The following is a 135,222-nucleotide window of genomic DNA, read 5'->3' as shown; positions in this document are numbered from 1 at the left end:
CTCGTATATCACAAGCTACGAATTGCTGAATCATAGAATTATAGGACTGGAAGGGACCTCGAGAGGTCATCCAGTCCAGTCCCCTGCCCTCAAGGCAGGACTAGGTATTATCTAGACCGGTGGTCCCCAAACTTTTCATCTGGTGGGCACCAGATGAAGGACCGTGGCGGCGGTCGAGCACCTGACAGTTGTTTGTCTAATGTGCTCTTAAAAATCTCCCATGATGGAGATCCCACAACCTCCCTCAGCAATTTATTCCAGCGCTTAACCACCTTGACAGTTAGGAAGTTTTTCCTGATGTCCAACCAAAACCACCCTTGCTGCAATTTAAGCCTGCTGCTTCTTGTTCTGTATAGAGGTTAAGAAGAACAATTTTTCTTCGAATAGCCTGAAATCCAGCGTTGTTTGGACACGTGATGTGGACCACTTCTGTTTTTATGGTTACCAAGGTCCTATCCTCAGAAGTTAAGAACAATTTTTCTCCCTCCTCCTCGAAACAACCTTTTATGTCCTCAAAAACTGGTATCATGTCCCCTCTCAGTCTTCTCCTCTCCAGACTAAACACCCAATTTTTTCAATCTTCCCTTGTCGCTCATGTTTTCCAGATTTTTCATCGTTTGTGTTGCTTTTCTCTGGACTCGCTTCAATTTGGCCACATTTTTCCTGAAATGTGCCACTCAGAACTGGACGCAATCCTCCAGTGGAGGCCTAATCAGTGCGGAGTAGAGTGGAAGAATGACTTCTCTTGTGTCTGGCTTACGACACTCCTGCTAATACATGGATACAAGAATGATGTTTGCTTCTTTTTTTTTTTACAACAGGGTCACTCTGCTGACTAGTATTGAGGTTGTGATCCGTTATGACCCCCAGATCCTTTTCCGCAGTTCTCCTTTCTAGGCAGTCTTTTCCCATTTTGTATGCATGCATCTGATTCTTCCTTCCTAAGTGGAGGACTTTGCATTTGTCCTTATTGAATTGCATCCAATTGACTTCAGACCATTTCTCCAGTTTGTCCAGATCACTTTGAATTTTAATCCTACCCTCCAAGGCACTTGCAACCCTTCCTGGGTTGGTATCATCCGCAAACTTCACACGCATTTCTGCTACTGACCGGGTCTGGAGACCCAAAGTTATTGCAAATCCGGTTTCAAGCATTGCGTACGTTTCCCGACGGGCAGGAGAGCTTTCATTGGCATCTGTTGTTCTGGGCAGTAGCATCTTCGCTCTCCTTTGCGCATGATACGGCTGGTTTAATTGTGCACCGAATATCTGTGGACACACTCTGGATGAAGAGGGCTTCGTTCCGATCTAGCTTCATCCACAGGGTCTAGCAGTGGGGAGACACCTGTTGATTTGAGGGGATCACCCCTGGCCTCAAGTGCGTGCCTCTGGGATTGCCTATAGAATGAAGGACTGTGGGAGGGCAGAAATTAGGGTCTTCCCGCTGAATGGTGCCCCTCTTAATGGGGCTGACTGCATTGGTCACATAGGGTGTCAATCTCCTAGACAGAAAGACGAGAAATAAGATGGAGCGGTATGGGGGCCCCTGGTATAGGGAGAGACGGGATGCAAAGAGAATAGGGGCCCCTGGTATGGGGAGAGGGGCAGGTGGGGGGCCACCCAGAGCCCCGGGCATGGAGTCTTTTTGTGGGGGGCAGTTTTGAGCCCACGCAAGAGATGCAAAGGGAGGGAAAATGCAGCCAGCCCCCCTGCCCTGCACCCCACAGTGCCCCCTGCTGAGAGAGGCTGGAACTGGAGGAGCCGGGAGCTCCCCCCACAGCCAGCCCCCTGACTCACACCCCACAGCACTCCCTGCTGGGAGAGGCCGGGACTGGAGGGCCTGTACTCCAGGGCAAAATAGCCTTTTCTAATGCCCCTTTTTCTCCTACAGTAAGCCTCAATGCCGGTGGTGCACCCCGACCCCCCTGACGGGGGCTGGGGCTGGATGGTGGTGCTGGCCGCCTTCTTCCAGTCGGCGCTGGTTTTCGGGGTGATCCGCTCCTTCGGCATCTTCTTCATGGAGTTTGTGGGGTACTTCGGGGAGCTGTCAGGGCGGGTGTCCTGGATCACCTCCATCGGGATCGCGGTGCAGCAATTTGCTAGTGAGTTTGGTGGTGGGCGGGGGATCCTGACCCTCTTTTTTTTGGAGGGTAGGAGGGAGAATACCACTCGTCCCCCAGAGTCAGCTGCATCGCAGGTTAACGAGGGCCCGACCGGTGTCTCTCTGCTGCCCCCTGCAGGTCCGGTGGGCAGCGCCCTCAGCACGCAGTACGGCGCGCGCCCCGTGGTGATGGCCGGGGGCTTCCTCTCAGGGCTGGGCATGCTCCTGGCTTCCTTCGCCACCAGCCTGACCCACCTGTATCTGAGCATCGGGCTGCTCTCAGGTAAGTCCCGCCCTGAGCTCCCCCTGCCTTGGTGCATCCTGGGAGTATCCTTACCCAAGACCAGGAGCAAGGGATTCTGGGTCTAATATCAGGTATTCCAGGTATGAATGACCAGATCTTGTCGGTGGTGTGTTTTAAAGAGTTTCATTTCACTGCATTTTGCCTTTTCCTGAGTTCAGACAGCCTGGTGCTCGTAATGACACGAGCTAAGACTTGGCAGCATTCAGTGTTGGGGTTTTTTGATAATTTCGATGGATAATTTAAATGCTTTTATTTTTAAAGCATCTCTTTGAGATTTTTCAGCTTACGCTTTCACAGTTGTGTAAGATCACGGGTTGGAACCAGTTTATTTTTTCAATTGTGAGTGATTTTAAACATGCGCCATTACATAAAACGATGGATGAAGCATTTTTTTTTCCCCTCCCCGGTTCTTATTGATTGAAATTTGCACAGCAGCGGGAAATCACGAGGGCTGGTCAGACAACTGTGGGCCAACAGATGCAGAGGTTGAAAAAGTTAGACCTTGGTAGCCATAAAAACAGAAGTGGTCCACATCACGTGTCCAAACAAAACTGGATTTCAGGGTATTTCCTCTTATCCATATGGACCACTACTTCGCTTTAAAATTAATTGACAAGTCATTTGATAGTTGTTTTTTGGACAGGACCAATGCCCAACCGCAGGAATGCTCATATATCATAGAATCGTAGAACATCAGGGTTGAAAGGGACCTCAGGAGGTATCTAGTCCCACCCCCTGCTCAAAGCAGGACCAACCCCAACTAAATCATCCCAGCCAGGGCTTTGTCAAGCCAGGCCTTAAAAACCTCTAAGGAAGGAGATTCCACCACCTCCCTAGGGAACCCGTTCCAGTGCTTCACCACCCTACTCGTGAAATAATGTTTCATAATATCCAACCTAGACCTCCCCCACTGCAGCTTGAGACCATCGCTCCTTGTTCTGTCATCTGCCACCACTGAGAATAGCCAAGCTCCATCCTCTTTGGAACCCACCTGCAGGTAGTTGAAGGCTGCTATCAAATCCCCCCTCACTCTTCTGCAGACTAAATAACCCCAGTTCCCTCAGCCTCTCCTCATAAATCATATGCCTCAGCCCCCTGATGATTTTCGTTGCCCTCTGCTGGACTCTCTCCAATTTGTCCACATCCTTTCTGTAGCGGGGGCCCCAAAACTGGAAGCAGCACTCCAGATGTGGCCTCACCAGTGCCAAATATCCAAATCCAATTTATTATCACCTATATACACCAAGTCTTTCGTCCCATTTACCCATCAGTTCCTCTGAGACAAGTCCAAAATTTCTGTAGGAGGCAAATTCCCGTCGGTGTCTCACCTCTCCCCAAAGTCAATACCTCATTGTGGTGACGTCCCTTTCCAGAGCTAGTTTTTCCCCTTCGCAGACTTCCGATCTTCTTGAGATGTTGGTTCTCTTTCTTTCAGCCGTGAGTCCGATCTGGCTTATATCGGAGCCCAGAACCGTCTCACTCGGTGGCTTTCAACCTCGGTGGCTTTCAAACATAATGGAGCTGCGGACCCCTTTGGATTCCCTGGTCCCCAAGCTCTGTTTACCAGAAGCTGGGAATGGGCAACAGGGGATGGATCACTTAGGGCTTGTCTACATCACAAAGTTGCAGCGCTGGTGAGGGGGTTACAGCGCTGCAACTTAGGAGGTGTACACATCTGCAGGGCATCACCAGCGCTGCAACTCCCTGTTTGCAGCGCTGGCCATACTCCTGTTTTGTCTCGGGTGTAGAGGATCCAGCGCTGGTGATCCAGCGCTGGTAATCAAATGTAGACACTTACCCGCGCTTTTCTTCACCTCCGTGGAATAAGCAGGTATCCCGGCATACCTGAGGAAGCGTCTGGTAATCAAGCTGGTCTCCTTCCCTGGTTTGCTCTCGCGTTCCCCGAACCCCGAGCAAGCAGGTCTCCTTCCCTGCGGTTTGCAGGGGGGTTCGGGAAACGCGAGAGCAAACCGCGGCAAAGCTGGTCTCCTTCCCCGGTTTGCTCTCGCGTTCCCCGAACCCCGAGCAAGCAGGTCTCCTTCCCTGCAGTTTGCAGGGGGGTTCGGGGAACGCGAGAGCAAACCGCGGCGAAGCTGGTCTCCTTCCCCGGTTTGCTCTCGCGTTCCCCGAACCCCCCTTGAAGCCGCCCAACAGCGCTGCAGTATGGCCACATCTAACACCACTTGCAGCGCTGGTTGCTGTAAGTGTGGCCACTCTGCAGCGCTGGCCCTATACAGCTGTACTAATACAGCTGTAACAACCAGCGCTGCAAAATTTTAGATGTAGACATACCCTTAGACTCATAGACTTTAAGGTCAGAAGGGACCATTATGATCATCTAGTCTGACCTCCTGCACAATGCAGGCCAAAGAATCTCACCCACCCACTCCTGTAACAAACCTCTAACCTATGTCTGAGTTATTGAAATCCTCAAATCATGGTTCGAAGACCTCAAGCTGCGGAGAATCTGGGCTAGCTGGACCTTTGATCTGACCCAGTCTGGCTTTTCTTGGACTGCAAACCCCCTTGAAAACCACTGCTCCCCCTCCTTTCTGGGGCTGTTTTTCCCCTTGGCAGTCTTTCAGTCTCCTTGGATCTTGCCTCTGCTCCGCGGATCTGGCTTATATATGCCCCGCAGGCTCCGCCTACTCCCAGCAGCCTCTGAGAGTGGTGGCTACTTGGTGCTATTCTGCCCCGCCCCCTTGTTCTTGTCACACTGACCCGCGTCATCCCACCGAATCAGTATGCACCGGTGCAATTCCTTTGCTGTTTTGGGGAGTTATTCAATGGGGAAGAAATGACATTTTTCCAAGCATCACAAAGCCTTTCTGCCCCTCCGGCTATCTGCCTCCCGGTTTTCTTCCCCCTGAATGCTTTTTCCCCCGGACACTAGAGCCATGGGTCTACACCGAGGTTTTCCAGGGGGTGCATCTAGATATTTGCCTGGTTTTACGATAGGTAAAGAGCACTAATGAAGTCCGTACAAAGAGAGTGCTTACAAACCACGACTAGTTGGCAGAGCTCTATATAGGTTAGTCCAAAATTGATATTCCAATCAATTGGTTTTATAATGCTATGGTAAAAAGGAGCAAGGAAGCTAGTTTTCCGTCCTAGTGATCTGTGACACTTTTGTATGTGTGACGGGTTCCATCACAGAGACCCTCTTGGGACTGTCACCTGATATGCTGAGATTACCTCGGAACCTGCTTTCCCTGCCAGCTTGGGACTCCAGAACCCTGCCTAGTTGAGCCAGACACACACGCCTGCTGCAACCCAGAGTCGAGGTCTAGAGGCTTTAAGTGAACGCTAACTCAGCTACTTTCTCCAGCACCCAGACCCCCAGCTCCCAATGGGATCCAAATCCGTTTTACTCTTGTCGGAGAAAAACATAGTTCTCACTCTCTGGTTGGGTGCAGCAAAGTCAGATACTTTATTCTCAAGCAATTGCATAGAGGGAGAGAATGTGCTAGGACACAGGGTTTTCCCCCTCCTAGGCAGGTCTCTGTACAGGTAAACAATTCCAGCAAGCATTTATACTTTTTGTTACATACAATAATAAGCAACACCTGCATGTTGTGTATACGTAGGTCACCTCAACATGTTATTTTTCTCACTTATTTGGACTCTAGTCTATATTCCATATTTATCGACACAAGGTCGCAACAACTTCTCACAGTTTTTTTCCCACTCGCCTCGCGTCTACAGATCTCGTGTTATTAGGGTTACAGCTAGCCTGCCTCTTGCGAACGGAGACTGTCGTGCGTTGAAATCCCCTTTGAATCCCTGTCAGTTCTTTCTCTACTTCCACACTCTGTTTGTTTAAAGCTTTATACAGAGTAAACTCATAATAACACACAGAGAGAGATGCACAGCTGTTTGCTCCCCTGGTGTTAATCACTTTCTCTGGGTTTATCAATAAACAAAAGTGATTTTTATTGAGTATAAAAAGTAGTTTTTAAGTGGATCCAAGTAATAACAACCAGAACGACGTAAGTCACCAAGCAAAATAAAACAAAACACACACGTCTAAGCCTAATACATTAGGGAACTGAATACAGGTCAATCTCATCCTCAGAGATGTTCTAATAAGTTTCTTTCATAGAATATCAGGGGTGGAAGGGACCTCAGAAGGTATCTAGTCCAACCTCCTGCTCAAAGCAGGACCAATTCCACAATTCTTTCATAGGTTAGACTCCTCCTAATCTGCTCCATTCTTCCTGGGTTGGCCCCCACGTACCCCAGGAAGGCTTGCAGGTAAACAAACCATTTGCAACCAATTGTCCTAGTCAAGGGGAGCCATCAAGGCTCTACACCACCATTAATGGCCGACACTTTGCATAATTACGATGACCTCAGAGGTATAGTTCGTATTCCTAGTTTCAGATACAAGACTGATCCATGCATACAAACAGGATGAACACACTCGGTGGATGATAAGCTTTGTAACGATACCTTACAGGAGACCTTTTGCATGAAGTTTATTCCAGTGCATCATATTAGCGTATTTCCATCAAACATTATGGAGTGTAACGTCGCAGTCGTTTTTAAGGGAGGTGATACTTGTGGGGGACACAAGACCAGTCAGACTTTTGAAAGGGCGTGGGTGGCACATAATGCAGGATGGGGGTCGTTAAGCCTCCCCAAATCTCAGATCGCTGGGTGGGGGTGGAGGGGTGTCAGTGGCGGGTTATGCCCAGGAACCCCAGCCAATATTTGGGGCTGCCGGCAAAATCTCCCCCCGCCACAGCTCCAGGGCTGCAGCGAGGGGGTGGAGGGTGGAAAAGGGAGGGCGGGGGCCATGGGTGGAGGGAGCAGGGCATTATTGTCAAATGCCCCCCCTTCATCTCCCATACCCCCCCCCAAAAAAGAGAGCCAACCCTGAATAGACCCTAATCATACCAAATGACAACTGGTGCACAGTTATATCTTTGTGCTGGGGTAGAGAATGGGGAGGTGGGGGGATCAGTGGGGTGCAGGAGCCGTGGGGAAGGGACGGTAGGGAGAAGATGGAGAACTACAGGCCCGGGGGAAGGAGCCAGACCATATTCAAAATGGCTGCCATGGGTGGGGGCAGGGGGAAGGAGGTGGGCCTTCTTCAAAATGGCTACCATCATGTGAGGGGGCAACCATGGACCCAAGGAGGGGAAGGAGCCATGTCTTATTCAACATGGCTGCCACCGTGTCTGTGGAATCAGTGGGGAAGTTGTTTGGAGTGAGGAGAGCACAGGGGGGAAAGGAGTGGGGCCTTTTCAAAATGGCTGTCATCCTGGGAGGGAGGGGGGGAACTGTGGGTCCACAGGGAAGGAGCCAGACCTTATCCAAAATGGCTGCTTATGAGGGGGACAGTTGGGAGGCGGGTATGTGGGAGGAACTGTGGATCCAGAGGGGAAAGGAGCAGGGCCTTTTCAAAATGGCTGCCATTCTGTGGGGCTACAGGGAAGGAGCCAGACTATTATTCAAAATGGCTGCCACTGAGGGGGACAGTTTGGGGATGAAGGGCATCAAAGGAAAGAGAGGCTCATCAAAGTGGTCACCGGTTGACGGGTGGGGGTAGGGAGAAGGAGTTGGACAAATTTTAAAATGTCCGCCACTGTAGGGAGTTAGGGGCGTAAGGAGCTAGGCCTCATTCAAAATGGCCACCCGTAGGGGGGGGAACCCTGCAGTTTGTGGTGGCGGGGGTAGTAATCACTGAGGCTGGGGGAGGAAGGAGCCAGGCCTCATTCAAAATGGCCACCCGTATGGGGGGGAACCCTGCAGTTTGTGGTGGCGGGGGTAGTAATCACTGAGGCTGGGGGAGGAAGGAGCCGGGCCTCATTCAAAATGGCTGCAGCCACACGGCAGCCATTTTGGAAAAACGAGGAAAAAGTGGATGGGCCCAAAACAGTCTCATTTGTGGCCATGTCCTGGGCTGTTGCCATAACAACCTGGATGTGGTTGGAGGGGCCCTGACGGGTGTATTTTCTACCCCCCCTCCCTTTTTTTTGCAGGCTTCGGGTGGGCCTTGGTCTTCACGCCCTCCGTGGCCTCGGTGGCCCGTTACTTCAAAAAGCGCCGGACGTTCGCCACGGGCTTGGCCTTCATGGGCGTGGGCCTGTCCTCCTTCGCCTTCTCCCCGCTCTTCCAGTTCCTGGTGGACACCTACGCCTGGCGGGGGGCCCTCCTGGTGGTGGCCGGCATGTCCTTCAACCTGGTGGTATGCGGAGCCCTCATCCGCCCCCTGACCCTCAAGGAGGACCTGGCCGGCCCCAGGGACCCTGGCGGGAGCTGCCTGGGGAAGCTTTCCACCCTCTTCGGCCTGCCTTTGCTGTCCCACTGGCCCTTTATGAGATTTGTCCTGGCCGTGACCTTGATCAACACCGGCTACTTCATTCCCTATGTCCACTTGGTGGCCCGAGCCTGGGAGCTGGGCTTCGACGAGTACCAGGCTGCCTTCCTCATGTCCGTGGCAGCTGTGGCCGACCTGTCTGGCCGCCTCCTCTCGGGTTGGCTGGCCGACTGCCGGGTTTTCCGCCTCGTCCACATCTTGGTGGCCTGGACCTCCCTGACTGGCATCTCCTTGGCGCTGGTGCCTCTGGGACGCAGCTACCCGTTGCTGATGGCCATCAGCATCTGCTACGGGTTCTTCTCCGGGGCGCTGACCCCCGTGGTCTTTTCCATCCTGCCGGAAATCGTGGGTATTGGGCGGATTTTCGGCTCGATGGGGCTGCTGCAGATGATGGAGAGCATCGGCGGGCTTCTGGGAGCACCGTTCTCTGGTATATGGCCACTGGCTTCCTTCTCCTCCTGTTCAATTAATTGGAAACAAGCTCCCCCCACCCCAGTAAATCAATCCCCAGCCCTACCCTTTTCCCCGTAACCTTCAGTCATAGTCTTGGGCCTTCTTGGAGCCAAAACTCCTAGCCTCCACCCTGGTCTTGGGACCAGTGGTTGACACGTGAACATCATCCTGCTTGGGATTAGCTGCCCTCCAACCCCATTTTGGTAGCCCCTGGAGATAGGCCCAGAGGTGGGGATAGAACCCAGCAGTCCTGACGCCCAGTTCCCCCTGCTCCAACAGGCTAGACCTCACAAGGTCCTTGTGACCTCATTCTGGGTCACCGTGGTTCTAGGTCACCCTAGGTTTTGATCCAAGTCACCCTGGGTTCTTATGGTGCTATAGGTCACCTCCATGTTCTAGTTTTCCCTACATTCTCTTGATATTGTTTTAGGTCACCTTGGGTTTGTATGACATTCTTGGTCATCTTCATGTTCTAGGTTGCCCCGTGCTCTCTGGATGTTGTTCTAGATCACACTTAGCTCTTGTGCCATTCTCGATTGCCTTCGTGTTCTAGGTTGCCCTATGTTCTCTGGCTGTTGTTCTAGCTCGCCCTGGGTTTTCCGGCTGTTGCTCTAGATGACTCAGTCTTTTCTCTGTTCCAGGCTGGTTGCGGGACATGACTGGGAACTACACGGCCTCTTTCTTGGCAGCTGGGGCTTTCCTCTTGGCCGGAAGCCTGGTTTTGGTCACTCTACCCAACTTCTTTTCCTGTCTGAGCTCCTCTCCTGCCTGCAGCCAGGTGGAGGCCGGGACAGAGCCGTCCCTATTGACACCGGCCTGTGGGAAACATTCCTCCCAGGACAGAGACTGTCTGGCCAGAAGCCAAGATCTCAGGAAGCCGACGTGACTACAAGGGAGTGCTGGCCGTGCCAGCCAGTGGCTGGGTGAAGGGGAGGGGGACCAAGGAGGGACAGCTCCATCCCACCCCCCGCAGCTCTGTTGGGGCCCCTCAATCCATTATTACAACCTGGGGCTTCTCCCTCCTCTCTCAGGGGTCCAATCCCCTGTTTGTATTCTCTGATCCCTGGAGTGAACTCCTTCACTGGGACCATAACCAGGTTCTGGAAGGCTTAATGCGGTAAATTCGAGCCTGGGGAGGGGTCTTAGGGTTTTGTCTCTCTTCCCTGCCACCACCCTCTTCAACATCTCGACCTAGAAGGATGTTCCTTCACAGAAATAAGCCACTTCACTACCACCCTTGCCCACCTGGATTCTCCTCTGGTGCCTCCCACGGGCTGGAAGGCTAGGTCCATAATGTGGGGAGGACACTGAGGAACCGGGGGGGACCCCAGCGAGGAACAGAAATTGGACCAGAGCCTGGGTCTAACATAGAGAATGTTTTATAAAGGGGGAGGGGGATCGGGCTGCTCCATTCATTTGGGGAAATACGGCACTGCCCCAGCGAGGGCAGGTGTATGCAAACAGGGAAGTAAAAGGCCACATCCTGTAATCTCGTGGTCAGCATGCCCCTGCCTCAGTTTCCCTACTTGCTTCTGGGAATGGCTGGCTTGAAATGGACACTCAGCTTTGCACCCCACTCCGGGGGCATGAGGGATGTCCCAGAGCCCAGAAATGCAGTTACGGATCTAAAAATGCCTCCCCGCCCCAGATTTATGGATTTTGTGCTGCTAGATGTGTAATTAGATGGGTGTGGCTGGGGAAGGGAAGAGGGGGGTCTCGGGGCATCGTTTATCCTTCAAAAGGTAGTATTCGGTGATTTAAAATGGGGGAGGGGGTTATTTCGAGAAATCACAGTTTTGAGAGGGGACAAAAGCGGTGGTTTCGAGTGCCACTTTTTCTGGAACAGAGCTGCGTTAAGGGGGGGGAATTAAAACCAGACAATTCCTCTGGCAGGTGTCCAAGTTCATGGTTCCCTGACCAGCGCGGGAGAGGAAGGGGCCCAAGTGGACGTGACTGTAGCTTGAAAGCGGCCAGAGTGCGTGTCCCCCCCGCCCCCGGACTAGGTGGACCAAAGGTTGAAAGTGCCTCATAGAAGCAGAGCGGTGTGAAAGTTCATCTGAGTTTCCAGGGATTGAAATGAACAGGTGTCTTCACGATGGGGCGGGAGGGAACGGGCAGGGAGGATAAATATTAACGTCGGCTGAGGAGAGGGAGGATTAACAAGGTAGGTTTCTCCAGGGATTGGGCAAAACAGCTTGTGAGGGGGGTTGCAGAGTTGAGGGGGGAAAGGAGAAAGAAAAGGGATTAATTCAAGTACAGGGCAGAGCTGGTGATGATGGGATCCAGGAGTCCTGGCTCCCAGCCCCCCCTGCTCTAACGCATCAGCCCCCACTCCCCTCCCAGAGCTGGGGAGAGAACCCAGGAGTCCTGGCTCCTAGCCCCCCTGCTCTGACCACCAGCCCCCACTCCCCTCCCAGAGCTGGGGGGGGAGAGCCCAGGAGTCCTGGCTCCCAGCCCCCCCGCTCTAACCCACCAGCCCCCACTCCCTTCCCAGACCCAGGGAGAGAACCCAGGAGTCCTGGCTCCTAGCCTCCCCTACTGTAACCCACCAGCCCCCACTGCCCTCGCAGAGCCGGGGAAAGAACCCAGGAGTCCTGGCTCCCAGCCCCCCTCCTCTAATCACCAGCCCCCACTCCCGGAACCAGGGGGTCAGAGGTTCTGAGCACAAAGCAGACAGTTACTGACTTTTCTGGCAGAGCAGGAGCCATCCTATCCTAGACATAGTTTGGCCTGGGCTCCCCCTGGGATTCTGGCACCTGTCCATTGGCTGCAATGTTGCACAGACCCTTTGTAATCCAGCCTTTCCCAAGCTCTTTGGAGGCAGCTGGTTATACAGGGATCCCTCACCCAGTGCTGAGATGTGGCCACTTCTGGGGCGGGGCAGCTGGTTACAGAGGGACCCCTCACCCGGCGCTGAGATGCAGCCACCTCTGGGGTGGGGCTGGTTACACATGGTCTCGCCCAGCGCTGAGATGCGGCCACCTCTGGGTCGGGGCAGCCGGTTACCCAGGGACCCCTTGCCCGGTGATGAGATGCAGCCACCTCTGGAATGGGGCTGGTTACCCAGGGACTCCTTGCCCGGTGCTGAGTTGTGGCCACCCCTGGGGCAGGGCGGCCAATTACCCAGGGACGCTTAGCCCGATGCTGACATGCAGCCACCTCTGGAGTGGGGTGGTTGGTTACCCAGGAACCTCTTGGCTGGCACTGAGATGCAGCCACCTCTGGGGTGGGGCGGCCCGTTATACAGGGATACCTGGAAACAGCATGGAACCCTTTTAAAAACACCATTGATATGCATGCCCCCAAATTAAAAAATAAATAAATAAACGACAGCAAGAAGGACCAAAAACATGCCACACTGCTTGAACAACCAAGTAAGAGAAGCCGTGAGAGGCGAAAAGGCGTCCTTTAAAAAGTGGATGTTAAATCCTAGCTAGGAAAATAGAAAGGAGCATAAACTCTGGATAAAAACACAATTAGGAAGGTCCCAAAGGAATCTGAAGCGCAGGGAACCAAAGCCTCAAAAAGTAACAGCAAAAAAACCGATGCGTGAAGTGCATCAGAAGCAGAAAGCCAGCTAAGCGACCGGTGGGGCCCTGGCCAAGTGAGGTGCTGACGGACCACTCAAGGAGGACATTGCGGAGAAATGAAATTCTTTGCGTCGGTCTTCCCAGCCAAGGACGGGCGGGCGATTCCCAAACCGGAGCCCTTCTGTTTAGGTGATGGAGCTGAGGAACTGTCCGGGATCGAGGGGTCGTGAGAGGAAGTTTCGGACCAAATTGATGAACTAAACAGCAGTAAATCACTGGGACCAGATGGGCTTCACCCCAAACTTCTGAAAAAACATTTCTGCAAGTTAGCTGAAGGCTTGGGGTTTAGACTGTGCACCGATAAACAGCCCCACGGGAACCCCCCTGAATATTCGGGGAGCTGGAAATATGATTTACGGGGAAGTTCTGGCCACAGGGACATGTCAACCACATAAGTGTCCTGGCAACGAACTGACGCATATAACAGGTACATGGGATATATCCTTGCTTATATATCTATCGTTTCTTATGGGTTTGATTATTCTAGGTTTATATTTGAGTATATTTTGGCTATAACAGAAGGGACCCTCAGGCCACATCCCGTATGCTGAGCTAAGGTGACGTTATCCTACATATGTTTGGGACTTTTCACCTTGACGCTGAAGAGGTACAACATAAGGTCCGTGTCGGGCTGCGCCCTTTAACATGGAGGATGCGTTAAAGCAGGTGGGCTTTCCCCAAATTCAGAAACTTAACAGCGCACCCCGGCATGGTGTGACCAAGTGAGGCTTTTCACCTGGTTATGTGGCACGTGAGACTTACTGTTCTATACCAAGACTGGGTGTGCCTCAGTTTCCCTGAGTGGCTCACTGTGACCCTCGGGCCAGGGTTAGTCTACTGAGCCCTGTTCATCGTAGGCCAGCAAGGAGGTTGGGGAGAGAACTCCCCCAGTCTCTGTTGTCCCTGGGGGCTTATTTCAGAACAGTTTCGCCTCCTGTCCTGACAGGGGCCTGACTTCCCTTCCCAGGAGATGTTCCTGTAGTGGTGGGTTGGGGGGATCCCGGGCCCACCCTCTACTCCGTGTTCTGGCCCAGGGACCCTCATGATAGCAACTGTTGGCAGCCGACCTTCCACTGCCCATTTCCCTGGGCCACTTCCCCATAGCTCTCCTGCTTCTCCCTTCTTCACCCTTACCTTGGGGCTCCCTTAACGATGGTTTGGGGGTATCTTCATTAACCAGCCCTTCAGCCGCACTTCCTCTCCCTGGCTCTGGAGGGTCAGCCCAAAATCGTACCGTCTCCAACTTTTTAGCTCTCACGCTGGTCAGTGGAAAAACACTCTGATGGAGAATACCAGGTGATTGGTTACATGTAGGGCCATAACCTCCATGAGTTACGGGTTGGTTTGTAGTGTCCCCAGGAAGGCCCCCTGATGAGAGATTAGCATCTTCTAAGACCTCTTAAGTTTTCACACCTCAGCTGCTAGAAGAGGGCCTCATCCTCCCTGATTGAACTAACCTCGTTATCTCTAGCCTGCTTCTTGCTTGCATATGTATACACCTACCCCTGGAAATTTCCACTACATGCATCTGACGAAGTGGGTATTCACCCACGAAAGCTCATGCTCCAAAACATCTGTTAGTCTATAAGGTGCCACAGGACACTCTGCTGCTTTTTAAGACCTCTTGTTTTCTCTAATGGCCCAGAATGCAACCTAGACTGATTGCCTTCTGCCTAGTGGTCAGATGCAAACACATTCGTAATAGATGCATAGACAATATTCCTAACGTCAGATACCGAAATGATACATGCATACGAATTGGCTAATCATATTCACGGAATCATAACCTTTCCATTGCTGCTTCCCAGGACAGATCATGGGAGATAAGACAAAGAGAAGGAGCAACATGGCTGTCTGAGGTCCGGTCACTGGAAGCCGGACAGCCTGCAGTTTGGGACTGGAAGAGGGGGAGTCCAGGGCGTCTGGACCGGGATTCCCCCAAGATGGACTTGGCTGAAGGTCACCGATTTCTGTGCTAACAAGTTCTGTCCTACGCTGGGTTCCTGTTGACTGATAAACGTTCTGTGTTACTGGCTGGCTGAGAGTCACGTCCGACTGGGGAGTTGGGGTGCAGTGTCCTCTGGTTCCCCCAAAAGCCCAGCCTGTGTGGACTCGCTGGGGGAAGCGCACGGCGTGGAAGGGGATGCTGGATGCTCCGAGGTCAGACCCAGTAAGGTGGAAGCTGTGGAAGCTTCTTGCCCTGGAGACAGTCTGCTCCAAGAGAGGAGGCTTCCCCAGAGTCCTGCCTGGCTTCGTAGGGAGCAGATCCAGAGCATCGCCCCGGTGATTCCGCAACAACTGGTGTCAGCGGTGGGATAAACTGCACCCCGTGCCCAGCGCTTCCTACAGTAAGTGGCTGGGGAGCAGTAAAATGAAGGGGGATTAGCAAGAGACAGGTGTGCTGAAGGCTCAGAGAGGTGCCGTTCCAGGAGGTGGAGGAGCCTATGGCTGGACCCCCGAGAAGGGCTGTTGATTCTCCCCAGGGAGAGACAGAGGCAGCATGAACGGGCGATGGCAGAGCCAAGAGGCAGCTGGGGTGAGTGGGGATGGACCCCAGGGCAAGGGGGGCGAGCCTGCAGGGGACTCTGATATAAAATTGCTGCCCCGGTTTAAGAAAGGGGAGGACCTGGATGCCTGCCTCGCTGCCTTTGAGAAGGTCTACAATGTGCTCCAGGTTGACAGGCTCCGGTAACTCACCCACTAGGCCATAGAGATGTTCAGCCAGATGGATGAGGCAGAAGCCGGGGACGACGAACTGTTCAGACAGGCCCCATTGCTGGAGTTGGAGCCGCCAGGCATACAGGAAAAAGGTTCTGGTGTATGCAGAAGACCCCGGGGATGATTTCCTGGAACCGGCCACGCTGATGGAGAAATACCTTGGGCTGGGGCCCAGACCAGGGAGGATGTGTTGGAGCGGATGGGACTGGAGCTTTGTCTCCTGACCTGTGCGTGCCTCAGTTTCCCTGAGTGCTGCACCAATGCCTCAGTGGTGGGTGTGACGGCTTCCCCCCAGAACTGCACAGCTGGCTGACGAGTTTGCAGATAATGGGTCGGGATATGGACTGGAATCCCAGGGGGCACAAAAGAGTCACCCAGGGCACCCCCCCCATAAAGGAGGGCTCGGATAAACCCCTCCCAAGGGGGACCACCAATACCCGAGCTGACCAACCGGCCCCTGGGACCTGAGGTATCATCACTGCGGCCAGAGATAGACCACAAGCTCAGGAGAAGCACAGTGGAGCCCTCAAGGAGTTAAGTGGGTGGGAACCCAGCCGGAGAAGGGGCAGGTGTGGCTGGCAGGTTCGCAATGACTAAGGAGGGAGGAATCTCCAGAGTCTGCTCCTGGAGGGGGCCGGAGGCGCCAGTTTCAGGGCGCTCAGTCTACAGGGTGCCTCGTTCCCCTGGAGGTGGTTGGGAAGACGGTACCGGGACACGGACGCTGAGTGATGCTGGCCCGGCCTGAGGTGGTGGCCCTAGACCGGGTGGTGCCCAACGCCTACCTGGGCGTGTGCGCAATCCGGGTTAAGGTAACCAGAGTATGTCTGAAATGGGGGGCCAAGGAGGGCCCCAAAGATGTGGGGGTGCCCCATCAGTGGCCAACCGAGGTGCTGATGGAGGGTGACCTGGCAGATTGGCGACCGGAGCACTCTAGTCGTCACCCATAGCCAGATCCAGCGAGGGGCACTCGGCCCTGACACCGGGGGGGATACCCCGGCAGGAAGGGAGCCTACGGGGACAGGACTCGACAGGATCGGGGCCTCGTACCCGGCCGGTGAGAGGGAGCCAGTCCCCATCCCTTCCCCAGCCACTGAATTCCAGGCCATGCACACGGTGGGGCCCCTCGGTGGAGTGACCCGGTTGGGGAAGAAAGACATCCTGGCGGGGCTGGATTTCGCTGCTCACTACCCCGACCAAGGCAGCGGCTCTGTCCTCGACCAAGACAGCCACTGTGGCCGATGCGCTGCTGACTGTTTTCAGCCGAGTGGGGGTTCCCCCAAGGAGGTCCTTACAGACCAGGGCTCCAGCCTCATGTCAACCCTGCTCCAGTGCTTGTGAGGGGTCCGGCACACGTGGGCATCGATGTACCACCCTCAGGCCAACAGGCTGGTGGAGAGATTCAAGAGGACTCTAAAGAGGATGCTGAAAACCTTTACAGACCAGCACCCACAGGACTGGGGCAAGTATTTACCCCACCTGCTATTCCCATGTAGGGAAGTGCCCCAGGAATCTACAGCGTTCTTCCCGTTTGAGTTGCTGTAGGGGAGGAGAATAAGGGGATCCCTGGACTTGGGTGTGATGAAGTGGGAATGTTCTTAATGTTCTCTCTGAATATTGTGTGGGTGCCTCAGTTTCCCCTATGCAGTTCTTAAGTTTCTAGGTGGTGGGATAAGGGGGTGTGATTATTGCAGAGCCCTAGGGGGCCAGTGTGATGGTGTCTGCACAGAGAACGGCCGATGCCCTGTCTCCTGATGGCCAAGGCCCCTCCTCTGCAAAGGTACCAACTGAAGGTGTTGGAGAACAAAGAGACCAGGTGGCCTCCTGGCCCAGGAAAGAGACCAAGGCAGAGGAAGGGCTGGAGAGTTTCAGTTTGGAGCTGGCTGGGAAATGCAGGGGGGCTAGAACCGGGTCTGGCTCCCTGCCCCCCAAGATGGACCTGACCAAGGGCGTCCTGTTCTCTGTACCTACAAGCTCTGGTCTGGACTGTGTTCCTGTCGGCTAACAGACCTTCTGTTTTACCGGCTGGCTGAGAGTCACGTCTTGCTGCGGAGTTGGGGGGCAGGGCCCTCTGGCTCCCCCAGGACCCCGCCTGGGCGGACTCGCTTCGGGAAGCACACGGCATGGAAGGGGATGCTGGATGCTCCGAGGTCAGACCCAGAAAGATGGAAGCTGTGTAAGCTCCTAGCCCTGGTGACAGTCTGCTCACAGAGAGGAGGCTCCCCCAGAGTCCTGCCTGGCTTCGTAGGGAGCAGATCCAGAGCATCGCCCGGGGACTCTGTGATGCTTGGGGAGGGATGACTGGGAGGGGAAGACCTCCCCCCTATGGAGAATCAGTGGTGGGGTGCGTATTGACTTTCTGGGAAAAGCTCGCCAAACCCATGGGCTTGGCCAGGGAGAACCTCACCAGGGCCCAGGGGAAGCAGAAGATCCTCTGACATCGGGAACCAGTTGATAGTTCTCATCCCCATGAGAAAAAAACGAAGTACAAGCTGTGTGGGACAGTGTGATGGGTTCCCCTCCCGAGGGTGCCAGCTGGAACTGAGCCCCCCCACCCCTGACCCACCAGCTCTTTGCTCTTTCAAGCACCATTCACATGCTAAAAAACCCCTTTTGCCTCGGTCCAGCACTTTCCCCAGGTCAATCTTTGTTCCTCGGCTGTTTTCAAGAGTCCCCTGGGGTGGGGAGTCAGTGAAGAACCATGAGGAGGTCACTTCCCTGCCTTAAAAAGCTTTTGCCTGGGAGCGGGGGGAGCCCATTGTTTCAAAGTTTGGTTCCCACGCAAGTCCGTGGAAAAACACTGGTATTCCAAGATGGAGTCCGGCCCCAGGTGACCTGATCACATGGCCAAGCAGCCGTGAGTCAGGAGGTGTTTGTAGCTCTTCAGGAAGACTCCCCGGTGGGAGATTCGCTGCTTGGGGTGACCAGATGTCCCGATTTTATAGGGACAGTCCCGATTTCAGGGTCTTTCTCTTATATAGGGTCCTATAACCGCCCCATCCCCTGTCCCGATTTTTCACACTTGCCGTCTGGTCACCCCATCGCTGCTGCTGACCCCTATTGTCAATATTCCTAACTTCAGATACAAAAATGACATGTGCGTCCCAATAGGGTCATCGTATTCAGTAAATCACAGCCTTTCCGATGATCCCTCACATGACCTGTCTCGCATAAGATACGTTATCATAGAACCACAGAAGATTTGGGTTGCAAGGGAGCTCAGGAAGTATCTAGTCCAACCCCCTGCTCAAAGCAGGACCAACCCCCAACTAAATCATCCCAAAACCTTAGAGGTTTTTAAGGCTCGGCTTGACGGAGATTCCACCACCTCCCTAGGGAACCCTATGATTACAATGAAAAATATGGAGTGTAATGTCACAGATGGGCCCTTTAAGGTCATCTCACAGCGGCATGAGGTGGAACTGAGCCACCGAGGGGACCAGGTCAACATGATGAAGCCGTATTTTGACAGGGAGAATTTGGTCCTGGCCACGTGTGGCCAGCAAGAGGAGAAGGGGAAAATCCCCTGGTGAATCTATTTCCTGAGACAGAAGCCGGCCCCTCGCTGGAATCAATTCTCCTCTCTGAGCAGCTAACCCCGGCCCGGCAGGCTGAGATCAGAGAGGTGCTGGGTTCCTACCAGCAGCTGTTCTCCAACCAGCCTGGGCTCACTAACCTGGTTCTCCAGCGGGTGGAGATGGGAGCCCACCCTCCTGGAAGATGTTCCCCATTCAGAGTCATGGGGGAAAACAGCCCAGGACCTGAAGAGAGAGATCAGAGCCATGCTGGCTTTAGAGGTGATCCAGCCGTCTGCCAGCTCCTGGGTCTCTCCCGTGGCGCTGGTTCCCAAGGACGGGTCGATCTGGTTCTGTGAGGACTATCGGAAGCAATGCCACCACCGTGTCTGGTGCCTGCCCATATCTAGGCCTGATAGGCTCCTGGATAAGCTGTGGATCTCACCAAGGGCTACTGGCAAATGCATTTGGATCCGGGTGCCAGACTGATCACCCCTCCGAGGATCTATGAGTTCCTGGTCCTGCCTTTTGGCCTCAACGGGGCACCTGCCACCTTCTGGACCAGTTCCTCCAGCGGATGGGGAGTTTCGCCCCGGTGTATATTGATGATATCTACGTTTTTAGCCAGACCTGGGAGGACCACGTGTCCCAGGTTAAACAGGTGCTGGGCCGGCTCTGGGATGCAGGTCGGACTCTGAAAGCCAGGACCTGCAAGGTGGGGATGGCAGAGGTGTCACCTCGGACGTGGGACTGGGGGCGGTGTTGATGCAGGAGGAGGAAAAGGGGGAGAGACACCCCACCGTGTATCTGAACAAGAAGCTGCTCTCCCGGGAGCAGAACTACGCGGCCATGGAGAAGGGAGGCCTGGCCCTGGGATGGGCCCTTAAAAAGCTGCAGCCGGATCTATCTGGGTGGCACTTCACTGTGTGCACCGACCACTCACCCGTGACGTGGCTACGCCAGATGAATGGGGTCAATGCCAAGCTCCTGAGGTGAACTCTTTCCCTCCCAGGATTATGACATAGAGGTGGCCCATGTTAAGGGGAGGGCCAACATTATAGCCAATGCTTTGTCCTGGAGAGGGGGGGGGGCCCTGAACTTCCCCAGGCCCCTGGCTAAAGTGACCCCCGCTCAGTTTGGTCTCGGGGGGGGGGGAGAGATGTGATGACGTGGGGTTTTATGCACCTTGTTATGTTGCATGTGAGTCTTACTGTCCTGTATTAAGACGGTGTGTGCCTCAGTTTCCCTCTGTTCTGCACCAGTGCTGAGGTGGTGGGAATTGGGTGTGTAACGTTTGCTGAGGCCCTCCGGGGCAGGTGAGGCTGCCAGATGTAACCTGAGACCCAGGAGGGGTGTGTGACCAGGTGACATTGGGCCTAGAAAGCGAGACAATGACAGGGAGGAGGCGCAATGGGAATGTCTGAGGTCAGGTCACTGGAAGCCGGGCAGTCTGCTTTGGGGGGACTGGAAGAGGGAGAGTCCAGGGCCTCTGGCCCGGGATTCCCCCAAAATGGATGTGGTTGAAAGTCACTGATTTCTGTGCTAACAAGTTCTGTTCTCGTTATGTTCCTGCCGACTAATAACCTCCCATTTTACCGGCTGGCTGACAGTCACGTCTGACTGCGGAGTTGGGGTGCAGGGCCCCCTGGCTCCCCCAAAAACCCCACCTGTGTGGATTCACTGCGGGCGGACGGGGGATGCTGGATGCTCCGAGGTCAAACCCAGGAAGGTGGAAGCTGTGGCAGCATCTCGCCCTGGTGTCCAGTGAGATTCTTAAGTAATCAATGTAATTAATACATAATCTAAACATCAGGGAACAGAGGTGATCCCGGCAATTCCAGGCCGTTAAGCCTAATTTCAGTACTGGGCAAACTGGTTGAAACTCTTGCAAAGAACCGAATGATCAGACGCAGAGACGAACACGATTAGTTGGGGCAGAGTCAAGCTGGTTTTGGTAAAGGAAAATCACGCCTCGCCAATCTACTAGGATTCTTTGAGGGGGTCGACAAGCCTGTGGACCAAGGGGGATCCGGTGGATCTAGTGTACTTAGATTTTCAGAAAGCCTCTGACAAGGTTCCTCGCCAAAGGCTCTTACGCAAAGTAAACAGCCACGGGATAAGAGGGAAGGTGCTCTCAGGGGTCGGTGACCAGTTAAAAGACAGGAAACAATGGGTGGAAATAAATGGCCGGATTTCAGAGCGGAGAGAGGTAACAAGTGGTGTCTGTACTGGGCCCGGTCCTATTGAACGGATTCATAAAGGATCTGGAAAAAGGGGTGAATAGTGAGGTGGCAACACTGGCAGATGATACAAAACTACTGAAGATAGTTAAGTCCAAAGCCGACTGCGAAGAGTTACAAAAGGATCTCACAAAACTGGGTAACGAAAGAGCAGATGAGATCTCAGCACCCCCTGTTCTAACCACTAGCCCCCACTCCTCTCCCAGTGCCTGGGAGAGAACCCAGGAGTCCTGGCTCCCAGCCCCCCTGCTCTAACCCACCAGCCCCCACTCCCCTCCCAGAGCCGGGGAGAGAACCCAGGAGTCCTGGCTCCCAGCACCCCCTGCTCTGACCCACCAGCCCCCACTCCCCTCCCAGAGCTGGGGAGAGAACCCAGGAGTCCTGGCTCCCAGCACCCACCCCCTCCGCTCTAACCCCAGGCAGAGGAACAAAGCAGAACCCCTAGAGCTTTGGCCCCGGGCGGTGGGGCTCAGCAATTCTCCACCAGCTCCAGTGACCCCATTGAAATGGGGGTCCCCACCCACCCTTTGAGAACCGCTACCTTACTGCGAAGGGGAAGGAGCTGGTGGCCTGGCTGGGCGGTGGGGGAGGGAATTCTTGAGGACACAAAGTGGACTTTGTCCCCCCCACATGCCGTGTGATCTGAGTCCCCCCCCCCTTGGACACGGCCTGCAGCCCCCAGCCCCCAGCCTGTCCTAGGACTCCCAGAGCTCAGCGCAGACCCAGAGGTAGCTGGGAGCCAGGACTCCTGGGTTCTCTCCCTGGGTCTGGGAGGGGAGTGGGGGCTGGTGGGTTAGAGCAGGGGGGCTGGGAGCCAGGACTCCTGGGTTCTCTCCCCGGCTCTGGGAGGGGAGTGGGGCCTGGTGGGTTAGAGCAGGGGGGGCTGGGAGCCCAGACTCTTGGGTTCTTTCCCCGGCTCTGGGAGGGGGGTAGGGGCTGGTGGGTCAGAGCAAGGGGGGCTGGGAGCCAGGACTCCTGGGTTCTCTCCCCGGCTCTGGGAAGGGAGTGGGGGCTGGTGGGTAAGAGCTGGGGGGGCTGGGAGCCAGGACTCCTGGGTTCTCTCCCCGGCTCTGGGAGGGGAGCTCGGTCTGATGGTTAGAACAGGGGAAGCTGGAAGCCAGGACTCCAGAAGGGGAGTGGGGTGTAGTGGTGAGAGTACGGGGGGCGTGTGCTGGGCTCCTGGATTGTAACCCAGAGAGGAGTGGGGGGGGTGTAGTGGGGCAGGGGAGGAGGTTAGAAGCCAGCACTCCTGCATTGTGTCATCAGCTGTGCTGGTGAGTTGCTGTCAGGAGCCTTCATCTCCCTGTGCCTCAGTTTCCCCAGCGGCATCTCAGGAATTGAGGATTAGCTCACCAGAGAACTCACAGCATAAAAGTTCATGGACTGACCCTCATCTCTTTCCCTCCAACAGGTTTGTTTTTCCACTCCCCCTGCCCGCCCGACCTCTGATCTCCCGTCTCCAGGGAACAGCGACGGGGGACCCCATGGCAGACCCCATGCGCCCTGAGCCCCCCGACGGGGGCTGGGGCTGGATGGTGGTGCTGGCCGGCTTCCTCCAATCAGCGCTGGTTTTCGGGGTGATCCGCTCCTTCGGCGTCTTCTTCATGGAGTTCGTGGGGTACTTCGGGGAGCTGGCGGGGCGCGTCTCCTGGGTGACCTCCATTGGGATCGCGGTGCTGCAGCTAGGGGGTGAGTGAGGGACACCGGCCGGGTGGGGAGAAGGGGGCTACGATCTCAGGCCCAGAAGTGGAGTAGCCGGGACACCCCCCCTCCTCCCACCACCACTCCCCAAAGTGCCCCCTGCTGGGGTAGGCCCCGAGCTCCCCCCCTAAGTGCACTCCTCCCCAGACTCAGCTGCATCACAGGTTAACAAGGGCCCGACCGATGTCGCTCTGCCGCCCCCTGCAGGTCCGGTGGGCAGCGCCCTCAGCACGCAGTACGGCGCGCGCCCCGTGGTGATGGCCGGGGGCTTCCTCTCGGGGCTGGGCATGATCCTGGCTTCCTTCGCCACCAGCCTGACCCACCTGTATCTGAGCATCGGGCTGCTTTCAGGTAGGTCCCGCCCTGAGCTCCCCCTGCCTTGGTGCACCCTGGGAGTATCCTCCCTCAAGGTTGGGAGCAAGGGCTTCTGGGTAAAATCCTGGCATCTGGGTCCTCAGGTTAGGTTCCTGGTGGGTGGTGACTCTTTTAGGGTTCTCCAGTGATTCCTCTTCCCAGATGGATCCTAGGCATTAAGACCAGGAGGTGACCATCCCTCCTGCCTACTCTTCCTTCCAGCCCATATCTGGTGGTTGAGCTACACCATGGCACGCTAAGCAGTGGAAAATCCCCCACACCTCCCAGGGCCGTGGTTCTTGAGCCGTGTGGTGCTCATGGCCGAGACTCTGCTGCCCCTTCCGAGATCTAGAACCCTCTGCCCTGGATCATCCATAGTTGCTCTAGCCCAGATCTCCATGCTCACGAGTGTGGCCTAGATCATCGCTAGCTCAATTTTCTGCCTAGCTCAGGCCAGCCCATTTCACCCAGTCCCTTCCCCGCCCCAGCTTGGGCGAGCTGGAGAGAGGACAGAGCAACGATCTAGAACCCAGCACTGTGGCAGCCAACACCTAGATCCCTCCACACGCAGGCCTCACCAGGAGTTCTCCCCCCATCCCAGACCCAGACAGCATGGCTTGAGATGATGTGTTTCTAATTGCTAACGACCCTCCCACCCCCACCCCAGACGCGAAAGGGCTAGACCCCCCCTAGACAATGGCTCTTTCTCCAGTCATGTCCCACAGTCAACCTAAAACATATAGTGCTTTGGGTTACCTAGAACATACGGCATGTGTCACCTAGCCCCCAGAGTATCTAATTGTTTAGACATCCGAGAACATACAACGCTTTGGGTTACCTAGAACATATGACATGTGCCACCTAGCCCCCAGAGTATCTAATTGTTTAGACATCCGAGAACATACAACGCTTTGGGTTACCTAGAACATATGACATGTGCCACCTAGACCCCAGAGTATCTAATTGCTTAGACATCCTAGAACATACAATGCTTTGCATTATCTAGAATGCTCCATTCAGCCCGGTGTCCCACCTGCTCCACCCCCAGATCAGACCCACCCTGCCTGGTTTTGGTCACCTGTTCCCTTTCCTTCCCCCTTCCCTCCCCCCCACAGGGCTGGGCTGGGCCTTGGTCTTCACCCCTTCTGTGGCTTCTGTGGCCCGGTACTTCGCCAAGCGGCGGACCTTCGCCACCGGCCTGGCTGTCTCGGGGGCAGGCCTGGCTTCCTTCGCCTTCTCCCCACTCTTCCAGCTGCTGGTGGACACCTACGCCTGGCGGGGGGCCCTCCTGGTGGTGGCTGGCATCTCCTTCAACCTGGTGGCCGCTGGGGCCCTGCTGCGGCCGTTGGAGCCAGAGGGCAAGGAAATGTCCATGCCGGAGGCGGGGTGGCTGCGACTGCCAGCCTTCTCGTCCCTTTGCCGGCCACGCCTGGCCTGCCACAGGCCCTTCCTCCTGTTCGCTGCAGCCTTCGTCCTGGTGGACGCCGGCTACTATGTACCGTACGTCCATCTGGTGCCCCACGCCCGGGAGCTGGGCTTTGATGAATACCGAGCCGCCTTCCTCCTGTCCTCGGCCGCCGTGGCTGACCTGTGCGGCCGCGTAGCGGGCGGCTGGCTGGCCGACCGCCTCGCCGTCCGCCTGGTCCACAGCCTGACCATCTGGACTGTCCTGACGGGCCTCTCCATGCTGCTGCTGCCGCTGGGGCAGATCTACTCCCTCCTGATGGGCCTCTGCATCTGCTATGGCTTCTGCGCCGGCGCCCTGGTGCCCCTCCAGTTCTCCGGCATGGCGGAGATCGTGGGAACGGGGCGCATCATGGAGGGGATTGGGCTCATGCAAATGATGGAAAGCGCTGGCTCCCTCGTAGGGGCCCCTCTGTCCGGTAAGGAACCAGGTTCCCTTTCCTACCATGCTCCCCCGTCCCTTTTGGACCCCGTATTTGGGATGGTTTCTACTAGGAGAAACTGAGGAAGGAGGCAGATAAAAGTCTTTCCTGACAAGTGGTCTCAGGCGGCCCAATGTGCTTTGCCTGGTCTCTGCCACATCCCCAGGGGCTGGTAGGGGAACCCGGCAAGTTCCAGCTCACAGGCTCTCCAGTCACTGCCCTACGTCCTGGCTTCCCCCTCTCCCCCGTCTCTGGGTTCGCCAGCCTCCCAGTTCCCTCCTCCCAGGGAGCAACTATGGACTACCCTATAGAATCCCTAATGGGCCACCGTCCCCCACTTCCAGTCTTGTGTGGTGTGGACCCCCCCTCCCACGAATTCTAAGCCTTTCTTCCATGAATTCATTGATCTAGCGTCATAGAGAGGGCTGCGGGGAGGGAGGGAAACAAGAAGGAAGGCAACCCATTAATTACAGGTAACCCCCAGAGTTAAACCTTCCCCCTAAACAAGGTCCTGGCCTGGGACTCGGAAGACCTGGGTTGTAGTTGAGTAACATGTTCTAGGTCACCCCAAACCTCCCATTGTCTAACTAGCACTAGGAATATGGTCAAAAAGGGGTACCAATCCGGGGAGTTAGGCTGTGGCATTCTGGGTTCTAGGTAGCTCTACCAACTCTGAAAAGCCCTAATCATATGATCTATAGATAACTCCAATCCTGAGAACTAAATTGTGGCATTCTGGGTTCTAAGTATGGGTTCTAGGTAGCCAATAAAACCGTGTGGGCCTATCTAGCCTGAAATCATGTAGGCTAATGCCTGATGTAGGCTAGGTAGCTAGAACATTATTAGTGATTGTTTTGATTACTGTTGAGACAGGAGCCCTTGTCATGGACTGGAACTCGATTGTGCTAGGTGCAGTATAGAATCCAAAGATGGTCCCTCCCCGAAAGCCCTTATCATCTAAGTATAAAACAGGAAACTATACAGAATATGGTGTTCTGAAGTCTAAGTATCACTGAAAATGTGTTTGAGATAATCCATCACTGTGGTCTCCATAGTCCCATGAGACTGTCAAACAGATATGTTCTAGGCTGTCAAAAACCATCAGGCTTTGGGGTTCTAGGTAGCTCTTCCAGTACTTTCTAGGTAAACCATCACTTCGTACCTTCTAGTCTGTCTAGATAGCAAGGTGTTCTGTGATTTAGGTGACACTACAGTACTTCCTAGATAATTTGTGCAGGATGTCTAGGCAATGAGACATTTTGGGGTCTAGGTAATGCACATTGTATGCGCTAGATAACTCAAAGCCATATATGTTCTGGGATGTTTAGAGAATTAGATATTATGGGTTCCAGGTAACATGTAGTGCATTCTAGATCATGCAAATAATTGTCTGTTCTAGGATGTCTAAATAATTAGATACTCTGGGTTCTAGGTGACACACGCAGTTATGCTCTTGGTAACCCAAAGCATTGTATGTTCTAGGTTGGCTGCGGGACGTGACTGGGGACTACACAGCCTCTTTCATTGTAGCAGGGGCTTTCCTCCTGGCTGGAAGTTTGCTCCTTTTTGCCCTGCCAAATTATTTCTCCTGCTCCATGGACTCGACAACTGAGGAAGAGACCATGGGGGACCCCTGAGACTTTAGCTCCTGCGGGGGGGGTTGTCCCAGAAAGCCAGATCGGAAGTGAGAAGTCAGCAGGGAGCAGAGCATCAAGTATACCAATCCAGCTGATATGTGTCTTCTTCTTCGCTGACCATCGTAAGGTTGGAGGATGCATAAGAGACGGAAGGAGGGAGCTGCCCAGCCCAGATCCACTCCTCTTTGCAAACTGGTGTCCAGAGCATCCTAGATCTTTCAGGCTAGAAAGGACCCCAATGGTCCCCTAGTCTGACCTTCTGCACAGCCCAGGGAACTCCGGCCCGTAACTGGTGGTCGAGTTAGCGGGTAGCTTTCGGTCTCGACTGAAAAGGACACGCGTGATGGAGAAGACGCCACCACTCTAGGGGAAATTGGCCCCGCTGGTTAATTGCCCTCCCCGTGAAAAATTTTGTTCTTGATTGGCCCAGCTAGTGAAGGTCGTCTCCTCCCCTTGACCGCGTTTCTCTGTGTGTGTGCGTAACGCAATCGCGACCGGACGCCCCGGCCGATCGGTTCCAAACTTTCAGGGCATGTTCCGGGCATTAGTAGCTAGAACCCTCTTGATTTAGGGGGAGATTGGAAAACACAGAAAGTGGGGAAGAGGGACACACAGCCAGCTCTGTAGCACAGACCCCCCACAGCCCTGGGAGGGTCTCTAGCTCAGATAACTGGTTGTTGATGGCAGAAATGTAATGCCTGGACTAGCTCAGATGCCTTCCCCTGGAACCGCAAACCCTGAATGGCTGATCTCCCAGGCCAACGGGATTGGGTGGTTCCAACCCCCACCCCCGGCCCACAAGTTGTGCCTGTAGCTCTTTTCCAAGGGGCTTTCATGACGCGTGCCCCCCAGAACTGGCCGCAACCTTCCAGTGAGATGAGGGAGACAGCTCTGCGTCAGCCCAGCTCCAGAGATATTTATACAAGAACCCCTCACCCGGCACTGAGATGCGACCACCTCTGGGGCGGGATGGCTGCTTGTAAAAGGACCCCTCGCCCAGCGCTGAGATGCGACCACCTCTGGGGCAGGGCAGCTGGTTACCCAGGGACCCCTCGCCTGGTGCTGAGATGCCGCCACCTCTGGGTCGGAGCGGCTGGTTATCCAGGGACCCCTCACCCGGTGCTGAGATGCAGCCACCTCTGGGGCGGGGGCACTGGTTATCCAGGGACCTCTCACTTGGCACTGCCCCACCCCAGAGGTGGCCGCATCTCAGCACCAGGCGAGGGGTCCCTGGATAACCAGCTGCCCCCAGTTTTCTCCCACACCCGCCAGGGGCCAGACTGATGGGGTTCATAGCCTAGCAACACATGGGGTGGGGGGAAGGGTGGGGCTGCCATTAGACACCTCCTCTCAGTGCCAGACTTTGCCTCACAATTCACTGATAAGAACGCCCAATCTTTGAGACCCGGGTTGCTGGCTGACGCCAGGCGCCCCACTGCCGCTTGCTGGGTCCCCGGAGCCGGGAGAGGGTCGAGGGGGCTGCTGTGTGCCCCCCAACCATCCCGAGATTAACAGCCACAGGGTCATTCTGAGGGCGCTCGGTCACCCAGCACTGGGATGCAGCCACCTATGTCATAGGGCAGGGCTGCTGATTCACGGCTGCGCTGCCCGGGGATCGTTCATCGTGGATTTAACAGCGGTCACCTCTGGGGTGGAGCACATTGACCAGCCACATGGCAAGGCTGCACAGAGATCACTCACCCAGCATCGAGGGGTTACCCCCCCTGGGGAGGAGTGAGGCAGCTGATTATGCCAGACTCACCTCCGGTGTCCTGCACTGAATCTTCATGGAGCCCCCCCATCCTCTTGGAGCCCCCCCAAAGGGGGATGGGGCTGGCTGGTGGCACTGGCAGGCTTCCTGGAGTCGGGGCTGATTTTTGGGGTGATCTGCTCCTTTGGGGGGTCTTCTTTGTGGAGTTGGGGGGGCACTTTGGAGAGCTGGTGGGGCCTGTGTCCTGGGTTACGTCCATCACGATCGCCGTCCTGCTGTTTGCTAGTATCAACTCGCCGGCCTTCTCCCTACCCTCTTAGGCAAAACGTCTCATCCCTCGCCCGCTGGGGCGGCTGGTTATCCAGGGACCCCTCGCCCGGTGCTGAGATGCGGCCACCTCTGGGGTGGGGTGGCTGGTTACCCAGGGACCCCTCACCCGGCGCTGAGATGCAGCCAGCTCTGGCGCGGGGCGGCTGTTTTTGCTGGGATTCTTCCAACCCTGCTTCCTGCACCATCCTCCAGGAGAGGAGAGTGCTCTGAGCTCCACATACCTCCACTTCTCCCCCAGACTCAGCTGCATCACAGGGTAACGGGGCCCAACCGGTATCCCTCTGCTGCCCCTGCAGGCCTGGTGGGCACTGCCCTCAGCACCCGGTACGGGGGGTGTGTGGCCGGGGCTGTTCTCTCAGGGCTGGGCATGTTCCTGGCTTCCTTCGCCATCAGCCTGACCCACCTGTACCTAAGTTTCTCCTCTCAAACAAACAGTCGGGTGACCCAGAAGATGCTGGGAATTTAACCCGCCAGAATGGAGACCACCCCTGTGACGGGTGAACCTCGTCTGCCTGCTGAGAATGGAAAATAGCAGTTGCTTTCCATGCAACAAGACAGAGGAGACATGGACCACATGGTACGACCACCCTGGGCTCAAAGGAACCGCAGGTGCTGAGCTCTGGGAACGTCCCAGGACAATTGTCCACCCTTAAATCAGGACAATAACATCCTAGAGAGGAGTGAGATTAAGTGACATTGGAAATGGAGGAGGAGAGTAATCACAGCAGGCTAGTTTCTGAGCTCAGTTCCAGTGGTGTAAATCCAGAGTAACTCCAGTTCAGTTAATGGTGTAAATCCAGAGTAACTCCAGTTCAGTTAATGGTGTAAATCCAGAGTGGCTCCAGTTCGGTCAATGGAATAAGGACCAGACTCTGAGCTCAGTCATGCTTGCGTAAAGCCAGAGTTCAGTGTAATGGCCAGATTCGCATCTCAGTTCCAACGGTGCAAATCCAGAGACACTCCACTTCACTCAATGGTGTAAATCCAGAGTCACTCCAGATCGATAAAAGCTATAATGACCAGACTTTGATCTCAATTCCACCGGTGTAAAGCCAGAGTCGCTGCAGTGCAAAAAGGGGCCAGCTACTGACCTTAGAACCACCAAGGCGAATCCAGAGTCACCCCAATTCACTCAATGGTGTAAATCCAGAGTCACTCCAGTCAAGAAAAGCTTTAAGGGCCGGGCTTTGATCTCAATTCCACCGGCATAAATCCAGTGTCGCTGCAGTGCAGAAAGGGCCACCTACTGAGCTCAGTGTGAATCCCGAGCCACTCCGGTTCTCTCAACAGTGTACATCCAGAGTGACTCCAGTTCAGTCACTAAATTTAAATCCGGAGTCACTTCAGTCCCTTCTGAGAGGGTTACGCCATTTTCACACTGAAAGAGGCTCCAGAGACGTTGATCACAGGGCTGGACAAAAACTAGCTTTTCAAGGAAGGAGAATGGGGGGCAGGGAGGAACCAGGACTCCTGGGTTCTCTCCCCGGCTCCGGGAGGAGAACAGGGACTGGTGGGTTAGAGTAGGGGGGCTTGGAGCCAGGACTCCTGGGTTCTCTCCCCGGCTCTGGGAGGAGAACAGGGACTGGTGGGTTAGAGTAGCGGGGTTTGGAGCCAGGACTCCTGGGTTCTCTCCCCGGCTCTGGGAGGGGAGTGGGGGCTGGTGGTTAGAGCAGGGGGGGCTGGGAGCCAGGACTCCTGGGTTCTCTCCCCGGCTCTGGGAGGAGAACAGGGACTGGTGGGTTAGAGTAGGGGGGTTTGGAGCCAGGACTCCTGGGTTCTCTCCCCGGCTCTGGGAGGGGAGCGGGGGCTGGTGGTTAGAGCAGGGGAAGGCCGTGCCCACCTGGGAATGCCAGTGACCAGGCTGGGTGAGATGCCGCCTCCTCCAGCCACTAGGGCAGTGGTCTCCAACGTGGTGCCCATGGACGCCATGGTGCCCGCCGGGGCATTTATGTGCGCCCGCCTAGTGCCCACCAGGGGACCTCCTGGGGACAGAGGACTCAGGCTGCGGGCGCTGGTGTCCTCAGTCCCCGGCAGGTGCGGGGCACACCTAGTGCCCAGCAGAGAAGAGACTCTGGGGCCCCGCGCCTGCTGGGGACAGAGGACTCCAGGGCTGCGGGCATCGGTGTTCTCTGTCCTGGCGGCTTTTCTCCAGCTTCTCTCTGGAATCATATATGACGTAATATTAATTTTTTTTTGTATTATTTAATGTATAAATACAAAATAAGCCTTGAAAAATTGTTGGCAGCCGTCACGCTCTTCTGAAAACATACATGTGCTACTGGTCCCACAAAGGTCGGGGACCACTGCCCTAGGGTCAACCCAGCGCTGCTCTCTAGGGGCAGAATGCTGTGGGGCGGCGACGCAGGGACAACACCGCCACCTGGTGGCGAGATGGAGAAACAGGCGACAAATCTGGCACTGCCGTGGCAACCGGATCCCTGTGTCAGTCGCCGCCCTGCCCCAGAGGTGGCCGCATCTCAGCGCCAGGCGAGGGGTCCCTGGGTAACCAGCCGCCCCGCCCCAGAGGTGGCTGCATCTCAGCACCAGGTGAGGGGTCCCTGTGTAACCAGCCGCCCCGCCCCAGAGGTGGCTGCATCTCAGTGCCGGGCGAGGGGTCCCTGGGTAACCGGCCGCCCTGACCCAGAGGTGGAAGCAAGAGTTGATATTCCAGCCTGGTCTGTTTATTGCAGGCCAGCTTTGTACAGATGCCCGGAGCTCCCGCTACTCCCCTGGTGGGGGGCTCCCCCTTCCCCTCCATTCAAAGACGCCCCCCCTCAGAAGACACCTCAACCGGAGGAGGGGGGCCACATGCATGTACATGGGGGGGTTAAACCAATGAAGAGGGAGGATGGTTCCATAGAAACAATAAATAGGAGGGTGGGGACATGGGATTAGCCCCTGCCCCATAAACGGGGGGTGGGGGACCTGGGGGCCAGAAGGGGGGCTAGGGAGAAGACCCTCCCCATAATGGAGGTGGATGGAGGGAGAAGCCCCTGCCTTACAATGAGAGAGTGACCTGGGGGCCTGTGATGGGGGGCAGAAGAGGAGATCGGCCCCTACCCCCTACCGCCCCCTAACGAAGAGTCACATCAAAGCAGCAGAAGAACGGGGGTGCAGGGGGGATTATGGTCATTAACAAAGCAGCCAGGGATAGGGGTGGGGGGGAGTCCCTGCTGCTTCGCCGCCCCTCCCAGCGAGGGAAGGGGGAGGATCCAGGAGTGGGGGAGGGGATTCCCCCCCCCCCACCTGCACACACATACATAAGGGGATGGTGGCTTGGCGGCGCCCCCCCCGGGTGGGGGCTAAAGGGTGGTGAGTTTCAGGTCTCGGCGGGTCAACTTCTCGGGGTTGTCGGACGCCATCAGGGAGAAGTCCCGGAAGATGTCGAGGTAGGTCTCATCGCCTGCGAGGGCACAGGGCGTAGGAGTGGGGCAAGGTGCCCCCCAGTCCCGCCCCCCAGCCCCCTGCCCCCCCCCAGCTCTGACGGTACCCCCCCAGTCCCGCTCTGCAGCCCCCTGCTAGCCCGGCCTTGCCCCCCCAGCTCTGCCAGTGCCCCTCACTCCCAACCCGCAGCCCCCTTGCACCTCAGCCCTGCCCTCCCAGCTCTGCTGGTGCCCCCCAGTCCTGCCCCACAGCCCCTGCTAGCCTGGCCCTGCCCCCACCAGCTCTGCCAGTGCCCCCCAGTCCCGCCCCACAGCCCCTGCTAGCCTGGCCCTGCCCCCCCCGCTCTGCCAGTGCCCCCCAGTCCCGCCCCACAGCCCCTGCTAGCCCAGCCCTGCCCTCCCAGCTCTGCCAGTGCCCCCCAGTCCTGTCCCACAGCCCCTGAGAGCCCAGCCCTGCCCCCCGCTCTGCCAGTGCCCCCAGTCCTGTCCACAGCCCTGCGCCCAGCCATGCCCCCGCTCTGCCCCGGGCCCCCAGTCCGCCAGCCCAGCCCTGGGCCCCAAAGACAAGACACCCACCTGACTGTCCCTGCGCGACCTCCGCCTCCCGCATCTTGGCCAGCCGCAGCCTGCAGGGGGCGGTGGGGTGAGAGGGGCAGAAAATGAGACACGTTCCCCACCCCCATCTCCCTGCTTCACCCCTCCCTCTCCATCAGCATCCCCCACCCCCCAACCCGGGGGGGGGCGGGGGGAGACTCACAGGGTGACGATATCAGCGTTGGCCGTGTCTATGGCGATGGAGAGCGGGTCCTTCCCCTCCATGTCGACCGCGTTCAGATTGGCCCCCCGCTTGAGGAAGAGGCAGGCCAGCCTATCAGAGGAGACCCGTGAGAGGCGGGTGGGCAGGTGGGGCAAGGTCTCCCATCCAGGCAGGGAACACGGCCCCGGCCCTGCTTAGCTTCGCCGCTGGCGCACCCCAGGGGTGGCGGGTGCCACCAGGGCGTCGGTGCTGGCGCCACCGCGCCATCTAATGGCCAGGTGCGGAACAGCAGCCCCCATGAATTATCCCTCCTGGCTGGGTGGGCCCCAGCCCCCCTGACCTCTCCGGCGGCCCCCACCCTCCCTGACCTCTCAGGCGGCCCCTAGCCCCCCTGACCCACTCGGTGGGCCCCACCCCCCCTGACCTCTCCGGCAGGCCCCCAGCCCCCCTGACCTCTCCGGCGGTCCCTAGCCCCCCTGACCCACTCGGTGGGCCCCAGCCCCCCTGACCTCTCCGGCGGCCCCCACCCTCCCTGACCTCTCCGGCGGTCCCTAGCCCCCCTGACCCACTCGGTGGGCCCCAGCCCCCCGACCTCTCCGGCGGCCCCCAGCCCCCCTGACCCACTCGGTGGGCCCCACCCCCCCTGACCTCTCCGGCGGCCCCCAGCCCCTCTGACCCACTCGGTGGGCCCCACCCCCCCTGACCTCTCCGGCAGGCCCCCAGCCCCCCTGACCTCTCGGGCGGCCCCCACCCCCCCCGACCTACTGGGTGGGCCCCAGCCCCCCTGACCTCTCCGGCGGCCCCCAGCCCCCCTGACCCACTCGGTGGGACCCACCCCCCCTGACCTCTCCGGCGGCCCCCAGCCCCTCTGACCCACTCGGTGGGCCCCACCCCCCCTGACCTCTCCGGCAGGCCCCCAGCCCCCCTGACCTCTCCGGCAGGCCCCCACCCCCCCGACCTACTGGGTGGGCCCCAGCCCCCCTGACCTCTCCGGCGGCCCCCAGCCCCCCTGACCTCTCGGGCGGCCCCCACCCCCCCGACCTACTGGGTGGGCCCCAGCCCCCCAGACCTCTCAGGCAGCCCCCACCCCCCCGACCTACTGGGTGGGCCCCAGCCCCCCTGACCTCTCGGGTGGACCCTAGCCCCCCTGACCTACTGGGTGGGCCCCAGCCCCCCTGACCTCTCGCGCAGCCCCCACCCCCCTGACCTCTCGGGCAGGACTCCAGCCCCCCTGACCTACTGGGTGGCCCCAAGCCCCCTTGACCTCTTGGGCGGCCCCCAGCCCCCTTGACCTATCGGGTGGGCCCTAGTCACCCCGACCTCTCGGGTGGGCCCTAGCCCCCCCGACCTACTGGGTGGGCCCTAGCCCCCCCGACGGCCCCCAGCCCCCCTGATCTCTCAGGCGGGCCCTAGTCACCCTGACCTACTGGGTGGGCCCCAGCCCCCCTGACCTCTCGGGCGGCCCCCAGCCCCCTTGACCTATCGGGTGGGCCCCAGACCCCCTGACCTCTCAGGCGGCCCCCACCCCCCCGACCCACTCGGTGGGGCCCACCCCCCTGACCTCTCCGGCAGGCCCCCAGCCCCCCTGACCTACTGGGTGGGCCCCATCCCCCCATATCTCTCAGGCGGCCCCCACCCTCCGACCTACTGGGTGGGCCCCAGCCCCCCTGATCTCTCGGGCGGGCCTTAGCCCCCCTGACCTCTCGGGCGGCCCCCAGCCCCCCGACCTACTTGGTGGGCCCCAGACCCCCTGACCTCTCGGGTGGGCCCTAGCCCCCCCGACCTACTTGGTGGGCCCCAGACCCCCTGACCTCTCGGGTGGGCCCTAGCCCCCCTGACCTACTTGGTGGGCCCCAGCCCCCCTGACCTCTCGGGCAGGCCCTAGTCACCCTGACCTACTGGGTGGCCCCAAGCCCCCCTGACCTCCCAGGCGGGCTCCAGCCCCCCTGACCTCTCGGGTGGGCCCTAACCCCCCTGACCTACTTGGTGGGCCCAAGCCCCCCGACCTCTCGGGCAGGCCCCAGCCCCCCGACCTCTCGGGCAGGCCCCAGCCCCCCTGACCTACTGGGTGGCCCCCAGCCCCCCTGACCTCTCGGGCAGGCCCCAGCCCCCCCTGCCTACCCGGTGTGGCCCAGGATGGTGGCGTGGTGCAGGGGCCCCCGCCCGGCGCTGTCCGCCTGGTTGACGTTGGCTCCGTTCTGCAGCAGGAACTCGCAGGCCAGCAGGGAGTTCTGGGGAGGGGGAGAGTCGGGGTGAGCCAGGGGCACAAGGGGTTAACGCCCCCCCCCCCAGCTAAGCCCCGTCCCCCCACCTACCACAGCCACGGCCCGCAGCAGGGGGGTCCGGCTCTCCTCGGCGGTGTTGACCCAGTTGACGTCAGCGCCGTGCGCCAGGGCGTCGGCCATGGTGGGCAGGTTCTGGTGGCCGGCGGCCCAGTAGAGCAGCGCCCCCGGGTGGAGGCTGCGCAGGTCTTCAGGGGGGGAGCCGGCCTCCCCCAGCTCTGGGGCGGGGAAAAGAGGGGGGGCACTGTCAGGGACAGGGGGCCACCCGGCCATGTCCACCAGGCTACACCCAGGCCTGAATCCGGCCACGCGTACCCCCCCACCCAGCCACACCACCTCCCACAGCCCCATGTCCCCCCCAACCCAGCCACACTGCCCCCCACAGCTACACGTCCCCCCTACCCAGCCACACCACCTCCCACAGCCCCACGTCCCCCCCAACCCAGCCACACTGCCCCCCACAGCCAGACGTCTCCCCTACCCAGCCACACCACCTCCCACAGCCCCACGTCCCCCCCAACCCAGCCACACTGCCCCCCACAGCTACACGTCCCCCCTACCCAGCCACACCACCTCCCACAGCCCCACGTCCCCCCCAACCCAGCCCCACTGCCCCCCACAGCTACACTGCCCCCCCAACCCAGCCGCACCACCCTCCCTGCTTCTGCAGGGGCCAATGAAGGGGACTGGGTTAGACGCACCCTGCCCCGAGCCCCACACTCCCCACACAGTATCTCCCCCTCCCCAGGATCCTAAACCCCCCCCCCATCAGGTACCTGCAGCCCGGCCAATGCTGCCTGGTTTGGGCTTGAGAGGGGGCCGGGGGGGCCGGTCCCGGTCAGAGGGGCCACGGCGGCCCCCTCGGCTCAGCCGTGCCTCCGGCAATTTGGTGATGAATTTCTTCTCGACGTATTTGGCCCGGATCCAGCTCTCCTTCTCTGCCCTGTGGGGGGAGCCCACAGAGGGGGTGAGAGGGGGCGGGGGGACACACACAGCCTTGTACGGGGGGGGGTTGTGGACGTGGGGGGGGGCTCTCACCATAAACAGCCTGGCTAGAGGAGGGGCCGGGGGGCTCGGGGGGCACTGGAGGGGGAAGGCAGGTGGAGCTGGGGCCAAGGGGGCCTCACTGGGGGAGGGTTCGAGGGGGCGCTGCGGGGAGGGCCGGGGGGGGGCCTCACCGGGAGCAGCCGGGTTGCGGTCTCTTGACGGTCATCTCGTCCACACGCGCCTCGTAAATGCGGTTCAGGGCTCCATTCCCCAGTTCGCACATCAGCTGGGGGGGGAGACACATGGGGGGGCCAGTCACAATCCAGATGTTGAACCCCTCCTCCCCCGCAGGCCCTGACCCCCCCACCCATCCACGGAGGGTCCCGGCCCAGCGACCGGACCTCACGACCCACCAACGTGCGGGGGGGGGTGAGTTCCTAGGCAAACAGCCCCCTCCCCTGCCCCCCCTGAAACCTACCCCCATGGCCCCCCTGGAGTGATTCCCTCCCCCCATCGTTACCTTGACGAGCTCCGGCTCCCAGGAGTCGAGCGTCAGGGAGCGAACCTTGGAGAAATGGACCCCCAGGCTCCTGTGACAGACAGCGGGTGGGGGTGTCAGCCAGGGGGGGCTCAGAGGGGATCCCCCCCAGCTGCGCCCCAATGCCCATGGGCACCGGAGCGCTCGATGGCCGGGCTGGGGGGCTACAGGGGGAGATCGGGGGGGGGTACTGGTGGATGCACGGGGAGAGGGGAAGGGGGCGATCAGGGGTAATGGGGAGATGGGGGTACAGTGAGGGGTCGGGGGTATGGAGCGCAACGGGGGGGGGGTTGGGCGTACCAGTGGATGCCGGAGCACTCGATGCCCAGCGTGATGCCCAGGCGGGGGGAGCGGGGTTAGATCGGGGTTCAGGAGGGTATCGGAGGGCATTGGGGGGCACCGAGGGGTACAGGGGGGCACTGGGGGGGTTTGGGGGTACCGGTGGATGCCGGAGCACTCGATGCCCAGCGTGATGCCCAGGCGGGGGGAGCGGGGTTAGATCGGGGTTCAGGAGGGTATTGGAGGGCATTGGGGGCACCGAGGGGTACAGGGGGGCACAGAGGGGGGGGTTGGGGGTACCGGTGGATGCCGGAGCACTCGATGCACAGCGTGATGCCCAGGCGGGGGGAGCGGGGTTAGATCGGGGTTCAGGAGGGTATCGGAGGGCATTGGGGGGCACCGAGGGGTACAGGGGGGCACTGGGGGGGTTTGGGGGTACCGGTGGATGCCGGAGCATTCGATGCACAGCGTGATGCCCAGGTGGAAGGAGCGGGGTTAGATCGGGGTTCAGGAGGGTATCGGAGGGCATTGGGGGGCACCGAGGGGTACAGGGGGACACCGGGGGGGTTTGGGGTACTGGTGGATGCCGGAGCACTCGATGCCCAGCGTGATGCCCAGGCGGGGGGAGCGGGGTTAGATCGGGGTTCAGGAGGGTATCGGAGGGCATTGGGGGGCACCGAGGGGTACAGGGGGGCACCGGGGGGGGTTGGGGGTACCGGTGGTTGCCGGAGCATTCGATGCCCAGCGTGATGCCCAGGCGGGAGGAGCGGGGTTAGATCGGGGTTCAGGAGGGTATCGGAGGGCATTGGGGGGCACCGAGGGGAACAGGGGAGCACCGGGGGGGTTTGGGGGTACCGGTGGATGCCGGAGCACTCGATGCCCAGCGTGATGCCCAGGCGGGGGCAGCGGGGTTAGATCGGGATTCAGGAGGATATCGGAGGGAATTGGGGGGGCACCGAGGGGTACAGGGGGGCACCGGGGGGGGTTGGGGGTACCGGTGGATGCCGGAGCACTCGATGCACAGCGTGATGCCCAGGCGGGGGGAGCGGGGTTAGATCAGGGTTCAGGAGGATATTGGAGGGCATTGAAGGGCACCGAGGGGTACAGGGGGGTTCAGGGGGTGACCTGGGGGGGTTTGGGGGTACCGGTGGATGCCGGAGCATTCGATGCCCAGCGTGATGCCCAGGCGGGGGGAGTGGGGTTAGATCGGGGTTCAGGAGGGTATCAGAGGGCATTGGGGGGCACCGAGGGGTACAGGGGGCACTGGGGGGGGCTTGGGGGTACCGGTGGATGCCGGAGCACTCGATGCACAGCGTGATGCCCAGGTTGATGCTGGCCCACTCGGGCGCGGGCTCCCGGCAGTCACAGCACTGCGCGTTCCCCTCCAGCCGCTGCACCTGGTCCAGCACCCGCCTGTCCCCGCCCGCCCGCGGGCCCCGGCCCGACGCCTCCAGGGTGCCGCCCACCAGCGAGGCCGGGCGCTCCGGGTGCTGGGGGGGGGTTGGGGGGGTTAGGGGGCTGCCTGGGGTCTCTGCTCCCCATCCGCAGGCCCCCCTTCCCCCATGGTGTCCCCCGCTCCCCGCCTGCAGCCCCCACTTCCCACACCCACAGCCCCCCTTCCCCCATAGTGCCCCCTGCTCCCCACCCATAGGCCCCCCCCTTCCCATACCCACAGCCCCCCGTTCCCCTGCGGTGTCCCCTGCTCTCTGCCCGCAGCCTCCCCTTCCCTCCTGGCAACCCCTTACCCTTACAGCCCCCATGTTCCCCACCCGCAGCCCCCCTACTCCTAGGCAGAGGGGATGAGGGGGTCCTGGGGTGTCCCAGGGGTCTGTACCTGGCCAAGGGGCTCGGCCCACCCCCGGCTGAAGGCCGAGGGGATGGGGAATTCCCGGGGGGGGTCCGTACCTGGCCGGGGGGCTTGTCCCACCCCCGGCTGAAGGGATGGGGGGGTCCTGGGGGGTCCATACCTGGCCAAGGGGCTCGGCCTGCCCCTGGCTGAAGGCCGAGGGGATGGGGGGCCCCGGGGGGGTCCGTACCTGGCCGGGGGGCTCGGACCGCCCCCGGCCGAAGGCCAAGAGGATGGGGAGGCCCCGGGGGGGTCCGTACCTGGCCGGGGGGCTCAGCCCGCCCCTGGCTGAAGGCCGAGGGGATGGGGGATACCCGGGGGGGTCCGTACCTGGCCGGGGGGCTCAGCCCGCCCCTGGCTGAAGGCCGAGGGGATGGGGGGGTCCTGGGGGGATCCGTACCTGGCCGGGGGGCTCGGCCAACCCCTGGCTGAAGGCTGAGGGGATGGGGGATTCGCGGGGAGGGTCCGTACCTGGCTGGGGGGCTCGGCCCACCCCCGGCTGAAGGCCGAGAGGATGGGGAGGCCCCAGGGGGGTCTGTACCTGGCCGGGGGGCTCGGCCCGCCCCCGGCTGAAGGCCGAGGGGATGGGCGGGCCCCGGGGGGTCCGTACCTGGCTGGGGGGCTCGGCCCGCCCCCGGCTGAAGGCCGAGAGGATGGGGAGTCCCCAGGGGGGTCTGTACCTGGCCGGGGGGCTCAGGCCGCCCCTGGCTGAAGGCCGAGGGGATGGGGGATTCCCGGCGGGGTCCGTACCTGGCCGGGGGGCTCGGCCCGCCCCTCGCTGAAGGCCGAGGGGATGGGGGATTCCCGGGGGGGTCCGTACCTGGCTGGGGGGCTCGGCCCGCCCCTCGCTGAAGGCCGAGGCGATGCTGTTCTGCACGGCGGTCAGCCAAGCCTGCTGGTGTCTCTCCGAGTCGGCCTGCAGCAGGCAGCTCCTGCGGGGGGGGGGGGACATGGGGCATTGGGGGGGCTCTGTGGGGCCCCCTCCCCTCAGCCAGAGGGGGGGCAGGAGTCCCAGCTTGAGCAGGGGGAGAGGAAGCGGGTGACGGGGGGGCTGGGGAGGGGCAGTGTGGGGGGCAGGGGCTTGGCACCGACAAGGGGGGGCAGCTGGGAGGCTTGGGGGGGCCGTGGGGGGGCAGGACTTACTTGGAGGGGGAGACGACTTCGAAGCAGAAGCGCCGCTCGTGGTCGGGGCAGGGTTTGACGGTGCAGAGCCGCAGATCTTCCACCACCACCGTCAGCGCGTCCTGGGGGGGGGGGGCAGAGAGATGGCACCCCATAGCCCCCCCAAACCCTGCCTCTGGGGGAGCAGAGAGGAAAGCCCCCCTCAACACCCCCAGGCAGGCTGAGACCAGCCCCCTCCCTGCTACAGAGAGACAGCACCACAAACTCACCCCTGGCCGGGCCCCATCCCCCCCACTTCTTGAGCCCCCCCCAATTCCCCCCCAAAATGCCCCCACTCACCTTGGCCCGTTTCTGATACACCAGCTGATTGCTCTGGATGGAGAACCAGCGCCTGGCGGAGAGCGGGGGGGCTGTCAGTGGGGGGAGAGGGGTTAGAAGCACACAGCCCCCCACCTGGGGGGGAGTGCCATAAGGGGGCGGGGAGGGTGGGAGGGGAAGGAGGTGGGTTGGGGGAGGGACGTGTGGGTCTCCGGGACCCCGGACGATGCGGATGCGCATGGGGGGCAGGGTAGTCGGGAGGGGGGTGGGAGGAATTGGGGGGGCATGGGGGGAATTGGAGGGGCAAAGGGGGGGCTCTCTGACCTGCTCCACGTCTTGAAGGCGTTGCTGGCTCGTTTGTAGAGGTACCCCTCCATCACCACCCCGTCCGGCGCCTCCCCGCGCCCCTCCAGCACCGCCTCGTCCTGGGACAGGTCCTGGGGGGGCAGGGCTGTCACTGGGGGGCTGGGGCCAGGGCCGCCCCCCTCCACAGCCCTGCCCTCGCCCCAGGGCTCTGCCCCCACCCCACCGAGCCCCGCCCCCTCCTAGCCGCAGCCCCGCCTCCACCCCACCGAGCCCCACCCCCACTCTCCTAGCCGCAGCCCCGCCTCCACCCCACCGAGCCCTGCCCCCTCCTAGCCGCAGCCCCGCCTCCACCCCACAGAGCCCCGCCCCCACTCTCCTAGCCACAGCCCCCCCACCCCACCGAGCCCCGCCCCCACTCTCCTAGCTACAGCCCCGCCCCCTCCTAGCCGCAGCCCCGCCTCCACACCACCGAGCCCCGCCCCCTCTCCTAGCCGCAGCCCCGCCTTCACCCCACTGAGACCCACCTCCACCCCACCGAGCCCGCCACAGCCCCGCCTCCACCTCACCAGCCCCACTTCCACCTCCGTCCCAGGGTCCCGCCTTCCCAGGGCCCCAGGCCCCAGCCCCTCCCCGAAGCAGAACCGCCCATACCCCTAAGGCTCCGCCCCACCAGCCACAGCCCCGCCTCCACCTCACCGAGCCCCGCCCCACCGCACCAGCCACAGCCCCGCCTCCACCCCACCGAGCCCCGCCCCCACTCTCCTAGCCACAGCCCCGCCTTCACCCCACTGAGATCCACCTCCACCCCACCGAGCCCGCCACAGCCCCACCTCCACCTCACCAGCCCCACTTCCACCTCCGTCCCAGGGTCCCGCCTTCCCAGGGCCCCAGCCCCCAGCCCCTCCCCGAAGCAGAACCGCCCATACCCCTAAGGCTCCGCCCCACCAGCCACAGCCCCGCCTCCACCTCACCGAGCCCCGCCCCACCGCACCAGCCACAGCCCCGCCTCCACCCCACCAAGCCCTGCCCCCACTGCGCCAGCCACAGCCCCGCCTCCACCTCACCAAGCCCCGCCCCCACTGCGCCAGCCACAGCCCCGCCTCCACTCCACCAAGCCCCGCCCCCACTGCACCAGCCACAGCCCCGCCTCCACCCCACCAAGCCCCGCCCCCACTGCACCAGCCACAGCCCCGCCTCCACCCCACCAAGCCCCGCCCCACCGCACCAGCCACAGCCCCGCCTCCACCTCACCAAGCACCGCCCCCACTGCGCCAGCCACAGCCCCGCCTCCACCTCACCAAGCCCTGCCCCCACTGCGCCAGCCACAGCCCCGCCTCCACCTCACCAAGCCCCGCCCCCACTGCGCCAGCCACAGCCCCGCCTCCACCTTACCAAGCCCTGCCCCCACTGCGCCAGCCACAGCCCCGCCTCCACCTCACCAAGCCCCGCCCCCACTGCACCAGCCACAGCCCCGCCTCCACCCCACCAAGCCCCGCCCCACCGCACCAGCCACAGCCCCGCCTCCACCTCACCAAGCCCCGCCCCCACTGCGCCAGCCACAGCCCCGCCTCCACCTCACCAAGCCCCGCCCCCACTGCACCAGCCACAGCCCCGCCTCCACCTCACCAAGCCCTGCCCCCACTGCGCCAGCCACAGCCCCGCCTCCACCTCACCAAGCCCCGCCCCCACTGCACCAGCCACAGCCCCGCCTCCACCTCACCAAGCCCCGCCCCCACTCTCCCAGCTGCAGCCCTGCCTCCACATCCACCCCTATGGTCCCGCCTCCCCAGGGCCCCGCGCCCCAGCCCAGCCCCCCAAAGCAGAGCCGCCCATAACCCTAAGGCCCTGCCCCACTAGCACCAGCCAGGTTCCCCCACCCCAGCTGCTGCAGCCCCGCCCCCACCCCACCAAGCCTTGCCCCCACCCCACCACCCCCACCCGCTGCAGCCCCGCCTCCACCTGGGTCTTGCTCCCCTACACCAGCACTGCCCCCACACACCCCAGACTTCACCTCACCAGCCGCTGCCCCCTCTGCCCCATAGCCAGCCATGCTCCCGCTAACAAACCCCCAGGGCTTACCCCCCCAGACCCAGCCCCCGCCCCAGTATATTCCCCCAGCCACATGCTCACTGGCCCAGGGCCCACCCCTCCATATGGTAGCCACACCCCCTGCCCACAGGCTCCTCCCACTGCACCCCATAGCTGTATCTCCCCAGAAGGCCCCACCCACCAGAGGCCCCCTCCCCCGACACTTGCCCCCAGCCCCCCCGCACCTTCTGTTTGATCATGGCGTGTCTCTGCTCCATGTCCCGCTTCTCCCGCGCCGACTCCAGGACCAGCTGATGCAGCTGCAGAGGGCAAAGGATGGTGGGTGAACTCCCCAGACACCCCCTGCCCCGGCCATGCATGGGGCTGGGAGCCCGGACGCCTGGGTTCTCCCCCTGGCTCTGAGAGGGGAGTGGGGGCTGGTGGTTAGAGAGGGGCGGCTGAGAGCCAGGACTCCTGGGTTCTCTCCCCGGCTCTGGGAGGGGAGTGGGGGCTGGTGGTTAGAGCAGGGGGGGCAGGAGCAGGACTCCTGGGTTCTCTCCCCGGCTCTGGGAGGGGAGTGGGGGCTGGTGGTTAGAGCAGGGGGGGCAGGAGCAGGACTCCTGAGTTGTCTCCCCACAGCTTCTGCGCCTGGCATTTGAGCCCTGTTGATTTTTCCACAGCTCCCCGCCCCCCACACACCCCTGAACATCTGGGCTGGGAAGGGACCAAGCCTACATCCCCCCCGCCACCGCCCCAGGAGGAACCCCCCCAAGTCGGGGGGGGGGTCAGAGGTCACCGGGCAGGAAACCTGAAGTGAAAACAGGAAGCGGCCAAGCGAGTGTCAAACTTGGCAGCTGCTGTAGTTGGCTATGGGGGGGGGGGCACGCATGAAATCGCCCAGGTGAACCCCTCCCCCCCACAGCTGCTAATCCAGAGGTGTCTGATCCCCCATTACATGCTCACCATGCAGCCTATGACCTCCCACCAATAGCTCACCCCCCCACACTGTATCCCCCCCCCACTAACCCACCAGCCCCCACTCCCCTCCCAGAGCCTGGGAGAGAACCCAGGAGTCCTGGCTCCTAGCCCTCCCCCCAAACCACCAGCCCCCACTCCCCTCCCAGAGCTGGGGAGAGAACCCAGGAGTCCTGGCTCCCAGCCCCCCCCTGCTCTGACCCACCAGCCTCCACTCCCCTCCCAGAGCTGGGGAGAGAACCCAGGAGTCCTGGCTCCCAGCCCCCCCTGCTCTGACCCACCAGCCTCCACTCCCCTCCCAGAGCTGGGGAGAGAACCCAGGAGTCCTGGCTCCCAGCCCCCCCCTGCTCTGACCCACCAGCCTCCACTCCCCTCCCAGAGCTGGGGAGAGAACCCAGGAGTCCTGGCTCCCAGCCTTCCCTGCTCTAACCCCCAGCCCCCACTCCCCTTCCAGAGCCAGGGAGAGAACCCAGGTGTCCTGGCTCACAGTCCCCCTGCTCTAACCCACCAGCCCCCACTCCCCTCCCAGAGCTGGGAAAGAACCCAGGAGTCCTGCACCCACCTGGCCGAGGTGGGTTCGAAGGCCGCGGGTGCAGGCTCCCCGGGGCGGGGGCCTGTTCCCCAGGCAGAGGAGCCCCCGGGCCCCACGCCGCCGGCCGGGATGTGAGCACCCGGCCGGGATGTGAGCACCGGCATCCTGTCTGCTGCATGGCCCCCGGTGGGAAGTCACCGCCCCCTCCCATAGCCCCGCCCTCCTCGGTCCCCTCCGGACCTGTCCGCTGCCCCCCCGTATGTCTCTGCCCCCCCCCACACCCTGGTTCCCCCCCCACAAGTTCCCCCACCTGGGCGCCCAGCTCCCGGCGGTATTTCTCCAGCTGCTCTGCCAGCCGGTGCCCCTGCTCCAGGCAGCAGGCCTGGGCGTCCATCAGCGCCAGCATCTAGGGGGCAGATGGGGGGGTCACAGCCTGGCTATGCACTGCCCCCCAATCCCACAGACCCCCTCCCTGCTCCCCCAAACCTCCCTTCCTGCCCTTCCGCACTGCCCCCACTCTGTACCCCCCTCCCCACAGCCCCCCGCACTGCCCCCCGAAGCCCCACATTCCACAGCCCCCCCACACTGCCCCATCCCCCATCCTACAGCCCCATTCACACTGCCCCCATCCTGAACCCCCAACCCCACAGCCCCCCATCCTGCCCCCACACACTGCCCGCACCCATGCATCCCGCCCCCAATGGGCCCCCCACATGCTCCCCTCTGTACCCCGCCCCCCACCAGCTTCTTTATCCCTCCATCCCCCTGATGGCCCCCCCAATGCCTTTCAGAGCCCCCCACACTCTGCCCAGCTCCCCAGATACAGACCCCCCCCGGACTCCCTCATACTCCCTGCTCCCCAGAGATCTCCTCCCCCACAGACCCCAATCCCTCCATTTTCCCTCACAGCCCCCTCATTCCCACAACCCCCACCCCCTGCCCCCCCACACCATCACCCAACTCACAAATTGGAGGATCTCAAATTTCTTCTTGGACTGGATCACGTTGATCTGGGGGGCGGGGGGGCAACTCAGTGGTCAATTCTGGAGAGAACGGGGGGGCTGAGCCCCCCTAAGCTCTCCACTCCCAGCCCTGCCCCAAAGGGGCTCCAGCCCCCTCCCCCTCTGCCCCTCCAGTCCTAGGAAGCCCCCGAGCCTCCCAGAGACACCCCCAGTTCCAGAGACCCCAACCCATCCCCTGCTCCCCCAGTTCCAGCCCCATCCCAGGACACTCTGCCCCCCAGATATCCCCACCCTGGATTGCTCTCACTTCCCCCCAGATCCCCCAGGGCCCTCCCACCTCGGCCCTTCTGCCTCCTCTGCTCCCCAGATCCCCCCCACCCCAGGCCCCTCCCTTTTTCCTGCCCCCCAGATCCCCCCACCCACCCCGGGCCCCTCTCCCTTCCCAGCCTCCCACAACCCCACCCGTCCCAGACAAGGGTTGCCAACTTTCTATGCACACAAAAGCCAACACCCTGCCCCGCCCCTCCTCTGAGACCCCGCCCATGCCCCGCCCCTTCTCCAAGGCCCCGCCCCCACTCACTCCATTTCCCCCGCCCCCTCGTGCCACCCTCCCTCACTCGCTCATTTTCACTGGGCAGGGGCAGGGGATTGGGGTGCAGGAGGGGGCTCCGGGCTAGGGCAGGGGGCTCTGGGCTGCAGCAGGGGCAGGGGATTGGGGTGCGGGAGGGGGCTCCGGGCTGGGGCAGGGGCAGGGAATTGGGGTGCAGGAGGGGGCTCTGGGCTGGGGCAGGGGATTGGGGTGCAGGAGGGGGCTGGTGCAGGGGATTGGGGTGCAGGAGGGGGCTCCGGGCTGGGGCAGGGGATTGGGGTGCAGGAGGGCGCTCCGGGCTGGGGCAGGGGCAGGGAATTGGGGTGCAGGAGGGGGCTCTGGGATGGGGCAGGGGATTGGGGTGCAGGAGGGGGCTGGGGCAGGGGATTGGGGAGCAGGAGGGGGCTCCAGGTTGGGGCAGGGGATTGGGGTGCAGGAGGGGCTGAGGGCTCTGGTTGCAGATGCAGGTTCTGGTGTGGGGCTGGGGATGAGGGGTTTGGGGTGCAGGAGAGGGCTCCGAGCTGCAGCAGGGGGCTCTGGGCTGCGGCAGGGGCAGGGGATTGGGGTGCAGGAGGGGGCTCCGGGTTGGGGCAGGGGATTGGGGTGCAGGAGCTGAGGGCTCTGGTTGCAGATGCAGGTTCTGGTGTGGGGCTGGGGATGAGGGGATTGGGGTGCAGGAGGGGGCTCTGGGCTGCGGCAGGGGCAGGGGATTGGGGTGCAGGAGGGGGTTCCGGGCTGGGGATTGGGGTGCAGGAGGAGCTGAGGGCTCTGATTGCAGATGCAGGTTCTGGTGTGGGGCTGGGGATGAGGGGATTGGGGTGCAGGAGGGGGCTCTGGGCTGCAGCAGGGGGCTCTGGGCTGCGGCAGGGGCAGGGGATTGGGGTGCAGGAGGGGGTTCCAGGCTGGGGATTGGGGTGCAGGAGGGGGCTCCGGGCTGGCGCAGGGGATTGGGGTGCAGGAGGGGGCTCCGGGTTGGGGATTGGGGTGCAGGAGCTGAGGGCTCTGATTGCAGATGCAGGTTCTGGTGTGGGGCTGGGGATGAGGGGTTTGGGGTGCAGGAGGGGGCTCTGGGCTGCAGCAGGGGGCTCTGGGCTGCGGCAGCGGCAGGGGATTGGGGTGCAGGAGGGGGTTCCGGGCTGGGGATTGGGGTGCAGGAGGAGCTGAGGGCTCTGATTGCAGATGCAGGTTCTGATGTGGGGCTGGGGATGAGGGGTTTGGGGTGCAGGAGGGTGTCAGGGGTGCAGGCTCCGGGTGACGCTTACCTCAAGTGGCTCCTGGAAGCAGGCAGCACATCCCCTCTCCAGCTCCTACGCGGAGGGGCAGCCCGGCGGCTCTGCGCGCTGCCCCCTCCGCAGGCTCTGCCCCCGCAGCTCCCATTGGCTGCGGTTCCCGGCCAATGGGAGCTCCGGGGGTGGTGCTTGGGGCGGGGCCAGCGCGAGGAGCCTCCTGGCTGCCCCTATGCATAGGAGCCGGAGCAGGGATGTGCTGGGTTCTTCCGAGGAGCCTGCCGGGCCGCCAACCGGATACCCAATGGCCCTGTCGGCGGTGCTGACCGGAGCCGCCAGGGTCCCTTTCCGACACACCCCATCCCAGACACACACGTGCCCCGGTGCCCACCTGCAGGACGTAGTCGAGGGCGCGGGCGCGGGCGCTGGTGCGGGCGGCCTGCAGGGCCAGGGCAGCCTCCTCCGCGTCGTGCTGCTTCCGGCGTGGCACCTCGGCGTTGTGGTGCAAGGCGCTGGCCAGCCCCTCGCTGCCCCGCTCGAACTCCTTCCGCGCCTCCCTGAACCGCTTCACGTCCCTGGGACAGCGGGGGGTCAGGGGAGACCCTGAAACTGGTCCCCCCAAACCCAGCCCCCCCAAACCCAGTCAAACTCCTTCCACGCCTCCTTCAACCACTTCACGTCCCTGGGACAGCGGGGGGTCAGGGGGGACCCTGAAACTGGTCCCCCCAAACCCAGCCCCCCCAAACCTGGCCCCTTGCTGCCCCGCTCGAACTCCTTCCGCGCCTCCCTGAACCGCTTCACGTCCCTGGGACAGCGGGGGGTCAGGGGGGACCCTGAAACTGGTCCCCTCAAACCCAGCCCCCCCAAACCTGGCCCCTTGCTGCCCCGCTCGAACTCCTTCCGCGCCTCCTTGAACCGCTTCACATCCCTGGGACAGCGGGGGGTCAGGGGGGACCCTGAAACTGGTCCCCCCAAACCCAGCCCCCCCAAACCCGGCCCCTCGCTGTCCTGCTCAAACTCCTTCCGCGCCTCCCTGAACCGCTTCACGTCCCTGGGACAGCGGGGGGTCAGGGGAGACCCTGAAACTGGTCCCCCCAAACCCAGCCCCCCCAAACCTGGCCCCTCGCTGCCCCGCTCGAACTCCTTCCGCGCCTCCCTGAACCGCTTCACATCCCTGGGACAGCAGGGGGTCGGGGGGGACCCCAAAACCACCCCCCAACCCAGTACCCCCAATCCCGGCCCCTCGCTGCCCTGCTCAAACTCCTTCCATGCCTCCTTGAACTGCTTCATGTCCCTGGGACAGCGGGGGGCCAGGGGGGGCACCGAAACTGCCCCCCAAACCTGGTCCCCCCAAACCCAGGCCCTCGCTGCCCCCCAACCCAGAATCGGCACCCCTCCCACCCCATCCAGAACCCAGCCTGCCTCCCCCTCCCAACCAGCCCCCAACTCCAAATCCAGCCGCCTCCCCCCGACTCTAGGCGCCTCATCCTAAATCCACCCAGCCCCCCCAATCATCAGGGCACCCCCACAACGCTCCCCTTCATCTGTTTCCAACCTCTCACCCCCACCCACAGCCCTAACCATCTACCCTGCACCTCCCCAAAACTGCCCCTCACAGATACCCCGGGAAGCCTCCCCATCCTCCTGCCCCCCCTAGTCCCCCCCAAACTCACTCTTTCACCAGGGTATGGATGTGTTGCCGGGACGACTGCTGGGTGCTGTCCAGAAGCTCCTGCAACGAGCCGGGAAAGGGGTGGGGGTGTCAGAGATTGGGGGTGTCACAGCTTCGTGGGCTCAGCGGTGAAAGATTGGGGAGACTGGGGAGAGAGGAAGGAGGGGGATCAGAGATTGGGGGAACAGCTGAGAGAGGGAGAAGGGGTCAGAGATTGGGGGGCCCAGGGAGAGAGGAGGCAGGGGTCAGAGATTGGGGGGAACCCCCAGGGGAAAGTAGAGGGAGTCAGAGATTGGGGGAACCCCCAGAGAGGAAGGAGGGGATCAGAGATTGGGGGGTCCCAGGGAGAGAGGAGGGAGGGGGTGAGAGATTGGGGGAACACCCAGAGAGAGGAAGGAGGAGATCAGAGATGAGGGGGCCAGGGGAGAGGGGAGGGAGGGGGGTCAGATTGGGGGAACTTCCAGAGATATGGAGAGGGGGTCAGAGATTGGGGGGCCCAGGGAAAAAGGAGGGAGGGGCTCAGAGATTGGGGCGAACCCCCGGGGGGAGGGAGAAGAAGTCTGAGATAGTTGGGGGTCCCTAGGAGAGATCAAGCCGGATGACACTATTTGGGGTTCACCCCCAAATCAGGAAAGGTGCCAGGGGGACATTGGGGAATGGGGTCCCAAGGAGGCAGGGGCTGGACCAGGGCAGGTGGGAGGGGAGAGAGGGCCCCCCAGGGGAAGGGGGCAGAGAAGCCTAGAGCAGGACGGAGATGGGGACCCAGCTGGAGGGGGGAGGAGTCAGAGGTGTTGGGGGACAGGGTCTTGGGGGTGAATAGGGGGAGCATCTCTCACCACTTGGTTGTCAATCATTTGGTTGAGGCTGTCAGAGAATTTTTCCAGGCACTCCTGGGGGGGCAGAAAGAGGGTTAGAAGGTGAGTGAAGGGCCTACAGGGCCCCCTCCCCGAGCTGCTGGGTGTCAATGCCCCTGTACCGTTACCCACCCAAGGTGATTCCCCAGCCCTGAGGCCAAGCCCCTCCTCTTTGCACCCTTAAGAGAGAGAGTGTCATGTGGCAGGGAGTTCCCCAGGCCAAGGAGAACCCGCACTACAGCACCCCCTAGTGCTGCACTGGGGTATGGGGGCCAGCACTGCCTGCTGGGGGGTGGGGGGGCCAGCGCTCCCAGCTGAGCCCCCCTCCCCGTGTCCCTAGGGGAGCTGCATGGGGGCGAGGGGCAGGACTGGAGCACCCCCCCACCCCAGCTGGCTCAGGGCCCCATGGGGGACAGGAGCTAGTGCCACAAGCAGAGCCCCCCAGATCAGTCCCCTGCCCCAGACCCCCCTGAATCGGCCCCACTGGCCCCCCCAGCCCAGCCCCACGCCCCTCCCAGCCCAAGATCCCCCTGAATCAGCCCCATGGGCCCCTCCAGCTCCAGGTCCCCCTGAATCATCCCCGCAGGCTCCCCCAGCCCCAGATCCCCCTGAATCGGCCTCCTGGATCCCCCAGCCCAGCCGGGGTGGGGGTGGGGAGACTCACGCTCATCATGGCGTCCCCCTGGGCGTGCTGGGAGAGGTCGCGCACCCCCCCGACGAAGGCCTTGCTGGCGGCACAGTACTGACGCCCCGAATCCAGCATGGCCCCACAGAGCTTCAGCAGCTGTCGGGGAGACGGGGGGGTCAGCCACACGCATCCTGGGCCCCCCTTGTGCCTCTCCCCCCAACCAGTGCCCCCCCAGAACCATCCCCTTGTCCCCCTCCAGCCCCCCAGAACTAACCCCGCTGCCCTCCATCCAGCTCCCAAGAACCAGCCCCCCGCCCTCCATCCAGCCCCCCAGAACTAACCCCATTGTCCTTCATCCAGCCCCCCCACTATCAGCCCCCCAGAACCAGCCCCACCCTGCCTTCCCTCCAGCCCCCCAAACCCAGCCCCCTGCCCTCCATCCAGCTCCCCCAGAACTAACCCCACTACCACTCTCCATCCAGCCATCCCAAACTAACCCCATTGCCCTCCATCCAGTCCCCCCAAACTAACCCCACTGCCCCCTTTCCAGCCCCTCACCCACCATCCAGCCCCCTAGAACCAGCCCCCTGCCCTCATCCAGCCCCCAGAACTAACCCCACTGCCCTCCATCCTGCCCCCCAGAACCAGCCCCCCACCTTCCATCCAGCCCCCCACCCATTATCCAGCCTCCAGAGCCAGCCCCCTGCCCTTCATCCAGCCCCCCAGAACTAACCCCACTGTCTTCCATCCAGCCCCCCAAAGCCAGCCCCCTGCCCTCCCTCCATCCCCACAGAACTAGCCCCCTGCCCTCCATCCAGCCCCCTGAACTAACCCCACTGCCCTCCATCCTGCCCCCCAGAACCAGCTCCCTGCCCTCCATCCAGCCCCCAGAACTAACCCCACTGCTCTCCTCCATCCCCACAGAACCAGCCCCCTGCCCTCCATCCAGCCCCCCCAAACTAACCCCCCTGCCCCCCAGAACCTGCCTCCTACCCCCCCTCCAGCCTCCCAGGGCAGCTCTGTGGACACCAGGACACCTGGGTCCCATCCCCACCCCCCCACCTCACCTTCTCCAGCCGAGTCTCCAGCTCAAAGACATCACATTCCACCCCCTCGACGGCAGCCCTGGGGGGGGCAGGACGGGGTTAAAGGAGGATTTGGGGGTCACTAACAGCCGCCCCCGACCTCCCACAGCACAGGGAGGTGGGGGCACTTTGTTACCATAGGGTGACCCCGGGAATCACTGGAGCAGGTGCCCTTTGGCAGCAGAGGATGGGGGCAGCTGGTAGGGCCGGGGACTAGGCAGGGATTGGGTTCCCCAGGGGTGGGGGGCTGGGGAAGGGATCAGGGTCCAAGGGGGCAGGGAGATGGGGGTGTGCTGTGGGGGTCAACTGCTGGGGGGCCATTTGGGGGCCACGGGGAGGGGGGACATCAGGACTCACTAGGAGACGGGGGATGGGAGGGGGTGGCAGGGCCCAATGGGGTGGGGGGGTTCCTGGGCGTGTCAGGGATCAATGGGGTAGGGGACAGGGTTCCTGGGGGGTCAACGGGGGCTGAGGAAAGAGAGGTATTTTCCCGGGGGGGGGCGTAAATTGGCAGCACCCATCCCCACCCCCACCCCAGGAGCCGCCTTTTGCTCTCCCTTGCGGTCGCTTCTTTCCGGCCTGGCCCTGCTACCTTCACCAGCCCCACAACCACTTCCTGTCACCCCCCCCCGTCGCCTGGCAACCCCCCCACACCAGTTACGGGGGGGGGGGAGGGCGAGGACCATTTTGGAAATGGAAAAAATAAACCCTGCAAAACCACCCCTGACGCGAGCAGAGAGGATCATGGGAGACACGTTCTCTGGGGCGGGGAATGGGGCAGGGGCCTGTCCCGTCTAGGGGGCACCGGCTCCCACCCGGCCCCAGGGCGGGGACTGGCTGGCTCAGGGGGCAGGGAATGGGGCAGGGGCCTGTCCCCTCTGGGGGGCATCGGCTCCTACCCGGCGCCAGGGTGGGGACTGGCCAATATGGCTCCCAGCCATCCCAGCAGGCACTGGGGGTCTCATGCCCTCTTTCTGCCCCCCAAAAAGGAGGGTGAGGGAGGGAAGTGGCAGCAGATTTGGGTGGGGAGGTGGGGAAAGTGGCCGGCCCCATCTCCGAGCTAGTATCGGGGGCACGGTGGGGGGGGGGTGGCTGGGAGAGAGAGAGACTCTCGAGGGGGACATGGTGTGTTTGTTTGCGGGTGTATGGGACAGATTCAATACACACATGCACACAGAAGGGGGACGTGTGTGTGTGTGTGTGTGTGTGTGTATGTGTTAGAGCGAGGGATGCCCCCCGAGGGACACAGATCTCGGGAGGGGGTAGCTACGCCCCCATCCCCAAAGCGGCACCGGGGCGTGGAGACGCAGCCAGGCAGGCCGAGCCATGCTCGGCCCCTGGCTACAAACCTCTCCCAGCCCCCTGGGCCTGCTGGGGCCCTGATCCCCACTGCGGGGGGGCTGTGTGTCCATCCCTCCATCCCCTGCCCCAGAGCCCTGATCCCCTCGGGGGGGCCGTGTGTATCCGTCCCTCCTTGCCCTGCCCCACAGCCCTGAATCCCTTGGGGGGCCGTGTGTGTCCGTCCCTCCGTCCCCTGCCCCAGAGCCCTGATCCCCGCATGGGGCCGTGTGTGTCCGTCCCTCCATCCCCTGCCCCAGAGCCCTGATCCCCTTGGGGGGCCGTGTGTGTCCGTCCCTCCGTCCCCTGCCCCAGAGCCCTGATTCCCCTCAGGGGGTGGGGGGCGGTGTGTATCTGTCCCTCTGTCCCCTGCCCCAGAGCTCTGATTCCCTCGGGGGGGAGAGGCGTGTGTGTCCGTCCCTCCCTCCCCTGTCCCCAGGGTCCCGGATCCCTGATTCCCGTGGGGGAGCCGTGTCTTCCCCGCCCCCAATTGCTCATCCTCCCTGGCCACAGCTCTGGTTTCCGGCCCTTCAGGTTGCGCAGCACCTTGCGCACCGGCCGCTTCCTGCCTTCCTTGCTTCAGGGTGCGCGTGTGTGTGTGTGTGTGTGTGGTGTGTGTGTGCGGGGGGAACCTCACGCCACGTGGGCTCACTGGCGTCTGGAAGACACACGCAGGAAATGTGTTATGAGCGGGCGTGGGGTGCTGGCTGTAAGGGGGAGCACACGGGGGGGCAGGGAAGAGCAGAAGGATGGATAATGTGTGCCGGGGGGGACACCTAGAGAGGGGGCGGGGGGTGAGGTGGAGTGGAGAACTACAGGGGGGTGTCACAGGGGGGAAGTGAGGGGGTCACCTCACAGCCCCCCAGTACCCCTCCCTAAGACAGATCACCCCCCGGTTTCACCCCGAGGGAGATGGCTCCCAGCCCCCCCAGGCTCTGCCCCCCCGAGATTAAATTGGGAGGGGCTGTTTGGCCGAGGGGTTCCCCAACAGCTCAACCTGCCCCCCACAATAAACCAGCTTGGGAACAGCCTGTTCCCACCCAGACAAAAAATTTAACCAGCGTTTACAGAGGGCCAGGTCCCAGGGGACCCTGCTCCAGCCCCCGCTACAGAGCCGGGGAGCCACCAGCCCCCCACCCCTGTCCTCCCTTCCCGGCTCGGCCCGGCTTGGCACGGGCGCCCCAGGCGCACGGAGAGATGCGTAAAAGCGCACAAGCTGCCCCGGGGAAGCGGAGGGTTTGAGACCAGTGCGGGGGGAACCGGCCCCGAACCGGACTCCCCGGCCGAGCGTCAGACCCACCTGAACCGGGGAGAGTCCTTCAGACACTCCTCGAAGTCCAGTTTCACCGTCATCCTGGACGGACGGAGGGAGAGAACCAGCCACTGAGGTCGGGGCTCCCCGGCGCGGAGAAGGCTCCGAAACCACCCGAGCGCCTCGGGCAGAGAGACGAGAGCGGCCGTGCAAGGAGGCACCGACACCTGCACGGGGTGGGGGGGAGAGGAGAGAGCGCACGGGGAGGGGACCAGGGCGCACGGGGAGGTGCGGAGCCCAGCCCCGCCTCGGGGAGGGGACCAGGGCGCACGGGGAGGTGCAGAGCCCCGCCCCGCCTCGGGGAGGGGGCACGGGGAGGCGCGGAGCCCAGCCCCGCCTCGGGGAGGGGACCCGGGGCGCACGAACCCAGCCCCGCCTCGGGGAGGGGACATGGGGCGCACGGGGAGATGCGGAGCCCAGCCCCGCCTCGGGGCGGGGACCAGGACGCACGAAGAGGTGCGGAGCCCAGCCCCGCCTCGGGGAGGGGACCAGGGCGCACGGGGAGGTGCGGAGCCCAGCCCCGCCTCGGGGAGGGGACATGGGGAGCACGGGGAGATGCGGAGCCCAGCCCCGCCTCGGGGAGGGGACATGGGGAGCACGGGGAGATGCGGAGCCCAGCCCCGCCTCGGGGCGGGGACCAGGACGCACGAAGAGGTGCGGAGCCCAGCCCCGCCTCGGGGAGGGGACATGGGGCGCACGGGGAGATGCGGAGCCCAGCCCCGCCTCGGGGAGGGGACATGGGGCGCACGGGGAGATGCGGAGCCCAGCCCCGCCTCGGGGCGGGGACCAGGACGCACGAAGAGGTGCGGAGCCCAGCCCCGCCTCGGGGAGGGGACCAGGGCGCACGGGGAGGTGCGGAGCCCAGCCCCGCCTCGGGGAGGGGACATGGGGAGCACGGGGAGGTGCGGAGCCCAGCCCCGCCTCGGGGAGGGGACATGGGGAGCACGGGGAGGTGCGGAGCGCAGCCCCGCCTCGGGGAGGGGACCCGGGGCGCAGGGAGCTCAGCCCTACTTCGGAGAGGGGTCCCGGGGCGGATTAACTAAGGGATCAATCTGGCAAGGGCAGTGCTGCGTTCTCCGTCTCTTGACGGCTGTCGCTCCGCACCAGATGCCTTTTCTGGCCGATGGTTTAATCCGGAATAAATTATTGGCCTCCATGTGATCTGTCGGAGGGCAGACTAGATAATCCACCCCAGGGGTGGGCAAACTACGCCCCGGGAAGCAGGGTCGAGGGCCACTCCCTTGCACTAATGTGTTGCACCACTCCCTTGCACTAAAGTATTGCTTGCACGACTATCTGCACGAGCATCATTGCACCACTTTGCACTAGATATTTCTTTGCACGAATTATACCTGCACCAATTCTGCCCATTAGTGAATTGCACCAGTCATTTGCACTAATTAAACTGGCACCAGGGATTGGCACTAATTAGCCATTTGCTGATGGTTTCCCCGGGACAATTCCTATTGCCATTCGCTGTCACTGGGGCTAATCGTTCTCATTGCGTCACGCCCCCTTCCCCAGCCCCGCCCTTGCGTAACCCGGGCAACAGCTGCAAGAGGGGAAAAGCATTTCGGCCACGCTGCCGTCAAGCAAATCATCCTGGTTCTGCGAAGCACGGCACTGTCGTAAAAAAGGCCGATCCCGCCGTCCAAGTGGGAGAGGCAGTGCGGGAATGGGGCCTGTTCACGGCAGGCCCTAGCAACAGACGGTGCCGTGTCAACCTAAAGTGTCAGTGATGCAAAGCCACCCCTGTTCTTTTTTGTAAATGCCACGCTGCCGTAAAGCAGCGGACGGTGCTGCCGTAAAGCGATCCCTCCCGTCGGTCGCAAAAGCTGGTCTATGGTGAGTGTGGGTTCTGCGGTGCCGTAAAGCGCGACCGTGCCTTCACGGTCGTGAAGCCCAGCGGCTGGCAGCATTCACACTGTGCCGTAAAGCGAGGTCGCAGTGGTGGAACTGTTCCCCGAGTGCAGTAAAAGCGAAAAGGGCCCCGGCCGCTACCGTAAAGCGCCCCACTAGCCCCGGTTCCGTGGTGCCGTAAAACGCGGCAGCCCTGAGAGCGCCATCAACCTGCCGGGAGGAGCGGTCGTGCGTCTCTCGCGGGACAGCGCGACGCTGCCGTAAAGCGAGATTGTCGCCAGAGGATATTGCCAACGCTACCATAAAGCGCGCCGGCGCCGTCTGAAAGGAGGGGGGGGCCTTTGACAGGTGTCGCGAGGCTGCCGTAAAGCGCGCGGCGCTGTGTGAGGGGAGCCGCGACACTGCCGTAAAGCGCGGCGGGAGCGGAGCGGCGGCGCTGCCGTAAAGCGCGGCGGCGCGGCGTGAGGGCAGTCGCGACACTGCCGTAAAGCGCGGCCGGCGGGCCGGGGGGGCGCCATGTCGGGCCCGGGCGGGGCGCTGCACCCGCGCACGGGGAAGCTGGTGACGCTCTCGCAGGGGGGCCGCAGCGCCGCGCGCTCCCAGCCGGGCCAGGAGTTCAACCACGGGCTGGTGCTGAGCCGCGAGCCGCTGCGGCCGGGCCGCGTCTTCGCCGTGCGCATCGACCGCAAGGTGCGCAGCGCCGAGCACCCGGCGCGGGGGGAGGGGCGGGGCGCATCGACCGCAAGGTGCGCAGCGCCGAGCACCCGGCGCGGGGGGGAGGGGAGGGGCGCATCGACCGCAAGGTGCGCAGCGCCGAGCACCCGGCGCGGGGGGCGGGGCGCATCGACCGCAAGGTGCGCAGCGCCGAGCACCCGGCGCGGGGGGGAGGGGCGGGGGCATGGACCGCAAGGTGCGCAGCGCCGAGCACCCGGCGCGGGGGGGAGGGGCGGGGGCATGGACCGCAAGGTGCACAGCGCCGAGCACCCGGTGCGGGGGGGCAGGGAGATTGGAGGGGGGGGCTTCAACCACCAAGCGCCAGAAACGAGGCGCCCTGCCGAGGCGCAGAGTGGGGGGCGTCGGGGCCGGCCCTGATTGCAAAGGGGGGGCCCGGCAGAGGCGCAGAGTGGGGGGCGTCGAGGCCGGTCCTGGCTGCAAGGGGGGCCCTGCAGAGGCGCAGAGTGGGGGGCGTCGGGCCCGGCCCTGGCTGCAAAGGGGGCCCCACGGAAGGGCCGGCCCTGACTCCCGCCGTCTCCCCCCCACCCCCCCAGGTGAACTCCTGGAGCGGCTCCATCGAGATCGGGGTGACGGCGCTGGACCCCGACCACCTGGACTTCCCCAGCAGCGCCACAGGGCTGAAGGGCGGCTCGTGGATCGTCTCGGGCTGCTCCGTGCTGCGGGACGGGCGCTCCATCCTCGAGGAGTACGGCCAGGACCTCGACCAGCTGGGCGAGGGCGACCGGGTGGGCATCCAGCGCACGGCCGCCGGGGAGCTGCGCCTCTGGGTCAACGGGCAGGACTGCGGCGTGGCCGCCACCGGCATCCCGCCCCGCGTCTGGGCCGTGGTGGATCTCTACGGCAAGTGCACGCAGGTCACCGTGGTGCCCGGCGAGCCGGAGGAGCCCGAGGACGGCGCCGCGGGAGATGAAGGTAGAGACCCCCCTTTTCCCGCCGCCCAAGACTCGGGACGAAGCGTGTGTGTGGGGGTCCCTAGGGGCAGTATGGGGGCGGAGTGTGGGGACGCTTCCTGGGGGCACCCCACTAACAAGTGCCCCGTGTGTGTCCGCGGCGGGTCGGCCCCCCGATTTCCACGGCCGATGCAACTGGCCCCGCTGCCTCGCAAGCGACAGGCGCTCCCCGACCTCCCCTGCGGGGTGTCCGCTGGACGCTTCGGTGTTCACAGAACCAGCCACCACGCCACCTTTCCGGGTCCCCCCCCAAACCACCGTCCCCGCGGGGTGTCCGCTGGACGCTCCGGTGTTCACAGAACCGGCCCCCCCCACCTTTCCGGGTCCCCCCCAAACCACCGTCCCCGCGGGGTGTCCGCTGGACGCTCCGGTGTTCACAGAACCGGCCCCCCCACCTTTCCGGGTCCCCCCCAAACCACCATCCCCGCGGGGTGTCCGCTGGACGCTCCAGTGTTCACAGAACCGCCCCCCCCCTTTCCGGGTCCCCCCCCCAAACCACCATCCCCGCGGGGTGTCCACTGGACGCTCTAGTGTTCACAGAACCGGCCCCCCCACCTTTCCGGGTCCCCCCCCAAACCACCATCCCCGCGGGGTGTCCACTGGACACTCTGGTGTTCACAGAACCGCCCCCCCACCTTTCAGGGTGCCCCCCCAAACCACCATCCCCACAGGGTGTCCGCTGGATGCTCCAGTGTTCACAGAACCGGCCACCCCGCCACCTTTCCGGGTCCCCCCCATACCACCGTCCCCACGGGGTGTCCGCTGGATGCTCCAGTGTTCACAGAACCGGCCTCCCCACCTTTCCGGGTCCCCCCCCAAACCACCACTTAACCCTCCCGTCCAACCTGTTGTCTTCACTTGCAAACAGCACGCACCCCGTGCTGTTCTGGGGGCTCCTTCCTTGCCGGCGCCCCAATCTCAATTAGCTGCCGGCTCCGTATCCAGGGAGACATTCCCGAGGTGACCCCGGGGCTGGACGGAGAGAGAAGCGGCTGCTTTCTCCTGCCTGGCGTCTTCACTCCTGGATTCGAAGAGCGTCATTTTCAGTGTAGACGCAGAACTCCTTCGGTGTCACCCATCCGTACATCTCACAAGCGCCAGGCCGGCCGAGCACATCTCTGGCTGGCTGCAGAGACCTCGCGTGCTGCCTGTCGGTGTGCCGGCGACCTGCGGGATCCCCTCTGCGCCCCTTACGCCAGCTGGTATCAACGTCCCCCTTGCTGGGGCAGGGGAGCCCAACCTCCGGGCTGCGTTCCTCCGTTGACAGGCTGAAGTGCCGGGTCCTGTCTGGCTCGTTTCCTGGGCACCTCTTCTCGGAGTCTGGAGGCTGCCCGGCCACTTAAACGTGCCCCCTTTGTGCCCAGGGATGTTATGCTTCTGCTCTAGAGGTTGCTCCTGGGTGAATCCTGCGCCACATGGCTAAAAATCCTGCGCACCATATTTTAAAATCCTGCAAATGTTTTGTCAAAATAACGCTGGGGAGTGACACCAATTTCAATTATTTTGGTAATTTATTTGCAAAATACCCCTCGGCCAGGATGTCTGTAACCATGCACAGATTCGCCCGGGAGTAGAGGGTCAAAGAAACCCCGATGACCACCCGGTTCCCGTGTCTCTGGTCCATTCTGCTTACCCGGAGCCCCAGCCTGTTCCTCCGCGTCCTCGGCCCCAATGCCCCCGCGCCCCGGCAAGGCCCTCTCTTGCAGCCCGGGCCGGCCCCAATACTCCCCCCTCTGCGCCTCTCCGGCCAGGGTGCTGTCGGTCAGGAGTGAGGGGTGTTGGCAGAGCTGCGGGGGGCAGAGCTGGGCTAGCAGGGGCTGCGGGTTGGGACTGAGGGGTACTGGCAGAGCTGGGGGGGCAGGGCTGAGCTAGCAGGGGCTGCGGGTTGGGAGTGAGGGGCACCGGCAGGGCTGGGGGGCAGGGCCAGGCTGGCAGGGGCTGCGGGTCGGGAGTGAGGGGCACCGGCAGGGCTGGGGGGCAGGGCCAGGCTGGCAGGGACTGCGGGTCAGGAGTGAGGGGCACCGGCAGGGCTGTGGGTCGGGAGTGAGGGGCGTTGGCAGGGCTGGGCTAGCAGGTCGGGATCGAGGGGTGTAACACAGGCTTCCCTCCTCTTCCTCGTGTTTCTCTCCCCAGCCCTGGCCCTGCCCCGTAACCAGAGCCGCCCGGATAAATTCCCCAACAGCCTGGAGTCTGAGAACGGTGAGTGACCCCGACTGGCCCCCTCGCCCCCGTCTACACCACTCCCGCAGCACGAGCCGGGCTCGGACCACTGAGCCGGTGCAGCCCCCGGGCGGGCCTGTCCCATCGCGCTTTGCCCGGGATGTTACCCAGAAGCCTTCGCTCCCAGCGGGGGTGCTAGGCATGGTGGGACGGGTGCATGGAGAGGGGCGTGTCCACCCCACCCGTGAATTGAGCGGTGGCCTGGCGCTGGGGCCCCAGGTCGAGTTCGGGGCAGGAGGCCTCGCTGCCAGGTCAGGCTTTCAAATAGACCCCAGCTGGCCTGGCCCCGTCTCCTAGTCTGGAGTGGGGGCGGGACTTCCCCCATTGCGGGCTGTTCCCGCCTCCAGGGGGGCGGGACTTCCCCCATTGCGGGCTGTTCCCGCCTCCAGGGGGGCGGGACTTCCCCCATTGCGGGCTGTTCCTGCCTCCTATCTCTGGGATGGTAAATCTGGGCCCAGAGGGCTTGACGGGGAGGAACGGGGAGACTCAGGCTCCCGAGTGTGAGCCCGTCCCTCACCTGTCCATCCCCGGCCCCCTTCCCCCCCATGTCTGTCCATCCATCCCTGGTTCCCCTTCCCCCCCCCCCATCTGTTTGTCCCTGGTTCCTGCCCCCATCTGTCTGTCCCCAATTCCTCTCCCTCCTCCATCCCCTGCATCTGTCCATCCATCCGTGGTTCTCCTCCCTCCCACGTCTGTCCGTCCCTGGTTCCTCTCCCCCCTCCATCCGTCCATCCCTGGTTCCCCCTTCCCCTCATATGTTTGTCTGTGTTCCTGTTTCCTGCCCCCCTCCCGTCTGTCTGTCTGTCCGTGATTCCTCTCCCTCCCCCTCCCGCATCTGTCCGTCCATATGACTGTCCACCCCCGTATCCTTCCGTCCGTCCCTGATTCCTGTCCCCCCCACCCCACCCCTGGACCGTCATCCATCCGTCCGTCCCCCCAGGCTTGTCCAGCGTGGAGCTGTCGGAGGTGGTGAGCAACGCCATCCTGTCGGCCTACAACGGCAGCCTGCTGAGCGTCAGCCTGGGCAGCCCCCCGCCGGGCGAGGGGTCCCCGGGCGGGGGGGGCGCCCCCCTCACCTCCAACGACGCGCTGCTCTTCCACGAGAAGTGTGGGACCCTCATCAAGCTGAGCAACAATAACAAGACGGCCGAGCGGCGCCGCCCTCTGGACGAGTTCAACAACGGTGTAGTCATGACCAACCGGCCGCTGCGGGACAACGAGATGTTCGAGGTGGGGAGCCGGGTTGGGGGGCTGGGGGGACACGGGGGGCTGGGGCGGGGTCATGACCAACCGGCCGCTGCGGGACAACGAGATGTTCGAGGTGGGGAGCCGGGCTGGAGCGACACGGGGGGCTAGGGCGGGGTCATGACCAACCGGCCGCTGCGGGACAACAAGATGTTCGAGGTGGGGAGCTGGGTTGGGGGGCTGGGGGGACACGGGGCTGGGGCAGGGTCATGACCAACCGGCCGCTGCGGGACAACGAGATGTTCGAGGTGGGGAGCCGGGTTGGGGCGATGGGGGGACACGGGGGGCTGGGGCGGGGTCATAACCAACCGACCGCTGCGGGACAACGAGATGTTCGAGGTGGGGAGCCGGGGGGACACGGGGGGCTGGGGCAGGGTCATGACCAACTGGCCGCTGCGGGACAACGAGATGTTCGAGGTGGGGAGCCGGGTTGGGGGGCTGGGGGGACACCGGGGGCTGGGGCGGGGTCATGACCAACCGGTCGCTGCGGGACGAGATATTCGAGGTGGGGAGTCTGGATGGGGGGCCGGGAGGACACAGGGGGGTGGGGCGGGATTCTGGCCAGCCAGATACTGAGAGACAACAAGATGTTCGAGGTGGGGAGCCGAGTTGGGGGGCTGGGAGGACATGAGGGGGGCTGGGGAGGGGTCCTGGCCAAGCAGACACTGAATCATGATGAGGTGTTTTGAGGTGGGGGTGCTGGGGGAACGTGGTGGCAGGGTTGTGGATGGGGGTCCTGGCCAGCCAGACACCGAGGGCTGGGGTGGGGTTCTTGGGGGGGTGCTGGGGGAACATGGGGGGGGTTGTGGATGGGGGTCCTGGCCAGCCAGACACCGAGGGCTGGGGTGGGGTTCTTGGGGGGGTGCTGGGGGAACATGCGGGGGGTTGCAGATGGGGGTCCTGGCCAGCCAGACACCGAGGGCTGGGGTGGGGTTCTTGGGGGTGCTAGGAGGAAGATGCGGGGGTTGCAGATGGGGGTCCTGGCCAGCCAGACACCGAGGGCTGGGGTGGGGTTCTTGCGGGGGGGGGGCCTGGCGGAAGATGAGAGGGTTGCGGATGGGGGTCCTGGCCAGCCAGACACCGAGGGCTGGGGTGGGGTTCTTGGGGGTGCTAGGAGAAAGATGGGGGGGTTGCGGATGGGGGTCCTGGCCAGCCAGACACCGAGGGCTGGGGTGGGGTTCTTGGGGGTGCTAGGAGAAAGATGGGGGGGTTGCAGATGGGGGTCCTGGCCAGCCAGACACCGAGGGCTGGGGTGGGGTTCTTGGGGGTGCTAGGAGGAAGATGGGGGGTTGCGGATGGGGTTCCTGGCCAGCCAGACACCGATGGCTGGGGTGGGGTTCTTAGGGGTGCTAGGAGGAAGATGTGGGGGTTGCAGATGGGGGTCCTGGCCAGCCAGACACCGAGGGCTGGGGTGGGGTTCTTGGGGGTGCTAGGAGGAAGATGGGGGGGTTGCAGATGGGGGTCCTGGCCAGCCAGACCTCGAGGGCTGGGGTGGGGTCATTGGTGGGGCTGGGAGGAAGATGGGGGAGTGGGTTGCGGATGGGGGTCCTGGCCAGCCAGACACCGAGGGCTGGGGTGGGGTTCTTGGGGGTGCTAGGAGGAAGATGTGGGGGTTGCAGATGGGGGTCCTGGCCAGCCAGACACCGAGGGCTGGGGTGGGGTTTTTGAGGGGGCTGCGGCATGGTCATGAGGAACCAGCTATTGGACAATTAAATGTTCTATGTCTGGGGTGGGACTGGGATGGGGGCCGGGGGGTTGGGATATAGGGGGGCTGGGGCATTGGGGGGGCAGGGTGCTCTGAGATGTCGGGGCGTACGGGGAACTGGGGCATGGGGGGCAAGGTGCTCTGAGATGTTGGGGGGGTGTACGGGGCACTGGGGAATGGGAGGGTGCTGTGTGACAGATGGTGGTGGTGAAGACGGGGGTGCCTGCCGATGTGGGGTGCCCTGGAGGGGAGTACATAGGGGAGGGATGGGGCAGGAGGGTGGCAGGGTGAGGCTGTGGGGCCAGGAGTGCCCAGGGGGTGAGTCTTGGGGAGGGGGCACCGGCATTATCCAGTGGGTTTGGGGCAGGAGGGGAGGGAGTTGGGGTACACCCAGAGAAGAAGAAATACAGCAGCGGGGTGGGGTCGGGGGGCTGGCTAGGGGAGCGGTGAGTCACCTGACCCCCCCCCCCTTGTCGCCCCATAGATCCGTATCGACAAGCTGGTGGACAAGTGGTCTGGCTCCATTGAAATCGGGGTGACGACCCACAACCCCAACAGCCTGGAGTACCCCGCAACCATGACCAACCTGCGCTCCGGTACCTGCCTGCGGGGGCGGGGGGGAGGCCAGGACTCCTGGGTTCTCTCCCTGGTTCTAGGGGAGGAGTGGGGGGCTGTTGGTTAGAACTGGGGGAAGGCTGGGAGCCAGGACTCCTGGGTTCTCTCCTGGCTTGGGGTGGGACGGGTCTGTCGGTTAGAGCCAGGATGCCTGGGTTCTATCCCCATCTTGGGGAGGGGCAGGTCCCTATGTCGGTTTGTGCCTCAGTTTCCCCCTCCTGCACACCTGTGTAGCTCCTTTGATGGCTGAATTTGGGGGGAAGAAGGAGCTGAATAGGCGGGGGGGGGTGTCCCTGGGGTGCAGGTCCCCGTGGCTGATTGGCTGACAGGAGGTCTCCCCCACAAACCCCCCCAGGCACGATCATGATGAGCGGCTGCGGGATCCTGACCAACGGTAAAGGGACGCGGCGGGAATACTGCGAATTCAGCCTGGATGAGCTGCAGGTGAGAGCCCCCTGTGACTGATCCCACTTTCCCCCCAAACCCTCCTAGCTATCCCGCTGCGGGTGAGCCCCCGAGCCCCCCATAGCTGCCCCCTGCGGGCGCCCCGAAACCCCATTGCCAGCCCTCTGCGGGTGAGGGGGTCGCCATACACCTGCACCCCTTGTGCGAACCAAGCTCCCCCAAACCCGGCCCCCTGTATCCCTGCACCTCCCTCATCCCCCTGTACCCCCATCATCCCCCCTCCACCTCTGCCCTCACCCCCTCATTGGGTTCCTCGGCTGCAGCTCCCCCTAACTGCCCCCCCTTGTCCCCACAGGAGGGGGATCACATTGGCCTGACCCGGAAATCCAACAACGCTCTGCACTTCTATATCAACGGCATTGACCAAGGTAAGGGGCAGAGCGGGGGGCTCAGCAGGGGGCGCTCTCCCCTGGCAGGCAGGGTTTATTCTGGTGCTGTTATAACTGGCCGCCCCGCCTCAGAGGTGGCTGCATCTCAGCGCCGGGCGAGGGGTGCCTGGGTAACCAGCTGCCCTGCCCCAGAGGTGGCTGCATCTCAGCGCCGGGCGAGGGGTCCCTGGGTAACCGGCTGCCCTGCCCCAGAGGTGGCTGCATCTCAGCGCCTGGTGAGGGGTCCCTGTGTAACCGGCCGCCCTGCCCCAGAGGTGGCTGCATCTCAGCGCCGGGCGAGGGGTGCCTGGGTAACCGGCCGCCCTGCCCCAGAGGTGGCTGCATGGTGTGTGATTCTCCCCCTCCCTGCCCCAGGCGTGGCTACCACCCTGACCCCGCTGGTGGTGTATGGCGTGGTGGATCTCTATGGCATGGCGGTGAAGGTCACCATCGTCCACAACCACAACCACAGCGACCGGCTGCGGCGGAACAACGCCATCATGCGGGCGCTCTCCCCGGACGTGGGGCGCCGCGCCCTGGAGGCCGGCGGGGTGGGCGAACCCGAGCTGGAGCGCCTGCTTTTCCACGCCAACTGTGGCCAGAAGGCAGCCATCATCAACGACGGGCGCACGGCCCTCCGCCCGCAGTGAGTGCCAGCCTGCCCCCACCAGGGCCTGGGGCCATCACGTATCCTGTATCTCAGCGCCGGGCGAGGGGTCCCTGGGTAACCAGCTGCCTCGCCCCAGAGGTGGCCGCATCTCAGCGCCGGGCGAGGGGTCCCTGGGTAACCAGCTGCCTCGCCCCAGAGGTGGCCGCATCTCAGCGCTGGGCGAGGGGTCCCTGGGTAACCGGCTGCCTCACCCCAGAGGTGACCACATCTCAGTGCTGGACGAGGGGTCCCTGGGTAACCAGCCGCCCCGCCCCAGAGATGGCCGCATCTCGGCGCAGGGCGAGGGGTCCCTGGATAACTGGCCGCCCCACCCCAGAGGTGGCTGCATCTCGGCGCGGGGCAAGGGGTCCCTAGGTAACTGGCCGCCCCGCCCCAGAAGTGGCCGAATCTCGGCACCTGGGTCGGTGGCTCGTGTCCAAGCTAACCTGTCTGTCTTCCCCAGCGCCACGGACGACTTCAACCACGGGGTCGTCCTTAGCAACCGGGCCCTGCGTAACAACGAGGTCTTCCAGGTGCGGATCGACAAGATGGTGGACAAGTGGGCAGGCTCCATCGAGATCGGGGTGACCACGCACAACCCCACCTACCTGCAGCTGCCCTCCACCATGACCAACCTGCGCTCAGGTCCGGGTCCGGGCGCCCCACGGGGGCAGGAGGGGGGATAACACCTGGCGGCTGGCTCTGGCTCCATCCTCGCCTTGCCTCCAGCAGGTGGCCAGCTCCCTTTGGGAGAGTTCTGGCCCCCAATTGCCCCCCAAGTGGGGCTGGCAGCTGTGCCCTGCAGCAGGTAGTTCCCCGGGTTAATTGCCGGCTCGGGGTGCTGGCAGCTGGTAGTTCCGGGATAATTTGTGGCTGGAGCAGGAGCTGGGAGCCATGCCCTGCGGTGAGTAGTTCCCCGGGTTAACTGCTGCCCAGAGGGCTGGTGGCTGCACCCTGTGGCTGGTAGTTCCCTGGGCTAAGCTCTCCCCCGGTGGACTAGTACCTGTCCTGTGGTGCGTAGTTCCCCGGCTTAACCTTTCCGCGAGTTAATCTCTCCCCAGGGCAGATGGATGGGTAGTTCCCCGGGTTAACTGATGACTGGGGGGGCGGGTTTAGTGGTCGTGCCTCATAGGCTGCTGATGGCCCCACGCGGCTGAGCTGGTTCCTGTGGCAGGTAGTTCCCCGGGTTAACCTCTGCCCAGGGCAGACCCGTGGGTAGTTCCCCAGGTTAACTGATGACTGGGGGCGCGTTTAGTGGTCGTGCCTCATAGGCTGCTGACGGCCCCACGCGGCTGAGCTGGTCCCCGGGTCCTGCGGCAGGCAGTTCCATAGGTTAATGGCGAGCTGCGTGATTGGGCCAGGCACCGCTGGTAACCCCCCCCTCGTCCCCTCTCCTCCAGGCACCTGGATGATGACGGGCAACGGGGTTATGCACAACGGCACCACCATCCTGGACGAATACGGGCACAACCTGGATCGGCTCAAGGTGAGTTGGGTGCCGGGGGGGGTAGCCCGTCCCCCCCACACACCGCAGGGCAGTGCCCTCACCCCCTCTGCTGCCCCCCTCTCCCCCAGGCGGGCGACACGGTGGGCGTGGTTCGCAAAGAGGACGGCACGCTGCATTTCTTCGTCAACGGGGTGGCGCAGGGGCCGGCCGCCTGGAACGTACCACCCAACGTCTACGCCGTGGTGGATCTGTACGGGCAGGCGGCGCAGGCCACCATCCTCGACGACACGGGTGAGCCGGGGGGGCCTGGCGTGGGGCTGGGGCATAGCGGGGGGGGCGGTCACGGGGACGTGTCATGCTCCCGGAGGGACTGGCATCTAGGTGGGGGGGGGACAGGACCATGTCTCGGTACCTGGGGGACCTGGGATATGGGGGGGGGATAGGATGGGACCATGTCTCAGTGCTGGGGTATTCTAGGGGGCTGAGATACAGGGCAGGGATGGGACGGTGCCATGTCTTGGTGCTGGGGGGGCTGGGATATGGGGCGGGGACAGGATAGGACCATGTCTCAGTGCTTGGGGCTCCCAGGGCTGGGACAGAACTCCAGGTGCAACGGGGATGGGGCCATGTCTCGGTGCTGGGGGGCTGGGATATGGGGGGGGAATGGGACGGGGCCACGTCTTGGTGGGGATCCCAGGGCTGGCATAGAATTGGGGGTGGGAGGGGGAGGGGGACGAGGCCATGTCTGGGTGCTGGGGGTCCCAGGGCTGGGATATATCAGAGTGGGCGCCATGTCTTGGTGCCGGGGGGGCCCTAGGGTTTGGGATATTGGGGGTGGGGGCCGTGTCTTAGTGAGGGGTGGGTCCCAGGGCTGGGATAGAACTGGGAGGGGGATGGGGCCTTGTCTCGATGCTGGGGGATCCTGGGGGGGGGCTGGGATATACCTGGCGGGGGAACCCTGTCTCTTGGTGCCCGGGGGGTCTCCCGGGGGCTGGGCTACAGCTGGGGGGAAGGTCCATGCACCCCAGGAACAACCCCCCCTCGCTTTCCCCCCCCCCCAGATCTCCTCCCGCTGCCCGACGACCTGTCGGAGGGCAACCACCAGCTGTCGCCCAGCAGCCCCTCGTCCACGGCCTCGGTGAGTGACCTGCGTTTCCACCAGCTGCACGGCGCCAACGCGGTGATCACCAACGGCGGGCGCACGGCGCTGCGCCAGAACTGCCGTAGCGAGTTCAACGACGCCATCGTCATCTCCAACCGGTTGGTGTGTGTGGCACTGAGCCCGCCCCCCCCCCCGGCCTGCCCCCTCCCTGGGCTTCATGGCTCTCCCCTCTCCCCACGCAGGGCCCTCCGGGACGGAGAACTCTTCGAGATCGTCATCCAGAAGATGGTGGATCGCTGGTCCGGCTCGATAGAGGCGGGTGAGAGACAGGGGGGCCTCCACTTCCTTGGTGTAATTCCCCACCCACTGGGAGAGCGCCGCTGGGGGACGGCGGTTGGTTTCACTTCCTGTCCCATCTCGGCGCTGGATGAGGAGTCCCTGGGTAACCAGCCGCCCCGCCCCAGAGGTGGGCACATCTCAGCGCCGGGCGAGGGGTCCCGGGGTAACCGGCCGCCCCGCCCCAGAGGTGGCTGCATCTCAGCACCGGGCGAGGGGTCCCTGGGTAACCGGCCGCCCCGCCCCAGAGGTGGCTGCATTTCAGCACCGGGCAAATCTCACTGAGACCTGGTGACTCACCTGGATAACGGAGTGGCAAGTCTATTTCCCGAATTCGTGGCTGCCCCCGAGCTGGGAGGGGTCGCCACTGCTTCCGGGGGCCGGATCAGAAGTCGAACTGACTGTGCCAAATTTTTCTGACCTCGCCAACTTGAAATTCAGTGAAGACCAGCCGCCCGGCCCCCACTTAGGAAGGGAAAATCAACGGGGGGCTAACCAGCGGGGGGCTCGTATGGCCGAAACGTCGCTCGGGGCGGGTTGCAGGGCAGAGCCCGTTCCGCGGTGTGTTATCTAGGGCGGGAGGGGTGCGGGAGGCCCGGGCAGACCCCTCCCTGCCCTTTCCAGCCCCACACGGCTTGGATTCCCTCTGGCAGGGGTCACGGCCATCCGGCCCGAAGACCTGGAGTTCCCCAACACCATGACGGACATCGACTACGACACCTGGATGCTTAGGTGAGTGAGTGTGTGTGGGGGGAGATGTGTGTGTGGGGGGGGATTTGTGTGTGTGTGTGTGTGTCGGGGGGGTCTCAGGTGAGTTTCCGGGGGCTCAGCCGCAGGAGAGGCAAGGCCGTGTCTTGGGGTGGGGAGCTGGGATATGGGGGGGGACCTCTCGCTTGGGTTCCTGTGGGGGCGTGGGACCGTGTCTCCTTCTGACCCCCCCTTCCCGCCCCCCGCAGCGGCACGGCCATCATGCAGGACGGCAACACCATGCGCAACAACTACGGCTGCGACCTGGACTCGCTGACCACGGGCTCCCGCATCGGCATGATGCGCACAGCCAAGGGGGACCTGCACTACTTCATCAACGGCGTGGACCAGGGCGTGGCCTGCTCCGGCCTGCCCCCTGCCAAGGGTGAGCCGCCCCGCCTCAGCCCCCCCCCACGGACACGCCTCTTGGTCTGATCCGGCCCGCTGTGTGCCGCCCCCCCCACGGACACGCCTCTTGGTCTGATCCGGCCCGCTGTGTGCCGCCCCCCCCCCACGGACACGCCTCTTGGTCTGATCCAGCCCGCTGTGTGCCGCCCCCCCCCCACGGACATGCCTCTTGGTTTGATCCAGCCCGCTGTGTCTCTTCCCCCGCCCCCCCAGCAATGAGCCTCTTGGTCTGATCCGGCCCATTGTGTGCCCCCCACAGACACGCCTCTTGGTCTGATCCGGCCCGCTGTGTCACCCCCCTACACGGACACACCTCTTGGTCTGATCCGGCCCGCTGTGTCACCCCCCCCCCCACGGACACGCCTCTGGGTCTGATCCGGCCTGCTGTGTCTCTTCCCCCGCCCCCCCAGCAATGAGCCTCTTGGTCTGATCCGGCCCATTGTGTGCCCCCCACAGACACGCCTCTTGGTCTGATCCGGCCCGCTGTGTGCCTCCCCCCCCACAGACACGCCTCTTGGTCTGATCCGGCCCGCTGTGTGCCACCCCCCCCGCGGACACGCCTCTTGGTCTGATCCGGCCCGCTGTGTGCCCCCCCACGGACATGCCTCTTGGTCTGATCCGGCCCGCTGTGTGCTGCCCCCCCCACAGACACGCCTCTTGGTCTGATCCGGCCCGCTGTGTGCCCCCCCCACAGACATTCCTCTTGGTCTGATCCGGCCCGCTGTGTGCCCCCCCCCACAGACACGCCTCTTGGTCTGATCCGGCCCGCTGTGTTCCCCCTCCAGCAATGAGCCTCTTAGTCTGATCTGGCCCAGTGTGTTCCCCCTCACAGACAGGCCCAATGGTCTGATCCAGCCCACTGTATCCTCCCCCCACCCCCCCACAGACGGGCCCATTTGTCTGATCCAGCCCAGCATGTTCCCCCCACAGATGGGTCCATTGGTCTCATCCGGCCCAGTGTGTTTAGGGTGACCAGATGTTAAGGGGAAAATATCAGGACTGCTGTGGGGGTGGGGAGTGGGGGGGGCTTTTTTTTACACTCTCCCGTCTGGGAGTTCGGCGAAGAACCCTCCGGTCGCGTATGGTCTTTGCCGGTTTTTCGGCGGCGGGTAATAAACCTTGCCGCCGAAGACCGTCCGTGACCGAAGGGCTCTCTGCCGAATTGCTGCCGAAGACCAGGAAACAAAATATCGGGACCAGTGGCTTCCCGACTGTACTCTGCTCGGGACATGGGACAAACTCCTCAAAATCGATACAGTCCCGATTTTATCGGGACATCTGGTCACCCTAAGCGTGTATTCCCCCCCCCCCCGCCTCCCATGCACAGGTCAATTGGTCTGATCCAGCCTGGCACGTTCTCCCTGCAGCATGGGGCCTATTGGTCTGATCCGGCCTGCTGTGTTTTTCCCCCCATGGATGGGCCTATTGGTCTGATCCGGCCTAGTGTGTTCCCCCATGCATGGGATCATTGGACTGATCTGGCTGGTGGGGGTGGGGGATATACTGGGCTGGATGGGCCCATTGATCTGCGTGGGGGGACCTGGATGGGCCCATTGGGCTTGTGGTGGGGGAGATATACTGATGTGGGTGGGCTCACTGGAAGGGGGGTGGAAATGTACCAGACTGGATGAATCCATTGGACTGATGGGGACAGGGGGGTAATAGTCTAGCTGGGTGTTATGGCAGCTGCGGCCCGGTTAACCCTTTGCTCCCCTCCCCCGGCGGCGCGGCACAGAGGTGTACGCCGTGGTGGATCTCTACGGCCAGTGCGTCCAGGTGTCCATCACCAGCGCCACAGGCCCCATGGACAACAGCCTGTCGACCAGCAATGTCACCGAGAAATCCTTCCCCATCCACTCGCCAGGTGAGAGCCCCGCCCCAGAGCTGGCTGCATCGCTGTGCTGACTTCGGGGGCCCCTCTGTTGGTAGCAGCCCCACCCGGCCTGCTAGGGAGAGCGCCCTCTGCTGAGCCCCTGCCCCACAGCACCCCCTAGTGCCATCCTGTGGCCAGACCTGCCTGCCAGGGGAGAGCACCCCCTGCTGAGCCCCCGCCCTGCTCCCTGCCCCGCAGCGCCCCTAGTGCCGCCCTGCCTGCCGGGGGAGAGCCCCCACTGGCGTCCCACCAATTGTTGATGGCCACGTCTTCCCCCAGTGCCGGGCGTGGCTCACCGCTTCCACAGCAGCTGCGGGAAGAACGTGGCCTTCCAGGACGACGGGTGCCGGGCCGTGCGCGTGACTGGCTACAGCCACGGCATCGTCTTTAGCATGAAGGAGCTGAAGGCCGACGAGGTGTTTGAGGTGAGTTTCCCTCCCCCCCGGGCTGGGGTATCTGCTGTTGGGGTGGGGGGGGGGAGGTCTCGCCCCCCTGCCAGCCCATCAGAGTGGGTGGAGCCTGGCCCCAGTTAGATCGCTGCTCCCAGCCCCCATTGTGGGGGGCGGGGGCTGAGTCTGAGCTAAGGTGGCTGGTACAGCCGGTGCCTTCGTCCTGGGGACAGTAGGGGAAGCATTGCCCAGTCTGGCTCTGGGGTGGGGGCCACACTCATGTTCCCACCCCTCTTGCTCAGTGACCCCTGACCCTTGGAGCCGATCCTGCCCAATGTCGCTTAGTGACCTCTGACCCTTGGAGCCGGATTTTCTCCCCTCCCCACCATTGATTCGTGACCTCTAACCCTTGGAGCCACACTCCCCGTCCCCCGCCATTGCTCGGTGACCTCTGACCTTAGGGCTGGATCCCTCCCCCTCCATGCTCGGTGACCTGTGCCCCATGCTCACCCCCCCCCCCCAGGTGAAGATCGAGGAGCTGGACGAGAAGTGGTCAGGCTCCTTCCACGTGGGGCTGACCACGCTGCTGCCCTCCGAGGTGCCCTACGCGGCCACGGGGCTGCCGGCCTCCCTGCCGGAGCTGCACTCCAAGGCCACCTGGCTGGTGGCCGGCTCCGAGGTGCGGCGCAACGGCCAGCTGCAGAAGCAGAACTACGGCTGCTCGCTGGAGAGGCTGGGGGTGAGTTGCGCCGGGGGCGGGGGAGCTGTGGGGCTGGGCAGACTGGGGCCGGAGGGAGGGGATCAGAGGGGAAATGCAGGGCTGCAGAGGCCCATTGCGGGGAGAGATGTGGAGCTGGAGGGGCCCAGTGATCTGGTCCGGGGGGGGCATCAGTCTGGTCCCTGTGGGGGGTAGTGGACGGGGGGGGGACAGCAGTCTGGTCTCAGGGTTGGGGGAGTGGGGATGTGTGTCGGGGAATGGGCAGGGACTTGGGGGGCCCAGCGGTATGGTCCTGGGGGTAGGGAGGGAAGGGGCAGGGGGTTTAGGGATGGGAGGCCCTGTGGTCTGATCCTGTGTTGGGGGGGGGGGGAGAGTGGTCTGGTCCCCGGGGACAGGGAGTAGGCAAGGGGCATGGGGTTGGGGGGGCCCAGTTGTCTGGTCCTTCGGGGGTGGGGTGGCAGGAGTGGGCAGAGGAGGGCCCAGAGATCTGGTTCGAGGTGGGGGCGAGGGGATGGGGGGGGTCCGGCGCTCTGATCCCGAGGTGGTGGCGGGAGTGGGCAGGGGGCTGGGGGCAGAAATCTGGTCTGGGGGGAGGGGAGTGGGCAGGGGTGTGGGAATGGGGGGCCCAGTGGTCTGGTCTGGGGGGAGGGGAGTGGGCAGGGGGTGTGGGAATGGGGGGCCCAGTGGTCTATTCTGGGGGGAGGGGAGTGGGCAGGGGGCGTGGAGATGCGGGGCCCAGCGATCTGGTCTGGAGGGGGGAGTGGGCAGGGAGCATGGGTTATGGGGGGCCCAGCGGTCTGGTGGGGGGGGAGTGGACAGGGGGCATGGGTTATGGGGGACCAGTGGTCTGGTCTTGCGGAGGGGAGTGGGTAGGGGGCGTGGGTTATGGGGGGCCCAGCGGCCTGGTCTGGGGGGGGCCCGGGCAGGGGGCGTGGGTTATGGGGGGCCAGTGGTCTGGTCTGGATGGGGGAGTGGGCAGGGGGCATGGGTTATGGGGGCCCAGCGGTCTGGTCTTGCATGGGGGAGTGGGCAGGGGGCGTGGGTTATGGGGGGCCAAGCGGTCTGGTTGGGGGGAGTGGACAGGGGGTGTGGAGATGGGGGGGGACCAGCGGTCTGGTCTTGCGGGGGGGAGTGGGCAGGGGGCGTGGGTTATGGGGGGCCCAGCGGTCTGGTCTGGAGGGGGGAGTGGGCAGGGGGCGTGGGTTATGGGGGGCCAAGCGGTCTGGTGGGGGGGAGTGGACAGGGGGTGTGGAGATGGGGGGGACCAGCGGTCTGGTCTTGCGGGGGGGAGTGGGCAGGGGGCGTGGGTTATGGGGGGCCCAGTGGTCTGGTCTGGAGGGGGGAGTGGGCAGGGGGCGTGGGTTATGGGGGGCCCAGCGATCTGGTCTTGCGGGGGGGAGTGGACAGGGGGCGTGGGTTATGGGGGGCCCAGCGGTCTGGTCTGGAGGGGGGAGTGGGCAGGGGGCGTGGTTTATGGGGGGCCCAGCGATCTGGTCTTGCGGGGGGGAGTGGACAGGGGGCGTGGGTTATGGGGGGCCCAGCGGTCTGGTCTGGAGGGGGGAGTGGGCAGGGGGCGTGGGTTATGGGGGGCCTAGCAGTCTGGCCTGGGGGGTGGGCAGGGGGCATGAGAATGGGCGGCCCAGTGCTCTGATCCTGGGGGGTGGGGAGGAGTGGGCAGGAGTTGTGGGACCATGGCTCTGACCCAAGCCCCCCCTCCCGGCAGGTGGGGAACCGCGTGGGGGTGAAGCGCTGCGCGGACGACACCATGCACATCCTGGTGGACGGTGAGGACATGGGGCCGGCCACCACCGGCGTGGCCAAGGTAAACCCTTTGCTGGGACCCCCAACTGCCCAATGGTGCTGGGGGGCAGAGCCCACGTGAGCCCCGCTGGGTAGGGGTCGGAGCCTCCCCCCTTCCAGGCCCCCACCCCAGCAGCCAGCGTCCTCCAAGGGGGTTGCCTTTTGTGGGGACATCTGATGTCATGGGCGTCAGTCCGCCTCTTCCTGTCGGGGGTGAGTAGTGATGTCATGGGTGTTGGTCTGCCCTTTGATGATGTCATCGGGGGGCATAAGCCCCACCTTTTCCTGTCTGGGAGCAGATGTGATGTGATGTCATGTGAGGGTTAGGGCCCGCCTCTTCCTGTTTGGGGGGCATATGATGTGATGTCGCAGGAAATCGCTGCCCCATGAGCTCCCAGAGTGCCCCCCATCACTTCCTCCCCACAACAGGACGTCTCTGTCCCTGCCGTGTCCAGTGCTGAGGGGCTCTACCTCGCTGGAGTGTGGGATAAACCCAACAGTCCCAGCCCCCCCCCCCCCGCTCTAACCACCAGACCCCACTCCCCTCCCAGAGCTGGGGAGAGAACCCAGGAGTCCTGGCTCCCAGCCCCCCCTGCTCTGACCCACCAGCCCCACTCCCCTCCCAGAGCCGGGGAGAGAACCCAGGAGTCCTGGCTCCCAGCCCCCCCTGCTCTAACCCACCAGCCTCCCCTCTTCCCCCATGTCCTGTGTCCTCAGAACGTCTACGTGGTGCTGGATCTGTACGGACGCGTCACCGCAGTCTCCATTGTCAGCTCCACGGTGCTGGAGGAGTCGGACGGCACCAAGCCCCCGTCAGTCGCCTCTGAGACGTACAGCGAGGAAGAGGAGGAGGAGGAGCCCACACCTGTGAGTGCTGGGAGACGGGAAATTCGCCCCTTTGCCTTGAGGGGGCGACAGCCTTACAGTGGGAAGAGTAGGAGATGCTGCCTGTCCCCTCTAGGGGGTGCCGGCTCCCACCCGGCCCCAGGGCAGGGACTGGCTGGCTCAGGGGGGCAGGGAATGGGGCAGGGGCCTGTCCCCTCTAGGGGGCGCCGGCTCCCCTCCGGCCCCAGGGCAGGGACTGGCTGGCTCAGGGGGGCAGGGAATGGGGCAGGGGCCTGTCCCCTCTGGGGGGCGCCGGCTCCCCTCCGGCCCCAGGGCAGGGACTGGCTGGCTCAGGGGGGCAGGGAATGGGGCAGGGGCCTGTCCCCTCTACGGGTCGCCGGCTCCCACCCGGCCCCAGGGCAGGGACTGGCTGGCTCAGGGGGGCAGGGAATGGGGCAGGGGCCTGTTCCCTCTAGGGGGCGCCGGCTCGAGCTGGAGAGTGACCCCCTTCCCCTCCCCTTGGCTGCAGTGTGAGAACGAGGCCCCCGTGCCGCCGGCCGCCATGGAGTTCCTGGAGAACCACGGCAAGAACATCCTGCTGTCCAACGGCAACCTGACGGCCACCCGCGTGGCCAGCTACAACCAGGGCATCGTGGTCATCGCCCAGCCCCTGCCCCAGGGCCAGCTGTTCCAGGTGTGGCCCTTGCCCCCCTCCTTCCCCTTGGGGGAGGACGTGATGTCATGATGGAGGTGACTGTAGGGTCTGCAACTTCCTGTTGGGGGAGGATGTGATGTCATGATGAAGGTGGCTGTAGGGTCTGCTACTTCCTGTCGGGGGAGGATGTGATGTCATGATGGAGGTGGCTGTAGGGTCTGCTACTTCCTGTCGGGGGAGGATGTGATGTCATGATGAAGATGGCTGTAGGGTCTGCTACTTCCTGTCGGGGGAGGATGTGATGTCATGATGGGTGGGAGAGGTGGCTGTAGGGTCTCCTACTTCTTATCTGGGGAGAATGTGATGTCATTATGGGGGAAGATGTGACATGATGGGGGTGGGTGTAGGGCTTGCTACTTCCTGTCAAGGAAGGATTTGTTATGATGCGAGCAAGTGTAGGGCCTGCTACTTCCTGTCAGGGGAGGATGTGATGTCATGATGGAGGTGGCTATAGGGTCTGCTACTTCCTGTTAGGGGAGGATGTGATGTCGTGATAGGGAGGATGTTGGTCCTGCTCCTGTCTGTCTAGGGCGTGTGTGATGTCATGATGGGGATGTGACCTCACAGAGGGTGGCACCATTCAGGGCCCCATGGGAGGTGGGTCCCGGTGGCTTCTGACATCACTTCCTCTCCAATAGCATCATAGTGGTTCTCCCACTCGTTCCCCCTTTCCCAGGTTCAGATCGACTTCCTGAACCCCCAGTGGACGTCGTCCCTGTCCCTGGGCGTCATCGGCACCTCGCCCGAGCGCCTCAACTTCCCCGCCACGGCCTGCTCCCTCAAGCGCTCCGCCTGGCTGCTGCAGCGCGACTCCGTCTTCCACAACTCGCTCAAGGTGGGGATGGGCCCGGGGCCCCCCTGTGCCCTCTGGGGGGCGCCGGCTCCCACCCGGCCCTGGGGCGGGGACTGGCTGGCTCCGGGGGGCGGGGAATGGGGCAGGGGCCTGTCCCCTCTAGGGGGCGCCGGCTCCCACCCGGCCCCAGGACAGGGACTGGCTGGCTCAGGGGGGCGGGGAATGGGGCAGGGGCCTGTCCCCTCTAGGGGGCGCCGGCTCCCACCCGGCCCTGGGGCGGGGACTGGCTGGCTCAGGGGGGCAGGGAATGGGGCAGGGGCCTGTCCCCTCTAGGGGGCGCCGGCTCCCACCCGGCCCCAGGGCAGGGACTGGCTGGCTCAGGGGGGCAGGGAATGGGGCAGGGGCCTGTCCCCTCTAGGGGGCGCTGGCTCCCACCCGGCCCCAGGGCAGGGACTGGCTGGCTCAGGGGGTGGGGAATGGGGTCCGGGGCTCACTATGGTCCCACCCCGCAGATCTGTGAGAACTACGGGCCCAATCTGGACACGTGCCCCGAGGGGACGGTGCTGGGCCTGCTGGTGGACTCGAGCAGCTGCCTGCACCTCTACGTCAACCGCATGGACCAGGGGGTGGCCGCCCAGGACATCCCCAGCCCCTGCTACGTCCTCGTCGACCTCTACGGGCAGTGCGAGCAGGTGAGCCCCACCCCCGGAGGGGGGACAACCCAGCCCCCCTGCTCTAACCGCTAGTCCCCACTCCCCTCCCAGAGCTGGGGAGAGAACCCAGGAGTCCTGGCTCCCAGCCCCCCTGCTCTGACCCACCAGCCCTCACTCCCCTCCCAGAGCCGGGGAGAGAACCCAGGAGTCCTGGCTCCCAGCCCCCGCGTTCTAACCACTAGCCCCCACTCCCCTCCCAGAACCGGGGGGAGAACCCTGGCACCCAGCTCCCCCCCACTCCCCAACCAGTGCATTTGTCCCCCCAGGTTACCATAGTAACGAACGACACCCCAGCGCTGGGAGGGGAGAGCACGGACTCCCACGCCCAGGGGGACATGGAGAAGGCAGACATGGTGGATGGTGAGTGATGGAGCTTGGCTGCTCTCTGCTGGGTGGGGGGCCAGGATCTGCCCTGGTGAAGGAGTGGGGCTGGGGCTGGGCCCTCCCCTCTGCGCCACTAGGGCGTGTGGGGCGGGGCGGGGCTGGCTACCCTCTTTCTCTGTTGCAGGCATTAAAGAGAGCGTGTGCTGGACGCCTCCCGTGGACATGAACACCATGAAGACCTGCGAGTACCACGCCCTCTGCGCCCGCTTCAGGGACCTCCTGCTGCTGCCAGGTGAGCCGGGACCCGCCTCTACGTGGGCATTGGGGCGGGGGGCACCCTGCTTCTCATTAACCCGCCCTAGATGGTGCCATGTTAGTGACCGAATGGGGTCGGCTGGTTTGGAACGTGTGCGTGTGGGGGAGCTGGATGGTGGATGTTGTCATTAGGGTTCAGAGTTAACACCCAATTTCTCAGGCTCGGGACAGCTCTCCTCCTCCCCCAACACCTGACTCGCCCCCCCCTTCCCTCCCAGACGACTACTTTGTGGAAGATCCTAAATTCAGCCTCTGCTACTGCGAGTCGTGCCACAAGCTGCGGGGGGACGAGGCCTATTACAAGCGGGGGGACCCCCCCCGGGACTACGCCTTGCCCTTCGGCTGGTGCCGTTTCAACCTCAGGTACCCGGCCGGGCGGGAGGGGGATCGAACTGGAAGGGGGGAGGCTGGGGTGGGGGGGTGTCTAGCTGGGAATGGACTGCACGGGAGGGGTCGTGGGGGGGTTCCTGGCTCTGATACCCTCTCCCTCCCCCCTGACAGGGTGAACCCCCAGCTGGAGGTGGCCAGCACCTGTAAGAAGTGGCACATGGCTTATCACGGCACCAGCGTGGGTGCCGTCCGGAGGATGCTGGACCAAGGGGAGCTGGGAGCAGGTAGGAGGGACCCGGCACCGAGCCCGTTGCGCCCCTCCCGGCCCCCCTGCTCTGACCCACCAGCTCCCACTCCCCTCCCAGGGCCGGGGAGAGAATCCAGGAGTCCTGGTTCCCAGCCCCCCCTGCTCTAACCCACCAGCCCCCACTCCCCTCCCAGAGCTGGGGAGAGAACCCAGGAGTCCTGGCTCCCAGCCCCCCGTGCTCTGACCCACCAGCCCCCACTCCCCTCCCAGAGCCGGGGAGAGAACCCAGGAGTCCTGGCTCCCAGCCCCCCTGCTCTAACCCACCAGCCCCCACTCCCCTCCCAGTGCCGGGGAGAGAACCCAGGAGTCCTGGCTCCCAGCCCCCCCTGGTCTGACCCACCAGCCCCCACTCCCCTCCCAGAGCCGGGGAGAGAGCCCAGGAGTCCTGGCTCCCAGCCCCCCGTGCTCTGACCCACCAGCCCCCACTCCCCTCCCAGAGCCGGGGAGAGAACCCAGGAGTCCTGGCTCCTAGCCCCCCTGCTAAAACCCACCAGCCCCCACTCCCCTCCCAGAGCCAGGGATAGAACCCAGGAGTCCTGGCTCCCAGCCCCCCCTGCTCTAACCCACCAGCCCCCACTTCCCTCCCAGAGCCGGGGAGAGAACCCAGGAGTCCTGGCTCCCAGCCCCCCCTGCTCTAACTCACCAGCTCCCACTCCCCTCCCAGAGCCAGGGAGAGAACCCAGGAGTCCTGGCTCCCAGCCCCCTGCTCTAACCACCAGCTCCCACTCCCCTCCCAGAGCCGGGGAGAGAACCCAGGAGTCCTGGCTCCCAGCTCCCCAGCTCTAATGACCTGGCCCTGGGCAATGGGCTCCAAGCCCCAGATTCCTCCCACTGGGGCAGGGGGGCAGTGCTTAGGGGTGGGGCCGGGGGGGGGGGCGCAGATCGGGGCTCACTGACTGGCTGTCCCCTTCCCACCCCGCCCAGGCAGCACGTCCATCCTGAGCTGCCGGCCTGCCAAGGCGGACCCCCAGGGCGGGGGCTACCACGAACCGGAGAACAGCTCCCCCGGCCGGGGGGCTGAGCCCCATCACGTCCTGCTCTCGCCCACCCTGCGCTACGCCGGCCTGGAGGCCTTCGCCACCAAAGTGCAGTGAGTGGGGGGGGGGGGGCAGCGAATTGGGGGTGGCAGGGGGCAACAGTGGGTCCCTGACCCCCTCTCTCTTTTCCCTCTGGACAGATTCCGGGACCCCAAGTCTCAACGGCAGCACGGGGCGCAGGTGGCCTTCCAAGTGTGCGTGCGCCCCGGCTCCTACAAGCCGGGCCCCCCCTCGGCCGGCGCCCCTGACCCCCCGGATCCCCGTTTCAGCCCCGCCGAGCTCGAGTGGGTCACCAAGGAGAAGGGGGCCACCGTCCTTTATGGCCTGCTGGTGCGCGTCGAGTGACCCCCCCCTCATATGGACCAGCACAGGGCGCCGGATGCTGGGGGGGGCTTCTAGCTGTGTGAACCCCCCCCCCCCGATTCCAGAGGACGACTGTATTTCTGAGGGGTGTCTTTGCACCCCCTCTCCGGATGCCCAGCAGAGGGGCATGACACCAGAAGCAGCTGCCATTTTTGGGGAGGGGCATCCTCCCCTCCTGTGGCACAGCCGGGGGGGGGCGAGGGGGGGAGAATTTGGACAAGATGCAAAGAGTCTGACACTGTTTTAAACCTTGGGGGGAGGCCCCCCCCTACACACAGCTCCGTCTGGTGGCTAGAGCTGTCTTTTGCACATAGAAAATAAGGATTGGAGGGGGGGGCACCTGTAGCATGCTGGGAGATTTGGGGGAAGGGAATTTATTGAACCACAAAGGACTTAATTTTTTTCCGTGGGGGGGTCTACCTCGGCAGAGGAGGGATCCCCTAAACTACTTCAGTTGGGGGGGGGGGTAGAAAAGACATACCTCTCTGCCTCCCCGCATGATTTCATGTTGGGGGGGGGGGGTTCAGCTGTGACCTAGGTTAGGGTTTTCCATTGAACATTTCAGGGGGGAGCACTAGATGAATTGGGGGGGAGGGGGGTTGGACTAGTCCATGGGGAGTTGGGGGGGGAGTTTGTTCAGTTACTCCCCCCTACTTGGTGTCTGTTGGGGGGTGCCCCAACCCTGGATTTTAGGGGGGTGAATTTTAGCACTTAGAGCTGCCCCCCTGCTCAGGTTAGGGGGGCTGGAGGGGGGAAATGTCAACTAAGTGACCTTGCCCCCCTGCCTATCACTGTCCGCTACCCCCTTCCCTTCCTGCCCCCCTCAGCCAGCTCTCCATTCCTTCCCCCAGGGTGCTCTTGTCCCCCCAAATCAGCCCTATTTTGTCCCCCCTCCTTATTTATTACCCGTCGGTGGTGTTGAAATGTGAATTTCCTTGGGGGTGGGGATGGTGGGGGGGGCAGCTCCCCCCTCCCCCTCCCCCTCCCACATGTTACTTTTTTAAAGTTTTTATTTAAGCTGCTTTTCCATGTAAGGCTGGGGGAGGAGGGAGGGGGGAGGGGGGAGGCAGAGCCGTGGGGTGGGGTGGGGTGGAGTTGAATGTGGGGTGTAAGGGGGGGGGGTTTGTTCATGGAGCACCCTCCCCCACTGATAAACTGCCATCTACCCAGCTCAACTGTGTCTGTGTGTGTGTCATACCCAGGCATTGGGTGTGGGGGGGGGGTCCCTAGTGTAGAACTGCCTCCTCCTGAGATTTGCCCCCCCACAGCAGTTACCCCCCAGCATGCCCTGGGTGGCTCCCTACAGCCCTCGAGGTGACCCCCCCCCATACACCCCAGGAGGTTGGTTCTCCCCTAGCTATGTGGTTGGGGGGATCTCTGAGTGGGAGGGGGTCCTCCTGCCTCCCCCTGTCCCCCCCCGCTGGGGTTAGGCCCTTGCTTGGGGGCTGGGAGGGGGGAGCAATGGGGAGCTGCCCCCTGCGGTGGGGGGTCCCCCCCGTCCCCAAACAGCAAAGGGCGGGGCCGTTCCCCACCCCCAGCGCCCTGGGCGGGGGGAGGAGTCGGGATCCCACTGCTGCCACCACTGGGCGAGGGGCGGAGCCTCGTTCTCAGGCGGGGGGCGGGGCCAGGCGGGCTCCCTGGGAAGCGCGAGGAAGGGGGCGGGGCCGCGCCTCGCTGTGATCCGTCTCGCGCTGGGGCCTCGCTCTGAGCCGGCATCCGGGGGGCGGAGTCCCGGCGGGCGGGGCGGGGCCGCGCCTCGCTGTGAGCTGGTTGCAGGGGAAGGGGCGGGGCCCAGCCTCCTTGTCAGCGCGGGGGCGGGGGCAAAGGCCGCGCGCCGGCGCGTGCCCCGGAAGCGGAAGCGCGGGGCGGGGGCGGGGCCCGGCGCGCAGCGAAGATGCCGGCGCTGCTGGAGCGGCCCAAGCTCTCCTCGGCCATGGCGCGCGCCCTGCACCGCCACGTCATGGTGGAGCGCGAGCGCAAGCGGCAGGGTGAGCCCCGCCCCCCGTCACCCGGCAACGCCGCCGCGAGCCGCCCGGCCCCTGGGGGCGGGGCCTGAGTCAGCCACGCCCCCACCCGGGACCCCTCCCCCCGGGACCCCCCACACCCCTCCCCCACCCGGGACCCCTTCCCCTCATACTGCCCCCAGGGACCCCCCAAAATCCCTTCCCTCACCCGGGACCCCCTCCCCCCATACTGCCCCCAGGGCCCCCCCAAAATCCCTCCCCCACCCGGGACCCCCCTCCCCCCCATACTGCGCCCAGGGGCCCCCCAAAATCCTCCCCCACCCGGGACCCCCCTCCCCCCCATACTGCGCCCAGGGACCCCCCAAAATCCTCCCCCACCCGGGACCCCCCTCCCCCCATACTGCCCCCAGGGACCCCCCTCACCTGGGACCCCCTTCCCCCATACTTCCCCCAGGGGCCCCCCAAAATCCCTCCCCCACCCGGGACCCCCCTCCCCCCATACTGCCCCCAGGGGCCCCCCAAAATCCTCCCCCACCCAGGATCCCCCTCCCCTCAAACTGCCCCCAGGGACCCCCCTCCCTGGAACCCCCCTCCCCCCATACTGCTCCCAGGGGCCCCCCAAAATCCTCCCCCACCCAGGATCCCCCTCCCCCCATACTGCCCCCAGAGGCCCCCCAAAATCCTCCCCCACCCAGGACCCCCCTCCCCCCATACTGCCCCCAGGGACCCCCCTCCCTGGGACCCCCTTCCCCCCATACTGCCCCCCAGGGGACCCCCAAAATACCTCCCCCCGGGACCCCTCTCTCCCCATACAGCCCCCAGGGACCCCCCTCCCCCCATAGTGCCCCAGGGATCCCTCCCAAATCCCTCCCTCACCCAGGACCCCCTCTCCCCATAGTGCCCCTGGGACCCTCAAAACCCCTCCCCCCAGCTGGGAAACCCCGTACGGCCCCAGGCCCCCCAACTCCCACCCCTCCCCTCCATCAGGGACCCCACAGCCCCCCCAATGTGCTATTGCCCCCAGGGTACCCCCACACCCCTCCCCCCTCAGCCCCTCCATGCACCGTACTGCCCCAGGGACCCCCATGTCCCGATTCCTTCCCCACCCCAAGTACCGGGGAGACGGCCCCCTGCCCCCTCGCAGCCCCGAACCAAAACACGTGGGGGGGGGGTGGCCAGTCTCTTCCGCTTTCGGCAGAGGCCCCCGGGGCCGCCCCCCCCCCCCGCGCCCCCCACTTCGGGACCGGTTTAAATCCCCCTTCCAAGCCCATCCGCTTTTCCTGGCTGCTCGCCCGGCCTCGACCTGGGGGCTTGTAACGAACCGGAGGCGCTAACGAGGCCACGGGCCGGAGCGATGTCTTCTCTAATTAAACACAAAACGGAGGGGGGGGGTGTTGTAAAGCCTGACGCACACAGACCCCCCCACGGGCAGCCGTTCGCCCCGGCTTGGCCACAAAGTCGGAACGAAACTTTGCGGCTCTCGTTTCGGAAGGGACTCGTTTGCGACCCACGGGCCGGGAGGTGGGGGGCGCAGCCTCGGTCTCCCCTTTCCAAAGGGGCCTCCGCCTGCCGGGGAGAATGGCTTAGGGGTCGGCGGATGCCAGAACCGGGGGGGCTAACCCCACACTCGGCCGGGATGGGACTAAGGGGAGGCCCCCAGTTCGCCTCGAATTCGGTTTCCCTCCGAGGCAGGTTTCTGCTTTTTTCGTCTTTGTTAGTTTCTCCCGCTGGCTCTTAAAATGGGGTTCCCCTCCCGTGCCCCCCACAACCTCTATGGGGCCCCCCCACAGACCCCTAGACGCGTCGAAACTTTCTGCTACTTTCCAGCCCGAATTGGCCCTGTTTTAGGGTGAATCCCGCCCCCCTCCCTGCCCCGTTTCGCAGCCCCTCACGGTGGGTGTTTGTGGGGGGGCTGTGGATCCGATCCCCCCTCCTTGGCCCCAGCCTGACCCCGGCTGTGTCCCCGCAGAGGAGGAGGAGGTGGACAAGATGATGGAGCAGAAGATGAAGGAGGAGCAGGAGCGGCGCCGGAAGAAGGAGATGGAGGAGCGCATGTCGCTGGAGGAGACCAAAGAGCAGGTGGGGGGGGCGCCGGTCCCTCCCCCCCAGTCCACCTGGGGTGGGGGGTTGTGAGCCTGGCAGGGGAGGGGGGTCCGGGCTCCCCTGGTTCACAGTCCGACATCGGTGATGCCCCACTTCGGGGTCCCCAGGCCCTGCCCTTGGAGAGGGGCTCCCCGGATCCCAGCCCCCCAGCAATGGGTCTCCGGGCCCTGCGCTCGGGGAGGGGCTCCCCCGGATCCCAGCCCCCCAGCAATGGGTCTCCGGGCCCTGCGCTCGGGGAGGGGATCCCTCGGATCCCAGTCGCCCCCAACAATGGGTGTTTGGGCCCTGCCCTCGGGGAGGGGCTCCCCTGGATCCCAACCCCCCCCCCAGCAATGGTTGTCTGTGCCCTGCCCTCGGGGAGGGGCCCTCCCGGATCCCAGCCCCCCATCTCACGCTGCCCCACTTCCCCCCCCAGATCTGTAAGCTGGGGGAAAGGCTGCAGGCCTTGCAAGAGGAGAAGCATCAGCTTTTCCTGCAGCTGAAGAAGGTGCTGCATGAGGAGGAGAAGCGCCGGCGCAAGGAGCAGAGGTGAGGGGGGAGCAGGGTGGGGGTGATGGGGTGGGGGTCCTGTCAAGGCTCAGGGGGGTGGGGAGGGTCATGTCCTGGTTCACGGGGCCACCGGAGATCACTGGGATAAAGCGCAAAGTGGGCGGGGGTGGGGAGAGGTGACTGTTAAGCTGGGGAACTCCCTGGCGCAGTGATTTTGCGTGGGTGGCGGGGCTGACCGGGGGGGGGGAGACATGGGTTGGGGGGGCAGGGGGCCCCGTGCCAGCCTCTTCTCTCTCTTCACCCCTACAGCGACTTGACAACGCTGACGGCGGCAGCCTATCAGCAGGGCATGGTCGCGCACGCCGGGACCCACATCCTCAACATGCAGGGTATGGGGTTGGGGGGCGGGACTTGAGGGCAGGGGAGGATCAGGGGTGATGGGAAGGATCGGGGGGCTGTGAGGGTGACAGCGAGGTGCGGGGGGATCAGAGAGGCTGTTGGGGTGATGGGGAGGCTGGGGGGGGTAACAGGGAGGTAACAGGGAGGTTGGCGGAGGATTGAGGAGACTGTGGGGGTGGGGAAGGGGCTGGGGGGTAACAGGGAGGTCAGGGAAGGATCAGGGAGGCAGTTGGGGAGGCCGGGCTGGGGGAGTGAAGGATCGGGGACTGGCAGGAGGCAGGGGGTTGGAGGAGCCGGGGGGCTGCGAGGGAGCCCAGGGCAGGCAGGGGGTGGCAGCAGTCCTGGGGGGGGGGGGGGCACGAGTGTGGGACACCCCCCCCCCCGGTTCACCTTGGTCTCTCGGCAGGGAGCCCCGGGGGGCACAGCCGGGCCGGGACACTGATATCGGCCGACCGGAGCAAGCAGATCTTTGCGCCCCCTGTGATCACAGTGAGTATCGGGGGGCCAGGGGTGTGGGGGGAGCTGGATCCCCTCCAGGAGGGGGGGGTTCTCTGTGGGGCTGCTGACCCCCCCTCTGTCTCACAGACGCGGCACTTTGCCACCCAGCCGGCCTTCGCGCCCGGCACCCCGGAGCACGGGCAGTACCAGAGCGGGCAGGCCGGGCACAGCCCCTATGCCGTGGGGCAGGGCCAGCACTTCGCCCCGGGCCAGGCCGTGCCCGTCAGCTACGCCGGCAGCCAGCCCATCCGCGGTGAGTCGGGGCCCGCCCGGGGGGGGGGAGCGGGGGGCCGGGCCGGGGCACAGCGCTGACCCCCAATCTCTGCCCCACAGGCCCCTCGGCCTTCCCTGCCATGCAGTACCTGTCGCAGCAGCCACCGGGGTTCGCGCTCCATGGGCACTTCCCCCCCGCTCAGCCAGGTGAGACCCCCCCCCCAACACCTGCTCCCCCCACCTGGCCGTGTGAGACATCCCCGACACCTCCCCCGCCTGGCCACTGGAGACCCCCTTCCCGCCAGCATGAGCCCCACCCCAACACCTGTGCCCCCGCAGCCACGTGAGACCCCCCCCAACACCTGCTCCCCTGCCTGGCCGCGTGAGACCCCCCCCCCAACATCTGCTCCCCTGCCTGGCCGCGTGAGACCCCCCTGGCCATGGGAGACCCCCCCGACATCTCCCCCACCTGGCCCCTGGAGACCCCCTTCCCGCCAGTGTGAGCCCCCCCCAACATCCGCACCCCCGCCTGGCTGCGTGAGACTCGCCCCCCCAGCTGCATGAGACCCACCTTGACACCTGCTCCCCTGCCTGGCCGCGTGAGGACCGCCCCCCCCCAAACCTGCTCCCCGCCTGGCTGTGTGAGACCCCCCTGACACCTCCCCCGCTTGGCCACTGGAGCCCCCCCAACACCCCTCCGCCGTCCAGCCAGGTGAGAACCCCCTAGTGCCCCTCACCCTCCTGGCCGGGAGTGACCCCCCGACACCTCTTCCCCCTGCCGGCCAGGAGAGACCCTGAGTCTGCCCTGAGACGGAGCCGTGCCCCCCCTCACCCTTCTGGTTCTGAGCCCCCCGGCACTGAGCCCTGCCCCCGGATTTCTGTCTCTCAGGTTTCATCCCCCCCAGCACAACCATCCCCCTGCAGAAGCAACTAGAACATGCGAACCAGCAGTCCGGCTTCACCGACGCGGTGAGTTCCCTGGAGCCCCTCTAGGGGGGCAGGGAATGGGGCCTGGGGCCTCTGCCCGGGGGGGGTCTCTCCCCTAACACTGCTCCTGTCTCCGCAGGCGACGCTCCGCCCGATGCACCCCCAGGCCCTGCACCCCAACCAGACTCTGCTGCCCAGCCCCCAAATCCCTGTCCAGATGCAGCCGGCCAGCAAGGTGTGTGACCCCCATCCCACCCCCACCGTTCTCTGGGGGCCAGGCCCCCCACCTCTCTAACTCACCCATCTTTGCTCCCCACAGTCTGGCCTGGCCTCGCCCGGGAGCTTCCCGCACGGCTCCACCCCCCAGCAGCCCCACACGGTGAGTGGGGGCCAGGTGACCCTGGGGGGGGTGTAAGGGTTCCCCTCGTTAACTCTCATCTGTCTGTCTCTTGCAGTCGGGTTTCCCCGCCAGCGGCCAGCCGGCCTCGCGTCACCCCTTCATCCAGCACGCCCAGGGCCAGCGCTTCTACCACAAGTGAGCCCCCGCCCAGCCCGCGGGGCGCCCAGCTCTGGGGAGGGGTCCGTGCCTCCCCCCCAATAAATGGGGAGCCTCCAGTTGCAGCGTGTGGTCTCTGGACATTGGGGGGGGGGGGAAGGGGTAGGGAGGGAACTGCTGTGTGACCAAGGGATGGTCAGACACCCCCCCCCCCAGCTACTCTGCTGTGCCTGGCCCTCCCCACTGGGTGTCACCTCCTGCCCTGGCACGTAACTCCACCCCCTGGGAGTGCCTGGCCCCACCCCCTGGCTGTCACAGCCTGCCCTGGCACATAACTCCACCCCCTGGGTGAGTCTGGCCCTGCCCCCTGTCTGTCACATCCTGTCCTGGCATGTAACTCCGCCCCCTGGGAGTGCCTGGCCCCACCCCCTGGCTGTCACAGCCTGCCCTGGCACGTAACTCCACCCCCTGGGAGTGCCTGGCCCCACCCCCTGGCTGTCACATCCTGCCCTGGCATGTAACTCTGCCCCCTGGGTGAGTCTGGCCCTGCCCCCTGTCTGTCACATCCTGCCCTGGCATGTAACTCCGCCCCCTGGGAGTGCCTGGCCCCACCCCCTGTCTGTCACATCCTGCCCTGGCACATAACTCCACCCCCTGGGTGAGTCTGGCCCTGGCCCCTGTCTGTCACATCCTGTCCTGGCATGTAGCTCCACCCCCTGGGAGTGCCTGGCCCCACCCCTTGGCTGTCACATCCTGTCCTGGCATGTAACTCCGCCCCCTGGGAGTGCCTGGCCCCACCCCCTGGCTGTCACATCCTGCCCTGGCATGTAACTCCGCCCCCTGGGAGTGCCTGGCCCTGCCCCCTGGCTGTCACATCCTGTCCTGGCATGTAACTCCGCCCCCTGGGTGGGTGTGGCCCCCCATCTCTCAAATCCTGCCCTGGCATGTAACTCCGCCCCCTGGGAGTGCCTGGCCCTGCCCCCTGGCTGTCACATCCTGCCCTGGCACATAACTCCGCCCCCTGGGTGGGTGTGGCCCCCCCAATCTCTCACATCCTGCCCTGGCACATAACTCCGCCCCTGGCTGTCTGGCCCTCCCCCATCTCTCACACCCTGCCCTGGCATGTAACTCCGCCCCTGGGTGTGTGTGGCCCCCCCCATCTCTCACATCCTGCCCTGGCATGGAACTCCGCCCCTGGGTGTGTGTGGCCCCACCCCCATCTCTCACATCCTGCCCTGGCACATAACTCCACCCCCTGGGAGTGCCTGGCCCCACCCCCTGGCTGTCACATCCTGTCCTGGCATGTAACTCCGCCCCCTGGGTGGGTGTGGCCCCCCCATCTCTCACATCCTGCCCTGGCACATAGCTCCGCCCCCTGGGTGTGTGTGGCCCCACCCCCATCTCTCACATCCTGCCCTGGCATGTAACTCCGCCCCCTGGGTGGGTGTGGCCCCACCCCCCATCTCTCCCATCCTGCCCTGGCATGTAACTCCGCCCCCTGGGTGTGTGTGGCCCCACCCCCCATCTCTCCCATCCTGCCCTGGCATGGAACTCCGCCCCTGGGTGTGTGTGGCCCCACCCCCCCCATCTCTCACATCCTGCCTTGGCACATGACTCCACCCCCCGGGTGTGTCTGGCCCCACCCCCCCCATCTCTCACATCCTGCCCTGGCACGTAACTCCGCCCCCTGGGTGTGTCTGGCCCCACCCCCATCTCTCACATCCTGCCCTGGCACATGACTCCACCCCCTGGGTGTGTCTGGCCCCACCCCCCCATCTCTCACATCCTGCCCTGGTATGTAACTCCGCCCCTGGGTGTGTGTGGCCCCACCCCCATCTCTCACATCCTGCCCTGGCACATAACTCCGCCCCCTGGGTGTGTCTGGCCCCACCCCCCCCATCTCTCACATCCTGCCCTGGCATGTAACTCCGCCCCCTGGGTGGGTGTGGCCCTACCCCCATCTCTCACATCCTGCCCTGGCACATGACTCCACCCCCTGGGTGTGTCTGGCCCCACCCCCCCCATCTCTCACATCCTGCCCTGGCATGTAACTCCGCCCCCTGGGTGGGTGTGGCCCCACCCCCCATCTCTCCCATCCTGCCCTGGCATGTAACTCCGCCCCTGGGTGTCTGGCCCCACCCCCTCTCTCACATCCTGCCCTGGCATGTAACTCCACCCCCTGGGTATGTGTGGCCCCACCCCCCATCTCTCACATCCTGCCTTGGCACATAACTCCGCCCCTGGTCTCTCACATCCTGCCCTGGCATGTAACTCCGCCCCTGGGTGTGTGTGGCTCCGCCCTCTGTCTGTCACATCCTGCCCTGGCATGTAACTCCGCCCCATCCCCCCCCCTGCTTGCAGCTGCTGCCCTAAGAGAGCCCCCAGCACCAGCTGGGAACAGGAAGGAGCCAATGCCTACCCAGGCCTCCAGGGGGCGCTACCTCTGCTGGTGCGCCCCCCCTGCAGACCCCGGCCCAGCAAGGGGCTCTTCCCTGGCCCTGGCAGGTTAACCGCCTCCAGCCCCGCGCTAGGGCTGCCCGTGCCGCTCCCTCACTCCCAGGCTGTGATTCTGAGGCAGGAAGTGCCCCCCACACTCAGCCTGGCACAACCCAGGTGGATTTTCCACCAGTGGCTGCAGCAGCCCCCCGGGGGGGGAGAGAACCCCAGGGCTTTGAGCTCCCCCTCCAGCCAAACTCAGGGGGCACCATGGGCCAGACACCCCCCCCAAAACCAGGCCCCTGCTTGTGCTAGGTACTGCCCAGCACACACACACCCCCATCACACCAGCCATGACAGAGAGACGCCCCCCGGGAGATCAGGGGCAGAGAGGGGAGCAGGCCCCGGGTTAGGACAGGAAGTGAACACCCCACAGTGGGAGAGGAGATGGAGAGACAGCAGGGTTCCCCCCCAGAGCACGTCGCAGCAGGAGACATGACCCAGAGCTTCGTATTAAACTTATTTTATTGAGGCTGATTAACAAAGGGGGGGGCCGTGACCCCTTGACAGCAGGGTGGGGGTGAACCTGGAGAAGGGGGCAAGAGAAGGGGGGGCTAGTGAGTGACCAAGGACACCCCCCCCTTTGCCCACACCCCGCGAACTCCAGCAGGGAGGCAACGGGGGGTGCTGGGGCAGGGGGAGCAGCTCCACCTCCTCAGCCAGGTGGGCCCCATCCTCCAAACAGTGGGGTGGACGGGGGGTCCTTTTAGAGTGAGGGGCAGTGCCAGAACAGGGGCATTGCCCGGGCAACAGCTGCCCCACAGCTGGGGGGGGAGGGAAGACAATAGGAAGCAGACACTTCAGGGTCACCTCAGCCAATGAGAAGGCAGCAGGATACTGTTCCCCCCCCCCATCACTCACTAGCCTTTTTGATCTAGGAGAGGCTAAACAAGGGGGGGCCTGCAGGGGGAGGGGGCAGAGTCTTTTCTGCTGGGGTTGGGGCACCCCCCCCCCCACAGAGGGGCCTGAGATCTGCAGGGACTTTGGGGGGCTCTGAGACCCACAATGGCCAGGTTTGGGGGGGCCATTCCAAAAAATGCTTAGGGGGGCTTCCCACCCCACTTCTGTCAATTTCTCTCCCTCCCCTTTAAATAATCCCCCCCTTCGCACCCATGTAGTGTTCCGAGCACCCGGGGGGGAAGCGGGGGGGGAGAGATCAGCTTCCGGAACCAAACAAAAAGACCAACTTAAAAGGATTTTTGTTCTGTGGGTTTAATTCCCCCCCGGGGGGGGCTGGGGGGGTAAGGGGGGGCTGAGCCACATGGAGCCGGTTTTGGGGGGGGTTGCAATTCTCTCTGGTTCGTAGTAAAAGTTGCTGCCGCTGCCCTGGAAAAGGAAGGAGCAATTATGGGGGGGCACTACCCTAGCCCTGCCCCCCCCAACCCTTGCCAAACCCCCACCCCACCCCCGCAGCAGTCAGGCTTGGCTAGCAAGACCCAGAAGTGGCTAGTGCTTTCAGGTCTGGGGGTCCAGGTTCCACCCCGCCCCCCGGCACCCACCTGTGCTTCCTTTATTTAGCCATAGCTTTGATGGCGACAGCAGCTTCCTCGGTCATGGCGGACAGCACAGTGATCTGGGGGGAGAGGGGAGGAGAGGTCAGGGGGCCACACTTGGTAAGATCCTGCCCCCCCAGCTCCCTTCCGGGGGGGGGGGGGGGCAGTCGCTAGATGCTACTGGGGCAAAAGGCCCTGAGTTCTAGTCCTAGATGGTGGGGTGACCCCAGGCAAGTCACCAAGCACCCCTCCGTGCCTCAGTTTCCCCATCACGGGGCTAGCGTTGCCGAGTGCCTCCGCGAGGTGCTTTGAGATCTGCTGCTGGAAGACCCGGGGTCACGGCTCAGCCCTCGGAGTGACGCTGCCTGAGTTTGCCGAGAGCCTGAGCCCGTTGCGGAGACTGAGTCGCACTGGGCAGCAAAGGGGTGTTAATGCCCTGCCCCTGGGACCCAGGGGGAGCCCCCCACCGGCACTGCCCCCTTACCAGGATCTCTTCTCCGCAGTCGTATTTCTGCTCGATCTCTTTGCCCAGGTCGCCCTCGGGCAGACGCAGGTCCTCCCGCACGTCCCCACTGTCCTGGAGGAGGGACAGGTACCCATCCTGGATCCCGATCAGCTGCAAGGCATGATGGGGGGCCCTCAGCGGCACCGCAGGGAAGGGGTTCAGCTGCCCCCCATCCGCTTGGCACCCCAGGGTACCCCCCCTTACCTGGAAGTCGTTTCTCTTGATGTTGGGCACGTCCATGTTGTGGGTGGAAGGGCAGATATCTTCGTATTTCTTCCCGGTGAAGATGTCGATGCCGACCAGGTGCACCTGGGGGGAGGCGGGACAGAGTCAGCCTGGGAGCTGGGGGGGAGCCGCCCCACAGTGCCCCCCGCCCCCTGGGGCGACCCACGGCAGCACAGCCCCATACCTTGGCGTGCCCGTGCTTGCCGGTCTTGGAGGTGGACATCTCGACGATCTTGCAGGGACGCCCCTTGAGCACCACGAACCCGTTTTTGCGCAGGGCCGAGCACTGCATGGGGAAGGTGGCGGAGGCCCCGGCGTCGCCGGTCTCGAAGTCCAGGTCATCGGCCATGGTGATCGGGCGTGAGAGGAACTGCCGGGGGGCGGGGACCAGGCGGGTTAGGGTGGCACCCAGAGACCCCAGCTGAGATCTGGGCCCACCCCACTCCCCCAGCAAACCAAGGCTTAGGGACCCCTCCCCCCAGATCTAGGGCCCACCCCCACACCAGAGCTGATGACCCCTTCCCCTCATCACACCAGGGCTTACACAGCCCCCTTCCCTCCAAATCTGGGCCCCCCCAATCACACCAGGGCTTATGCAGACTGCCCTCCCCCCAGAGATCTGGGTCCCCCACCACACCAGGGGCTCCACAGACCCCTCCCCACCACACTGGGGTGGCACAAACCCCTCCCCCCCAAACCTGGGGCCCATCCCATGACCCCAGGGTGGACACAGACTAGAGTCTCCACAGACCCCTCCCCACCAAGATCGGCCCCCCCCCCCCCACTAGGGGTTATGCAGACCCTTGTGCCCAGAGATCTCTCCCCCCCCCCCCCCCGACAACAAGAGACACTCCCTGTCCCGGAGCACCTAACCAGACACAGGGAGTGGAACAACACTTCATCAACAATCAGCTCCCCCCAGGCAAGGGGCAACCTAGAGCCCCCCCAGATCCGGCCACTGCTCCCTCAACCTGGGCCTGGCTGGGTTCAGACCCTCCTCCACTCCCCCCACAACCTCGGAGGCACTAGAATACAGAGAGGGCAGGGAGGGGGGCCTGGCACGGTGACTCCGCCTCGAGCCTGCCAGGGGCCAGGGCACCAGGCTGCAGCCAGCTCTGGGGAGAGGTGGCAGCGGCCGAGGACAGGACAGAAACACCAGGGCCACTGCAGCTCCTGGGTCTGAAACGGGTCGGGAGTGAGGGGCACCGGCAGAGCTGGGGGGGGGGGGCAGGGGGCTGCAGGTCAGGAGTGAGGGGCACCTGCAGAATTGGGGGAGGGAGGAAGCCCAAGGCCGGGCTAGCAGGGGGCTAACGGGAGGTGGAGGGGAAGGAAACCCAGGCCGGGCTAGCAGGGGGCTAACGGGGAGGGGGGGAGGAAAGGAAGCCCGGGCCGGGCTAGCAGGGGGCTAACAGGAGGTGGAGGGGAAGGAAACCCAGGCTGGGCTAGCAGGGGGCTAACAGGGAGGGGGGGAGGAAAGGAAGCCCAGGCCGGGCTAGCAGGGGGCTAACGGGGAGGGGAGGAAGCCCAGGCCGGGCTAGCAGGGGGCTAACGGGGAGGGGAGGGAGGAAAGGAAGCCCAGGCCGGGCAAGCAGGGGGCTAACAGGGAGGGGGGAGGGGAGGAAGCCCAGGCTGGGCTAGCAGGGGGCTAACAGGGATGGGGGGAGGAAAGGAAGCCCAGGCCGGGCTAGCAAGGAGGGGGGGGAGGAAAGGAAGCCCAGGCCAGGCTAGCAGGGGACTAACAGGGATGGGGGGAGGAAAGGAAGCCCAGGCCGGGCTAGCAAGGAGGGGGGCAGGAAGCCCAGGCCGGGCTAGGAGGGGACTAACAGGGATGGGGGGAGGAAAGGAAGCCCAGGCCGGGCTAGCAAGGAGGGGGGGGAGGAAGCCCAGGCCAGGCTAGCAGGGGGCTAACAAGGAGGGGGGGAAGGAAGCCCAGGCCAGGCTAGCAGGGGGCTAACAAGGAGGGGGGGGAAGGAAGCCCAGGCCGGGCTAGCAGGGGACTAACCGGGAGGGGGGGAGGAAGGCCAGGCTAGCAGGGGGCTAACACACTGGAGCCCACAGCAGCGCTGGTTTACAGAGCGACTTGACTCCCAACTCCCCCCACAGCCACCCAGTGAGTGCAGCAGCCGCCCCCTGCTGGCCAGCAGGGCCAGGTGCCCAGTAGCCCCAGCCATTGGGAAGCAGGGCCAGGGCCAGGGCCAGCACACGTGGCAGCTGGGGAAAATCTCCCCAGCAGCCCCAGGGAATTTCCCCTCCCCTAGGGAGCCCCAGGCACAGGGCAGACGGCCAGGAGCCAGCCAGGGGACGGGCTACTGGCTACCTCTTAGGCACAAGAACCCAGGAGTCCTGCTTCACAGCCCCTCCTCCTCAGGGTGGAGAGTGGGGACTGGTGGTTAGAGCAGGGGGGGCTGGGATCCAGGACTCCTGGGTTCTCTCCCCGGCTCTGGGAAGGGATGGGGGGCTGGTGGGTTAGAGCAGGGGGGGCAGGGAGCCAGGACTCCTGGGTTCTCTCCCGGCTCTGGGGAAGGATGGGGGGCTGGTGGGTCAGAGCAGGGGGGCTGGGAGCCAGGACTCCTGGGTTCTCTCCCTGGTTCTGGGAGGGCAGTGGGGGCTGGGAGCCAGGACTCCTGGGTTCTCTCCCCGGCTCTGGGAGGGGAGTAGGGGCTGGTGGGTCAGAGCAGGGGGGGCTGGGAGCCAGGACTCCTGGGTTCTCTCCCCGGCTCTGGGAAAGGATGGGGGGCTGGTGGGTTAGAGCAGGTGGGGCTGGGAGCCGGGACTCCTGGGTTCTCTCCCTGGCTCTGGGAGGGCAGTGGGGGCTGGGAGCCGGGACTCCTGGGTTCTCTCCCCGGCTCTGGGAGGGCAGTGGGGGCTGGTGGGTTAGAGCAGGGAGGGCTGGGAGCCAGGACTCCTGGGTTCTCTCCCCGGCTCTGGGAGGGCAGTGGGGGCAGGGAGCCAGGACTCCTGGGTTCTCTCCCCGGCTCTGGGAAGGCAGTGGGGGCAGGGAGCCAGGACTCCTGGGTTCTCTCCCCGGCTCTGGGAAAACCCCCTATTAAGGGCCGTTCGGAGAATCCTGGTGCCTCTGTTTGAGGTGACTCCCAGCACCTGTTCTCCAGCTCTGCTCCAAACTCCACCCCAGTCAGATAAAAACACCCCCCCAGCAAAGCAAGTCAGGGCATGGGGCGAGGGCCTGGATCCCCCCCCCCCCGGCATGGGGGCGGGGACCAGATGACTCAGCCCTGACCTAGGTTCAAGCAGAGCGGAGCTGACAGGCCAGAAACGGCTCCACGAGGCCGGTGACAGAGCAGGCAAGTGCCCCGCAGGGCCCGCTAGCCACGGGGGGGGGGCTGTTCCTCCCCCGCCAGAGCCTGAGGCAGGCTGCTGGGTCGGTTAACGGTTCCCGAGAGCACCAGATCGGGGACAAGCTTTTCCGTTTCCGTTTCATTACCAGCTCAGCCGCCTCCCCCCCCGCCCCACTCCCACCCATAACTGATTAGCACAACTGCTCCCCATAGCTCACGCAGGGTGACAGCCGGGCCGCGGCTCCACACACGTGCTTCCGTCTGCAGGTGGGGGGGAGGCAGGAAAAAAAAACTCCGGCAGCAGCTGAGAAATCGGTGAAAAAAGTTCCTGCCCCGAGCGCTGGGGAAGGAACCAGGCCGGCTCGGTGGCCCGGGGCAGCTCCCTCCCACATGCCACATGCAGAGCTGGGGCCCTCCCTGCCCCACGGCTCTGCCCTATGCGTCATCCAGCCGGAGCCCCGGCTCCCTGCAGTCGCTCGCACCCTCGTGCGCCCAATGCCACTCACCCATCGCTCTCCTGCACCCCAGAGCCGGGGAACTCTTACAAGGGCCGCTCCGCATTGGTCTGCCACTACAACCCACCTAGGCCACGGTACAGCCCCCCTCGCACCCCTCAAACCACCTAGAGGCGATAGCCCCAAAACCCTGCTGCAGATTCCAGGCTGCCTCAGTTTCCCCCTCCTCACTCCAGAGGCCTCAGTGACATGATTACAACAGACCTCCCCCCCAGCACGGAAGGGAGCCGTGACTCCCCCAAAAAGGGGGGTCTAAGACACGATGCAGGTCCAGGCACCCCCATTCTCTCGACCCAGAGTCTCTCTTAAGCAATGCAGGCCCAGCCACCAGCACTCAGGCCTTCTCCCCCTGCCCCCCAATTTCAGTGAAGGGAAGGATCTCCAGACCCATGGGGGGGGCAGGGGGAGGCGGAGATCTTCCTTACAGAGGGAGGCAAGTGTCTCCCCCATCTATTCCCCACCCCCCCTTAATGTCTTCACCTCACAGTCCTGACCTCACTCCCTGAACCCCAGTTCTTCCCCGAGAGGCTTCTCCAGATCTCCCAGGCAGCCCTCTCCAGGGGAACCCCTCCCACACGCCAACAGGGGTTCCCCCCGCCCCCAACCCCTCCCTGGGAGATGGCCAGCTCAGTCTCCACAGCCACCCCCCCCCCAACTCTCCTTCCCTAGGGGGATCCCACCCACCCCCAAACCCCTCTATCCTATAGGGGAAAACCACAGATATCACCTCCAATCCCCCACCCTGCTAAGGGGACACCTCCCCCAAATCCTCCTCACTCTAGGGCAACCCACGGTCCCCCTCACCCCCTTTAATTTCCTCCACAGCAAGGCAAAAGCCATTGCGAACCCCTCCCCCCTGCACCCCACTCTAAGGAGACCCAAGTGCCCCACCTTCCTCACCCCCTCCCCACTCTGCCCCCATAAGGGACCCCCTTAGCTAACCCTCTGTCAGGGGATTCAAGGGCCTCCTCCCCCCACAGCTAACCAGATCTCATTCCTCCCAAGGGGGACCCCACCAGACCCCATCACCCCAAACCCCTTCCCTTAGGAGGACCCATAGTCCTCCCCTCAGTGGGAGGCTTATCTCCCCTTCTTCCTGCCCCCGCCAGGAGGAACCAAGGGCCCCAACCAGATCGCTATTTCTCCCTCCCCATGAGGCCCACCTTCCCATCCCCCACATCAAGACACCCCCCCCCATTCCCAGGGGAACCCAAACTCCCCCTCCATGCTTCCTTTGCCTCCAGGGGGTAGGCAACCTCCCCAGCCTCAGGGAACCCCACTAGCCCTCAGGGGACCCCAGCCCACCCCAACCACCCCCCTGGAGCCCTCAGGGAACCCCAACCCCCCCTTCAGCCTCCCCCACTAGCTCTCAGCCCACCCCCAACCCTCCCTCTAGCCCTCATGGGACCCCAACCCCCTCAGCCTCCCCCACTAGCCATTGGGGACCCCAACCCTGCCTCAGCCCACTCCCAAGCCCCCCCATAGCCCTCAGGGGACCCCAATCCCCCTCAGCCTCCTCCACTAGCCCTCAGCCCCCCATCCCCCCACTAGCCCTTAGGGGGGACCCCAACCCAAGCTCAGCCCATTCCCAACCCCCCTCATAGCCCTCAGGGGACCCCAACCCCCTCATCCCCCCCACTAGCCCTCAGAACCCCACCTCAGCCCACTCCTGAGCCCCTCCATAGCCCTCAGGGGACTGCAACCCCCCTCAGCCTCCTCCACTAGCCTTCAGCCCCCCCAGCCCTCAGGGGACCCCAACCCCCCTCAGCCTCCTCCTCTAGCTCTCAACCCACCCCCAGCCCCCCACCAGCCCTTAGGGGACCCCAACCCCACCTCAGCCCATTCCCAACCCCCCCCATAGCGCTCAGGGGACCCCCCCCCAGCCTCCTCCACTAGCTCTCAGCCCACCCCCAGCCCCCCACCAGCCCTTAGGGGACCCCAACCCCACCTCAGCCCATTCCCAACCCCCCCCATAGCGCTCAGGGGACCCCCCCCCAGCCTCCTCCACTAGCTCTCAGCCCACCCCCAGCCCCCCACCAGCCCTTAGGGGACCCCAACCCCACCTCAGCCCATTCCCAACCCCCCCCATAGCGCTCAGGGGACCCCCCTCAGCCTCCTCCACTAGCTCTCAGCCCCCACAGTCCCCCCCCACTAGCCCTTAGGGGACCCCAACCCCCCTCAGCCCCCCCACTAGCCACTGGGGGACTCCGCCCCCCCCGGCCGGGCCTCTCCACGCGGCGTGGGGCGGGGGGAGGGGCGGCCTGGCCTGGCCTCCCTCGCGCGCCGCCCCGAGCCCGCGCTCCCCGCGCGCGAGGGGAGGGGGAGGGGGAAGGGGTCGCCCCCAACCGCCCCTCGGCCTCGCTCCCGCGCGCACCACGCGCGCGCGCACTCACCCGACCGCGAGCTCAACCACCGCCGCCGCCGCCGCTTGGCTTCGCCTGCGCTGTGCTCTGCCTGCTGCAACCCAGCCCGCAGTGCGCACGCGCACTTATGCCGCCCCACACCCAAACGAGGCGGCCCCCCCGCCTGACCGCGGCGCGAGGGAGGGGGGAGACGCCCACGCCGCAGCGCGCCTGCGCCAGAGGGCGCCGCGCCTGCGCAGCTCCGGCCTGCCGGCCCGGCGGCCGTCGCAGCGCAGGCGCGCTGGGGAGAGGGCCGCGCGAGGAGCGGCGAGGCCCCACCCCTCCGCACACGCCGGCCAAGTCGCAGGAGCGCTCCCAGGCCGCCAGGCCGACCGTGCGCATGCGCAGACGATCGCTGCCGGCCCCGGCACACATACTGGCTCGATGCGCATGCGTACATATGACACCTCGCCTCGTTCCATCCTGCTAGCCATTCAAGGCGCATGCGCATCCGAGAAAACGCCTGCCTCATCGCTTCGCCGCAAAACGCTCCAACGCGCATGCGCGAAAGAGCCCTTCCATCTCCATTATTACCCCGTGCCCATGCGCCATTCCACCGCGCTGGGGTCTCTACTGAGCATGCGCGCAGGAATCCACGTGCACCCTCTCCCCGACCGTCCACTGCACCCATGCGCACTTCTATCCGCCCCTCCGGCCTGCCCTCCGTCAACCCGTTGGGGGAAACCATAGAGCGGGACCCGGGAGGAGAGAGAGTCCCACCGCCGGGGGAGGGGGAAAGAGGCGGCCATCTTGGAAGCCGGGTGGCCGCCATGGTTACCATAGCAACCGTGAAATTGCGCCTCTTTCGTCGTTACATTTATGCAAATTAGTTAATATTAATGAGGCTAGTTTAATGATACAAAATGAACAAGCATCCTGAAAGGATTCGGGGAGCTTTACACCCCCCGCCTCCCCCACCAACCCCCGGGGTCTCCCCCCTCCCCCACGGGGTCACCCCGCCCCCCTGAATCACCCCACGGGGTCACCCCGCACCCTGGGTCTCCCCCCTCCCCCATGGGGTCACCCTGCCCCCCTGGGTCACCCTCCTACCCCACGGGGTCACCCCCCTCCCCGCACCCCCAAATCACCCTCCTCCCCCACGGGGTCACCCCCCTCCCCCATGGGGTCACCCCCGTCCCACTCCCCTGAATCATCCTCTCCCCACCGGGGTCCCCCCTCCCCCACGGGGTTACCCCGCCCCATCGGGGTCACCCCTCTCCACCCCCCTGAATCATCCCCTCCCCCATGGGGTCACCCCCCTGAATCACCTCCCCCAGGGTCACCCCCTCCCTGCCCCCCATGGGGTTACCCCGCCCCCTCGGGGTCACCCCCCCCGAATCACTCCCCCACAGGGTCACCCCTCCCTACCCCCCTTGGGTCATCCCACCCCACCGAGGTCAACCCTCCTGCCTTGGGGTCACCCCAAGGGCTCCCCCTCCCCCCCTGAGTCAATCCTCCATACTCCTCCTGGGGTCCCCCCCCACAGGACCACCCTTCCCCCCCCGAAGGTCTCTGCTTCCCACCCACCCCCGAGTCACCCCCTCCTCCCATGGGATTACCCCCTCCCTGCCTCCACATGTGCTGCCCCCCCACAGGATCACCCCTCTCCCTGCCCCCCATGTGCTGGCTCCCTCAAGGGGTCACACCCCTCCCCACATGCTCACCTGCCTCCCTTGTCCCCCTCATGTTGTCCCCCCCAAGTCACCCCACTCCTTGCTATCTCACTGAGCCCACCCCAGGTCACCCCATCCCAGTCCCCATCACTGTCCTCCACAGGGGTCACTCCCCTGCCTGTCCTGGCCGATCCTGGAGAGTTAACGATCCTCCACCTTCTGTGTGTGTGTGTGTGTGGTGTCCCCTGCTGGAGAGAAGCTGTGTGTGTGTGTGTGTGTGTGTGTGTGTGTGTGTGTGTGTGTGTGTGTGTGTGTGTATGTGTGTGCGCGCGCATGCACTGCCCTTGGTGGAGAGATTAAGTCTGTGTGTGTGGTGCCCCTTGCTGGAGAGAATCTGTGTGTGTGTGTGTGTGTGTGTGTGTGTGTGAGAGAGAGAGAGAGAGAGAGAGAGAAACCTCCTGCTGGAGAGATTGTGTGTGTGTGTGTGTGTGTATGTGTGTGTGTGGTGCCTCCTGCTGGAGACATTCAGTGCGTGTGTGAGAGAGAGAGAGAGAGTGTGAGAGAGATGCCCCCTGCTGGAGAGATTGTGTGTGTGTCTGTGTAGTGCCTCCTGCTGTGGAGAGAATCAGTGTGTGTGTGTGAGAGAGAGAGAGAGAGAGAGAGAGAGAGAGATGGCCCCTACTAGAGAGATTGTGTGTGTGTGTGTGTGTGTGTGTGTGTGCGCGCGCGTGCACTGCCCCCTGCTGGAGAGAATCAGTGGTAAGCGAGAATCAGTGTGTGTGTGCACAGGTGTGTCTGCGCTCCGCCCCTTGCTGGAGAGAATCTCTCTGTGTGTTTGTGCGTGTGTGTATGTGTGCATTGCCCCCTGCTGGAGAGAATCAGTGCGTGTGTCTGTGTCTATTGTAGTGTCTCTTGCTGGACTGAATCCGTGTGTGCTGCCCACTGCCCGAGAGAGAGAGTGAGTGTGTGTGTGTGGGGGGGGGAACTGTGAAAGAGACAGGTGGAGGGGTGTGGCAGGAAGAGTTCCAAGTCCTGCTCTGCACCCACACAGCAACACAACCTCTTTTGCCAATGATTCAAGGAAGCAGAGCTGGAGCTTTACCTGCCTAGATGTTGGAACTTTGCAAAAGGATCAAACACACCCACTGCCTGTTGTCGTGGGCTGTTAAACAAACAGCTGCCCCGTCCCAGAGGCGGCTGCATCTCAACACCAGACAAAAAGATCTTTTCATGAACAGCTGCCCCGTCCCAGAGGCGGCTGCCTCGCGCAGGCTCCCTGTATACGCAGCTGCTGCGCCCCAACCCAGAGGCAGCTCCATTTTAGCGCAGGGTGAATGATTATTATGAGTTCGTTTTTCCAATACCCTAGCGCCCTGAATTGTACTGTACAAACACATGCGAAGATACAATTTGTCCCCGGGTCCCAAATGGTTTGTAATCTACAATAGATGAAGAACGAGGGGGAGACAGTAAAAGACCGTGTTTGCAGATGGATGAATGTGTAACAGATGTTAGAGGATGAAATTGGTTGAATATGACCTGCAGAGATCTTGTACCTGCGGCTGAGATGCAGCTAGCTCTGGGGCGGGGCATCTGTTTAGACAAGGATCCCTTGCTTGGTGCTGAGATGCAGCCAGCTCTGCGGTGGAGACAGCTGTTTATACAGGGATCTATTGCCCAAGGCTGAGATGCAGCCAGCTCTGAGGTGGAGACAGCTGTTTATACAGGGATCTATTGACCAGGGCTGAGATGCAGCCAGCTCTGAGGTGGAGACAGCTGTTTATACAGGGATCTATTGCCCAATGCTGAGATGCAGCCAGCTCTGAGGTGGAGACAGCTGTTTATACAGGGATCTATTGACCAGGGCTGAGATGCAGCCAGCTCTGGGGTGGAGACAGCTGTTTATACAGGGATGCCTTGTCCGGCACTGAGATGCAGCTACCTCTGGAATGGCACCGTGGTTTATTCAGGGATCACTCACGAGCTGCTGAGATGTCCCCACCTGTAGGATGGCACAGATATTTATTCAGGGATCCCTCACCCACTGTTGAGATGCAGCCGCCTCTGGGGTGGGGAGCCGCCACTGGTAACACCTGCAAACACACAACCGCACACTTTATCTTAAGCGCACGAATAATACTGCTGACACAAGTGCCCAGAACAAAGCTACGCGGAGTATCATCTTTGCAAATATCAGCGCACTGCAGCCAGCTTCGTGTATAGTTACAGGCAGAAATGCCAATAACCGAACACGATTACAATGAATACTCGCACACGCACATCAATAGCGCTGGTTATGGGTCTACCATGGCCCAGTGACTGGAAGTTGAAGCTAGATAGATTCAGACTGGAAATGAGATGCAACTTTTTAATTAAACGATTTACCTAGATCTGGGCCGGATTTTCCAGCACCGGCCATTTGCCGATCGAGATTGGCTGTTAAAAGCTCCTACTACAGCTTGTCGTCTCGAGAGGTCAAACCAGACGACCTCAATTCATGGCAGAAATAAATATTTCACAGGCATGATCCTACCTGGTAATGACAGAAAATGATGACTTATGCAAATGAGATCCACTTTGTGGTAATGCTACACCAGCAGAACATCTGTATTAACAATTTCAACAAATACAATGATAAAGCATCATTAACTGTGCTCCTAGGAGCCGACAGATGCAAGCAATTTTCCAATACGCCCAGGATTAGTGGGATTCCTATTATAACGTACGCAAATAACACAGCATAATTAGTGGCGATGCAAATAGATGCAAATAGTGCAAAGTTAGGTTTATGCAAATGCCTGTTACTCTATATTAAAACTGGACAGTTTTCATTCTGGTATATTTATACAGATGCAGATAGGTTAACAAAACCAGTCTCAATTGGATCCACATGCTAATATATGCGAATAATGCTAGGCACTCACTGGGTTAAAGGCGGCAATTATATTATATGCAAATGTAATGGGCCATACACAAATAGATGCAAAACCTGCATATTTATGTATGCGGAGGGATAAAGCCATTGATGGGGATATATGCAAATATATGTTATCTATGTTAATATATGGATGGGGAGGGGCAAGCCAAAACTGGAAGGTATGCAATTATTGGTAAACAGTTCCAGAAATATGCCACTATGTGGACATGGAGGAACGGGACCCAGCAATGAAATGATTTGCAAAGACATGCACACACAGGATGAAGCCAACAGCAACTTATATGCAAATAAATGCAAATAGACGCACACTGACCCAAGGCCGCCCGGAGGGTTCAGGGGGAGCTGTGGTGCTTGTACTCACCCGGCGGTGGGCCGAGTCTTCGACGGCATTTTGGCGGAGGGGGGGCCCTTCAGTCGCTCCACATCTTCAGCAGCACAGAAGGGCCCCCCGCCGCCGAAATGCCGCCAAAGACCCGGACCGCCGCCGCGCCGGGCAAGGTGCCCCACTTGCCCCCCCAGGGGCGGCCCTGCACAGAGCTAGAGCAAGCAGAAGCATCTGCCTATGAGCAAGAAAGAAATAGTATCAGCGATGCAAATATATGTAAATAGATGCACAATATGCGAATTTATGCAAATAGAGCTGCACCGGGCATAGAGCCAGCTGTGCAAATAGAAGAATAAGGCATCCGTGCAAAAATCTTCAACTGGAGGGACAGAGCTCATAATGCAAATATATGCAAATACAGGCACATAGAGGACCAGCACCCAGAACAGAAATATATGCAAATAATGACCCCTCCGGAAGAAAACAATGCAAAATACATGCAAATACATGCAAAACTACGTAAATGCATATATAAGATATGCAAATAGACTATATAGACATATATGTATGCAAATATATGCAAATATATGCAAAACATGCGAACACATGTAAATACACATATAAGATTTGCAAATAGACTATATAGAGAGGCACAGAGACATATGCAAAATATGCAAATATACTTAAATATATGCAAAGATACGCAGACTATACATACACGTATGCAAATATATGCAAATACATGCAAAACATGCGAACATACATAAATACATATATAAGATTTGCAAATAGACTATATTGACAGACACAGAGACATATGCAAATATACGCAAAAGTTGCAAATATACTTAAATATATGCAAAGATATGCAAATAGACTATACAGACATACATGTATGCAAATATATGCAAATACATGCAAAACATGCGAACACACGTAAATACGCACATAAGATTTGCTAATAGACTATACAGACAGACACAGAGACATATGCAAATATATGCAAAAGTTGCAAATATACTTAAATATATGCAAAGATATGCAAATAGACTATGCAGACATATATGTATGCAAATATATGCAAATACATGCAAAACATGCGAACACACGTAAATACACATATAAGATTTGCAAATAGACTATATAGACAGACAGATGCATATGCAAATATACGCAAAACTATGCAAATATACTTAAATATATGCAAATAGGCTATGCAGACAGACACACAGCCATGTAGGAACAGGACCTCGACGCACTTAGACGCAAAACACCCAACGAGGGGGCCCCGCGAGACCACGCTATGCAAACAGCCTCATCAGTATGCAAATATATGCCGACCCGTGCCGCTGGGCGCCTCCCCCAAGGCCCCGCGCCCGGGCCGGCGTCGCGCCACGCGGCCCCACGTGGGGGCGGCCGGCGGCGTGAGGGCGCGGCCCGCCCGGGCCCCGCGGGCCAATGGGAGCGCGGGGGCGGGGCGGGGCGCGCGGCGGGGATAAAAGCCGGCCCGGCCAGTGGGCGGCGCGCGCGCGCGGGGGGCGGTTGCCGATCGGGCGGGGCCGGCGGCGCGAGGCGAGGCGAGGCGGCGGCTGAGGAGCGGCGGGCGATGCTGAGCGAGGCGGAGAGCGGGGCCGGCGCCGGGGAGAGCCCCGCGGGGGAGGCGGCCAAGCCCGGCCCGGGCGGGGCCGCCCCGGCCCCCGCGCCCGCCCCGGCCCGCGGCCAGGCGGCCAAGCGCGTCCTGGGTGAGGGGAAGGGGCGGGGCCTCCGGCGCCCGCCGGCTGTTGAGGGGGCGGGGCCGCGGCGCGCGCGCGTTTGCGGGAGGTGAGGAGAAGGGGCGGGGCCTGGAGGTGAGCGCGTGCGGGGGCGGGGCCAAGTGTCCTGGGGGGCGGGGCCAAGTGAGTCCTTAAGGAGAGGCGAGTGGGTGGCTGGGATAGTGGGCGGGGCCAAGTGTTCTAGGGGTGGGGCTTGGGGCCAAGCGTGTCCTTAGGGAGAGGTGGGTGGCTGGGATAGTGGGAGGGGCCAAGTGTCCTGGGGGGCGGGGCCAAGTGAGTCCTTAAGGAGAGGCGGGTGGGTGGCTGGGATAGTGGGCGGGGCCAAGTGTTCTAGGGATGGGGCTTCGGGGGCGGGGCCAAGTGTTCTAGGGGTGGGGTTGGGGGCCAAGCGTGTCCTTAGGGAGAGGTGGGTGGCTGGGATAGTGGGAGGGGCCAAGTGTCCTAGGGGGGCGGGGCCAAGTGAGTCCTTAAGGAGAGGCGGGTGGGTGGCTGGGATAGTGGGCGGGGCCAAGTGTTTTAGGGGTGGGGCTTCGGGGCGGGGCCAAGTGTTCTAGGGGTGGGGCTTGGGGCCAAGCGTGTCCTTAGGGAGAGGTGGGTGGCTGGGATAGTGGGAGGGGCCAAGTGTCCTAGGGGGCGGGGCCAAGTGAGTCCTTAAGGAGAGGCGGGTGGGTGGCTGGGATAGTGGGAGGGGCCAAGTGTTCTAGGGGTGGGGCTTGGGGCCAAGCGTGTCCTTAGGGAGAGATGGGGGGCTGGGATACTGGGAGGGGCCAAGTGTGTCCTTGAGGAGGGGCAGGGCCAAGCAGATCCTGGGGGGGGCTGGGTGTGTCCTAGGTGGAGCTTGGGGAGGGGTGGGGCCAACTGTGTCCCCTGGGAGAGCTAGGAGGGGTGTCTGGGATATTGGGAGGGACCCAGTGTGTCCTTGGGGTGGGGCTGAGCATGTCCTCAGGGGGCTGGGATATTGGGCAGGGCCAAGTGTGTGCTAAGGGTGGGGCTTGGGGAGGGGCAGGGCCAAGCAAGTCCTTGGGGAGAGGTGGGGGGCTGGGGTAGTGGGAGGAGCCAAGTGTCCTAGGGGTGGGCCTTGGGGAGGGGCGGGGCCAAGGGAGAGGTTGTGGGGGGTTGGGATAATGGAAGGGGTCAAATGTGTCCTTTGGGAGGGGCAAGGCCAAGCATATCCTCAGGGTGGGGGGGCTGGGTATGTACTAAGGGTGGGGCTTGGGGAGGGGAGGGGCCAAGTGTGTCCTTGGGGTGGGGGTTGGGGAGGGGCAGGGCTAAGCATGTCCGTCGGTGGGGGTGGCTGGGTGTGTCCTAGGGGTGGGGCTTGTGGAGAGTTGGGGCCAAGTGTGTCCTCTGGGAGAGGTGGGGGATCTGGGATATTGGGAGGGGCCAAGTGTGTCCTAGAGGTGGGGCTTGGGCGTAGTTGGTGGGGCAGGGGTAGGGCCAGTTGCTGTCAAAGGGAGGGGAAGGGGTGAGAGGGGGATAATGGGTAGGTCAAGTATGTCCTAGGGGGTGGGTTTGGGTGTAAAGGGTGGGGCTTTGGTGGGGCGGGGCCAAGTGGGGTCTGAGAGGGTGGGGCTTGAGTGGGAGTGGAGCCAAGCATTGCCCAAGGGAAGGGAGAGGAAGGGGTGAAGTAGGGGGCAGTGGGTATGTCCTGGGGGTGGAGTCTTGAGGAGGAGGGTCCAAGTGCCTCTAAGGGGGAGGATGGGGTCAAGGGCGAGTAGGTGATGTGCATCAAGGGAGGGGTTAAGCCGAGCTGGAACACCAGGGGTGGGGTGGAGCCAGCTACATTTGGGGGGAATCAAACAGACTCCTAATCAAGCAGGAGTGGGTGGGGCTAAGCGTTCTTTGGGTGAGTAGAGGGGGTGGAGGTTGTGAGGAGATCCATTCTGGGCAGGGGGTGGGCATGGGAGGTGGCATGGCTGAGAGCTGAGGGAAATCTGAAAAGTGGGCTGGACCCCAGAGTGGGTGGAGCCAAACTGATAGGGGTGGGGCCAAATGGTGAGGGATGGGGGTGGGAAGGCACCTGGGGGGCCTGTAAAGGGAAGCTGGGACCTGAAAGTGTTGGAGAGGGAGGGAATCCTAAGGGGCTGGGGGTAAATGGAGGCAGCCTCTAGGGAGGGATGGTTCTGTGTGTGAGGCTGTGGCTGCAAGAGGGCTGGAGGGGGATGGTTTGTGGGAGGGAGACTAGCTTCTTGCATCTGGAAAGGGGTGGTGGGCTCAGCAGGGACGGGATATGTGGGTTGTGTAGGGGGAGATCATGGGCTTATCAGTGGTCCTGCCTGGTCTTGTAATCGGCATCTATGAACTCGGTGGGCCACGGGAGTGGGGGGGAAGAGATGTGAAGGGGAGGGTGGCGTGGGATGTGTATTGGGAGGGCTGACCCTGACTGGGGGTGAGTAGTATGGGGTTTCTGCCTTGGGGCTGGAGCACCCTAGACTTCTAGGGCTTATACAGAGGTGCTTCTCTGCCTACCCCATCAGCAGCCCAGCCGGATGGGCTGCCGGCTGAGGGAGGCAGGTGACTGACCTGTAACCTCTCAACTTTCTTTCCTGGGAAACAACCTGCAGCAACGCAGGTGCTGGGCACAGTTAAATGGTTCAATGTTCGCAACGGCTACGGATTTATTAACAGGTGAGCTCTCCACCCCCTGCTTAGCCTGTTGGGACTCATCGGGGCTGAGGCTGGGGGGCTCGCTGGCGGGGAGAAGACTCGGTGGGGTGGGGATCAGGCTTTCTCAAGCAGAGCTGAGACAGCGGTAACCATCTTTTGCCGAGCAAACCGCAGAGCTTAGGAGACCCCTCGGGCTTCTCAACTGTGAGTCCTACTTTGGTGGTCCTCCGACATGCTCTAGTGCCGCGTCTGCTCCGCCCTGCAAGTTCCTTCCCACCACCGTTGACACGGAGTGACTCCTGTTCCCCTTTGATGTGTGAATACCTGAGGGACAGTGCTGAATTGGAACTGGGGGTCAGCTTTTTTAAATTAACCTGTGTGTACCTGAATGACAAAATGAAAACTGAAATAGACCTGCTTTCGACCAATAGTGGCCAGACTTTGAAAATCGTGTTTGACCAGGGGGAGTTCTTTTGACTAGGGTGACCAGATGTCCTGATTTTATAGGGACAACCCTGATATTTGGGACTTTTTCCTATATAGGTTTCTATTACCCCCCCCCGTCCCAATTTTTCACATTTGCTATCTGGTCACCCTACTTTTGACAGGCAAGTAAAATACAGTTGTCACAGGGTGGATAGACGGAACTGCTGAGTTAACAGATTTTTGTGGCTAGTGCTGCCTTTTAAAATGGTCGGCACTTTGACTTGATTGGAACTGGAAGAGTATGAAGACCCAAAAGGCTTTTTAAAAACATCTTTCACTAGAAATTCTTTTTTCCTAAGAATTAATCAAACTGCAGTCGCTTTCTTGGTGTCTATATGAAAACGTAAGCATTCTGTGCATAAACAAGTTATCTTGGGAGGGAAACTCAAAGGCGCTGGGCTTTCTGACAGTTGAGATCCTAATGTGGTCCTCCACAGAGGCATCCAGCGAAGATGAGCCTTGATATCCCCAATGCTTTTTACGGGTTAGGCTAAACCAGCTGTAGTCCTACAAGGTCAAAAACACTCCAAGAATCCGGGCTGTGGAGCCAGAATGGGGTGCAGGGGACGGTTCTTTAAACACCTCGCTATTCGGGATTTGTTCAAAATCAGCAGTGCAATTCTTCTCTCGGAAGCGAAATGACCAGTGTTTGCACCTCATGGAAATGCTGGGGGCAGGGCAGTGTTTCCTCTTGGCTGATATTCTTCTGCTTGAAGACTGGGTGTTTCTTTATTTGCTTAAGTCCTTGCTTTGATCCCTGACCTGCAAAGATTCTGTATTAACCTGCCACAAGTGGCAGTATCTCAGCTGGGCTTAGACCCCAATTTGACCTTGGCAAATTGCCTTTGTGGACAGATCCTCAGCTGGCATCAATATGAACCCCGCCCCCCCCAGCTGAGGATTTGGGTTTCAGTTTCTGCTGGGGTGTATAATAAGTGGGGTGTGAGGTTTAGGAACTCAGCCACAGGGCCATCCAGAGGATTCAGGGGGCCTGGGGCAAAGCAATTTTGGGGGCCCCTTCCATAAAAAAAGTTGCAATACTATAGAATACTATTCTCATAGGGGGCCCATGTGTTGCCCGGGGTCTGGTGCCCCACTTGCCACCTCCCCAGGTAGCCCTGCTCAGCCAAGATATAATTGAGTACTTCTGTCACGCTCCCATTGCCTGCGACACAATGCCCTCTGCTGGGTGTTCGGACGCGCTGAGCTCCTGATGCTGCTGGGATCTGCCACGCTCCACCTGGGCCGTTGCCTCAAACGTGCAAGTGCTGTGCCACCCCGAGGTGTGACCTTTCTCACAGCCCTGAGCGACTTAGCTGGGTCGGCCTCCGTTTTAGGTGCAGAGATGGAGACCTTTCATGCATCCATCGTGGTGCTGTCTCTGCACCTGGAGGCTTTGACAGATGCTGCCTAGCGCTGTAAACTCCCTCCTGATCCAGTGCCTTGCTCGAGCAGGGAACAGGAGGGTATGGGGATTGTGGGGTGGGGGGGGAAGCTTGGCAACTGAAATCTGAAAGCACAGGGATGGTGGGCCCTAACCGAGGGAGAGGCAGGATTATGCAGGGCCTTGTCTGGTGACTTGTGTATGGGCTATGTTACTGTGCCAGGCATGGAGCCGGGATCACTCAAACTCTCTCCATCCCTGCAGGAACGACACCAAGGAGGATGTTTTTGTGCACCAGGTAAGAGCTTGGGTCAGTTCCAGGAAGTGGTTCTCGTCGGTTGCGGGAGCTGGTTGGCACCTGGCATGTCAGCTACCTGCCGGGCCTTCCCCAGGCCCTCGACCGAGCACAGCTATCTCCCGGGCTCTCATTCTGTTCCTGGGCCTGCTCTCTGAGAAGCAGCATTTGCCGGGTGCACCTGGGGATAATGGAGCTCCACCTCTCTGATCACTCGAATTATAGCCCCGAGTGGCTCGTGAGCCTGTGAGTCTCTGAGGCAGCTGGAGCCCAGCAGCTGCAATTCTGCTCTGCCAGGGTTGAGGGAGTGCAGGGCGAGGAGGCGGAACTGGGGTAGTGCCATCAGTTTCCAGGTGGGAGTGACCCTTATGGGCCACTCAAGTTTTGGCGGGACTTGACCTTGTAGTGCCACCAGCCACTTGTGCTCCAGGCAGCATGGTAAGGGAGCAGGGGAGGTGGTCAGGGGGCGGGGCTGTAGAAAGGAGTTGGAGTGGTTGGGGGGAGGAATAGGGGGTTGAATGCAAGCAGGTGTCCTGGGGGGGGCAGTCAGGAAGGAGGGAGATTGGATGGGGTGGCAGGGGGCAGTCAGGACAGGGAGCAGGGTGTGGTTGGGGCAAGACCCCTGTGGTGATGGTGGGGGGCGCAGATGGGAGGTGGGAGCCAGGCCAGGACCCCCTCCCCTAACCGGCCCTCCATACAATTTCCAAAACCAGGTAGGGCCATCAGGCCAAAAAGTTTGCCCGCTCCTGTTCTAGCACCGTGGGGCAAGCAACGGCTTGGCCCTAACTGGGAGCATGGAGATGGTCTTGTTCCTGGATCGGGTTGCTCTCCACGTGAAGAGCTGGGCAGGAGGAGCCGTTGCTTCTCATCAGTCTCAGGGACCATGGGATGTAGCTTCAAATTCACCCATCTCCTGGGGCAAGCTGACCCCGGCCCCCCAATCTCTTCTCTCTGCTGCCGCCTCCAGACAGCCATCAAAAGGAACAACCCTCGGAAGTTCCTGCGCAGCGTCGGCGATGGGGAAACTGTGGAATTCGATGTTGTGGAAGGAGAGAAGGTGAGGCAGGAAGGCCAGGCCAATGCGTGCAGGGGAGCTGGCAAAGATTGGGGGCAAGGCAGGGGGGTTGTTCCCCCCCCCCCGGCTCAGGGCTTATCTCCTCACATCTGCTGCAGGGCGCCGAGGCGGCCAATGTCACCGGCCCGGGCGGCGTGCCGGTGAAAGGCAGCCGCTACGCCCCCAACCGCCGGCGCTTCCGCAGATTCATCCCCAGGCCCCGGCAGGCCCAGCTGCCGCCGCAGGACGCCACCAGGGTGGAAGGGGCCGCCCAGCCGGTCAGCGAGGGGGAGAGAGCCGACGACGCCATGCAGCAGCCGCCCCGCAGGAGGCGCCCTCTGCCGTTCTTCTTCCGCCGGAGATTTGTGCGTGGGCCCCGGCCTCCAGTCCAGCAGCAAGCCCAGCCGGTGCAGGTGAGGGGGAAGCAGCCTGGTCTCTGCTAGCTGATCCCAGGCCCGGTGGGGTAGTATTCGGGCCTGTAAGATGGCAGAGTTCCCAGACACTAGCATAGCTCGTCTGCCTTCTTAGAGGCAGATCCGTCACAAGTAGGGTGACCAGTCAGCAAGTGTGTAAAATCGGGACAGAGAGTGGGGGGTAATAGGAGCCTATATAAGAGAGACCCAAAAATCGGGACTGTCCCTATAAAATCGGGACATCTGGTCACCCTAATCACAAGATTGTCATCAGAGTTATGTTTGCCATAGGGCACAGAAGGGGCAGAACCTAAAGATGCCACCCAGCCAGAGGGAGACCAGCAACCGCCAGCCCAGGCTGGGGAGAGAGCTCCAGCCCCTCGCTTCCGGCCCAGGTACCGCAGGTAAGCGTGCAGAGGCCAGTTTCCTCTGGCTAGTGGGACGTCCCACCGCAGAGCAGGAATGTGGATGGGAGGGTGCGCCTTGGTGCTGAATACGGGGAAGGATCCCTCACTAGCTTGCTGTGCTATTGGTCCCTTCCCCACAGCTGCCAGTGACCCGATTTTTGCTTTGAGGTCTCAACTGGGCCAGTCTCCCAACTGGCTGTAAACCAGGCCTGTGCAATCCATCTGCCTCCTAAATTAAGGGTAAGGATTGTCAAAGGTGGGACTCGAAAACCCCCTTTTCATTGGGGGTTAAGGAACCAAATCTCATCCCGAATCTCTGCTCCAGTGGGGAAATGGAAACCTTTGTTTGTGGGGCCACCATAGCAGGAGCAGAACACCCAGTTACTGTCCCCTTCCACGCTGTCCTAGCAGGTGATCTTGCTAGAAGGGTTCATCAAAGCTTGATTCCTGCCTTCGCGCAGTTGAAAGCAGCGAGGCTCGGGAGAAAAGCGGCTTGGAATAATGATGGCTGGGCTGGAAAACGGTAACAGGAAATTGTCTAGCCTCCCCGGGCTAGACCGGGATTAACAGATGGGTATCTGCAAGTATCCCAAGCAGTGATTTGGGACCAGCAATCTGAAAGCGCCATCTCCCATCGTGCATGTAGCTGCTGTTTGGACACTGGGAACTGAGGTTCGCCCTGTTGCACTAAAACGATGGTCTCTTGGAAGCTGTGGGTTAAATTTGGCTTTGCATAATGGAAGGTGAGCCAGATATCTCCCCCTTTTCAGGGAGCAATAGCTAAAGCTGCACTGGAAAAGAGACCTCTAGTCTATGGGAAGTAATTCTCACAAATGCTGGCCCCCCACTAATCGTGAGGCTAGTCATTGGCCTAGCTGTGGAGGCATCAATACCAGTGTAATTGATGTGGGATCTTCATGCTAGAGCTGCATGTACCCTACTGGTTGTATCTGGGAGCCTTCTAGGGAATAGGGCAGGGGTCCCTAACGCGGCGTCCATGGGCTCCCACGGCCTGGCCGGCAGTCAAGCATCTGCCAAAATTCGGCGGCATTTCAGTGGACTAGCGGCGTCATCCAGAGGCATCGCCACTGGATTTTGGCGGCATTTCAGCAGATGCTCAACTGCCGCCACAGTCCTTCATCTGGCGCCCGCCAGACGAAAAGGTTGGGGACCACTGGCATAGGTTTCCCAACAGCTCTAGGCCTTTGTCTTCACTTAGCACCACTTGCTACCTGTGTAGGGTTTCTACTAGGATATAACTTTTGATTGGGGGTGTGTGTGTGTGTGACTTTGCTCTAAAGGTGACTATACTTGTCTAGAGGGAAGTACCTTTATACCACTATAACTGCGTCCAGACTAGGAGGGTTGTATTACTTTGTCATAGTCAGTGGCACAACTTGTGTCGATGGTGCCTGAGGCACCCTGCTAGTTACGCCCCTCCCTCCCCCGGATAGTATGGGTAGCTGAAACCTTGGGTCTGGATGTGTGAAGTGAATGAATTCCCGGTGACTGAGAGACTTGCTTGAATCAGGACAAGAACTGGTTAGAAAATGACTCAACTGAACATTTTGCATCTTCGGGGTGGGGGGGGGGAACAGAAATATTTTAATTCTGAAATGTTGCTATGGTGTATCATGGGAACTGTAGTTCTGGTGCCTCACGCACCTGTTCTCCTGGTCAGACTACAACTCCCATGATGCACCCTGGCCACCTCTGAGGCAATGCAATGCATCATGGGAGATGGAGTTGTGATCAAGATGCCTGGACCATCTCTTTTCCCATGATGCATTGCCTCACCAAGAAGCAAGACCATGGCACATCTTGGGATTTCTAGTCTGAACAGGAGCATGAGACACACACTCCCAAACTACAGTTCCCATGATGCACCATGGACTTGCTTTTTGAGTGGGCGGTGCATTATGGGAGATGGAGTTCAAGGAGTCAGACCATAGAGGGGAATGGACACACAATGCAGCCAAGCTACGATTCCCACGAGGCGCAGCTGTGACATTTCAGGAATTGAAATATTGTGGAACTGGGAACTCTTGGGCTTCTGAGCAGTCAGTTTCGAGGGAAACTATTATCAATATTTTTGTCAAACCTTCATTTAATCAAAACCCAGTTTTCCATCAGCAGGAATGAGACACTTTCAGCCAGGACACCTGGGTCCCATTCCCAGCTCCAGGCAAGCTGCTGCTCCATGGATACAATGGAAGTCTGGCTAATTCAGAGGGCTCAGGTTGCCAGTCACACATTCACATTCTCGGCACGGAGTAGTGGTGCTAGTAAAAGGTTCTCTGGGAGTCCAGCCAAAGCAGGTTAGACTTTGTGGCCCTGCAGAGGCTGGCTCGTAACCCTCTTCACTCCCCCGTACCCGATCCAGACCCTTCCGCCCCCGCCCACCACAACAACCCACCACTGAAGGAGGTGACGGTGAGACCAAAGTGGTGCAAGGCCCAGCAGACGGCATCCGTCCCGAACCCCAGCGCCAGCGTAACCGGCCCTACTTCCAGCGCAGACGGCAGCAAACAGCTGGCACCCGGCCGGCGGCAGCAGAGGTGAGAGCTGGGGTGGGCACTTCCTTGTTGGCAGGTACTCGGTACCTAAAACCATGGCCACTCGACCCCTTTCTCAGACAGGGGAACTCAGGGCAACTGGTGTGTGTGTGTGTGTGTTTGTGTACACACGCCTGCCATATGGGGAAATAGTGGGTTGAGTGGCCCTGCAGGGCATTTTGGGATAGGCATCAGAGGAGGCAGTTAAGCAGGGGGATCCAGAATCTAGGCCACCGATCGCAACAGGTGAGAGAGGATCTCTGAGCAACTGAAAGCTGTAATGGGGTAGGGGGCCTATAACCCTAAGCTTAATGGGAATAAGCTGCTTGGGATTTCCAAATGGTTAGGACCCCATCCAGAGTCTTGGAAGACTGAAATTCAAGTCCTGCTGTACTCAGTTGTGTGTGACTGTGAGCATGTCACTTAGCTACTATGTGGCTCAGTTTCCCTCATCTAATATGGAGATGGTAGCACTGGCCTGACCTCATAGGGGTGGTGTTTCCCCTCCCACCTTAAAATAGCTGTAGCGCTTAAGTGGGGCGGGGGCAGAGAAGTACGTGAGAGAGATGGACCTAGTGAAGTTTGAACCCCCAGTGTTAAAAGTGCAAAGACTTATTTAGATCCCAGCTCTTCGGTGTCTTAAACGTGGGGATCTTAGTGTGGCTGGTAAGACTGGCACTAAACTGGCCCCTCTCACAGTCAGACATGGCTCAGGGGTTTTGGCTGTACCTGGGTACTAGGGCAGAGGTGGGCAAACTACGGCCCACGGGCCACATGCAGCTTGTGGGACCCTTCTGCCCAGTCTGAGTGCCTACCTGGGAGGCTAGCCCCTGGCCCGCCCCCCTGCAGCCTCAGCTCGAGCTCCTAGGGCAGCACAGCTGCAGAGCTGTGGCCTGACCTCGTGCTGTGTGCTGTGCCGTGGTGTGACTGGCTTCCGCCGGGCGGTGCAACTGCCTGTCCTGCTGCTCTGGGTACCAGTGCTCCAGGCAGTACGGTAAGGGGGAAGGGAGTAGAGGGGGCATTGGATAGAGGGCAGGGAAGTGCGGGGGGTGGTGGTGGTCAGGGGATGGGGTTGTGGATAGGGGTTGGGGCTGTCAGAGGGTGGGGAACAGGGGGATTGAATGGGGGGTAGGAGTTCCAGGGGAGCAGTCAGGAAGGAGGCAGGGGTTGGATGGGGCAGCGGGGAGGCAGTCAGGGGCAGGGGTTCCGGGGGCAATTAGGGGGCAGGGATCCCAGAGGGGCAAGTCAGGAATGAGAGGAGGGATCGGATGGGTCGGCAGGGTGGGGTGGGGGGCAGTCAGGGGCAGGGGTTCTGGAGGCAGTCACAGGACAGGGAACAGCGTGTGTGTGTGGATGGGGCAGGGGTCCCCAGGGGGCTGTCAGGGGACAGGGAATGGGGGTGTGTGGGGATGGGGTACGGGTTCCCAGGGGGCAAGAAGCAGGGGGAGTCAGATAGGGAGGCAGGTGCTGGGCCATGCCTGGCTGTTTGGGGAGGCACAGCCTCCCCTAACCAGTTCTCCATACAATTTCGGAAACCTGATGCGGCCCTCAGGCCAAAAAGTGTGCCTGCCCTGGTACTTGGGACTCCGGTTTGGGGAGAGACGGGAGGGTGGAAAGGGGAGAAATTCTGACCTCCTGCATCCGCAGAATGCTGCCCAGCAACTTCTGCGGCAAGCCCCATAACTCCAGCTTGAGCTAGAGCGTATCTGAGGCCAGAGGCGATTTAAATTCTCCAGGGATGGAGAATCGTCCTCAGCCCAACGGCTCAGGCTGCCTTTATAACCCTGGCCGGGGAACAGGCCACCAGAGCCTTTTTCCAGTAGGCTGCAGCCCCACCAGCTGTTAGGCTGTGGCCTTATCAGATCAAGGAAGTTAACACAAGGTTGGGCCTGTGCTCCTGTGTGGGTGACTCAGTGGGTGGTGCCCTCCCCCAAGTCAGCACTGAACCAAGGCCTTAGCTACGGGCGCTCTGAAGCGCCCGCGTTCACCCGACTTAGATTTTTAAGGCTGGAAGGGATCATCTATCTGACGTGGTATATGGATCGTGAGTCGTTAAACTTCATCCTGTACTGAGCCCAGGAACTAAAGCGTCTTCCCAGAAAGGCCGGCCGGTCAGGATCTGAAGCCATTGAGAGGCCAAGAATGTCCCACTTCCCTTTGGAAGTTGGATTCAATCGCTAGTTCCCCGCCCTGGGTGCTGTAATTTCCACAGCAATTTGTCTGGCTTTCATGTCCAGCCACCTTAGTATCTGGCACTTCTTTCCCATGCAAGTAGCGCTACACCAGTGGTCCCCAACCTTTTTCGTCTGGCGGACAAGCCACCAAGGACTGGCCAGCGGGCAAGCATCTGCCAAAATGCCCCCAAGAAACGGCAATATCAATAGGCGTCGCTGCTGAAAATCAGTGGCGTTTTGCCAGCAATGCCTCTGGATGCTGCTGCTGCTTGGCGCGGGATTTTGGCAGATGCTCCGGACAGTACGTGGGCGCACATAGATGCCCTAGTGGGCGCCATGATGCCCACGGGCACCGCGTTGGGGACCACTGCATTGAGCTAATCGTCATGGTTTGAGCTCTTTGACAAAATTAAAGTCGACCTAACTTATATCCGCATAGAGCCTCTGCAATAATTACATTGCTCGTGCATTTCTAAGCTTAGCTCCTCGTCTTGGTGGGGCATGTCCTCTTCAGGAGAGCTCGTATCAATTTGTCCCGTCAATGCCTTGCATTGACGGACGGCTCCTGAAAGCCAGTAACAGTCGACATAAGGTAGGGATAGGGTCCAGAGTGACCTAGACAAACTGGAGAACTGGGCCAAAAGAAATTTGAGGTTCAACAAGAACAGCTGAGCCCTGCGCTAAGGAAGGAAGAATCCCATGCACTGCTACAGGCTGGGGGCCGACTGGCTAAGCAGCAATTCTGCAGAAAAGGACCTGGGGGTTACAGTGGACGAGAAGCTGGATATGAATCAGCTGGGTGCCCTTGTTGCCAAGAAGGCTAACGACATATTGGGCTGTATTAGGAGCACTGCTAGCAGCTCGAGGGAAGTGATCATTCCCCTCTGTTCGGCACTGCTGAGGTCACACCTGGAGTATTGCATCCAGTTTTGGTCCCCTCACTACAGAAGGGGTGTGGACAAATTGGAGAGAGGCCAGTGGAGGGCAACAAAAATGATTAGGGGACTGGAGCACATGACTTACGAGGAGGGGCTGAGGGAACTGGGATTGTTTAGTCTGCAGAAGAGAAGAATGAGGGGGGATTTGATAGCAGCCTTCAACTACCTGCAGGTGGGTTCCAAAGAGGATGGAGCTCGGCTGTTCTCAGTGGTGGCAGATGACAGAACAAGGAGCGATGGTCTCAAGTTGCAGTGGGGGAGGTCTAGGTTGGATATTAGGAAACACTTTTTCACTAGGAGGTGGTGAAGCACTGGAACGGGTTCCCTAGGGAGGTGGTGGAATCTCCATTCTTAGAGCTTTTTAAGGCCCGGCCTGACAAAGCCCTGGCTGGGATGATTTAGTTGGGGTTGGTCCTGCTTTGAGCAGGGGGTTGGACTAGATACCTCCTGAGGTCCTTTCCAGCCCTGATAAGTTGATAAGCAGCGGAGTGTTCTGCATTGACCTAACTGCGTCGGCCTTAACACGACACCGCTCGTGGAGGTGGAGTTAGGTTGGCGGATGAGGCGGCTGTCGGCGGGAGCAATATTGAAGCGTAGACAGTTCCACATTTAGATAAACGTGAGCTGCCTTGCGTTGACCTAACTCTCTCGCATAGTCTAGCTTCTTAAGTCTCTTGCTGCAAGCACTGACAGATCATTACGCCCCAGAGAACAGCAGGGGGCAGTAGCCCCATAGTCCAACCAGAGCACTTACATGCTGCCTCCCTGAACTCCTGGGTCCGTTTCACCTGGCGCAGCAGCAGCTGGGCTGGCCTACAGGCAGCAAGGTGGTCTTCAGACAAGACGCACTGGTGAATGAAATGCCGTATGATCTCTCCACCCTAGCCGACCGTTACCGCCTCCAAAGACCAGCCTGCTGTGAGCTCCGCCGCTGGGGGGGACACCCCTGCTGCCAGCACCCCGGCCACCGCTCAGGAACCAGCGGTGGAAGCCAGCAAACCGGCTGCCCCCGCTCCGGAGGGTCCCTCCCAGCCACTGCCTGAGATCCAGCGACAGCTTGTGGATGTAAGCGCCCAGCTCTGGGCAGGGGACTGGGGGCGTAACCTGGTGCCACAGCGTGGCAAAATCTAGTGCTGCCAGGAAGCAGCTGTACAAAAGCCAGTTAATTGTGGGGCATTCTCATGGCACCCAACTCTGTCTGGGAGCAGCTCCCGGCAGTTGGCGCTTCCTGGATCCACCTGGCATGTGTGTACAGTGGGCGCCGTGCCCCCTGGCTGTAGGGCGTGGTTGGAGGTGGAAGAGTGAGAGGAGAGAACTAGTCAGGACCTGCACTGGGTGAAACCCGATGTGCCAACCATCCTGGCACGGTGCCCCTAGGAATGGCAAGCCCCATTAGCCAGCGTCTGCAGGGTTAGACAGGGTGCGAGTGGCATGGCCACGCTGACCAAAGGAGATCAGATGGCAGCCTATCCTCAAACCTGCATTAGGCTCACATTGCCACCAGAAGGCTCTGGACCATCAAGCGTGGCATCACGGTGGGCAGTCTGGCTCCAGCAGGCTCCCAAATCAGCCCCTTGCCCGCAGCCCTGGGGTCCTCTTCTCACCCCGACAGCAGCGGCCGCTCGTTGGCCACCCTCGGAAGCAGGAAGGCCTGGCAGGGGAGTCGCTAACCTGGGGTTTCTCTCTGCAGACTTCAACACCCGAGCCTGGGGGGGACCCTGCTCCAGCCCTGCTGGCATAATAGTGAGGGGATGCAGAGAGCTGCCAGCTGGTAAGGACCCTGCGAGGGAGGGGAAGGCGTCAGGGGCCAGTGGCTTGATATGGAAAGACTGGCCTGGCAGGGTGAGCAGATCTCTTCTGCTCACTAATAACCCAGCTGGCCACCAAGTGATGGAGGGGGCCGGTAGCTTAGATCAGATACAGACTTGGGCTGGGCACTGGCCTATCCAATCTGGCCTCACCCCATCACAGTGGGGAACAGAACTTGATTAAGTTTGGCTCATTCTCCTGAGTGCTGGGGTCTTTCCCCCTCCCTCCCCCCTGACAGGGGCTTCGGTTTCAGAGTCTGACCACCTTTCCTCTCTCCTGTAGGTGTCCATCTTGCCCGTATCCCCAAGTTACCTCGTACTGCACAGAGACCCCAAACTCCACCCGGTTCCCCCTCTCCTCGCTGCTGATCGAAGCCAAGAATGTGAACCCCGAGGGGAGACTGAACACAAATCTTTAAGTTTTTAAAAAGAAAAAAAACTTTTTTTGAGGGGCTAGTCCCCCCCTCCCATAGCTTCCTCGGTTCAAAGGGAAACTGGCTGTTGAGACTTGAGTTAATTCCCTCCCTCCCCGCCTAATTTTTCTGAAGAGCACTTTTTGTGAACGTTGTGTGCAGTTTGGGTGTCAGTAAAGGAATTTGCACAGACTCCTGGTGTCGCCGGGTCTTTCCTGCCATGCTGAGGGGGTGAATGAGCCGCCTTTGGCAAAACCACCATAGTCTGTGGATTGAGGTGGGACTCCTGGGTTTGATACCTGGCTGTGGGAGGAGTCTCTCTGGGCTGAGGGGTGGGGCCTAGTGGGTTAGAACAGTAGGGCTGGCTGTCTCTTGTGCGAGTTCCATGTGGCAATAACATTCCTCTCCAATTTGAAGTGCTGTAAGCCTTCCACCCCCAAATGCTGAGCACCCAGAATGCCTGTTGACTCATTACAGGTGCTCAGGTTGGCCTGTGATTGTGGATGCCTTTCTCCAAATATTGGCCTCCATGTCTCTGTGCCTCAGTTTCCCCATCTGTAAAACCCCTCCCTGCCTCTTGGGAGAGTTAGCTCTCGACAGCCCCTCCATAAGGTGCTCTGATGCCCCACAAACCCGTGGAGAGCAGCATGGGTTTGAGCATCCAAAGGAACCCTGTATCCTCCTTCTGTGGATGGTAAGAGGTCTCCCCCCACTGCCTGGCCAGCATGCTGTGTACCCCTAATGGGGGGAGGGGGTACCACTTAATCTTAAGCCCAGTAAACAGTCCTAATACCAACTCTTTTCTCACAGGGGTCACCAGGACTCCTAATAGCTCCCAGGCTGGGCTGGGTTCGAACTGGCAACCTAAACATGAGGTGGTCTCTGACTCAGCCCCCCCCCCCCCCCGACCCATTTAAACCAGCTGATCTCTCTGGTGCAGGGCAATCGCACATGCCATGGTTTTTAGTAGCATGGAGGAGTTTTTGCGGTAAGACAAAAATCTTGCTTGAAAAGACAGCTCAGTCCTTGTTTGGGTGAGCGAGATTCAGCAAGAGACACCGCTTGGGCCGGCGTCCAGGCGGGCCTCTGCCAATGTGATACACAGGCCAAGAGAAATTCTCATTCTCCAGCACAGGAGCTGGAGTTGAATCGAACTCTTGGGCGGCCCAGGGGCTGGTAAAGTTGACTTCTCACTGAAATACAGATGAGACTTAAATAAAGCTGATGGGGAAAGGCTTTTGCATCCCTCTAAGTTCAAAAACTTTTACTGCCCTAAATCGGATGCCAGGGGGATTTCAAATTTTCAGTCTTGGGTCAATAAACCTTTTTACTTTTTCCTCCCAATGTGATGAGCTTAAATTTCAAAATACAGTCGATCACCCTATTTTCCAAACTAACGGGTGAGTGGGGCGTTCATAAAATTGAATATCTCAAATGCCAGCAGAGCAGTTTCTGCTGGAAGTGGATGGATTGGCGAGATCTACTTGTTCTTTGTTGCCTGAATGTTCATTAATGACTGTTTATGGTGGGCGAAAGGCTTGGGGGTAAATGGCTTGGCCATAACAGTAGTGTTTTCGAATGCCTTAGATCTTTGACTTGATCCTTTCAAAAACGCCTCTCCAAAACATTTTGACAAAGGCGAGACTTGTCTTTTATTTTCAAATGGGAGGAAGTGTCGCCCAACCCAGCCCTGCTTCATGAACGGTCTTGTCAAATATTTGGTGCGATTCCTCTCCAGCTTAGTCTTAATACAGGCAGAGACAGTGAACGCTGTGCAAATTTCAGCCAGACTCCATTCCACAATGTGGTTCTGATCTTATCGCCTGCAAGTTTTGCTGGCCATGCTTGTTAGGCCAGTGCAAACCCCCTACAGGGGGGGGATGCATTCCTTCCAAGGTGGGTGGGAGACATCACTGTGCCCTCATAAAATTTAAACCCGAGACCTATTTGCAGCCTGCTCTAAACTACGTTTTACTAGTAAAACTGACTTTCAGCCCATCTTTGTGCATATCCGCCCTCCGTTGTCCTGGCGCTAGCTGGTAACTGCTGCTCCAGACTGACGCAGGTCCTATTACTGATGGAAAAATGCCAAAGTGCATGTGAGTATAGTGTTAGCTGGAATGCTAAAAATAGGCATTCGGGTATGGCCCTTCAATGTCCCACTCCTCATGACTTCTGCCCAGCGGTCACGCTGACTGGAAACCTGGCCTCGGTTAAAATCAGCTGTGGGTTTAACAAGTTTTAATTAAGTTGGTAGCGTGCCAGCCGAAACGAAAGGTGGTGAGCGAGTGTTCTCCTTGGCCACTGAGGGCAGGACAAGGAGAAAGCGGCGTAGTTAGAAAGTTTTTCCACGGGCTGCTAACTCCAAGCACAGCTGAGGTGTGGCGCAGGGTCTCCTGAGAGGAGATTGGGGTGGGGACAGACAGATAATATCCTGACTGAACGAAGCTAAATCTTATTGAATTAGGGTTAATACCTCTGCGTTACATTGTAGTAGAAACGCAAACATTTCTGCGAGACTGCATAGAACTGCTTTAGCAGGAAACGGATATGTCTGAGGTGGATTTCTTAGGAAGTACGTCCACATTCTTCCCACCACACCCAACCTTTCAAAACTCTGTCCTGGGGAGGAACACCCAAAGGTTGAGTCGGCTGCAGGGAAACTCTGGATCAAAGACTCCCCCCCCCCCATCAATGTAACAAGGTGGATTAAACAAGGCATGAGGGTGCTTTTTTTTTTCCTGAGCTGAAACTATGATTAAGTTGTGCCCCTGAGGTGAGAGAGTTCTTACTCAGAGCCTCTGTTTGGATCAGCGTTTTCAGTATGTTTTCCTCAGCAATGCTGAAGAATGAAGTGGGAGTGTTTAGAAAGAGCCAGGTAGGGCCACCTTTAGAACTGCAGCCCTCAGTCTGTTAGCAGTCCCTGAAGAGAAAGCAAAGGCGTCTCTTAAGGAAGACGGTCTTTGCTGTGACGTATGCAGTAAAGGCAGAAAATGTATCCAGCCTGGACCGACTCTGGTCAGAAGGGAGCAAGAGCAAACCTCTGGCCGAGAGCAGCAACAGTTGCATTTGACTTTCTCCTGTGGTTTAACGTGCTCAACTTTAAATCAAGTTAGAGGTTGTTCCTACCGAAACAGACGAACAACATCACTGTCGTATACATGCAATTTTGCTGCAGTAAATGTACTTCTATGGGTGTGGTTTTGTCTGACCCAGCAAGCACGATAAGCAATTCCTCTGAAAATCCCACACGCCTTATAATTGCCTCTACCCTAAGACTTTTACTAATTTCTGTTATCCCCGTGTGACTTTTCCTTTATAAACTGCTTAACAACCTGCCCTGCCTTGTTTTAACTATGGGGCTCTGGTTACCTTCCTCAGCCTAGTTTGAATGTTCCGTTCTTCCAGCAGTGTACGTTGATCCAATAAATGCTCTTGCCTTACCCGCTGTGGCTCTCGAGCATAGTTACATTGGCTGGGTGTCTTTTTATGATTTCCTAGGCATTGCATACAGTCTACTACAGGTAGCGCAGGGTTATTCTACGTGTCTAATTTTAAAATAACTTTCGGGGGTGGCCAACCGGGTAGAAACACGCACGGGGCCCTACCAAATTCACGGTCCATTTTGATGAATTTCACAGTGCTGGGAGTTTAAAAATCTGAAAAGTTATCGTTTCAGATACTTACATCTGAAATGTCACGGTGGTGTAAGGGTAGGGGTCTGACCCAGCCCCAGGAGCATCCCGTGCAGGAGAAGAGGAAGTCCCAACCCTCCGCAGCCCGACCGGGATTAGCAGCTGGAGGGTTCCCTAGCTGTATTTCTTCCCAGTGCTCAGAGGTTAAAGGGGTCTTGGGCTGGCTCCGGCGGGGAGGGGGGTGACCACAGGGCCCTCCCCCACGTACCATACCACCCTCACTTCTGTGCCACTGCTCACTGGCCACCCAGCTCTGAAGGCAGCACAGAAGTACGGGTGACAATACGTACAGATTTTTGCCTTTCAGAAAAGCAGATTTCACAGGCCGTGACACGTTTTTCACAGCCACGAATTTGGTAGGGCCCTACTTAGGCACTAACCCAACCCTGATCTAATTTTTAACAGTGGGGAGGGGCAGGGTTAGTTACTGGAACTAACTCCTGAGGGAAGTGTTGAATTCTCCATCGCTTGATGTCTTCTCAGCCAAGACTGGCTGCCGTCCTGGAAGAGGCATTAGTCCGACGCTAGTTACTAGGGGGGAAATGTGAAATTTAATGGCCTTGTAGATCTGGACAGTCTACCGGTCCCTTCTGCCCTCTATGAATTGCAATGTATGTGTTGCAGCAGAATATTAAATTAAGGGCATGCTCGAAATCCACCTAACCCCCCGCCCCGCAAACCAACAACACATTTAACTACCAAAATTAGCATCATCCAAAATGGGGAAGCAGTCTTTCCAGACGTGGTCAGAGACCGCTTCTCTCTGTCTTCGGGGTTTCAAAATTCTGAGAATTTGCACACTCCAGCAGGAACTTATTTCAGACTAGAAATAAGGCTTCAATGTTTCTCGCTGCGGGCAATTAACCGTTGGAGAATCCACCACCACCCCCCGTGTAAATTGTTCCATCACTGACAATTTTGAATTCACGAGGGGAGGTTTTTCTAAAAGATCTAGGAATTGGTCTGTTGAACTAGCAAAAATCTGGACCTGACTATAAATTATCACTCTCTTGTCAATATGAAACAATCTACTCACGGTGCTGTCAAATGCCGAGTGTAATTCATCCAGAAACCTGGGGATGAATTTCAGAATGGCACCTTTGCTTTGCTACAATGAATCTGTCTGTTCGTAGCCTTGTTAAAAGACCCTCAGATCTATTTTTCCCTTAAATCCTTTTCTCTTTCATAACATGCATCTGTGCCACAGGAGCAGTTAGATTCATAAGTGTCTACAATGAAGCAAATGCAACCACACTGGCCTCGGTTTGACTACGTCCTTTATATACAAAGAATTTCTTACATTCTTCTCGCTGAAATACAAAAGGTCGCATAATGCGCTAATGCCTCTCCACGTGTCCCTGACATTAAGACAAGCGCCTCTGTTAATTACAAAACAGAAACTCTCTCAGATCCTACTAACGGTTCAGAAGCTTCCTAGCTTCGTCCGTAAACTGTCTTCAAGCACAGATATTGATCTCTTGTGCCTGTCATCTGCTTAAACAGGTTCTTTGTTTGTCCCACCCCAAACACAGCGGCGTGTCGGGTCTAATCACTAAAATTTTAGCAAGGTTGGTCTTTGTAGGTCAACGCAACTGTCTCTCTTCAGACTTCCAACAGTCAGCTAGCAGCCAAAATGGAGAGCAGTAATTTTAACAACTCTGTTCTGGGTGCTTCTGTATTTACAGCCTTCTTAAAAATAATCAGCCAACCAACCAACAATCCCACCATGTTTAACTAGCAAATTGTCCTGGGCTGCTGAGCACAGAGTCTTCCTAGCATCTTGTCTTCTGCATGCAAGGCTGAGGACACCATCCTGTTAAAACACAATAGCGGGCTAGGTGGACCATGGGTCTGATCCAGTTGGGCCATTCCTTGTCCCTATAGATATGAGCTGTGGAGCGGAGGTCCCACATTCTGCGTTGACTTGCAACTGGTGTGGACTGCAGTTCACAAAACCCGATGCACCCTTTCTCATAAGCTTCCCCACCTTGGGCGATGGCTTCCCACCCCACCCCCCGCCCTCCCTTGTCAGCCCCTTGCAACCAGTTCTCCTCCAAAGATGAGTTGACCATCTTCTCTTGACGCTCGCTTTCCAGGAAGAGTGGTGAGGTCCCCTTAGATCTCCTACAAACCTCAGAAGATGGACGGGAAGGGATGTCCCAGGTCATAGCATCCAGGAAATCCTGCTCTGCTGGCTTGGATGGAGCGGGGTGGAAGTTCTCATGATATTTGCCACTAGGAGTCAATCGCCAGCCATGGGGAGTTAAGAGTGACTCCACTGTATCGTAGGGCATGCATAGGGCAAAGAGTCACAGCTCCTGCCTGTAGGAGCCTTGCCATTCAGCGACGGAGTCACGGTGTCTGACGGCGTCCATGACACCCGGCCTTCTTGCTCCAACCTTTCTAACTCTCGGCATTAGAGAACATGATGAGGTCATGCTTGTTCTGGCCCTTTGGCTCAACTCCGTTGACGGCGGCGGGACCGTTCAGTAGGATCGAAAGAACTCCACCACAGTTTTGCATTCTCCTTCTACCTTCTCATCAACAGAAAAGTCTCCTGTCCCTGAGTCGACGCAGAATCTACTCCAACCATTGGAGTCAACAGTTCTGGAGCCTACTAGTGTCATACATTGCTCGGGAATGCCTGAACATCTGTTCCAGCTGCTGGATATGGTCTCGGGGAGGTCTTTTCCCCATCTCCGATTCCAAGAGTGTGCACCCAGCTGAGCTGGATTCTCCTCCAGCTTCCCCTTCCTTTGTCACTTAACTGAATTCCTTCCGCAGCTCCCAACACGTCTTTATCTCCATGCCTCTGACACAAACACACACACACACATATACAACACAATCACTCTTTCTGTCTCTCTCTCTCTCTATATATATATATATAATCTTAAAAATAAAACCCACAAAGCTAAAAACAAAACAACTAACCTAAAAATCTCTAAACCTTGCTGTGTCATTAAAGTGCTGGGTTACGGTTACATTCCTCTTGTGTGTCTCTCTCTCCCTCTCTGGCCGATTGCTCCTGCCCCACGTCAGGCGTTGTCGTCTGGCCCCAGACAGTCCAGCTCGGTGGAAGGTTTGACTTCGTGGTCTAATAGAGACGGGGTGCGTCGGAACGCGGCAGCAATCTGATCGAAGGTCCGGCCCCGCGTCTCAGGGACTTTGAAGTAGGTGAAGAGGAAGAAACCAAGGAGGAGGGCTGCAAAGATGAGGAAGACGTACGGCCCGCAGGCATCCTACGGGAGAGGAGAGGAGGGGTGAGTGCTGGATGCAAAGGGAGGTGCAGGCTGGTTTTGCCAGCGAGCGCGTGTGAGATGCCATTTGTCCACCCGTGGCTGCAGTCTCTCCTATGCCAGCTTGTTCCCAGCCCTGCTGTGGGTCTGTGCCCCCCTGCCCACCGGCATATTCCCAGTCATAACGGCCGGCATTCACGATTTTGCCGCCTGTGTGCTCATGCGTGTCTAAATACAGTTGTGTAGCATTGCACGTGTGCGTGCACAGCGTTGTGTGGTGGTGTGGGTGCACACGGGTGCATACCCACACCCCGAGAGTTGCTTTGCATGTGCCCGCCTGTGCGGGGCGCACTCACCGCCATGGACTGGAAGGCCATGCCGATAATGAAGTTGCAGGTCCAATTGCAGCCCCCGGCCACTGCCATGGCCGCCGGGCGGGGCCCCTGGCTGAACAGCTCGGCCACGATGAACCACGGGATGGGCCCCGGCCCGATCTCGAAGAAAGCCACGAAGCCGAAGATGGCCACCATGCTGATGTAGCTCATGGCCGGCACCCGATCCTGGCGGGGGAAAGAGACGGGGCTGAGAACCTGCACTGCGGGTGGTGGCCGTCAGTGCTGATGCCCCAGCGCAGCCCTACGGGGGACGCCGTGCTCAGCCCGAGACTCCCATTTCCCAGCTACTCACCAGATACACCAATGCCACCGTCATCACCACGGCACACACCATCATGCCTGCCAGCCCCACCAGGTGCAGCGTCCGGCGACCTGCCCGTTCCACCAGGAACAGCTTGTGGAGAGAGGGAGGGAGAGACAAGGGCGACAGAAATAAGATTTGGGAGGGGTATGGATGGACACCCCCAACGGGCGGCTGGCTGGGGGGATCTCTTACCGAGACAACGGTGAAGGCAGCGTTGATGGCCCCAGCGCCGATCGTGGCGAACACGGGCTGCTCCAGCCCGGCTGACTCAAAGATACTGGTGGAGTAATAGAATATCTGGGGGGCAGAGAAGGGGAGGTCAGAGCTGGCCCAAGTGGGACCCCCGCCCCCCAGATCCCATGGGGTCTCACTTTGCTCCCGCATCTCCTTCAGGCTCCACCCCATCCACCAGGCTCCTTCCTTCTCAAGTTCCACCCCCATCTGCCCCCAACCAAAGTCCCTGTCAGACTCCACCCCCATTCTGGTCAGGCAGACTCTGCCCCCCAATTCCCCCATCTCTCCCATCCAGGCTCCGCCCTGATTCTCCCAAGCCCCACCCCCAGCAAGCTCCACCCTCTTCTCTCCCAACCAGGCTCTGCCCCAATTCTCCCAGACCCCACCCCACAAGCAAACTCCATCCCCATCTCTCCCATCCAGGCTCCACCCCAGTTCCCCCCAGGATCCACCCCCAGCCAGCCACCTAGCTCCACTCCCATTTCCTCAGGTTCCTCCCACCATCTCCCCAAAGCCCCACCCCCACCAAGCTCCACCCCCATCTCTAGGCCCCGCCCCATCTTCCCCAGGCTCCTCCTCCAGCCAAGCCCCGCCTCCCCTCACCGCATTGATGCCGGAGAGCTGCTGGGACAGCTGGAGCACCACAGCGATGAGCAGCGGCTGGCGATAGATCCGGCAGCGGAAGAGCTGGGTGATGGAGACCTTGCGTTCCATGTCCATGCGCCGCTTCTCTTCCTTCATCTCTGTCAGGGCCTCGCTCACGTCGCTGCGCCCCGTCAGCCGCTTCAAACCTGCCGGCGCGGGGACAGCGATGGATGGAGCGGTGACGGACCGAGGGATGGCGGATGGACAGATGGATGGGACAACTCATGGGGATGGAGGGATTGGAGCGATGGTAGGTAGATAGATGGGGATGGATGGGTTGGGGATGGATGAGTAGATAGATGGGGACGGATGGGTTGGGGATGGACAGATGGGTAGGTAAGTAGATGGTGTTGGAGTGGTGGGTTGGAGATGGACAGATGGGTGGGTAGGTAGGTAGATGGGGATGGATGGATTGGGGATGGATGAGTAGATAGATGGGGACAGATGGGTTGGGGATGGATGGGGATGGAGGGATGGGTTAGGGATGGACAGATGGGTAGGTAAGTAGATGGTGTTGGAGTGGTGAGTTGGAGATGGACAGATGGGTAGGTAGGTAGATGGGGATAGAGGGATGGGTTGGGGGATGGACAGATGGGTAGGTAAGTAGATGGTGTTGGAGTGGTGGGTTGGAGATGGACAGATGGGTAGGTAGGTAGATGGGGATAGAGGGATGGGTTGGGGGATGGACAGATGGGTAGGTAAATAGATGGGGATGGAGGGATGAGTTGGGAATGAACCGATGGGTAGGTAGGTAGATGGGGATAGAGGGATGGGTTGGGGGATGGACAGATGGGTAGGTAAGTAGATGGTGTTGGAGTGGTGGGTTGGAGATGGACAGATGGGTAGGTAGGTAGATGGGGATAGAGGGATGGGTTGGGGGATGGACAGATGGGTAGGTAAATAGATGGGGATGGAGGGATGAGTTGGGAATGAACCGATGGGTAGGTAGGTAGATGGGGACGGAGTGGTGGGTTGGGGATGGACAGATGGGTGGGTAGATAGATGGGAGTGGATGGATGGATTGGGGGATGGATAGACGGATGAATTGGGGGGGTGGATGGATGGATTAATAAATGGGTTGGAGGGATGGATTAGATGGATGGGTAGATAGATGGGGACAGAAGGGTGGATACATGAATCATGGATGGGTAGAGAGGGCAATGGATGGGTGAGTGGATGGATGGATCGACGGATCGGAGATGGAGGGATGGATAGATAAGGGAATGGACGGAGGGGGTTGGATACATGAGTCATGGATGGGTAGCTGGATGGAGGGATAAAGAAGAGAGGATGGACGGGTGGACAGAGGGATGGATGGGTGGAGCGATGAGTGGATAGGTAAGTAGGATTTGGAAGGGAGAGATTGGTTAGATCAGTGGTTCTCAAACTGCGGCTTGTGGGCCACTAGCCACCCAATCAGCACAGAGCTGCGGCCCATGTGACATGCTCAAGGCCATAGATGTAGCACTGGACGCAGCCCAGAATGGTAAATAGGTCGAGAACTATTGAGTTAGCGGGATGGGTGGCTGGATAGATAAAGGGATGGACAGATAGATGGGTAGAAGAGGGGATGGCTGGACAGACGGAAGGATGGGTGGGCAGAAGAGGAAAGGGATGGACAGATGGATGGGCGGAAGGGGACGGATGGATAGGCGGGCCGAAGAGGGGATGGGTTGACAGCGGCAGGACAGGTGGAGGGACGGAAGCAAGGACGGGTGGACAGACGGCAGGACGGGTGGACGATCGGCAGGACGGGTGGGCGGACGGAAGCAGGGAGGGGTGGACAGACGGCAGGACGGGTGGACGATCGGCAGGACGGGTGGATGGACGGAAGCAAGGACGGGTGGACAGACGGCAGGACGGGTGGACGATCGGCAGGACGGGTGGATGGACAGAAGCAAGGACGGGTGGACAGACGGCAGGACGGGTGGACGATCGGCAGGACGGGTGGGCGGGCGGAAGAGGGGACGGGTGGACGGACGGCAGGACGGGTTGGAAGCAGGGACGGGTGGACGGACGGAAGCGGGGACGGGTGAACGGACGGCAGGACGGGTGGGCGGGCGGAAGAGGGGACGGGTGGATGGACGGCAGGATGGGTGGGCGGGTGGAAGAGGGGACGGGTGAACGGACGGAAGGGGGGACGGGTGGACGGCCGGCAGGACGGGTGGGCGGGCGGAAGCGGGGACGGGTGGACGGCCGGCAGGACGGGTGGGCGGGTGGAAGTGGGAGCGGGTGGGTGGGCGGAAGCGGGGACGAGTGGACAGACGGCAGGACGGGTGGACGGACAGAAGCGGGGACGGGTGGACGGACGGCAGGACGGGTGGACGATTGGCAGGACGGGTGGGCGGGTGGAAGCAGGGATGGGTGGACAGACGGCAGGACGGGTGGACGATCGGCAGGACGGGTGGATGGACGGAAGCAGGGAGGGGTGGACAGATGGCAGGACGGGTGGATGGACGGAAGCAGGGATGGGTGGACGATCGGCAGGACGGGTGGACGATCGGCAGGACGGGTGGATGGACGGAAGCGGGGACGGGTGGACGATCGGCAGGACGGGTGGGCAGGCGGAAGCGGGGACGGGTGGACAGGCGGAAGCGGGGACGGGTGGACGGACAGCAGGACGGGTGGGCGGGCGGAAGCGGGGCCCGTGGCGGGACACTCACTCTCTTTGGCCTTGGACTCTTTGTTACGGATGATGTAGAGGTACCGGGGGCTCTCGGGGCAGAAGGGGAACAGCACCAGCTGCAGGGCCGAGGGGGCCACGGTCAGCCCCAGGAGCAGGGGCCAGAGCTCGGGGCTGCCGAGGAGGGAGTCCAGCCCGAACACCTGCCGGGGGCGGAGAAGGGAGATTTCAGGCCGGCACCCCCTGCTGCGCCCCCCCCGTGACAGAGCCGGATCCCGCGCCCTCCGGCGCCCCCCCGAGGGCCCGTTACCTGGGCAATGAGTATCCCGATGACGAGGGCCAGCTGGTGCAGGGTCCCCAGCGCCCCCCGCAGGTGGGTGGGGGAAATTTCACCCACGTACATGGGGACCAAGCCAGATACCAGCCCTGAGGGAGAGGAGAGGGGAACCGCAGATTAGCAGGATGTCTGGGCGGGGTGGGGGAGCGTGCCCCCTAGGTCTGTGGGGGGAAGTTGAGGCACAAGGTGGTGACCGCCCCCTCACATACACAGTGCCCCTTTAAAAGGTGGGGCTTGTATGCTAATGATGGGGGGTGGTATCTGTGACATGCAGAACCCAATGGCGGCCCCCACGCACCTCCGTCCACCACCCCACCCATCCACACCCCTGACCCATGGCCCCACCCATCCCCCATAGCACCCACTCCCCCACCCCCTGGCCTCGCACCTCACCCCGTGCTCCTAGGCGGGGCCCCCAGATCACCTCCCTCCCCCCCACCCCTGCCATCCGATTGGCCCACGGGCGCTGTCCGTTACCTGAGTAGGCACCAATCAGGAACCGGCCGAGGATCATCATCTCGTAGGAGCAGCCCAGCTTGGCCAGCCCCATGAGGGCCCCTCCCAGGAAGGCCAGGGCGTTATTGATAATCATGGCCCGCTTCCTGGGGGGGGGGAGAGGCTGAGACACCAGGGACCCCAGCCCCATATGCCCTGACCCCCTCCCGAGCAGACCCCTACTGGCTGCCCCGCCCCACACACCACAGCGCCCCCCGCCCCACAGCGCCCCCTAGTGCTGCTCTGGGGACAGCCCCCTGCTAGGGGAGACCGTCCCCTGCTGAGCCCCTGCCCCACAGCGCCTCCTAGTGCTGCTCTGGGGACAGCCCCCTGCCAGGGGAGAGTGCCCCCTGCTGAGCCCCTGCCCCACAGCGCCCCCTAGTGCTGCCCTGGGGACAGCCCCCTGCCAGGGGAGAGCGCCCCCTGCTGAGCCCTTGCCCCACAGCGCCCCCTAGTGCTGCTCTGGGGACAGCCCCCTGCCAGGGAAGACCGCCCCCTGCTGAGCCCCTGCCCCACAGCGCCTCCTAGTGCCGCACTGGGGCCAGCCCCCTGCCAGGGGAGACCGTCCCCTGCTGAGCCCCTGCCCCACAGCGCCTCCTAGTGCCGCACTGGGGCCAGCCCCACCTGCCAGGGGAGAGCGCCCCCTGCTGAGCCCCAGGCTCCCTGCCCCACAGCGCCCCCTAGTGCCACCCTGGGGCCAGCCCCCTGCCAGGGGAGAGCGCCCCCTGCTGAGCCCCCTGCCCCATAGCGCCTCCTAGTGCTGCACTGGCGCCAGCCCCACCTGCCAGGGGAGAGCGCCCCCTGCTGAGACCCAACCCCGCACCTTGCCACACAGCACCCCCTAGTGCCACCCTGGGGCCAACCCCCTGCCAGGGGAGAGCGCCCCCTGCTGCCCCCGCCCTGCTCTCTGCCCCACAGCGCCCCCTAGCACTCCCTGGGGCCAGTCCCGCCTGCCCAGAGTGGCCCCCCCAAGTGGGTGGCAGTGGGGGGGTTACCTGCCCAGCCACTCAGAGATGACCCCCACCAGGAAGGAGGAGATCATGCCCCCGATGGAGAAGATGGCGACCGACAGGGACCAGAGGGTGGTGAGCGTGGAGAGCTCGATGGACGCGTTGTGCCGCGCCAGCCAGGTGGCGTTATAGTTCTGCTCGATGATCTGGGGGGGGGGTCGGGGGGGGAAAAGGGGGTCACTGCCTGGTGCCCCTCACTCCCCACCCGCAGCCCTGGGCCCCCCTCCGCTCAGCTTCACACTCCCTCTTCCTTAGGGGTGAGGCCAAGGGGGATGTGCCCCCTGCCCCATTCCCCACCCCCCCGAGCCAGCCAGTCCCTGCCCTGGGGCCGGGTGGGAGCCGGCGCCCCCTAGAGGGGAAAGTGTGTTGGGGGGAATCTCTTACCTTTTGGGGGGCATTTATGACACCAATGTTGTACCCACACTGCAGGGACCCGAGCACGGCCGTGAAGACCGACAGCACCAGGGTCGAGGTTATCCCCGGCCCGGCGTCCGGCGGGACTTCGTCCTCCTGCGGAGACACAAGGGGCGCCCCCTGCAGGTGAACTCCCCGCATCCCCGGCACCACCTCCTTGCACACCCGGCACCACTGCGGGACAGTTCACAGCAATGGGTGTGCAAACACTGAGAGCATTGCACGCCCACCCTCGTGCAAGTTGCACGACCCCGTGCAGCGGTGCCCAGGTTTGCCCCGCCTCTGCGTGACTACGGAGAGAAGGCAAAGCCTCGTGCAAACCCAGACAGGGCTTGCATCGCCTTGCACGCCGGAAGAAGGATAATGTGCCCCCCCGTCGTGCAAACACGTAAGGATTTGGCAGTGTACGTGCGAGCTCGCACATCCCCTTGTCCTCTGACTAAGCCTGGCCTGGTCGCTTCCCATGTCATCATCTGCTTCCAGTTCCAATTCCCACATGACCCCCCCGACTGAGATCGGGGCCCCGGCGTGCCGGGCGCTGCACAGAGTGAGAAACAATTGCAAAACCCACGTACCCCACCCCAGGGCCCGACTTAGAGGGCAGGGCACCTCTGCGGCTGGCAGACAAGGTTGGGCACTTGGCATCGAATCAGGCACAACTGCACCTCTGAGTGGGGGAGGGAGAGAGACAGTACGGTCTACTGGTTAGAGGAGGGGTGGGTGGGAGCCAGGACTCCTGGGTTCTCTCCCCGGCTCTGGGAGGGGAGTGGGGGCTGGTGGGTTAGAGCAGGGGGGCTTGGAGCCAGGACTCCTGGGTTCTCTCCCCGGCTCTGGGAGGGGAGTGGGGGCTGGTGGGTTAGAGCAGGGGGGCTTGGAGCCAGGACTCCTGGGTTCTCTCCCTGGCTCTGGGAGGGGAGTAGGGGCTGGTGGGTTAGAGCAGGGGGGCTGGGAGCCAGGACTCCTGGGTTCTCTGCTGGCTGTGGGAGGGGAGTGGGGGCTGGTGGGTTAGAGCAGGGGGGCTGGGAGCCAGGACTCCTGGGTTCTCCCCCCAGCTCTGGGAGGGGAGTGGGGGCTGGTGGGTTAGAGCAGGAGGGGGCTGGGAGCCAGGACTCCTGGGTTCTCTCCCCAGCTCCAGGAGGGGAGTGGAGACGGATGGTTAGAGCAGGGGGAAGGGGGCTGGGAGCCAGGACTCCTGGGTTCTCTCCCCAGCTCTGGGAGGGATCTGACACTGAAGGTTCATTCATTCTGCTCCAATGCAGTCCCCCCCACACCCCAAAATACCACCTCTGATTTCATCCACTGTTCTCTCTGCATGGACAGACCCCCGACAAGGCCATATCCCCGTGGTGGCGGGGGGGGGAGCATGGGTTTGGGGAGCCCTCTACACACACACACACACACACACACACACACACCATCTACCCGTCCCTCCCAGCCCCAGCGCTGACCCCTCAGGCATTGGTGAGGCCACGGGGGTCGGTGGAGGGCTCCCCGGAAATATCAAGGATTAGCACCCCGCCTATCAATGTGTGTGTGTGGGGGGGGGATTATAAAACAGGGGGGACGGATCCCTTCCCACCCCCCCGCCAACTCCCCACCCCTGTCCTCATGCTGATGGCCTGGAAGGGCTGGGCCCTGCCCCAGAAAAGCCTTGGCCGAAATAAGCCCTTATTAGGAAAAGCCCCAGAGCCCGGATGCCCAGGAAAGGTAAACAGTGAAAGGCTGGAGCGGGTCTGCCTCCTCGCGGCCCCCCCAAGCCCCAGTGTGGGGCCTGGCTGGCTCAGGGGGGCAGGGAATGGGGCAGGGGCCTGTCCCCTCTAGGGGGCGCCAGCTCCCATCCGGCCCCAGGGCAGGGACTGGCTGGCTCAGGGGGGCAGGGAATGGGGCAGGGGCCTGTCCCCTCTGGGGGGCGCCGGCTCCCACCCGGCCCCAGGGCGGGGACTGGCTGGCTCGGGGGGCAGGGAATGGGGCAGGGGCCTGTCCCCTCTAGGGGGCGCCAGCTCCCACCCGGCCCCAGGGCAGGGACTGGCTGGCTCGGGGGGCAGGGAATGGGGCAGGGGCCTGTCCCCTCTAGGGGGCGCCGGCTCCCACCCGGCCCCAGGGCAGGGACTGGCTGGCTCGGGGGGCAGGGAATGGGGCAGGGGCCTGTCCCCTCTAGGGGGCGCCGGCTCCCACCCGGCCCCAGGGCAGGGACTGGCTGGCTCAGGGGGGCAGGGAATGGGGTGGGGCCTGTCCCCTCTAGGGGGCGCCAGCTCCCATTGGGGGGCTGGCTGAGGGGACTGGGGTGGGAGATGGGGGAAGGGATACACTTGAGCTGTGTGCGGGGGCCCGACGGGGGACCCACAGTCCCCCCCCCATACACACCCCATTCCTCCGTGCAAACACACAGAACATGCTGCACTTACACACCTGTGCACATGAGTCACACACACGTGTCACTCACACACACACCTCATACAAATTAGTCACACACACAAAAATCACTCTCACACACACACCTATCACACACACACGTCACTCACTCACACACACATCACACAAACAAGTCACACACGCACAAGTCACACACATACACACACATGCTGCACAAACAAGTGACATGCACAAGTCACTCACGCACACACGTCACACAAATGAGTCTCACATGCACAAGTCACACACACACCAGGCCTGTATGCAAATCCTGCTTATACAAACAGACCAAAGGCAAATTGTGGTCCACATTTTTCTGCCTCCCCCCGGCCGTGTGCACACTGAACGCAAGGCCTCCCTCTCTGTGCCTCACACAGACACACACAGACACTCACCCGATTCCCTTCAGCAGGGGGCAGCACTCTATACACACACAATCACACACACACATACAAACATATACCCCACACACAGACACACACACATTCCACAAGCACACACAATCACACACACCCACACCACACACATACCACAAGCACACACAATCACATACACACACCCACACCACACACATACCACAAGCACACACAATCACACACACACACCGACACACACACACCACACACACATACCACAATCACACACAATCACACACACCCACTGACATATACACTCCACACACACATACCACAAGCACACACAATCACATACACACACCACACACACATACCACAAGCACACACAATCACACACACACCACACACGCATACCACAAGCACACACAATCACACCCACCCACTGACACACACACACACAGATTCCCTAGAGCCGGGGGCAACACTCTGCATGCGCACACACACACACACACACCCTGATTCTCTCCAGCAGGAGGCACCACACACACACACACACACATACCACAAGCACACACAATCACACACACCCACTGACACACACACTCCACACACACACATACCACAA

The 135,222-nt window shown here is 61.9% G+C and overlaps 8 protein-coding genes across 15 annotated transcripts in view; 5 read left to right on the top strand and 3 right to left on the bottom strand.

Annotated features, from left to right (window-relative positions):
• The window catches only part of SLC16A13 (solute carrier family 16 member 13), a 19,759-nt gene extending 8,686 nt beyond the window's left edge, over positions 1 to 11,073 (top strand). For all 3 annotated transcript variants that reach the window (XM_030548138.1, XM_030548139.1, XM_030548137.1), the window contains exons 2-5: positions 1,892 to 2,102; positions 2,241 to 2,384; positions 8,393 to 9,160; positions 9,825 to 11,073. In XM_030548138.1, coding sequence (XP_030403998.1) covers positions 1,901 to 2,102; positions 2,241 to 2,384; positions 8,393 to 9,160; positions 9,825 to 10,069 — 1,359 coding nt within the window. In that variant the 5' untranslated portion in view covers positions 1,892 to 1,900 and the 3' untranslated portion in view covers positions 10,070 to 11,073. The remainder of the gene's footprint in view (positions 1 to 1,891; positions 2,103 to 2,240; positions 2,385 to 8,392; positions 9,161 to 9,824) is intronic.
• A 7,701-nt stretch (positions 11,074 to 18,774) lies between these two features.
• On the top strand, positions 18,775 to 27,293 carry LOC115644063 (monocarboxylate transporter 13-like). The gene is made up of 5 exons (XM_030548136.1): positions 18,775 to 20,780; positions 22,655 to 22,932; positions 23,152 to 23,295; positions 24,414 to 25,181; positions 26,667 to 27,293. Exons 1-5 carry the CDS (start codon positions 20,701 to 20,703, stop codon positions 26,819 to 26,821), a joined length of 1,425 nt encoding a protein of 474 aa, XP_030403996.1. The 5' UTR covers positions 18,775 to 20,700; the 3' UTR covers positions 26,822 to 27,293.
• Positions 27,294 to 31,521: 4,228 nt separating this feature from the next.
• Positions 31,522 to 54,112, bottom strand: ACAP1 (ArfGAP with coiled-coil, ankyrin repeat and PH domains 1). The gene is made up of 22 exons (XM_030548143.1): positions 53,870 to 54,112; positions 51,214 to 51,271; positions 50,183 to 50,302; positions 49,501 to 49,554; positions 48,666 to 48,724; positions 47,384 to 47,567; positions 45,181 to 45,225; positions 44,526 to 44,621; positions 42,954 to 43,028; positions 40,699 to 40,811; positions 40,396 to 40,447; positions 40,078 to 40,178; positions 39,755 to 39,866; positions 38,373 to 38,578; positions 36,792 to 36,861; positions 36,463 to 36,557; positions 36,061 to 36,227; positions 35,318 to 35,502; positions 35,124 to 35,233; positions 33,003 to 33,113; positions 32,822 to 32,871; positions 31,522 to 32,265 (listed from the first exon to the last, which is right to left on the bottom strand). Exons 1-22 carry the CDS (start codon positions 53,920 to 53,922, stop codon positions 32,165 to 32,167), a joined length of 2,217 nt encoding a protein of 738 aa, XP_030404003.1. The 5' UTR covers positions 53,923 to 54,112; the 3' UTR covers positions 31,522 to 32,164.
• A 374-nt stretch (positions 54,113 to 54,486) lies between these two features.
• NEURL4 (neuralized E3 ubiquitin protein ligase 4) lies at positions 54,487 to 80,247 on the top strand. The gene is made up of 30 exons (XM_030548109.1): positions 54,487 to 54,535; positions 56,232 to 56,431; positions 57,010 to 57,388; positions 59,560 to 59,625; positions 60,587 to 60,876; positions 63,081 to 63,192; positions 63,567 to 63,655; positions 63,972 to 64,044; positions 64,420 to 64,690; positions 65,157 to 65,338; positions 66,094 to 66,179; positions 66,269 to 66,431; positions 67,202 to 67,400; positions 67,485 to 67,561; positions 68,232 to 68,310; positions 68,535 to 68,710; positions 70,469 to 70,597; positions 70,886 to 71,031; positions 71,519 to 71,734; positions 73,437 to 73,535; positions 74,231 to 74,380; positions 74,868 to 75,032; positions 75,730 to 75,888; positions 76,359 to 76,538; positions 76,826 to 76,919; positions 77,068 to 77,175; positions 77,417 to 77,561; positions 77,700 to 77,812; positions 78,760 to 78,925; positions 79,013 to 80,247. The coding sequence occupies exons 1-30, from the start codon at positions 54,487 to 54,489 to the stop codon at positions 79,215 to 79,217; spliced, it is 4,566 nt and encodes a 1,521-aa protein (XP_030403969.1). The 3' UTR covers positions 79,218 to 80,247.
• An 847-nt stretch (positions 80,248 to 81,094) lies between these two features.
• On the top strand, positions 81,095 to 86,449 carry GPS2 (G protein pathway suppressor 2). 5 transcript variants are annotated; one of them, XM_030548118.1, is made up of 11 exons: positions 81,095 to 81,223; positions 83,169 to 83,278; positions 83,718 to 83,830; positions 84,101 to 84,180; positions 84,597 to 84,679; positions 84,776 to 84,941; positions 85,022 to 85,108; positions 85,791 to 85,870; positions 85,968 to 86,063; positions 86,148 to 86,207; positions 86,284 to 86,449. In XM_030548118.1, exons 1-11 carry the CDS (start codon positions 81,130 to 81,132, stop codon positions 86,365 to 86,367), a joined length of 1,053 nt encoding a protein of 350 aa, XP_030403978.1. In that variant the 5' UTR covers positions 81,095 to 81,129; the 3' UTR covers positions 86,368 to 86,449. The 5 variants fall into 5 exon arrangements, with proteins under 5 accessions (XP_030403978.1, XP_030403979.1, XP_030403977.1 ...); XM_030548114.1 differs by lacking the exon at positions 81,095 to 81,223 and adding an exon at positions 82,733 to 82,887; XM_030548119.1 differs by lacking the exon at positions 86,148 to 86,207.
• Positions 86,450 to 90,011: 3,562 nt separating this feature from the next.
• Positions 90,012 to 97,348, bottom strand: EIF5A (eukaryotic translation initiation factor 5A). Of its 2 annotated transcripts, none has more exons than XM_030548120.1 (6): positions 97,248 to 97,348; positions 91,228 to 91,413; positions 91,023 to 91,127; positions 90,798 to 90,929; positions 90,320 to 90,393; positions 90,012 to 90,146 (listed from the first exon to the last, which is right to left on the bottom strand). In XM_030548120.1, exons 2-5 carry the CDS (start codon positions 91,390 to 91,392, stop codon positions 90,331 to 90,333), a joined length of 465 nt encoding a protein of 154 aa, XP_030403980.1. In that variant the 5' UTR covers positions 91,393 to 91,413; positions 97,248 to 97,348; the 3' UTR covers positions 90,012 to 90,146; positions 90,320 to 90,330. The 2 variants fall into 2 exon arrangements, with proteins under 2 accessions (XP_030403980.1, XP_030403981.1); XM_030548121.1 differs by lacking the exon at positions 97,248 to 97,348 and adding an exon at positions 94,558 to 94,614.
• Positions 97,349 to 108,530: 11,182 nt separating this feature from the next.
• YBX2 (Y-box binding protein 2) lies at positions 108,531 to 118,710 on the top strand. Its single transcript, XM_030548142.1, has 8 exons — positions 108,531 to 108,679; positions 109,644 to 109,733; positions 109,850 to 110,143; positions 110,435 to 110,547; positions 112,934 to 113,108; positions 117,103 to 117,282; positions 117,908 to 117,988; positions 118,309 to 118,710. The coding sequence occupies exons 1-7, from the start codon at positions 108,590 to 108,592 to the stop codon at positions 117,956 to 117,958; spliced, it is 993 nt and encodes a 330-aa protein (XP_030404002.1). The 5' UTR covers positions 108,531 to 108,589; the 3' UTR covers positions 117,959 to 117,988; positions 118,309 to 118,710.
• Positions 118,711 to 123,392: 4,682 nt separating this feature from the next.
• SLC2A4 (solute carrier family 2 member 4) lies at positions 123,393 to 131,985 on the bottom strand. Its single transcript, XM_030548144.1, has 10 exons — positions 131,800 to 131,985; positions 131,401 to 131,561; positions 130,388 to 130,512; positions 129,884 to 129,999; positions 129,614 to 129,776; positions 126,909 to 127,096; positions 126,264 to 126,368; positions 126,060 to 126,161; positions 125,729 to 125,932; positions 123,393 to 125,375 (listed from the first exon to the last, which is right to left on the bottom strand). The coding sequence occupies exons 1-10, from the start codon at positions 131,968 to 131,970 to the stop codon at positions 125,172 to 125,174; spliced, it is 1,539 nt and encodes a 512-aa protein (XP_030404004.1). The 5' UTR covers positions 131,971 to 131,985; the 3' UTR covers positions 123,393 to 125,171.
• Between the last annotated feature and the right edge of the window lie 3,237 nt (positions 131,986 to 135,222).

This window comes from Gopherus evgoodei, unplaced genomic scaffold (assembly GCF_007399415.2).
Source record: "Gopherus evgoodei ecotype Sinaloan lineage unplaced genomic scaffold, rGopEvg1_v1.p scaffold_86_arrow_ctg1, whole genome shotgun sequence".
Lineage (NCBI taxonomy): Eukaryota > Metazoa > Chordata > Testudines > Testudinidae > Gopherus > Gopherus evgoodei.
This window is presented reverse-complemented; position numbering and strand designations above follow the sequence as displayed.

Bases quoted from the DNA above. Each gene is read 5' to 3' on its own strand.
- LOC115644063 (XM_030548136.1), top strand. From the start codon at position 20,701: ATGCTGGATGCTCCGAGGTCAAACCCAGGAAGGTGGAAGCTGTGGCAG. The intron at 22,933-23,151 runs GTGAGTGAGGGA...CGCCCCCTGCAG, and splicing joins CGCGGTGCTGCAGCTAGGGG to GTCCGGTGGGCAGCGCCCTC. The intron at 25,182-26,666 runs GTAAGGAACCAG...TGTATGTTCTAG, and splicing joins CGTAGGGGCCCCTCTGTCCG to GTTGGCTGCGGGACGTGACT.
- ACAP1 (XM_030548143.1), bottom strand. From the start codon at position 53,922: ATGACGGTGAAACTGGACTTCGAGGAGTGTCTGAAGGACTCTCCCCGG. The intron at 47,568-48,665 runs GTGAGTTTGGGG...CCGCTGTCCCAG, and splicing joins ATCCATACCCTGGTGAAAGA to GGACGTGAAGCGGTTCAGGG. The intron at 40,179-40,395 runs GTGAGTGGGGGC...CCCCCCCCCCAG, and splicing joins TGTATCAGAAACGGGCCAAG to GACGCGCTGACGGTGGTGGT.
- NEURL4 (XM_030548109.1), top strand. From the start codon at position 54,487: ATGCGGAGCCCAGCCCCGCCTCGGGGCGGGGACCAGGACGCACGAAGA. The intron at 66,180-66,268 runs GTGAGTTGGGTG...CCTCTCCCCCAG, and splicing joins ACAACCTGGATCGGCTCAAG to GCGGGCGACACGGTGGGCGT. The intron at 77,562-77,699 runs GTACCCGGCCGG...CCCCCCTGACAG, and splicing joins TGGTGCCGTTTCAACCTCAG to GGTGAACCCCCAGCTGGAGG.
- GPS2 (XM_030548118.1), top strand. From the start codon at position 81,130: ATGCCGGCGCTGCTGGAGCGGCCCAAGCTCTCCTCGGCCATGGCGCGC. The intron at 84,181-84,596 runs GTATGGGGTTGG...GTCTCTCGGCAG, and splicing joins CCACATCCTCAACATGCAGG to GGAGCCCCGGGGGGCACAGC. The intron at 85,871-85,967 runs GTGAGTTCCCTG...CTGTCTCCGCAG, and splicing joins AGTCCGGCTTCACCGACGCG to GCGACGCTCCGCCCGATGCA.
- EIF5A (XM_030548120.1), bottom strand. From the start codon at position 91,392: ATGGCCGATGACCTGGACTTCGAGACCGGCGACGCCGGGGCCTCCGCC. The intron at 91,128-91,227 runs GTATGGGGCTGT...GCCTCCCCCCAG, and splicing joins GCAAGCACGGGCACGCCAAG to GTGCACCTGGTCGGCATCGA. The intron at 90,930-91,022 runs GTAAGGGGGGGT...CATGCCTTGCAG, and splicing joins TCAAGAGAAACGACTTCCAG to CTGATCGGGATCCAGGATGG.
- YBX2 (XM_030548142.1), top strand. From the start codon at position 108,590: ATGTTACTGTGCCAGGCATGGAGCCGGGATCACTCAAACTCTCTCCAT. The intron at 113,109-117,102 runs GTGAGAGCTGGG...TCTCCACCCTAG, and splicing joins CCCGGCCGGCGGCAGCAGAG to CCGACCGTTACCGCCTCCAA. The intron at 117,283-117,907 runs GTAAGCGCCCAG...TTCTCTCTGCAG, and splicing joins TCCAGCGACAGCTTGTGGAT to ACTTCAACACCCGAGCCTGG.
- SLC2A4 (XM_030548144.1), bottom strand. From the start codon at position 131,970: ATGCGGGGAGTTCACCTGCAGGGGGCGCCCCTTGTGTCTCCGCAGGAG. The intron at 131,562-131,799 runs GTAAGAGATTCC...CCCCCCCCCCAG, and splicing joins TCATAAATGCCCCCCAAAAG to ATCATCGAGCAGAACTATAA. The intron at 127,097-129,613 runs GTGAGTGTCCCG...CCGCGCCGGCAG, and splicing joins AGAGTCCAAGGCCAAAGAGA to GTTTGAAGCGGCTGACGGGG.